Source organism: Phalacrocorax aristotelis, chromosome 2 (assembly GCF_949628215.1).
Source record: "Phalacrocorax aristotelis chromosome 2, bGulAri2.1, whole genome shotgun sequence".
NCBI lineage: Eukaryota > Metazoa > Chordata > Aves > Suliformes > Phalacrocoracidae > Phalacrocorax > Phalacrocorax aristotelis.
The window spans coordinates 21,245,293-21,389,471 of NC_134277.1; the positions used below are offsets into that span (position 1 = coordinate 21,245,293).

Consider the following 144,179-nt stretch of genomic DNA (forward strand, 5'->3'; position numbering starts at 1 on the left):
CATCAGGAGCTTATATTTGAAATAGTGGAGTGGAAAATCTTGAAGCTTTCTGTACTATTAATGTATAAAGAATTATGTCTCTTGATTATTATAGACTGAAAGCAGTTTGTGCCTTTGTTCTTAATATTTTTTTTAAATTTCAGACCTTAACTAAGTCAAATGTTGTATTTTTCCTTTCCTTTGAAATGTTTGTTTTTCTAAGGAAATGTGTGTATTTAAATAAGCTCTAAGGACATTGTGTTTGGGCACAAGTACTTAAAATTCTTTGAAGAGGTTTCTTAAGAGCACACATTCCTTATCTTTGCCTGATTGCAAAGCTGTGTAGTGGTGAATCACTCTGCTAGATGAGGTTCAAAAGCATGACCTGTGTAAAATGAGATGTATACAGGCTACAGTTTGGAAAGAAAAATAATGCTAAAATGCTGGTTACTCCAACCGCTCCTGTAATACCTCCTTGCTTGTTTTACAGAAGCAAGCTGTGACACTATATCTGTCGACATGATAACTTTCGGTTTCAGTGCAGCTGGAGTCAGTGACTTCATACTGAAAAAGGTTGGTTTTGAGACTACAGGCCATGACAGTTTTTAACAGTGAAGGATCATATATGTTTGTGTAAATACGTAGCCATATATATTTGTAAGTATACAGACGCATTTGTATCTATGTATGCACAGGTTTAACCTGCAGCTGATCTGATGTGGAAAGCATTTAAGGAATTTTATAGGCTTTCTGGAAAAGGAGTATTTCCTGAAAAATATACTAGCAGTTACATCTACTGGAAAATAAGAATAGTGTGCTTTTTTAATGAAAAAGCTTTATTATTGGACCAACAAAATAAAGTTTTGTGATAACTAGTTTTTGAGTCATCGATGTCTTGAATCTTAGAATGGGGCAGTTTCCCCATAAACTTAGAGTCAACGTTCCCCTTTTAAGCCTGTTAATTTTACTAAATTACTTATGTTATGAATTAACTGCATTGCAGTATTTTAATTGTGTTCATAGTCGTTTTAAAAATAGTTGACTGGGTAGGTCATTTAATTATATTTTATCTGTAAGTAAGCATTAGCTCTGCTGCGACTGATAGCTAGCAAGGCCATCTGCAATGCCTTCCAGTTCACTCACACTGAATTGTTCAGATAAAGACTGTCAAGTGCTGCCTAAATAAAGAAGGAGCCTTGGTAGAGTTAAGTGCAGTGGAGGACACAATTGAAGCATTGATTCCAGGCGTGCTGTAGGGTCTGAGCTGTTTCCTGCAGTGCTGAACCTTTTTAGAGTTTTCATTGTTGTTTTCCGCAAAGATTAAAATGCGAGTATCTGTCATTCAGAATTTCAGGGAAGACGAAAATGAGGATGGGGAGGAAGAAGAAAAGGTGAGTTAAACTCCAATAGAATAGCTTTGAAAAGTACTTATTTCCTTCTGTTGTTACCTTTTTAGGACAATGAACCTGGAATGACTGCCTTTCTCTTACAGGTCTTCCTCAAGCCTGTTATTGAGGACAGAAATATGGAGCTGGCCCGAAAATGCAGTGAAATAATAAGTGATGTAAGTGATGGTGACTGTTTGCATCCTTACATTTGCATTTCTCTTTCCAGCGGCTTTATATTTATGATATGGATTTTTTTTTCAGATATGTACAGTGCAGCATGTATCTATCCAAGGATCAAATATAAAAGCACACAAAATAATAGAAAAGCGCAGCCTACTCTGGTACCTTAAATCAGCCACAAAAGGATGAGCTTTTCAGAGCACTTGGATGGTGCGAAGCATAGGCCCTAGGAAAGAGAGTGTTCCCAAAAGTGGGTCTCAGGTGGAGGGTGCCTCCCATGAGAACACCTTGACTGGTTTCATCAGGAAAATGAGAAAAATGCAGTATTTTTTTCCAGTTATAGCCTAATCCTATGAAGTTTGATCGGTTAGAACAGAACTGGGTGCCGGTATACATAGCTGTAAGGAGAGAGGATAAAAATAAAGCAGATGAATTTTGAGTGTTATCTGTTGGTCTGTGGTGGTAGATGCTCAAAACTGCTTAGCATGTTATTATTGATTTACACTTATAGGAAGAATCTACTGAAATGCTAGAATATCTTTAAAAATTATTTAGCTAGCAAATTCTTGACTTAGTTACTATAGATTTTAGAACTGTCAATCAGATATAGACATGATATAAACAACATAGATTGGATCCAATACATTTTAAATAGGAGTAGACCCAATTGCTTCCATGTAACAGCATCAGATTTACCTTGATAGAAGTTTATTTCTGTGTCCCTCTGGGAAAGTGTGTCTGAAAAGTAACTTTGTCCCTTCATGTGAATGGGAGTTGAGTGATGTTTCTCCTGCAAGGATGGTGGCTAGCAGCAGAGGAGACATTACTGAGGGAAGAGTGACTTGCTTTAACAAGAGCTTCCAAAGAAGCTGAAAAATGATGTCTGGCTCATGTTGTGTTGTAATCTGATATCGGGATGTTATTCAAGGTGAATAAGCACATTGATTTTATGAGAATAGAACATACAGAGTCTACACTGATGGTATACATTATTAGGTGCTATGTATCAGAAAAGAATAGGTAACTCAGAAAAACAGGATCTGGGATGTGTAGGTGTTACAGTGCTGGCTTGAAAATGTAACTTGACAAGGTCAAAGTTTCCTCTTTGTCCATATACCATCTGGTAATACTTTAATTTTCACAGAAAGAGTGCTGAAAATTGGATAGATCCCTAAGAGAAGCTACCAAGATCCCTACCAAGAGAAACTACAAGCTCCCTTGTAGTTTCAAGCTACTTTAGGAAGTAGTAGAGATTAATATTTTTACTGATGGTTACCTACTTGCTTTCTTTGGGAAAAGAATGGCATATGGTACAATAAGTGCCTGTCAACTCACATAAAGGCCAAAATGTAAATGGACCTGGAGCACTTATCTGACCCAAAATACATTTATTGCTTCCATGCAACTTGTTTCTAAACATGGTTGCTGTTCTTAAAGGAGACAACTCATTGAAAAATGCTGAAGACATATTTTCTTTAATTGAAAAGGAATTATTATGGTGCTGTATACCCATTAGGAGTAATGTTGGCTGTGGTTCTGAACTGGTAAATGGAGTTGGCTGTATTTTCTCTGATTTTCTGCAGGGGCTTGGGAGCTAAGGTGAAAGGTCAAGCCATGTTTCTGAAGCCTATAATGATTCAGGGATGTGGGCTTCTGCTGAAAGCTTGTGATGTGTTTAGCTGCAAGTGTGTTAGATTTTACTTGAGATATGAAAAGCATAATGGCATAGTGTTGTAAATGCTTTCAAAGTAGCTGAAATATGTAATGGTACAGACCAATTTAATTTCAAAGAAGAGACCCTGTTTAAAAATGGCGTCCAGTTTTGGGGCTTTATTCAGCCTCTGCTGAAATCAGTAGGTATTTCTTCATTGGCTTGATTGGAATACGTGTACATTTAGGAGGTGAATTTTGTTTCCCAGAATTTTTGGTATAATTGGAATTTCTTATGATCAGTGTGCTGGGGGGTAAGTTCCTCGCCTTGCACACTTCATTGTGGAGGCCAAAAACTGCAAGGAGTTTGCGTTCTTGGTTTTGATTTTTGACTCATTAATGTTCAGAATTTTTAATGTATTCTTTATCCTTTTAGCATGAAACTTTGCACGAACTGCTGTTTGTGTGGATGTATCGTTGGTGTACACCTGTACATTTTATGTGTGCAATGTCTTTATCGGGCTTGCAGTTTGGCCCGAAGATGACCTTGGGACAGCAGGCTGTGTCCTTGCTGACCGTGAGACTGGGTGATTGTCCTTTTCTGCCAGTGGAGCTGTCAGCACAGTTCCTCCATCAGAACGCAGCGCCAGGCGTGCTCATGACTGAGATACTGGGGTTGCATTATGGTCGCCCTGCGTTCTTTGCAGGCTGACTTTAATTTGGAAATATGGTTTTAAAAAAATGTTGCAATGGCAGTCCTTAGTCCATGTGTAACTGTCAGCCTTGAACTGTATGTAGGGGAAGTTGTGAAGTGTTTATGTGCTCCGGTTTTTTGAGGAAATCCCCATTTTCATTTGAGGTTGGCAGATGTTTGTTCTGTGGCTGTGATACCCCCTGGATTGTTTCTTCCTAAAGCCATTTCATTTAATCTCCCTCTATTATGCAATTTTATCCCACAGATGTTTTCAAAACTGGCATGTGTGTTTGATTTATATGAATTACCTTCCTTTCCAGGCCCTTTCTTTTCTGTACTGAAATTGAGCCTGTCCATTTGCTTGTATTACTTACATTTTGGTATATTTTCATCTCTTCTTTGTTTTGATTGTGTGGTGTGTTGTTGTGAATACTGTTATAAGCAGAGAGGAGGATTATACAAATAAAATAATCATTGACCAAACTATCATAATCCTTTTTGGTAGGGAGGCAGACACTCTGCTTCTAAAGATTCTGCTGAATTTTGGTAATGTATAGTACTGGTGCTTCTTTCCCTACAGCAAATAGTAGTACTACTTGCCATTTAACTGTCCTTGTATGGAGTCCATCTTTGCTTTAGCATGTCTCTTTGTTACAAGCAAGGGCCAAAGAGACCTGGAGTCAAGTACAGAAACACCTTTCCACTCATTCCAATAGGGTCGTGACCACCTAATTCAGGGTGGAGCTGTTCCTCTGGACTCACCATTACTAATCACAGCCTCTAAGTCAGGAGGACTTTGAGGTCCAAATTGCTGGAGAGTAGTGAAATACTGTGGGGCGATAATACTGTATGCTTGCCCTGTTCTCATGCTTTTCTCTAGCTTTCTGTGGCCACAGAGAGAGGATTTTGTATTAGATGGATCTGTGGTCTGACACAGCTCTTAGTCTTATGAGAGATTATAAATTAAGTAGTGTAAGGTTGGAAAGGGAATCCATAGTGGAAGAAAGTTCCCTTTTGGTCTAGCATAAGAACTATATAAGAAGGTTCAGACCTTTTTGTGGCTTTTCTAAACTTAAATGGGTCTTTGAGAGATGATAGTTCTATAATGGATCTTGGCATGATGACTGTCAACATGGTTACATCATTGATGTTAAGATATTAAGAACAGTTTTTCAAGTATATTCATATTAAAGTTAGATTAATGTGTGCCCCTGCATACAAAGGAAAGGTGGCTGCTTGGATTAAGTGGTTACTATCAGAGCCTTTCCTTTAGCCCAGAGTCTCCTCCTGTGTTTCCCCCATGAAAAAGGCTGATGGAACAGGCCATAGGCGAGATCAGTTTTCTTGGTAAGCCAGGAAGCTTCAGCCTAAAGGTTGGATGCCCTTGTTTTATAAAGTTGATCTTGCCATATAACATCCATTAAGAAAAAAATGCACTTTGAAGCTTACTGTTTTGGTGGTTGTCTAGGAATTTTAATCCTCTTTTACTGGATAGCTGTGCTGCTGGTCACAGTAGTTTTATGATGAGTCAGGTAGAAGAAAGAGACCAGGAGAGAGCTATTAAAAATTGGGCCTTTAGTGAGCTATTGGACTTCAAAAGTATATCAAAAGAGCAGTGGTGGCTCCAGGCCATCATTTGCACATTTTTCCTGTTGTTTTTTTTTCGCAAGGCTTACCAGATCTGCTCAACCTAAACAGTGTGTTTTATGGTGAAGGGTAGGTAAGTCACTTGCAGGCAAAATTTCCTATTCAGTATTTTAGACATTTGAATTTGTAACCCCAGACTTTGAGGTGGAATTTTAGCTTCTTTGCCTATTCCTTCCAGCCATTGGTTATGTTCAGTCATAGCCAACCTCTTAATTCTCTTGCTTATGTCATTTGCAATAAATATGATTTTTACGTGCAGATGTCATGACTTCATTATACTTGTCCCATTTCATCTTCCATCTTTTTGATTCCAAGTGATGCAGATGCTTTTGTAGCAGAACAGAGTGTGTTGGATCAGAGATTGACCACAGATTTTGTTTTATGTCCTCTCTAAATTGCTCATTTCAGCCTGTGTGCATTTTGTGGCCTCTGCGGGTGACATGAAAAATAAAGGGGTAAGGAGGTGGCATTAGTCCTTTACTGCTTTTGGTTCTTTTGAAAGCAAGACTTCTACAGCAGAATAGCTTTGATTGTTTCTTCTAGTTGTATTGTGTCATCCCCCCAATTAAAAGATATCTTAGGAAAATTTTGATTTTGATTTTTGAATGTAATTATTGCTCTGTAGTTGAAATGGGTATAATTACAGTCAGCTCTTGGACATTTGTGGGTGATTTATCTAAGTTGTGAGCAGCAAGACTCTCCTCCTCTACCAGAGTCTCAGCTTTACAGCAGTTTCTACCTAACCAGTAGACCGTCAGCTCTGTAGATTTCCCATGTCCTTTCTCAGCCCTATCACTGTGAATGAATACTTTAATTCCAATATAATTCTACAAAGCCTTTTTTTAAGCTGTTCATGTGCATGTACATACGCGTGCTTGCACGTACATGCATGCATGTGTGCAGGTTGAACAGTAAGTGCCTGATAAAGTATGTTTATCATAAAACTACCCCTTTCATGTATTGCTCTATGATTACCTAGGAGTATGGTGTCACACACAGGTTACATGAACCATTGGATTTGTGGGTCGCTGAGTAAGATGATGACACACAGGGGCTTTACAACCATTTTTCACCAAACAGTTTTTATTTAGAGTACACTGTAATCCACAAAGGCAGACAATATGATTTGGTGGTGAGGTCTAGATTTCTTCAGTAGTCCAAACATGGATGAGCTCAATAGTAACCAAAATTATTTCCTGTGTGAGGATTATGTAGTCATCGGTTTGAGATGAATTTGGCATTATCTAATCCATTTTGCGGTGGATAAAAAGTTTGCACAGAAAGTACAGGAGCTGATTCTCTGTAGGCTGCCATCCTTCTTATGAATTTTTCAAGTCCCTATAGAGGAACGTAGACTAGAACTTGTGATATCCATTAAGGATTCAGAGAAAGAGGAAATTAAGACTGCATATTTGTGTAATGCTCAGATGCAGATCATATTGCTGCTGTCAGTGCTTGTCAGCAAGTCTTGAGTGCATAAATGCAAGCTGCTGTTAGGCAGAATGTGAATATGAGGTTAGAGAAATGGTAGCAGATAATAACCATGAAAGCTTAATACTAAATAATTCAATTTGCAATTGAACTAAACTATTCTATGTACAAAGAAAGAAATGTCACTGAAAACATTTAAGGCTGTCCATGTAAAATGTCTCTTTAAAATGTATTTAGTCCGTCTTATCATAATTCACCATCTATCTTCGTGCACTTATATAATAAAGGTCCCTACACATTCACTGTGCCTGTAGATTTTATCCTTCTTGCAGTATCACTGAAACAGACAGTAACTCTGACTTCATCAACAGTCCTCTGATTATTATACCAGCCCGTATTGTTTGCCCCATGGTAAGACAAAGGTCATAGAATCATAGAATCATTAAGGATGGAGAAGACCTCCAGGATCATCAAGTCCAACCACCAACCCAACACTACCATGTCTCCTAAACCATGCCCTGAAGTGCCACGTCTACATGTTGGCTGTTTAAAAAAAAATAAAAATTTGTGGTTGGTGGGTGGGTGTTTTTTTTTTGTTTTTTTTTGTTTTCAAAATATGTTGTTGTGTTTTGCTTCAAAAACTGTTTCCTTTGTGCATACACATGATTTAAAAAATGGGTCAATTTAAAATTTGTTTGCCTTTAAAGAAATTCTGTTATTACTTGCATGTCGTGATTGTTGGCGTGCTTTGTAGGCAACGATTTGGTAGTGGCCTTCTGAATTTATTCATGTTACCCTTGGATTCATGAAGGGGCATTTGATTCAGTTATTCAGACCCTGTGCTTGTTACGTCTGTGTTAGTAGTTAGTTTAACAATTTTATCTTTGAGATCAAGGAGAACAATTATTCGATTCTCCTTTCTTTAGAGATACTAGAACATCTACAGCAGTGGAGAAAATGTGCTGTAGATGCAGAGAAAAATCGTATCTTTTTCATCTTTATTATTAAGGAGTTCTGTGTCTTTTACATAGCCCTGGTACAGTGTGTGAGAACTGGTGTTACCCTGTATGGCTTAATTTGATCCAGCCTGCGGGATTTGCAAGCCACACAGCTTAATATCCATAAATAAATAAATAGGAATAATAAGAATTTATAATAATAATAAAAGTGCCATTGTTGATTTTTTTGGTTTTGTAAGAAAATTAAACTTCTTGTTTCTCCTTTTTGTAGATACACTATAAAGAAGAGTTTAAAAAATCTAAAGGCAAATGCATAGTTATACCTGACACCCCGCAGCTAAAACATGTGAAAAGTCTTGGTGCTTTTATTTCTGAGGTAAGACCTAAAAGATTGAGGAATTCTCTTTGTTCTCTATCCTTCCTAAAAACTCTCTCAATTGAATATGGTGTTTTTTAGCAGGGGAAGGATGGCTTATTTCAAATAACAGTCCTGTTTAAAGTGACTTAAAGCACTGTAATTAGTGTATACTGTATATATGAGTAATAATAATTTGGAATTACACACCACTTTTATTTTGGGATTCCAAGATACTTTATGAATGGTTCTGAGGCAGTCCTAGCTATCCTGTTTTATGGATGGATAAACTGAGGAGTAGGAGTAGGCAGAGATCCGATCAGTGCCAGCTGCAGGTCCCCTGAGCACTTGCATGCATATATATGCACACCCATGTCAGAGTGTTTAGGTCTTTGTGTACACGCAAACACACACACGCAGCTGTAGTGACAGAGAAAGAATGGCAGCTTCCAAAATGCCAGAGCAGAATTTACTGCCAGCTCTTCGTGTCCCAGGTACAGGGTGTCATGGGATTGCATCTCTGATTATCTTCCACAAATTATAACAGCGGCAGGAGATTTACCTGGCAGAGAGTTGCTTTTGTTAAGGTACTGCTGGTTCTGAGTGATTTTTCTGTCACTGTGACCCTTGGAAGACTTAAATTTTTGGTGCCTCATTTTTTGTGCTACCTTTATGGTTGTGGTAAAGAACATCCCAATATCCCTGTCTGGAGTTAAGTAATCTTTATACATACTGTATTCTGTTTCTGATATATATCAGTCTGTTGCGTGGCTACATTAATTATAAATGCATGTGATGAATATTTTTGTTACATTTATCTTCATATTTTCTGAGAAAGAGTGGCATGTCCCATGGGGCATAAATGTGATGAAATTTTGCTTTCTAAGAGAGAGACTATTGTAGTCCACAAAGCACAGTAGAGACAGTATTTATCAAATCCATCTGCCTGATCTGAAAGAAAGGGTGTTATTAGTCAAAGATATAGAGTTAGAAAGTTATTTCAAAATTTTAAAACCTGTATGTTTTATATTACTACACTGTTGAGCACTCTTTGCTTATTGCAGCATTACCTGAAGCCAGTGATGTGATGGATGGGTTATCTTGTAAATTACTGACCTCTAGTGTCAAACTACTTGGTCCTGTTTCTGCAAAACTTGCACACTGAAATTCTTAACAGCATGTCTAAGGCAGTGAAAAAGAGCCCTCTGTTTTCAGAAATATCAACAAATGTCACAGCAAAATATTGATATATATATATATATATATAATATGTATGGGGAACTAGTCTGTAATGAACGCTGTATATTGCACAGTAAATTAATGAAATTAGATGGTATAATTTAAGAATTTTTTTATATTTATGATTACTTTCACAGCAGTATTTGACATTATTGTTTTATGAATTTGAAAAACTTAGATCTCAAGCAAAAACCTCCCAGATCTTGAACTACTATTGTGGCCTGTCTCATAAAACCCTTTTCTGAGGAATTGCTAGTACTGAACACTGGAGAAAGTAGAGGATAAATAAAAAGTAATTTAAAAATTGACTCTGTAGTATGAAAAGATTAAGTAGAAATTATGGCAGACATGGTAACTTCAATGTTCCTGTCCTTTCCGGTTATATTTAATTGCTACTACTTATTTACCGGTAAAATTTTTTGTTGTTGTTGTTGGCTTCACATTGCTCCCATTGTGCAAAACTCAGGAAAATGGAAATAAAAAATATAATTTTGGTTTTTGAAAATGATTTTAAAAAGGATAGAAAAATAAGTGTCTGGCTTACCTTATTTAATACTTCCCCCCAAATTACTGAATTTAACTAGGATATACTTTGCGTTGCTTTGTGAATTAGACACATCCACCTAAAGTATTTTAAAGTTATTATTTAAAGATCTGTTTTTGCTTGAAAGTTTATGACAGCATTAGATTTTTCCAGTTCCAATGGCCTATGCCATTTTATTTAATAGGAAAAATAGGTAGCGTGATTACTGTATCTTAATTTTTGCGTTATGTGTCACCTTTTTCTCCCCACTAGGTGAAGTATAAAGGAGCTGCTAAGAAAGACCTTTGCAGTTCTCTTTATCAGCAGATGCCAGCCACAATTGACAGTGTATTTGCAAAAGAATTAACACAACTTCAGAGCAAGGTACAATTTTAGAATCACAAAACTGTTTTTTAGATTAATTTTGTGACAGAATATGACCAATCTGAACAATATATTTGAATGGACACTTGATTGCCTGCTTGATTTATTTGGGTGAGTTTATCATCCAGAGTTTATGACCATAACTTCTTAACTTCAAGAACTACTCACCTTTAAAATGTTGACAGTCTTACTTGTTATGTTCATTAAATAAAAATTTAAAAAATGGTAGTGCATTCATCAATCTGATGAAATTCATTAGAAATCCATGGATGCAATAAGGAATTACTGAATTGAGTGACATTGCACTGTATTTATAAGATAGGTGAATCTTGTATAACAACCGTTTCAATTTAGATGTATTAGCTTTATAAAATATTTGATGCTGAAGGGAAAAAAATACTTTAATGAGTTTTAAAAGCACTTACTGGTAGCAGTAAATGTTTTTCTGATGGTTTACATACTACCACTCACAAAACATTGTATAGAATTAAAAATATGAAATCAAGTATATTGAACAGAGTGTAAAATATGCAAACAACCAGTAAAATAGTAAATTACAGTTCAATTGCCTCCAGGGGTATAATAATATGATACCCGTAATATAGGCAGGTGACCCTTCACTTCCATTGATCTCAGTGGAAATGGGAGTATTAGGTAGGTGTAATATGAATGAAGTTACAGACTTTCCTTGTTACTCATGAGAATTATAGCTGATAGATGGCCACGGCTTTCTGTCCACCAAGCATTTCCACATTTTTCTTGTTTTGCCTTTCTCCTCTCTTAAAGATATTAACTACGTATAGTTTAATACAGCCACTCTGTGAAGTGAATACACTCCTAAATCCATATTATTGATTGTATCTCAATACGCATTCTTCTAATGCAGTGATTTTTTTTTTTCAAACAAGGGAAAATATTCATAACAAAAGAAAACACTGAAATCTCAGGACAGCTCGTGGAGAAATGTTTTGATTTAAAACAATGTGTTAATCAGGGCTATATTAAGCAAATACAATAACATGAAGTATATTTTAGTTTTCATGATTTGAAATGGGACATATATACCCTCAAAGCAGCAGAGTAGCTGAAATGACATTAATGTGACATTTCATTGTAAGGTGAGTGATTAGAAGAATTACAGTAGAAATAAATTGGGAATTAAACTTGTATAACATTTTTAAACCGTTAGCTTGATTTATAAAACATTAGTTAACTAGTTTGCCACAGATTTACTCCTGGATTCATTCCAAATGAGTACATTCTACAATAGTTTACGCAAATGAGGTTAATTAACATCGGTGATGTGGCAGAAAAGATAAATGAGACTATAAATGAAACCATTTGATTAATCAAAAAAACCTTTTAAGGAAAAGACTGATGTTTTAATTTGATATTTTTGAACCTTTTCTTCAATCATGCAACAGTCACAGAGAAACAAATATGCATATAGGATGAGTTATATTTAAGCAGAAACTTCTTCTGTAAAATTCATACCATCCCCTTAGGAATAGATGCATTATAAATCATAATCTACCATAAAACTTAAAGATATGCTGACACATTTTTCCAACTTGTGGTTACTGTTGCAATGGACCTGAATTTAATGCTACTTTGAGAGAGATCCTAGGGGATTTTCTAGTGGAAAATCTTCTCTACAGTACTCAAATCTAATCCATATTGTGTCTATCACTGCGATACCTAAGTAGCTAATACAAGGATTTCAGATTTCAACTGGGTCAGGATATGGCAGAGAGGATTTCTGCTGCATCTGTCTAGCTGGGATTGTGAATTTACAGGTCATCACTTCAGCAAGAGGAGACCAAGGGTGTGCCATAGGAAGGAGAGAGAACAGTACCGTCTGGCAATTGTGCCAACTCTCCTGCGAAAAGGCTATTGTAAGCAAAGAACTGCAGTCTGTTCCTCAGTTGTAGTAATTTGATTTTAAATAGGTGCTGATTTCCTGAGAGGTGGAAAATATGAATATGTGTCCTCCTCCTCATCCACATTAGAACAGATTTACATCTTTGACTCCCTTTTCATGCTTCTTGGATGCAAGGTCAGGCTTGGATGCTTTTGTAGCCAGATCAAGCAGGTGCTTTCTCGCTCTGTGATGCCATGTTCCTGGCAGAATATGTAGCCTTATCTGCCAAGCAGGTGTGTCAGGACTAGGGGATCACAGTGTGGAAGAAAGAGCGCCACTAACTCTCTCTGCTACTGCCTTCTGGCACAGGACTGCCGAGGCTGGTACGCCTCTGCCAGGTGATCTCCTTACACAGGTGTGTCCTCAGCAAATGGTCTCTCCCATGACTGGATGTTTGATCATGAAATGGTGCTGCCACACTGCAGAGGCCCAGCAGCTCTGTTTTCAGCCTACCTAGATATAGTCCAATTTATTAATTTTATACATTGTTTCACATCATACGCATGATTTAGGAACTTGGAGGCAACCAGGGGAAATTTCCTTTTTCTAACAAGAAATTATTCTCAACCTACAGCTGCCCTTCACTGTCCTTTCCAGAGCAAACAGGCTGCCATAGCACCATCTATCACTTCTGCATGCATACTTTTGCATGCTATAACTGATGCGGCAATTGTCATTGACTTCTGCAGAGCCACAACTTTGTTCGGCAGGGTTCCAGCCATACAGTGTCAGCACTGACCGGTTCTTGCTGTAATGGAGACTACAACACCCTGACAGGGTGGTTTTCCTCCTGTGGAGCTTTCTCCCCACGTTGGCTGTATTGATTTATGCTCAATTCTCTTTTCAAGATACAGAGGAAAGACTAAACCAAGACCACTTCTGCTGGATTTGCATAAAGCCCACATTTTCTCTTTTGTGTTTTATGTAGAACTGGCACAAAGATGGAAATAAATACCCATGGAGAAGGAAATCCATCTGAAATTTTGACAAAAAATCATTACACTATGGGGAAAAAAGTGTTTCAGGAGAATGAAAAAGGCATTTCATAGCCCCACATACTTGGGTAGCTTTTATAAATTTCATTTTTTCCTCTCCACAGAAATTTTGACTGTTGCCTTCTAAATAGCTTTCTTGAGGGTGAGAAACCAGATTTTCTTCCCTCTCTCTTTTGTCATACCTGTCCCCAGGGTAAGCTAGAAAGAGCAGAAGTCCTTGTCCCCACCGTATAACTTCACCCTCCTTGTTAGCCTACAAAGCTCTCACCAGTTTCCCTGCTCCCTGTGATAAGAAAATAAAGTTGATGAGAACAGTCTGAGCAGGGAGCCCTCATTTTGATTTTCCTGAGAGGAAACGGACATCTTCTGGAAAAATTGCAATTTTCCTGTGGAAAATATTTCTGAAGGTAAATTTCTGATCGTTGCTAGCTTTGTGCCAAATCTTTTTCTTGTCTGAAGACCAGTATACTGAATTCTTCCCTACGCAGAACATTTTTTTTTTAATAAGGTGTCACAAACAATGATAAAGGTATTTAAAATTGCTGGGGGGGGAAACAACGTTGGGAAAAAGTATGCATTTCATCACTTTTTTGATCACTTTATTTCTACCGTAAGAAGAGATTGCACTGTTTTTCTTCTTATCTGAAAAGAATAATCTAAAGCAAACTGAAGGCAGTTTAATTTTCTCCTTTGCACAGGGCAATATCTCAAATAGTAACTATATGTCAATGCCTCAACAGTATTTTCTGTTTGTTTTTAAAGGTGATGAACCAAGTGAATCTTAAGCAATATTTTCAACTTCCACAGAAAACTTTGATGTTTTTCTTACTTGTGTGCAGAACCCTCCTTTTGCTTTCATATGTATCCTTTTTTACTATGATAAAGCTATATTTGTTGTTTACAGCATCATTTACAATCACATTACACATTTTCAGACTGTTTTATGTAATTTTTCATAGTTTTTTATAGTGTCAAATCTCATGTTCAAGATTTCCTCTTTTTTATGCAGCAAGTATTAGTCTCCTGGACTTCTCTAGTTTTGCTTTACACAAATACACTGGATAATCTAATTCTCTATCTAGAGATTAATATGGCATTTTCTGTGGTCATGAACATTTCCTCCTACAGAAAACTACACTGTGGATTTCAAGTTCAGAGCTCAGCTCACTGACTCTGAAGGGAAATATAAAAATAAAAATTTAATAGTATTCCAAAACAGAGGGTCAGTCATAGTCAAGTTAAAAGAACACAAAGCCTTCCGTAACCCAGCTTCCTATTGACACACTGGTGTACAAGAGAAATAAGTAAAATAAAAAATGAGTACTTACAAATGAGTTCAATCTGAAGTCATACCTACTTAAATAATTGACTTGTATTTCAGGAGTTAATAAATGGTGCCGCTACAGTGTAGAGGTTACGTCAGTGACCTCTAATACTTGATGTCTCTGTAGAGTAGTTTCATATGTAGATTTGATAAAGAAAATTGTTTTGCTAAAACTTGAAAATTAACATGAATGATAAATAAATATACGCATGCTAACATGTAAAATAATGGTTCTAAGAATACTGATGAAATAATTTTTTTTTTTCATGCTTTCTTGGAACTGATTTACAGATCTGGGAATAGTTTGCACTGAACTGTCCGAAACTAAACTGGACAGCTATAGAACTACTCGTAGCCTGGGATCGCTTCAAGGTTACTTAAGTCAGTTAATAAGAATAATGTGAAAGGGTAGGAAGAACACAGCTGTCAAATAGCAATTAAAATATTCCTACATTAAGCTAAAGAAACAGTCATCTTTTCCCAAGATAGTGGACACTCAATTGTAATTTCTGTTAGTTTTCTCATGTTGGAAGTTGATATGCTTTTGTTTTTTGATGTTTTTTGTTTTTTTTACATAGCCCATTCGCCAACAGGAAAACAGATGTTGAACCAGCAAAATTCCAATGTAATAAAATAGCTGTAAATCAGTATATTTTTGGAAGTAACTGTACAGGTCTGCTTCTCAGAATGCTGTGAAGTGGGGAACATCTTAAAAGTGACAATGTGAGGCAGGAGTAGTAGTAAAATAGTTTTTGTGGCCTATGCTCATATAGTAATTATACTTTTGCAGGGGATAGTTTGTTAGGGCTGCTTCAGTCTTATTAAAGATTATTTGCTTCGCCAATTGCAAGGTGTAATCAGCATAGGGATGTTATAGACATTTCTTTGTTTCAATTTAAGTTGTGTTTCCCCAGAGGCATGATCATGATGGATTTACACTGTATAAGGAGGTGGCACATTTTGAGCTTCATAATTTGATACTTTCATTCATATAGTAGCAGTGCAAAAAAAAAACCCAAACCCTTTTTGTCTTAATCTCTCAGCCTATATATCATTTTGTAATCTGAGATAGCCAGGGCAGATATTAATATATTGCCTTGGGCACCCTGATCTGTGACTCAGATGCAATCTTGCTGCCTTAAACACAAACAGATACAACATTTTCTCACAGTTCTAGTATCCTGTCCTGAAGGAGTCCGAATAACCACAGTCAAGAGTTCCCATCTCAAAACTTTCACAGTATTCTGTTATTGCTATTGAGGGTTTTAGTTTCAAATCCTTCTCCTCCTGATCAGCTTTCAATCTTATTTAGTATTTGCTGTTTTCTTGGGGATCATTTTAATGCTTGCTCCTGAGAGCTATTAGAAAATGAATTTTCTTGATACTTGCTGCTTCTTCAGGCATCAAAACCTGGTGAATTTTCTTAATGTAAGCCTAAAAGCTTCTGTCAAGGATAAGTGCAAGATCAGCTTTTCAGGCAGTTATAATATGTGAGTGTGTGTATATGTAAGTGTAACACTGTACAGTGAAAGCTGGATGAACGCCCAACATTGAGCTCAGTTTCTATTATAAAAATAAATTTGTTTATAAACTCACAATCCAATTCCATTTTCCTTTACCATGATGACAATTGAATGTAAATATTATTTTCCTTTGTGAAGCTGGGGGCTAGTCAAAATGTGTATTGTGCTAGTAATTTCCTAACAGTGGAAGAAATAGATGTTTGGGCTATGAGTACACAAAATGCACAAAATTTTTTCTTTTTTTTTTCCTGAAAACAGGAAAAAAAAATGAAACCTTAGGAAATATTTATTTAGCTGATAGATTCAAGTGTGCTTTGAGCAAAAGGAGCTTTCCCTTATGCTTTTCCCTGGCCTGTCTTCTCACCTTGTTAAATTAAATTTTTGTTTCTGTTTATTTCTTTTTCTTCCTCCTGTCTACTCATACCTCTGCTGCAATTACAGATTCAGATAAATCTCTCTGCTGACTGTGCCTCATATATCTCTGTTTTGGGTAGAAGCTGCTCTTGTTTCATGGTTCTGGTTCCATTAGAGGAGCTTAATTATTTATTACATTTCTTCCTGAATACAAGCACACTACGACACTAGGTTTAACCCAGCTCATATTATTATACCTGCTCGGCTAAGATCACAGAAGTATAATGTTGCTCTTCTCAGGTGCTTTATAAACAAAAACATGATGCAGAGAAAGGAACTTCAGATTATGCACATATGAAGGAGCCTCCGGATATTAAGCATGCCATGGAAGTCAATAAATACCAGAGTGACGTAAGTACTCCTCCATCTGAAATTAGTTCTCTTGTTTTGGGTAGGTACATCTACTCTAGTTAACTGAGGTGAATAGTGCAGGGAATATTTTCATATTTCATTCGCTGGTATTTTTTTACATTAGTTGCTCTGAAGTAGTCTGGGACACGATGTGTGTTTAAAATATGCTATCAGTAATGGCATGTGACTTCTATTCTAAACTGCGGGGGAAAGCGGTTGTTATTGTTTATTAGTGGTGATTGTTATTAAGTGCTATCAGTTTGAAATAAAATTACAAAGACAAGTTCTCTGAATTCATGTGTACCTACCTGTACTTTAAACGTGTATAAAGCTCTTTGTTCACATGAATACTAGCATGGTTTCAGTGTTTTGCACTGTCGACATTTGGGTAGTTCTTCAAGGGTTTTGTTTATAGGAGAGATGGGGGCTGTTTCTGCCCTGCTCTTGCACACTTCTATGCACTTTGTTCCCATCTCGTAAGTACGTATCAAATGAGTTTCAAAGAACAATTTATGACTCATTGTACAGAATCCGAGCTATAGAGTTCAGTTTGATGCCTGGCACTAGTTGATGCTATTGACCGAAGTATGTGTTCTTGTAGTTTTACTTAAATAATTTACAAATAAATTCGAGTATTTAGCAATATTTTTAAAGGTTTGGGTTTTTGTATTGTTTTCTACAGCTGGTTATTAACTTCCTGAAGTTCTTTAGGTTTTCATGATATAAAAAGCCTAATAATAGTATTTAAATTTTTTATTAGTTTCAAGTCAGATTTGATTTCATGGTTGAGCTAGCTTATACTAGCTCAGTGCACCATTGCTAGGGGTGGAAATGTTATCAAGATTAGTGTCTTGAATTATATGAATACAACTTTGAAGAAAAATGTCTTAGGTTTTGTAAAAGGTTACTTTTGAGAAAAGTAAATTTTAGGAGAAGATTGGCTAAAATAGTGAGTGAGGCCATTTTAAAGGGTACATAAAACCAGTAAGAGCAGCTGACATGTAAATACCTTTAAAGTTATGATCCATTTCCATTATTCTTAGGTAAGCGAATCAAGTCAAGTAGGTATGCGATTTTATAAGTCTTGTTTCTCAGATAAATAGGATATTTGTTTGCTGCTAACAATATGGAAATGAAGTGTGGGTGTTCATTTTGAATTAACTTAAGTTTACCCTATCTTCCCTACTGACAGTGTAACAAACATTCTTAGTTTATGTAGGCTGAAAGCTAAATGTCAATGTTAGATGTATATCCATATGTGCAGAATCCTGACAGCTGGCCGCTGATTAAAAGGCTGCTGGAGAACTTCAGGGAAGCATTATGTTTGAAGAATAACTACTTCTTCTGCTGGGAAATACCTGCATTGGAACTCCCAGTGGTAATTTGCAACCTGCCTTGATTACAGAATTCCCTCTTCCTGTCAAACTCTGGCCGTCTCTGCTGTTGGAAGCATCAGGATGTCAGATTGATGGAGGGTAGGAGCTGGGAACATGAACTTCTCTCCCCATAAGCAAGAGGTTTTTTTACCTAGCAGTAGGAATGATGGTGGATTACTAGGGAGAGAAATAATATTGGGAAGAGAGGTAGGAATCCCTCTCAGAGAAGGTGGTGGGACCAGGAGGAATATGAGACAAGTTTTTGAATCAAATTTATCATGGTCTGAAGATTAGTATGCTAGTGCAAAACCCCTTCTACAGCTGTACATCACCTGCTAACAGAATTAAGGAGAGCAGGGTACAGATGTGAGAGTAAATGAAATTTCGTTGTTTTATCTTCTTTTACCCTTAAAGCAAGCAAAAAAAGGAAATGAGGGCAAACATAGGAGGGAAGGATGTTTTGATAAATGAGAACTTTTAACAGCATGTTAAAAATAATGAAAAAATATGAAGGAAATTATTTTCAGCCTGAGCAAACTTCAAAAAAAATCAAACAAACCCTCCATGTCAAACATAAAACTCTAACAAGTTAGTTTCATCTGCTGAAGAACAGATTCTTTCTGGTTGTTCACGGGGAGCTGCAGTGCAATGGAGTTATATCTTTATCACACATAAAGAAGCAAGTTACGTAAGTGCAGTTATTGTTCAGCAGAGTTACACAGCTCCTGCAGGTAATTGTTTGGGCACCCTGGTGAATAGCTGTGGATTTCTTGTTTTGCAAGTACAGGTTTAATTAAGAGCCACGTGATTTTCGTCTTTGAGTCGGAGTGTGGAATAGTGAGCATCCCAAATGTGGAGGGTTTGTCTTTCTGAACTATTTCAGGCTATTTTTAGAATCACAGCTTTGAAAGTCCAAGGAAAAAGGAGGTAAACTACTGGGGGAGTAGAAGGACACAGCTCTTTTATCCACCACTCAGTACAGTATACCTATGGGAGCAGAATGCATGTTTACCTACAATGCTCTGCCAATTCAATTCAACCTTTACATGCAGGGTTTGCATCTAATAGGATTAGGATGTGTTTAAGACTATTTACTCAGCCTTAAAATAAGGCTGACATTTATACTCAACTCTGTGAAATGTGCGATTTCCTTTAAAAATTAAGACTGTATTCAACTTAGAATACATTGGTGCTGACATTTTGAAACTGTCATGTGCTGTAGGTCTTCACACCACTTTGAATACCATTAACACTCTGTATAACCGTGGGCTGAAGCTGCATAATAGGGAAATACTGTAAAATCTCCTGAACAATGTGATCATGTATAAGAAAAACATTTTCTCTTCCTCATACTTAGACTGAAGAAAATTGATCTCAGAAGAACCAAAGTGACTTTTTTAATGATAGGGAATTTACTTGAAAAACTATTTAAATACTACATAATGCTTGAACGAACACGTTTATCCAAAACAGACTACTTTTCTCTATAAATTGTGTTTTGTGAAGTCAGTGTTAATGATGTGACTTTGGCACACAAAGGCATTTGGAGAAAAAGTGAAGTAGGGACCGTCAGCCTACTTTATGCCTGTCATTTACCTGATGTCATTTGGCTCGTCTAGAAGTTTCCTAATTTAGGACTAAAATTAGGTGGTGGCCCTTAGAAAACCATCAGGTGACAAAGTAGTGGTTCATCTTACGTGTGGCTGAGGATCAAATGGATGGAAGAACGTAACTAAACAGTGAAATGACATGACAAGTTTCTAAAGCAAAGAAAACACTTGCTGCATTGTTCCTGGGTAGAAGCTGCCCATAGCATTTGATGAAGGTACTCAAAGCTGTCGATCAGTTTTGCCTGTTCCATGACCTGGTCCATCACTGGGCATTATGAACAGCAAACCAAAGTCAAGTATTTGTACAGCAATTTATATGTTCTGCTCGGTTAAAATTATTGATTCTCCTCACAGCATTACATTGCATTAAATAAGGAAACGGTGTTCTGATTTTACAAATAAGACACCTGCAATAGACTCATCTGTGGACATTTAAAAGGCAGTTTGCAGATCTGAGGTTGGAGCCCTGGTATCTTCTCCCTTATGTATGAAACAGTGCTGCTTTTAAAATGTTAGTTGATGGTTGGGCAAACTTTTTATGTATATGTTTTCTCTTTGCAGTCTGTATGATGTCAGTAGTGGTAATATATAATGTTTCATTAACCATCTAAATTTGAATATTTAAGAGGTCTGTATTGTCTTAGGCGTAAGCTTTTTTTCATGTTCAGTATATTGTGCAGTCATAATCCATTAAAAAAAAATTACATTCTTTCTGATAAGACCAAATCAGCAGATCTTAAACTTGATGTGCTTAAACACCATCAATAACAAACTAAAATGTTGATGTTTGTTTTGATGCAGATCTTGTTAAAGCCAAGCTTCTCCTGGCTCTCTGTTCAGCATCTGCATTAGAAAAATCACCTTTCACTGACTAACTTTCTGCTGACAGGGGTTGTCAACAGCAGGTCCCCCTGGACCACCTCCAACCGGTGCTGAAAATTATGTGTTTACTCCTGAGGTAATTGGGACCAATCAATTTTCAAGCCCGTTACTGGAAAGGATGACTGCATCAATCTGCAGTTGGGCCAGAAATGTGTTTGTGTCTTCTACACGAGCTGGGAAACAGTTTTCAACACCATTTGAGGTGGGATCAGAAATGCTGTTGCTAATGATGATTGTCACCAGCTAGTCATTTTTTTAGTGTTGATGGACCCCAAGGTGCAGATGAGAGAAAAGGGGGCAGAGACACACCTGATAGGCCCGTAGTTAGTGGACTTGCAGCCCTTAGAAAACACTAAGCAGGGGTGAGCAGTTAAGAGACAAATTTTTTTGCAGGTAGGTGTGCCCAGCTCTGTGCTGACATCTGTGTGTGCACCTCAAGAGGGCAAAATGTGTTCATAGCTGCTTGTGCATGTTTTAATAATTTATTATATATAGCTTGGAATAGTTTTGGAATTGGAATAGGGGAGAAGACAAGACTGCAGGAAAGGTTTGAGTCTCTTAAACCTATGTGTGCTTGGGTCACCATGTAGCAGAAGCTTGTTGATTGACAACCTGAGGTGTTTTGCAGCCTTGTTAGAAATGTATTTACTTTGCAGCATTGTAGTGCATTCCGCTGCACTGGCACCATCATGAAAGGTGAAGCATCTTCAGGACCACCAGCTGGTGTAAATAGACTGGCACATTTATCCTCAGTGGACCTTATGCCTTTTTATAAGAGGTGGAGATGTGACCCTATTACAATTAGTCTACTAATTATGAGCAAGCCCTGAATGTTTTCCATGCTTTCTGAAAACTACTGGCAATTCAGACTATGCAATCACATTTGGGATTAAAGATGAGAAATGGCTTTTGTTCCGGTTATCATTGTTTTCTAAAAATATTAATAGAATCATAGAATCATTAAGGTTGGAAAAGATCTCCAGGATCATCAAGTCCAACCTTTAACCCAACACTACCATGTCTCCTAAACCATGTCCCAAAGTGCCATGTCTACACATCTTTTAAACACCCCCAGGGATGGCAACTCTAAACAATGTGTAAATACTTTTTATTGTAATTTCAAATTGGGGTAGAAAAATCCTTTAAATTTAGTTACTATTTGTAATGTGCTAGTTGCAACCTGAAAACTAGAGATGGTATAGTTTTTTCCCTCTTTTGTCCAAGCTTCTTACTTGTATTTCACACTGGTCTGCTGTAACTCTCCATTTAGGTCTTTCATTCTTAAGCTGTCAGTATCTCATTTACTGTTTCCTATGCAAAGGCCAGTTTGTACAGATGTTTTGTAGACCTGTGGTCCTCATAAAAAGGAGTACTTCTTGAGCCTTTGGTGATTTTTTTTGGTAGAGCCTGAGCAATCCTTTGGAGTGAAGGTTGAGTAAGGGCATCATGTAATGCCTGGAGGTTCCAGCCAGGGCTTGAGCCTCTTGGTAAGGGGTTGAACCAACTCAGGAGAAAATATGTCCCCTTCCCTGGGTGCTCCTGCTGTTTCCTTTCTTTTGTTGCTTGACCAGGCTTCGTTTTCTCTTCTCCCCTCTCATAGGGTTTCTCTGCTTTCCATCTTCTCGGGGCCTATGGGTACATGCACCAAGCTGGTTGCTTTACCCTGTCTACATCTGTTCCCCTGCTCTCCCAGAATAGCTCTGGTTTTACTGTTCTAGCATAGCACTATTAAACAACAACAAAAAATCACTAGATGGAATAGAATAGCAGCTGTGTAATAGAGGCCAGCCCCCTGTCCCAATGGGAAAGGGTCAGCATCCAGGGACTGAGGTTATTCAGGAAATGGGAAACATATTTTTTCTTTCTTTGGCCTACCTCTGACAAACTACTGTTCAGCTGCATAACATTTTTATTCTCACCGGAGTATGACAAGCTGCAGAATGGAGCAAATATATATTGCAGACATTTGTAAAATGCTAGATGACTTTCCTTCAGACATAAGTAATAGGTATACTGGTTTAGGTGCAGGAAGAAAAATAATTCACTCAGGAAAAGCTATAGCAATTGGCCTTGCATCTCATATAATTGAAAATGGTGAAATATAAAGGACTGTCACTGTCTTATTCCCCCCGCCTTTCCCCCTGAAATTAACCACAATCCATTATTTTATGTACTATATGATCATGTCATTTGGGAGCAATAAGTGACCACATTTCCTCAACTTTATCACCACTATTCTTGATTCTCTGTTGTTAAATTCACTCCATTCCTAATATCTATTTTGAGCACATATGCTGGCCTTTAATTTGCAATTTACATGGATGATAGGGTGCTATTCAGAAACCTGTTTCTTCTGCCTTTGTGGTTTTCACCTCACCTCATGTGGTCATTAGGATGAACAGCATATAATTAAGTAAATTCATGTAAAGCCCTGAATTGCAAATGCTTGTCTGTACATCTAGTTTCTTAAAAGAATAGAGGAAATCGAAACCCAGCCAAAACAAAACTTCCAGTGGTTTTAACAAGCTGTAAGAAACAGTTCATATTTTCTTGGTAGGTGATACTTTGGGCTGTATTAATCCAACCCATTTATTTATTTATTTATTTTATCAGTGATTACTCTTGTACATCACTCATTGTAGGTTAAAAATTAAGATCTGTTTGTGGGCAAGCAGCCAACAGTGAAGCCAGTGAAGCCTATTTAGCTTGTCTACTTAGCTGAAGCCATATGGACGCAAAATTACTTTCCTGTTGCCTGTAAAATATTTGCCAAAAAGTAAGATTTTTTAACTTTTCTTTTTAAATAACGTTTGTACAAATTATATTTGTTGCTGGGTGCTGCAGTTTGAGTTTGCTGCATTGTACCCAGAGTAAAACTTTACATTGGAAATAGGAGCTAGATGTGGAGGTTATAAGTGAAATTTGAAGCTGAAGACTTTCTTGATGGTGAAATACAATCTTGAGAGGTTGATTAACCTTGTTAAACAACAGAAGAAAATCTAAAAGGCTTCCAGTAAAGCAGGAATTATTCTGATACTTTATATTTCCTGTAGACTTTATTTTATGTTTTCTAACTTTTGCCTGAAACTTTAATTTTTCAGACACTTTTGAATACCAGGGACGATTTTCTTAATCATTCAGAATAATTCAGTAAGACAGCTCTTGGAAATCAGCTTAGATTGGCACATGTGCTTCAGCAAGGGAGAAGAAAAAGTCTACAGACCCTGGAGAGGGAGAAGGATAACTTGTGGTCTAAGAGCTCTGTAAAGTCCCTGAGGTCTATGCTGTTCCTGTGATTGCTTTGCTAAATGGAGAATGTTTGGACTCTCCGACCTGTGGTTTAGCCTTCTGGCCAAAGTTTTCTGAGCCTATTCATTATAGTAGTGGTTTTTGCACAAACAGAAAGATTGTCTTGTACTCCACATGCTGGAACACTCAGCCTTCTTGTTCCCATGATTGTGCAAAGGAGCAGATAAGTGGAGTTGTGGGGAGATGCTGGGTTGGAGTTGTGTCATTGAATTACATACCAGCTACACGGCTGCCTATTGCTGAGAAAGACGTTCACTGTGGTAGAACTACAGTTCCTGTTCAGTGCAGCTGCAATCTGCTAGTCTGCGGCGCTCAGTATCATAGCGGGGGAGTTTATATTAAGAAAGGGTACAGCATAGAAACAATGCTGTACTCTTAGAAGTCCTGTGAAATTTAATGATAAAACCTAATACTTAGCTCTTTGCAGCGCTTTCCTTTTCTTCTGTGCTTCTAAGCAAAACCATTTTTCATTTTAATATTGTATTTTTTGCTTCTGAATTTCTTCCTTATCCTGTTAACCTGTGTGTGGGTCTTACTAAATAATCCCTGTCAAGCAGGACTGTGTTGGAATAAATTGGGCAGAGTTCTATTGAATTTGATGGCTGAGTTGATAGGTCATTCAAAGATTATTTATAAACTTAAATAATTTTTTTTTGGTTTTAAAATAACTTGGTTTTGGTTTTTTTTGTTTGTTTGACAGGTATTCTATAAGAAGGATGTGCAAGATACTCATAGATACACTGAAGTGCTGAACAGGCCAGACATAAAGATAGCAACAGAGATAACAAAGATAATAAGTGATGTATGTTCTCCTGTTACTCTATTTGTATTTTAGGCATGTTATTTTATTTATTCCAATTTCAGTCCGATTGTTCAGAATGCTGCTGAAATTCTCAAATGTTATGAGCAGAAAACCTGCAACCCCAAATCTGATATGGAGGTTTGATTAAAAAACCCCAAAGCCAACAACCCCTCCCCCCCCTTGCCTGTTATAGTACAAAGTTATGGGTTTCTTCTATTCTGCCGTTGACAGTATGACCTTTGCAGTTTTTGACCATTGATCGAACAACAGCATGAAGCTTACTAAAGCTGATTTTGTTTCAGCTTTATTCGTGATAAGCATTTTTGAAATAAGCCATATGCTGTACTGCACTTCAGAAGACATACCAGGCCTTTTTTCACCTCAGTATAAGAGAAGGCTCACATCCCAGGACTTCCCTTCCTCCTCCCATCTTGGCCAGCAGTGACAGGGAAATGCAATTCCCCACTGTCCTTCTGAGAGCTGTGCAAACATGCGGCTCTTGCATGGGGTCTCTCCTCCCTGAACTCCCCTCTCAAATTCTTTTCCCTCCCACTGTGACATTTGCTAATGGATAGGTCAAGGAGCAGTTTAAGAAGCAGCAATGTGTGATGCAGTTTAATATTTTATTGTAGATAACTCAAACAATACATATCTATCAGAAGTCCTGAGCCAAGATTTTAAATAACTGCTGATAGTTTCATGTGAGACTGACTAGGCATCTATGGAGAGACAGTTGTAAGAGACCTGAGATTTGCCTTTTGAATATTCAGGATTTTCTGAAAACCAAGACTTCTTCCAAGTCTTATATTCAACACCTGAATTTACTAATTGCTGTTGAAGTCCCCTTTGATTCAGAGTGGCTTTGAGACTTTTATTTCTCTCATTCTGTTGTTATGATGTGTCCTTGCTGATTCACAGTGCTTGAGTAATGCAAGAAGCCTATTTTCGGCAATGGGTAATTTAGTCTGTGATATCGCAAAGCACCTATTGTCGATTCATCTGTGCTGTTTTCTAATGCATTGTGGAAAAAAATTGCAGCAATTTGCATGGGAGGCAGTTCAGCTGGAAAGATCACGTAACACCAGCCCTGTGGGACTAATTCCGCTCTGTTACACCATTGCAACCTCACTGACATCCAGCAAGATTGCAGTGGTAAAACTGAGAGTGGAATTTGACCTTACATTTCAAAAAAGCTGCCCCTCAGCCTAGTTTTGTTTCAAGACTAGTTTCAGCTGCTACAAATAATCTTGTGTAAACTGCAGACCGTTGTAAGAAATGCTGAGCCCCAGTAACTCATTCTGCCTTGATTGGGAGAACAATATTTCTCAGGCTTAAGCTATGCATTTGGTTAAAGTTGAATTTTGTGAATGCTGTGCATTGTGTTTACAATAAATAGATATTATGTTGTTAAGGAGCTGAAGCCTGAGAAGGGCTTTTTTTGGAGCTGATTAGAACAGCTCTGAAAGTAGTGTCAATGCAGATAGCTAAATGAGACTTTTTCTACTAGCTTTAATGCTTACATTTCTTTTGGTAAAACAAAGCAAACAATTTAACAGTGATTCATATTCATTTTTTGTAAGGCTGAGTACAAGAAAGGAAGGGGAGAGATGAATAAGGAGCCTGCTGTGCTTGGAAGACCAGATTTTGAACATGCTAAAGGAGTTTCAAAACTGTTAAGCCAAGTAAGATTCTCTGTCATTTTACAATGACTTCATTCAGATATCTCGTTCCTAGTAATGCAAGAAAATATTTAGGTTTTTAGATGATTATCTCTAATTGCATGAAGATTATGTTCTCAAACTCTTTTAATACAGTATTGCAATGACCAGTAAATTTAAGATTCTTAGGAAACAGAATATACATTTTTATGCAAATATACAATGAACCTTGACTGTTACAACTTGTCTTTTGTGGAGATGGTGTATATTATACAGATTATCTAGGATTTCTAAAATATTGACTGTATGTAATTTAGAGGCAGATTTTGCTACTTGTTCAGTTTGAGTGGAACCTTACCCTGTGATTAATCCCATTGAACTAACTGGGGTCTTTTGTGTAACTGCTTGCTAATGTGAGTAATGGGATCTGAATTTGGCCTGACATATAAACCACCCGCCTACCTTCCCCCTGAAACTGAACCTTTTATGTTCTACTTTCTGTTATATATTAACCTAGGGGAAAAAAAAAAAAACAAAAAAGAAGAAAAATGGAGGGATTACATTAGTCCATATCTAAAAAGAAAGCTGAAAACACAAATATTCCCTCTTTTCCTCTTACGAGTCTTTACTCATAAGGTCTACCCATAAGATTCGACTCCAGATCATCCTGACACTGTGAGAAGGGATTTTTGCGGGCTAACCTGTTTTTTTTTTTTCTCCTTTTTTTTTTTTTTCTTCTTCAGGAGTAGTTCTTTAACAGTGCCTTGCATAATCCTAGCTAGTAATCCTGTCAGGCTGCACTTAGAGCTTTTGTAAACCCAGGAACAAATTCAGCCCTCCTGTAGGAGGAAGATAACACCCGTTGATTGGAGAAGGCTGTGTCAGTCTTCCCAGAACTACAAAAACCCCCAAGTGTAGTAGTGTATACACTAGAACAGTCTAAAAAATCAGTGTTGTGTAACAAATACTTGTGATTTGGCTAGATAGTAAACATCATCTGTAGAACTAGGATAAAATTAGAATAATGTGTCATAGATAACAAGATGCAAAACAGTGCAATGTCTGCTTGCAAGAGGTTGAGCTCCTTTTGCTGTCACCAAACGTTGTCCTTGGATATCTGCAACATGATTTCCTGTTTCACACTGAACTGTCATTAACTTTGAAGCATTAATACTGCAGAAAAGGAAAAAGAAGAAAATACGTGGGGTTTTATTGCTTTGTTAGTAATGTGTGCAGAATTAAAATTAGTTTGTGTTTTCCAAACAGATATCTATCTTTCATTTTGTAATGGATCATGTGCTCATTCCTCTGCTGATGGGCAAGTCTGCTAAGGGATTCTTTTGTGTTTAGCATTGTGCAGGCTTGGAAGTCAACCTGTGCTTTCTAGGAAGAGCTAGTGCTACGCTGCTGTCACTTATAGGAAAGGGAGCTGCCTGTCATTTAGCAAACATCTTTAGTGGTTTTTAAAAGGGTTCATATATAAATTTACTGTGTGGTATCCTCTATTTCTACTCAGTGGCTGTCTACACACTCCTTTCCTTGCAGCCTATTTCAGAATCTAGTGGGCTTGCAGCTGCCTGTCACCACAAATGGGACCAAAGTGGATCACTTTCCAATAGCCCTCTCCATCTCACTAAGCCTGGCACCCCTGAGGTTGTGGCCAACAATCGCAACAAACAAAAAATACCAGCTGGATCATGGCATCTTGCACGCTGGTGCTGAGCCAGCTGCATCACAGGCTTCATCAATGCACTTTTAATTTCATTTTTGTTAGATGTACTTTTCCTGTTGGACAATGCGTGCTGCATCTGCGAAAGCCTTATAACAGAGTCTCTTCACTGCTATGGCCTGGGATGGCAGCAGTTCCAGCTGAGATCCTTCTACGGAAGAGAGCATTTGGTGTGCAATTTTAACTTCTCTAGAGAGTTCAAATAGTGCAGAAGGTGTGGCAGGAAGAGAGGAGCAGTTGACAAAATGTAGCTTGCTTACAGTTTTATTTGCAAAGAAGATTCTTACTAAACTTTGGTGGTCCAAACTCTGCAGTCACTGCACCTGGATCTAGGTTTTGGGATCCTTCTTTCTCTCGTCCTCTTCTCACTCTACACTTTTCTGGCTGCTTGCAATGTGTGTGATGGGCCATGTACTTCTAGAAAGGGAGGGAGTGCTTCAGCTTGACACTCCTCTGCCAGTCATCTGCAGACAGCAGCATGGAGTCTGTAAATAACATGCTGATTTCAGCAGTGGGGAGGTGCACTCAGCAGTTCTCCACCTCCTCCGAAGGAAAGGCAATGGCCATGAGTTGTCTAATGTTTTTATATATTATTTGAATCATCATAACACTTAGACACACTGATCATAAATCAAGAGCATAGAAAAATGAAGATGACCCCTGTGTCCAAAGAGCAGGGTGGTGGGGCAGGATGAGGAATGCACCTGTGCTGTCGAAGAGGAAGAGCCCCTAATGTTGGGTCAGTCACGTCAGTCCTCTTTGTGCAAGGATTGTGAAGCAGGCTTGTAACAATTACAAGATTTAAAAAACAGTAAGGTTAATGATCTCTTTGTTGTCTCCAGACTTTCTGGCTTTTAGGGTTTCAATTTGTTTCTCAGCAAATGGGAGCTTTATAAACTTTTTGTGCTGAAAGTTGATAATGTCCCTTAATAGCATGAATCTGTGAGCTGCGACATGCAAAGAAATATTAGTTATTTGACCCTCACAGCAAATTTGCAAAGTTGACAATTCTGATGGATGTAATGGGAAGAGAAGATGATAACATGTTTTAATGTGGTGCATATGGGTAGGTAATTTAGGGAGTATAGAGAACAGGAGCAAGAAAAGGTCAGGCAGTGTGGGTGTAACGAAGGGAGAAAGCAATCAAGGCAAGCAGGAAGGCAAACAAAGTGAAGAAAATCGTGTTAATGTTTGACTGGCACTCAAGGCTCTACAAAATCAGTGTACGAATGCTTGCTCTTTCTCCCCATCCTCCTTTTTTCCTTCTCTTTTTTCCCCCTACATTTTTTTATTTAACAAATCTTTTGACAACAGCAGCAGCAAAAATAATAGCTCCCAGGACTAGTATATTTACCCACAGCACGTGGTAACCCCTTTCTGTTGATTTTTAAACCAAATTTAAAACAGAAAGTGTGTTAGCCCTTGTGAAAACATGAAGCTTGTCAATTTGCTGGATGTACATTGTATAATTTGGGTTATTTTTTGTAACAACAAGCTCTTGCTTATGTCTTCTTTATGTCTTCTAATGTATTTTATTAGCTTTTTCAGAGAGCTGCTGATATGAAGTATTCCACTTATGGTGTTCAATAATTGATTTTATGATGAATAATTTTGGATATTTGTATTTTATGCTGGATCTGGTGCTTATTGTTTGAGCGATAAAACTGTTGGACGTAAAATGTTTTTCAAAACATACCTTCTAAGAGATTATATGTAACAACACAAGGAGCCTAGGATTTTCCCAGTCTTCCTTTTCTTTAAATTCTGCTAGTGCTTTTAGCAACCAATATTTTAATTTAGCTCTTCGTTTATGTTACATTTCCTTCAATATCTATGTGCTCTGACAGGTTTTTCTTTTTTTGTTAATATGTTTTCATATGGTCATGAGGAAATGCTTTAGCTGCAAGTGTCTGCTTCATCCTGGGATCCCAGTGGTTGAATGATTCAATTTTTGTAGTTTCTTTGTAAATCTGAACAGTGGGTGATGTCATCCACTTTTGAAACTGAACACTCCCTGTGTGAACAGCTTTGAACTACAGATTTGATTTAGGAATGTTGCTGCAAAGCTTCAAAAGACATTGCTCTGTCCAGCTGCAATTCTGACTTTTATAGGTTTTGTGCAAGGCCGATGAGAAGTTTGTTTATCCAGGCTTTATTTAATTCCAGTTTGGTTTTTCAGGGATGTTGTTGTGTTAAACGCCTGCAAAGTCTGATCTTTCTTCAGCGAGAATTAGACAGCAGCCTACACGCATTTCTTTTAAATTAACGCCCACTAAATGCCCTCTAAAAAAATAAACAAACTTAAGACTTTAATTAATATGGTAAATAAGTAGCCATCATTTTAAACCCTCATTAAAGTAAAGCTTTTGGTTAAGGGTGAAACTTGTAGATAAGCTTCCACTAACAACTGTCATTTCTACTCCCACTTTTTGTTTGCTCTTCCAGCATTGTTATAGCATTGTTAAGACCTTCCCCTTCAGATGTTTTAGAAAATGCTGATGAAGTATTTTTCCTCCCTGTTTTTAATCAGAACCCTTTCTCTCAGGTGTATTTTTCCCCTTCAAACTGCATTCATAACTCTCTCATGTTCCAAAGAAGAGTAAATACCATGTGTCTTACTTCACAGTGACTCATCCATGGGCTTGTTCTTCTTTCTTCTCCCTCTTCCACCCCACGCGTTCTTTCAAAAGGGAGAAGGAAACAGGAAAATACCGATAAAAGAGAAAGTGAATGTGTACGTAGCTTTCAATGAGATTAATCCCCTATGACAAGTCAGAGTTAAATTACTGCTGGAAGTGCTCTTGAGATACTGCCAGGGTCATCTGATATTATTGTGCGGCCTCCATTTTGCCCCAGAGTGACATTTGCGGGGCTGTTGGGGAGGAGAGGGAAGGCAATAAGCAGAGCAGCCGGACAAGGCAGCAGGGCCTAGAGGTACTGAGACATCCCTCACTGCAATGGGAACATCTGTGGTTGGATTCCTGGGCAGTATCCTTAAATTTGGGACCCTCCTGCACATTGTGACCAGGACACCAGCCCTGTGAAGACTGGGTTTGCTGGGTCCCCCTCTTTCCTTTGGTGGCAGTGATGTGATCTGAAGTGACACTAACAAGGATTTATTACTGGAATCTCTAGATTGAAATGTATTGCTAAAAAATCTTTTAAAAAATGGCATGAAATGGCTGCGGCTGGAAGATGGCAAGCCAGTTGTGAGGAGAGATCCCTTTGGCACTGATGTTTTCACACTTACCAAGAATATCAAGGACCATGTTGTACATTTGGTCCACGTGCACAGTTTGAGGCCATTTGCTGGCTGGGCAGAAGTCATCCTGCAGTAGCTGGAAATTTAATCTCTTGTGCATGATGTTATGATGAGAGCTGATGCCCAAGGAGTAAAAGAAAATTTAGCTCACCGTGCTGACTTGATCCCTGGTTTTGGAGGCTTTCTGAATCATATATTCCAGCACTGCCTGATTTGTATTAGAAAGGCAAGTTTTGGATACACCTTTTAAAAGAGAAAAGTCCTCTGATTTATTCCTTCACTGCTTGTACAGAAATGTGGATTTGCCTTTGACAAAGGCAGTGTCTTTGTATTCAGATATATGCTTTTGCACTTGATCCAAAGCCAAGGCAAATATCAAACAATATGAACCAGATGAATCTACCAGAAGGCAACAGATACTCTTTTCTAGAGTTAGTGTGAAAGACTATGAAGTTCATTATGTGTTCAGATAAAGGTCTCTTAAAAAGTAACAATGTTTTAGAATTCCCTTCCTTTTAAAAATTAACATAAGTGCTGGAATAGTAAGGTAGTTCTTGAACATATACGGTCAGTTTCTGTTTGGGTGGCTTAGTTTTGTTTTCTTGTTATCCTGATTAATGAAATATTGGGCATTGTGGCTAAACATAATGAGGCTGTGTAAGCTAAACCATGTTGAGAGTCTTTTGAGGCAAGGAAGAACTAAAAAAGGAAAAAAAAAATCTTCCCACAACTAAAGCTGAGAAAAAAATAATTTTTGAAGGAGATTGTTTGAGGTGGTTTAACCACTTTATCAGACATTCATGTGGGAATAGAGAAAAAAGGAGTAAGGAAAAAACCGTGTATTTATTTAATGCAGAGCGTGGTAAATGATAATGGATGTTGCATAGGCTCAGATATCAGGTGTCTGACTAACATTCATGAAAGCAGCATAATTCAGACTGAACTTTATTCTCTTCCATTATGCCCAGCTGTTGGAATGAAGCAAGGCATGTGTGCAAAGTCTCCAGATGTTTGATGATCATGCACAAGGCGGGCAAAGGAGGGAGATTTACAGCTTCTTCGATTTTGTATTTTCAGATTCTGAATTCAGTTCTTCAGCATGTTTTACGGGATTTTTGTGATTTTATTTACTTTTAATGCCATTGTCTCAACATTTATGTTTTGCTCATTTCCTCTTACGTGTCTTGTCATTCCCCCTTTTTCTTTTGAACAAGAAGAAAAGACAGTGAAAGTGATGGCAGACAGTAATTTAATTATGCTTTCTAACACTGTAATGAGGTGGATATTGTCCCCCAAGAAGGGACTATACTACAGATAGATTTCTCGGGGTCTCATGGGAAATTTCTGGCAGAATTAAGAATAGACCTGGGGGCTCTGGTGATAGACGAGCACAGAGCAAGTGACGTATGGACCTGGAAGTGGGAGGGTGACCAACTGGGAGGTTTGAGTGTGATTTCCCACTTTCAAGTGATTGAAAAATTTACAAGTGATTTATTTTACAAATTTTACAATTTATTTGTAAGTTTTTCTTTCATTAAAAACACATTTTTGATGTTAATTATGAATCGAATGATTCTTAGCGAGTAGATTATTATTACTAGTCAAACAGTTCTGCTTTATTTGATTACTCAGGTGAGTCATATGGTTTTGTTTCTCTTTCGTTTTTGTAAATCCTTCAGCACCAGTAATTGCATATGACAATCTTAAAATTATTTTTTTATTTTAGTAAAATTCAGATACATAAAAATTACTTTGAAACCAGCACAAGACAGTCACAGGTGTGGCTAAACTGAGCTTCTTGAACATCGTCATTGTTTAAAGATTTATGGATAAGGCAGTTGCCTTTAACAAGCTTCTTTGTAGTCTGAATTTTCTGTGCCTTCTTTAAGTGCTGCATGTTAATATTAGATATGTTTGTTCTGGTGGAAGGTGAAATACAAAGAGCAGTTCAGTAAGGAAATGAAGAGCCACCGGTACAATCCTCTTGACAGTGCTTCCTTCAAGCAAGCACAGATTGCATCCACCTTGGCAAGTGATGTAAGTGAATTTGCTTTGTATTTTAACATGCATTTATATCCTGAAAAGCCTAACATTTGTTTTCAAGCAGAATTTCTTTTTCCATCTTATGAATTACTCTAAGCAGCAGTCTCTGGTATACATTGTGTCCGTATAGCAGGTACAGCATGTTATCCATTTCTTCCTCTGCTGCTGACAAAGCTCTTCTCTAAGGCCCTGCAGTTTTTTGTAACCTTTTTAGATGAGATTCATCTTGCTTAACTTTGTGTATCAAAAGGTATGACTGTTTACTCTCAGCTAATTGCCTTGTATTCAGTCCCTTTGTGTTTGGAAAAGAAGTAAACAGGTCTGGAGGGCAATTCTGAGCTGTTGTAGGTGCCTGTCTTTAGAGGAGTGAAGTGCTGGCCTCTCTCCAGTGGTTGTAGAAGGAGGTTGCATGAGCAGCTTAGATTTGGATGTCTATCTTTTAGACTTCATTCTGCTGGTGGATCTTCTAAATGATATTACAAAGTCCAGCAGTCACTAGATTCAGCAATGGGTGCCTGCTGCTGGACCCAGATTGGAGAAAACATCTATATCTACTCATAATGCTGCTGGGATGATATATTTAACAGTGTGTCTAATGCTAAATGTGTGAGCTCTTATTTGAGGCCATGATCCCAGCCTTCTTTCTGTAGTCTGCTGTTTCCAAAGCGTGGGGCATCACCCAATGGGAACAGGAGAGGCCAGCTGTGGGAAGGGCCAGAGTTTTTTTCACAGAATATGTAATTGTTTCCAAAATCGCAATGTTTAGTAAAAAATTCATTGAAGTAAATAATAATATAAGAGATATTAAAGTTGAGTATTGTTGATTTGAAGTCTGCCTAAATCAGTGAAGAACAGGATATATATGTTGAGGTGCCTAAAGGTATTGGTTTAAAATATTTGTCATCCAAGATAGGTAAGGTGGCTAGTCTTCTTCCTGTAGAGATTGGCATCCAGCCATCAGAAGTATGGAAAATCCTACTATGGGCTAGTAAATTGTTATCTTCTGCCAATTCATGAAGCAGTGACCTTTTGCCTTATGTGACTATATTGCTTATCTTTGCTGAAAGCGACTTACATTAAATAAAATACCCAGGAGAACTTCCCTTTAACTGTTTTATGTACAACTTCTTTATTTGGACAGTTAGTGTAATTCCTGAATCAAGAGAAAAAGAACAAGAATCAACAGTGATTAAAATGAGTAAACTCAAGGTATTGAAGATGATACTTTTGATTTAAATTTTCTGAAAAGGGGAAAAAAAGAAAAAATTAAAAATAATAATTCCTTTCTAGTCTGAAAAGTCATACAAAGTGTGATTTTGTTGTAAGTGTCCTTTTTGAGGAAAAGTTTGAGTAGTTTCCAAATATTTGCTCAGTAGAATGTATCCTTTATTGATTTTTCCTTTTCCTCCAAATAATAGTAAATGACCACCATCTAGTGGCTGGTAGAGATTGTTCAGGCAAGCACTTAACGCTTTCTCTTTCTGGATGGCCACACTGTAATACATTGCTGTGAATTATTGTGTTAATCTTTATTTTACATAACCTGAATTCTTTTTCCAGGTGAATTACAAGAAAGATTTGGAAAGCCTACATGATCCAGCCTCTGATCTACCAAACCTGCTATATTTAAACCATGCTTTAAATATCAGCAAAATGCATAGCGATGTAAGTTGCCTATATAAAAATGATCTGAGAAATGTATGTAGTAAGGAATGCAGTATGTATAGTCAGTGCAAAATGCATAAATTTTTGGTACTTCCTTCATGGTCTCATATGTAGTAGACTATACTGTTGTAACCATGGTAGTTGGGGGGTGTAGTGAAGAAAAAAGGGCTTTTAGGGAGAGATATTTCAGTTATTAGAACAACTAATATACTGGATAAGAATCACACAGACTTCTGGTACTTGAGCATTGCTTCTTATGTGTCTGAAACCTTGTCTTTTTGTTGATCTAAGATACTTCTTTCCTTGCAAATCTTGTTTTGCTTAAGGTCTTACTGCTTTCATCTGCGAGTCTCTGTACAGAAGTGACCATTATGCTAGTTTAATATTTGGACTTCTCCCATCAACAGCCTCTCGAGTGCTAGCTTCCCTTAGAGTTTTTCCATCTAAGCCTTTTTTCCTTCATCAGTGTCTGAGGCTTCCTACACTGGGTCAGGAAATAGGCACATATTCCATTCTGGCACATAACAAGACATAGACATGGCCCTTGATAGGGCTGGTGGTCTGACACATGATAGTGATGGGGGTTGAAATGGGGAGGAAGAGGTAGGAAACCCCTGGCTTCTGTGCAATGCTGAAGCTTCTCTCCCAGTCCAAGAGCACCTATGCTACATGTGCAGTGCTTATAGGCTGGTTAGCTGCATTTGTCATCTTACTCCAGAAACCAGAGAAGGGCTGCAGAACTGCTGTGGAAAGGTGTGAGTGGGTGGTGTTGGGAAGGAAGGTTGTTCACAGTCAGCAGGAGGCGAGCACTTCACACACAAAGGGTTAGCTCTAATGACTAGGAGCATACTGGGTCATCTTCTGCTTGTGGAAGCTTTTGTCTAAAATAATCCAGCCTTCATGTCTGTATTTTTGGGTTGCGCTTTCGTGAATTGAAGCTTGCTTTTTATCTGTCTCTCTCTGATATGTGAAGCTAACATTGACTATCCCCTTTTGTGTGGGTAATAAATGTGTTCATAGCTTTCACTTCCTGCATTCTTCATGTGCCTAATTCTGGTTCCCTTCAGTGTAAAGTAAGATTGGCATTCTTTTTGCTGATTAAATGGAACACCCTCAGAATGAACTTCATCAATTTGTCATCTTAACTCTACTGAGATAGAAACCTGGTCTTTCCCTTAAGGCAGCTCACTTCTTGCAAAATGTATTTCTTTCTACTGCCCAGGAAGGGTTGATTCATGTTGTCTATGCCCTTTTTCTGAGGACTCCATAAATACTAAGCCTCTGATTTTTGCATTGTCCAGATGCTGGTGGATACTTTTTCTTGCTGTGAGCAGGAAGAAGAATGCTTTGTCAATCCCTAAGGCCTCCACTAGCTATTTTTCTTCTACAGAAATCCCATTTTCAAAATCCTTTTCAGATTTGTCCTCCCCATGTCATCTCTTTGATTTTAACATGGCTTAGTCTCCTGTCTTTCTCCATGCTTTTCCAATACCTTCTTTGTGTTCTCCTCCTTGTCTCACCACAATCATACAAATCTTTATTGAAGTTTGCTTCCACTGTATGAAACAGTCTTTCTGACTGCGCGATTAACTGATTTCCAAAGACTGATTGCATGGTCTGGTTTGGGTTTTTTTTACCCTCTGAAACACAGAGCTTCTTCCTAATTGCCCAATTTTGCTGTAGTATACCTTTCTCCCTTGAACTTTATGCTTCTCTTCATCTTTTGCATAACATAGCCACACCTGCCCTGGTGTGTTACATTAATTAACCATACAGGTTACAAACTCATAAACTATATATGAATGATTGAACTTGTTTGCTGATTGACCTAGAGTGTAGAAATGTGTGCAACTTTATGAAACACACATACTATAATACCAATACCCAGCTTCCATGGGAATAAATTCCAGCACTTACAAGGAAAGCTTGATCCGCATGTTTGGACAAAAAAAGACTGATTCTGACAGGTCAAGGTCATCCGGTTTTCTTTATTTTGATGAGGAAGAGAGTTCACAAGGTGGAACTTTACCCTCATATGGCATACATGTAATTCTCTTTGTCAAGAACTATGAAGACTTAAAATTTAAAACTTTGATATATGTACAACAGCTAGTTCATTGTTTTGCATATTTTAAATCTGTTTCTTTTGTAGAGACTTTGAGATGCTAATGAACTACAGGGTATAAAAAAAAGAGGAACTTAGATGTGTTTCATTTTATGGCACAGGGTGAATAAATAGGACATAAGAGACTGAATCTGGTGCCTGTAGTTTAGTGTAGCAAAAAGTTCTGCGATTTACCTCATTTTATTTTATAGAATTATTTTCTGTTCCATTAGTTGAGGAATGGAGTAGAAATATGAAGTCCATATCTGTAGATGGAAGTAATTTTCATTTCCACTACAGAAGTGATTTTGTTCTGTGACATTTATAATTATTTCCACTAGGAGGCAACCGCAGACCGTCATATGTGTTCCTTTGTACTTCAGATGTAAATAATAATGGTTATTTTCTAGCAAACATAAACGTTTGATTTTCGGATGAGCGGGACATGCATTTTCTCTAGGAGCTTACAAAAGTTTTTTTTTTATCATGTTCTTTTCTCATTTCATCACAATATTTTAAATTCAAATTTAGCGGTAGAACTCCTGAGTTGGGAGGCCTAAAATATAGTTGCTTTTATGCTGTTTCACCCATAGTTATTTTAAATGGTATTTAAATTGCAAAACCTTCTGGATTTTGTTTTTGAAAACATTCTTGGATATCTTTTGTTTCAGTATGAATATAAGAAATCATTTAAGCAAGGCAAGGGCTTCTATCATTTCACCCCGGATACAGCTGAACAAATCCATCACAAAGAAAATGCAGTGCTTCAAAGTCAGGTATATGCAATCATAAATACATCTTGCAGAGAGAAAAAATGCAGCATTCTAACAGTGATTAAATCAGGCACAAAACTGCATGACAAATTGAATATGCACTGTACATCACTGTAATCAGAAGCATCCCATGAGTGCAGAGGAGAGTGTTTTTGCAGGACCCGAACCTAGTGCAGAAGCCTGACAAGGAAAGAGATTGACACTTTTCTCAAATTCAGACATTATTAGTTTTGAAGAGACAAATAAATTGAAGTGGTACTTATTCTGAATTTGTACTTGTATACTTTGATTTGTAGCTATTTGCTTTCCTTTATGGCTTGTGTAGAATAGTCTACCATATCACAGGCTGGTTGATTGAGCTAAATAATGTGTTTGCCCATCTTAATCAAGAGTGGGAATGAACAAGTTCTGAAGGTTTCTCCAGGTTTCCAAAATGTATTTGTTCTGTGAGTTAGAAAAAGTTGTATGTTGGTGTCTTAACCCTCTGTCCTTCAATGTGATTTTACTACTAGCTTTAAGGTCATGGTCATCAGTAGCTGTGAGGGGAATGTTGGTGCAAGATCAGTCTCTACTGAGACAGTAGTTTTCCTTTCCACAGGAACAAGCAAAAGTGCATTTCAGAATGGTGCTCCTGAGCTTGAAGGAGAGACCTGTGGGGCCTGGCTGCGAAACAGATTTTGTTGTTGCTACAGTAAATATATTGTTTAATGGAAACATAATGGGATCCTACTGAAAGCTGTCAACTGTTCAGACAGGTCATTCAGCCAAAATCATGCAATTGCTTTAAGGATTGTGACTGATGCCCCTCACTCCTGCTGTCTTCAAAGTTCACCATTTTTAGGTCCAACATTCTGTAGCAAAGGAATAAGTGACTCCAGAAAAAGTTTCCTTGTCTAGCTGCCCTATTTCTCCAACAGGTTTAATTTGGTAGGATTCTTCCAAGTCAAAACCTCTAAGGAGTACGGCTAAGACAGGATATGTCTGTCGCCGTAGCAAGCAATCAGATCTCACATTCTCTCAGCTGTTAACAGCATTTATTTTCCTTTTCATAGGTCAAGTACAAAGAGAATTATGAAAAATGTAAAGGCAGATCAATGCTGGAGTTTGTGGATACCCCAATGTATCAAGTTTCAAAGGAGGCTCAAAAGATGCAAAGTGAGGTTAGTAAACCTGTGTGCTTCAACTAGCAAAATTTAGATCAACAGAGAAGATAACAGACATCTTGTACTCAGACTAAGAAAATGGATGAAGCAGATTGTAAAGGTTTTATGAATTGAGGATATGGTAGAATTAGAACTGAGTAGTTCCCTTTGCTATTCTGTAGCTCAGTTCTTCCTTTAAATTTGTTTTTTTTGAAAGGCCATTGGTGCTAATAATAGAGGTTGTATGTAGCATAATTTAATTGAGAAGAAGCTCAAGAGGTCATCTAGATCAGAGATTACTAACTTCTTAACTTTTTGCCTTTAATTCCATCTTTAATGTGGGAGGGTTCTCAGCTGGGAGTGAGTGAAGTTGCAAAGCCCAGTCTGACCCCGTGCCTTAAGTGAAATGTGGTGCTGCCTGTTCAGCCTGGGGAGCTCAGCAAGGGGGAAGGACTGTTCCTGGACTCCAGAACAGCACTGACTAAGGCATATTTTTCTAACTTTTTAATAAAAACTTCCAATGGCGGAGGTTTTGTGGCCTCCCAGACAATCTAGTTCAATGCTTCACCATCCATCCTGAGAGAGTGTATTTCCCTGTCTCCTTTGCTGCAGTTTGATTCTGTTATTTTTGCTGTGTGCCATGAAAAACAGATGATTTCATCCTCTTGGTAGAAACTTTTATGTGTTTAAAACCATCACCTTGTGTGCCATTTGTCTTCACTTTTCTCTACCAAGCAAGTATTTCTTTCATAGATCAGGTTAAACGTTCTTTTTGGGAATATCATACATATTTTTGTCTAAATTGTGTGTGTCTTGTATAGATAATCTAGGTAATGAATTGAGTAATGAAGTTGCTTATTAATGTGATAACTAATTTCTGGGTCTGTTTACAGTGTTCTTTCTGAAATATGCTTGGAAATGCACATGTATGTACAACTACTTGTTTTTGCTTCAATAGAAAATGTATCGCAAAGATTTTGAAGAAGGGATCAAGGGAAGACCCTCAATGGATTTAGACAAGACCCCAGAGTTCTTGCATATAAAAGAAGTCACTAGCCTTCTGAAAGAGGTAGAGGACTTTTTTTTTCTGTTAAGATGTAATTGAGCAATTAGCGGCATTTCTACAAGCTACTTCGTGCTGAACAACTTACAGTTAACTTGGTAGCTAAATACAAAAGTGACTTCATGAATAAAAATTGCAGCATGTAATTTTATATTCTAAATAGTCCTGTAGTAAGAATTGATAATTTTGAAGTTTACTTACAAATATAAGGAAATGATAAAGCTCAGCACACCTGAACCAGAAAACTAGAGTAAAATGAACAAATCAAATGACTCCATAGAAAATGGATCTTTGGCAGGACATTGTTTCTGAGGCCTCAGATTTGGAATTTGTTCCTCCCCTGGGCTCAAATAGCCCCAATTTGGTGACATTCCAGGCATGCTGCAAAAGACGTCTGTTTGATAGGGTTTTGGAGAGGGCCTGGTGTTTGCTTTCCAGAGAGATGAAGGGGTGGAAAGGTAGATTTCTGTTGGTGTCCAGATGACACTTTTTCCTTTTAGTACTTACTTCAGGTTTATGGTAGGCTGTTGTGGTTATATGGATGCCTTGAGCTGTGTGTAGTCACTTTTGACTAATTTAATTTAAATAATTGTCTATCATACATGTTATGGATGAAAATAAAGACGACCAAAATTCCATGATACAGCTGTGATACTACATAATGTGCTTTAAGCAGATTTTGTTAGAAGGTGCAGGTTTTCTCTATGCTAGTCTCAAGCTAGGTCTAATTTGTGCAGTACCATTCTGTGTGTACATGTCTCATTATGCCTACTGACTAGGGAAAAATGCAAATACTTGCATTTCATTGAGTTAATCTTGCTGCCTGCTGAATGTCCACGGAAGTGGTTAGTGCATGCATAGTTGCAGATGTGCTGTAAATGTTCATCTTTGAAAATTTTGATGTAACTTCCCTCCATAGCGCTATGAGCATTAAGATGTTCCCCAATTCTTACCTCAAGTTTAATGACTCATCATTTAGGGAGGAAACCACGCTTGTAAGCCAGAAGGGAAGAATATGAGAAAACAGAAACGGTATTTTAGTGCATAACTGCATGAATTTCAGATGATTTTATATCCACGTTCAAGAAGCAGATTCCAAAACCAAAGATTACATAGGTCAGATTAATTACTGTCTTTCAAGATCTAGCAAAATGGTGTATTTCTTCATAGTCAAGGATGTAGCTCAGTATTTTTGTGCAAAGGTTCATAATAAACTTTAGATAGATACTGCATGAAACATGAAGGAGAACCTGGAGTTATATTTGTTCAATTACTTTTTTTTTTTTTTTCTAACATGTCAGCTGTGTTCCAGTTTATTCTGTTGCTTTCCCACTGTAGAGATTCTGTAGTTATTTCACATTTTGTAACAATAAGAACTTTCTTCCCTGGAACCACATTCACAACTCCTTCAGAAGAGATAGCTGAATTTAGTAACTCTAAATTAATAGAAGTTGTTTCCTGCTTGTTGTAGGACATGAGGACATGCTTCTGATGATAAAGGGAAGCTTCTTTAAAAATACCTGGTTTCCTTTTGTTTAGATAAAGAGCTTATACAGAGACAAAGGTACTCACTACTGCTTATGAAATCTAATACAGGATTAGAAGTGTTAATTCATGTCTATAGAAATAGTTCTGAAAAATATTTTCTTAAATTTTTTTCTAGTTTCCTTGCTTAAAAAAACCTAACCCAAACCTAGAGATGGGAAAATCAATTAAAAGTCCTTACAAAACTTCAAATTCAGCAGGCTTACATCAGCTTTCTAAGAATTGAGAAGAAAAAGAACCAAATTTCCATGGGCACATTCTAGTGTGCTTTTAATTTTATACTGAACAGTGGAGTACTGGTGCTGCAGTTGCTAAATGGTGATAGATCATACCAGTGCAGTGTCTGAGGGGCACAGAAGTGATATGGTAGGAATATTCCTTCTGCATTATAATTTGTCAAGCAGTCACTTTAACAGGTCTTAGTATAGTGTTCAGGGCATCCGTCCTGATTGTGATGCCATTAGTGGAACAGAGGTAAAACCTGCAGCACAGCATATATTGTTCTGTAAAAGCAAATGCTACTGCAGTTAAAATGTCTGTAGAGAGGCAGCTGAGGCCCCTAAACAATGGGCTAGCACTGTATAGGAGAGGTCTATTTTCCAAGAGCACAACGCGAAAATACGTGGCTACATTAAAACCTTTTCACTCTTCAACATTGTACCTTTTGATTTCATAATTTATTGTTCTGTGAAACCTGTACTTCAGCTAATTCATATTTCATAGACATTTCAAAGAGACCCTTCAGATATTTAATAAGTGGAATTTCTTTTCAAGATCTTGCACACAATATTACACGGAGAAATCTCTCTCTCTTTTTTTTGTGTGGTGTTTTTTTTTTTTAATCCTTAGAAAGAGTATAGAAAAGATTTGGAAGAAGGGATGAAAGGAAAAGGAATGACAGTGTTTGAAGATACACCAGATTTGATTAGAGTGAAAAACGCAGCTCAGATACTGAATGAGGTATGTTACCCAAGTCAAGGTTATTGATGTCACAGAAAGTTCCCTCTTTGTTATACTCTACTGAAAATATACCAATTTTTTTACATGATCTACAATGAATTATATAAGTATTAAAACTAAGGCTATTTCTGTTTTGCTTTAAGAATATAGAACAGCTCTAAAAAAACCCCAACTTATGACAAATGTTTCAGGTTTTCAGGCAATCAAAAGGTCAAAAGGTGTAACTCCCAGGATTATCTTTTTCGTGGTGTTTTACATAGTAGAAAGCTAGGAGAAAACATCTGCCATTCCACCTCTAGCAGAGAGGGAGAAAGAGATTATGTCTTCTCATGGATTAACTTACACTTTTTGCAAAAAACAGTGGTTTGGGAAGTAGAGATATATTTTATCACATATATTTCCACATCAGAATGAGATAGAGATGGAAGGCTGAAAATCTTTTTGCTCTTTTTCGTGTAACTTTATGCGGTAAGTAATAAGACCATTGCGTTGAATAGAAGGATATTTTCCTTCTTTCTAACTAATGTACAACCTAAAAAATAGTTAATTAACAGGAAAAGTAAGAAGAAAATATTTTTATTATATTTATTGATTTTGGGGAAAAAAAAATAAAAAAAATACTTATTTTCCACAGGCAGAGACAAACTCTAATAGAAAAGAATTAGTACTAATAGCAATAGCATTGCCTGAGAAACTTTTAATTTTTTATTTAAAAAACCCTATTGTAGACAATATTTCAGTATTACATTTTAATATCATTTGCTGATGAACAAGGAATGTATCGTTGCTTGGATAAGCTGAAGATGAAATATTAATTTTGTTTCCTGGTTATTGGTTATTTATAATTTATGTTGTGGGGAAAAAGCAGCAATCACGGATGAGTACTGGCACTTGCCTAATGGCTGTGGTTCAGGAAAGACCTATTAAATGAATAAATTACAACCTCCTGCTCTGAAAGTTCACTGGAAAAAATTCTGTATGGTATTAAATTTCTAACATGTAGTCTTTTCATAAATAAAATATTTTCTTAAAAGTAAAATGTGTTTCAATTAGGCTGGCACCGAGTACCAGCTTATTACACTATGTTCTGCAGAGCTAAACTTCCCGTTTACTTTAGAGGATAATTGTAGCAAGCTGTATGGACTGACTTCCCCCCACCCTCTGCCAAATTAAAAATTTAGTGGTAGAGTTTTGTACATTCAGTGAATATCTCCTCAAATTTTCCTCGTGTAGTTTGCGATGTGTTTTTCTGACAAAAGCTTGCAAAGACTCTTGAGAATTGTGACTCTTAACTTGAGAATTTTGATTGACTCTAAATCTTAAATTAGATCTCTTGTGCAAAAATCTACCTGTAACTCTCTGGCTATTGTGAATATAATGTATGAAGTTTTTTCTTCACAGAAACAGTACAAGAAAGACCTGGAAACTGAAATTAAAGGAAAGGGCATGCAAATTGGTCCAGATACTCCTGAGATAAGACGAGCCAAGAAAGCTTCTGAAATTGCAAGCATGGTCAGTTCTGTACCTGGTGCATGGTTTCCGTTTGACAAAATACAAGAAATTATTGTCATTGGGAATTCCAGGTGATGACCAACCTAAGGCAGTATCAGTACCACAGATTTCACCAAATACCTAATCCATTGAGCTGCATAGAGTCTAAAAGTTACATAATCAGCATACGGGGGAAAGGTAAGACTTCCCAGAACCTTGACCTTTCTGTCGTCTTTTCCAGGTGGTGCTTGTTCCTCACAAACCACCCCTGGCCTGGGCTGTATTCAGTAGCTGCGGCCCCTACTTCCTTTAGGCAAAAATAGCTGCTTGTCAGGGCCAAATGATAAACACAATAAGAGAGATGCTAAAGCCTTATGACCCCAGTCTTTTAAACCACAGCCAAAGGAGAAACTCTCATCCTACATGTATCTGTGATTGCAGCTGCCAAAGCTGCAAAGGCAAGTGGATGTGAAAGGCTACATCACATTTGAAGTAAGCAGTCTGTTAAAAGAAATTTTATCTAGTCAGCAGCTACAGCATAGGTGTCTCCAGGTTAGATCCTAGAAAACTAATGCTGTTCAATCAAAAGTTACTTGGTGTTTTAAGAATGCTGTTCAGTGGGCTCTCGCAGATTAAAGTAGTAACAGTTTAAGAATTTGTCTGCCAGGCATGTGTGTATTTCCAATGCCATTCTTTTCAGAAGGAATACAAGAAAGACTTGGAGAAGAAGATTAAAGGAAAGGGAGCAGGAGTGGGCATGGATACGCCTGATATACAACGAGCCAAAAAAGCTTCTGAAATTGTAAGCCAGGTGAGTACAGAATAAACCTCTTAAGATTACTTTGGAAGTAAAACACAATGAGGTGTTAAGAATACTTCTCAAACATAACTGGGCTATAGGGAATCAGCAATGCACAATATAAAAATTAAACAAATTGAGGAATTTATTTCAAAGCCTGAATTTGAAGACAGCATGTACAAATAACTGTAGAATTATTTATGGTGATTTTTTTTCCTTCTTTTTTTCTTCAGAAAGAATATAAAAAGGATCTGGAGACTGAAATTATAGGAAAAGGGATGCAAGTGGGCCCATATACTCCTGAAATACAGCGGGTCAAAAGAGCTTCAGAAATAGCAAGCCAGGTAGGCATAGTTCAAAGGCTGAATGTTTTTAATATTGTGTGACAACAAGTGCTTGACATACATCGCTCAAAATTATTCTCTCGCTTTGTAGAGGCTTTCAAACCCATATTAAATTAATTTAGGTGTAGTAAAAAATCGTACTGCCTGATTCTTGCTTGTATTTAGGCCTGTCCTGCCATGTAAATTGACTTTAATTGTTTACATCTACTTGTGGGTCTTTTTACATTACCTAATAAGAAGGATATATTTATCCTGACAGTGAAGGGGGAAATATATAACATATGTGAGAAGATGCTTTATATATATATATATCTAAAAAATATATTTTCAGTGTGGGACAGTGTCAGGTGTCCCACACAGACAATAATGATACTATGGAGGAGAGAGGTTGAAATAAATACTGTACAAGGATGTTGAGACTTGTCAGTAATAAGCATCTTTTGTTGCAGTTTGGATATTCTGAGGCCAAGAAAGCAGGAAATAGACATTTTGAAATTATTTTTCAGAAAATGTACAAAGATGAAGCAGAGAAGATGCTCTGTAACTATTCTGCTGTCCCAGACACTCCAGAGATGGAAAGGATGAAAAGTACTCAGAAAAACATCAGTTCAGTGAGTAATAGTGCTTCTCTCTTCACTTGCAAATTCTCAGATATTTTTCAGTTTAAATAGGCTCTCTTGTGCTGCAGCATAAAATAGGGAACTTATGAGTAAATGTCCTTTGAACCATTTGCATAATTTTCCTGGCAGAAGCTCTATCACTCATTTTTTAAAGTAAAAAACAAAACCAACCAGCTTTTCTAGGTGTGACACTGTTATGTTGAATTGCTAAACCACTTATACTACCTTGCCAAGCCACAGTTATTTTTAAATGAAGCTTTTTTTCCTTTTTTCCATTAAGCCCCAGGAAGTACTTTATTTAAAAGGATAAAAAAACCTAAGGCTTGTTACTATGGATATAAGATTTTTCATCTGTTTCCTATCATATGTACAGAACATCAAGACTTGTGGATAAAATTAGATCAGGTCGGGTTTCATAAACGTATATGTCTAATGATTTTATGTTATACTGGATATATTTTAAAATTTTATGCTAGATTTAAGTTTCAGTTTATCCCCAAATATAAATTATGAGCTTAGTTTTCTAAAATTGCCCAGTTTGGGATGCATGCAGTTCCATTTCCTTTTAGGCCCTTTAATTCTGCTGTTTATAACTCTGCCTCTGCTTGTGATATAACACAGAAGAGAAGAGGAGTAAATACAGCCTCTGGAACCAAAGGCTGTCCAGTTGGTGTCTGCTTGTTATGGCAGACTAAGTAATACTAATAAAGACAATGATTTGAGAAAAAGGAATATAAGTTACTTAAATATTTTAGTATTATCTGACACAGATATTGTTCTTTAATTTAGAGATACTCTCAGCTTCTCCAGCTCTGCAGGAGTACAAGGTCAATTAGTTTCTCTCAGACATGTTTACCTGCAGCTATCCCATATCACTGCAGCTTCACTAGGGGAGTAAGAGCCTGTGGGGAGAGGAGAGAAGTCTCTGAGGCAGTGGTTTCTCCTGTAACATCTTCCAGCCATTACCTACTCCTTTTCTTCATTCATATGAGAGCAGCTGAAAGCTACATCTTTCTAATAGGAGCTGTTGACAGGCCCACTGGCCCCAATTTTGTTTCTTGTAATCTGTTGCCTCTTAGTTTTGAATGGTGCTCTGCTGCACAGTGTGATGGTGATTAGCACCGTATCTCCTGTCACTGGCATCCTAACATGCTACCCTGAAACTCCATGTAACAGAGGGGATCCAAGCTAGCGTTTACTGATCTGCTTTCCTCCCTGCTCCATTCGTTGAGAGCTTTTGATTGAGTCCTCAATAGGACAGTGGGCCTGCCAGTACGGACTCACTAACAGTTAGATACCAGGCACATAATAACCTTCAACTACTTAATTAAGCCTTGACAAGCCTCTGATGCATCTGAATGCAGCTGTGTAGGCCCATCTGACCTTTCAGTGCCAAGGCTGATAAATATACTCTTTGTTATTGTACTAGGTAATATGAAGTAAAAGTATTTTATCTTTGATGTGATTTGTGTTTGCTTTATTTTGTGATCATCCTTTTTCTGTTTCTGAACTGGATCTTTCAAATGTAGGAAAGGAGTTTATAGCTGTGATTGAATTAGCATTTTTTCTTTCTCTACACTTTAATCTTTCAGCATTCTGTGTAATTTAGATTATAAAGGTAAGTTACTTTTTACTAAAGTAATATATAGCTGCAAGCAGCCCCAGTATAAAAAAATTAATGACCCCTAATAGGCTTCTGATTTTTCGTCTCAAGTATTTTCCTGCCTTAGGGGAGAAAAAAAGTGGCTAGCTCTGCAGATAAGATCAGTTCTGCTTTTAGCTCACTAGCTCATTTGGCAGATGTTTTACAATAGGATATTTAGTGCACAGTCATCTCTTTCATAGAAAAATTCCCAGCTCCAACATTTTTTACTACTCCCTCCTTGGTACAGAAGAAAAGTATATTTTAGTTCAGTCCACTCTGTAAATCTTTCTACCTTGTACTGACATATTGGTACAGAAGAACTTTCAAGTTCTTACTCATAGGCTGTCTTTGTTCTTACATGGTAAAACAAAATTCTAAATCCTTGAAGATTTTCTGAATATTTAAAAAATGAGTTATGATGTAAATAATTAACTCTCCCCTAGAATATTTGGCAGTACTGGTCACCCTAGGTTACACAGAATTTCAAGGAAGTAGGAGACATGCATCAAGAACAATATTTTATTGTTTAAGGTTTACTGATAGGAAAAAAAAAAGTTAACTAAATCTTGGTTTAAAAAAGCCAGAAATACTAAATGGTAAAGGTTTATTTTAGGACGTCCAGGATCAGAATTGGTTATGCACTACCAGCCTGGAAATACTTACTGGAATGGCAGCAGCTGTGACACCAAATACTGAAATTCAGATAAAATTTGTTTAGGAGTTTTGTAGCGGGAACTGGTGCTCCATAGTTATTTAAATTATAGCCACATTTGGAATTTGTGGAGCAGTTATTTACAGTCTGTTTCAGTAACTTTGAGTGATTGATTTTACTGATGCACTTTGTGTTTTATCCTTTACTGAAACAATTGAAATAGAGAGGATGATTATATAAACAGCACATGTATCTTTTCAGAAGTGAGCTTTGTTTTTAGATGCAGTCCTCAGCATTCTGGCTTGAACCCAGAAATGAAAATATTGCGTGACTTGGATTGTAGCTCTGGCTGTTCTGGTTATTTTGTCATGAATATGTCAATTCTCTAGTTTGCTAAATTAGAAATAATAATATCTGTTCACTTCTCAGAGTATTTTAAGATCTGAAGATCAAAAAACCAATTCAAATCTTGCATGTACATGCACGTTCAAATACATTGAAATGAGTGAGGTTACTCAAGCATAAAATTGCATTTATAAATGTTTATAGATTATGATCTAAATTTTAATGTTATTTCCAAAGTTAAAACTATCATTACAATTACTTACAAATGTTTGAGGTCAGTCTAAAGGATGATAATAGATTATCTGGGTTACAGTTGAAAACAAACAGAATGTTATAGTTATTGATAATTGGCCTGATTTAAGAAAAATTGAAGTATTTGCTTTCTTAGCAAGATTTATAGTCAGACCAATATGGAACTTGGAAAATTGCCCAGCCCTTTTATGAGAACTTGTACTTGCATTGCTAACAGTCTCATAATTACTTTTGGGGAAATGAAGGTGTTTTATAAGAAGGAAGTAGGAGCTGGCACAGCTGTAAAAGAGACTCCAGAGATTGAAAGAGTAAAGAAAAATCAACAGAATATTAGTTCGGTAAGTGTTATTAACATTAATTATTCTTATGTAAGTAAATGGTGGTAATTTTTTTTTCCATCTTGTTTACTAGAAGTTCTTTGTTTTCATATTACACATCTCATTCAAATACTGTTCCACTGGATTTTGGATATAGACCTCCATTCTAGTCGAGGTAGAGCTCCACTCTAGTGTAATTCTTCTGTGTTCAAAGGTAGAGTTTCAAATTGAAACATCATGAAAAATAGGGAACATTTTTAACTAAATATTTGAGGAAAAAGTTTTGTCTTTCCAGAGTGAGAAACATGAAATGTATTTCTGGATATGCCAGACTGAACAGCAGCTGTAATTTGCAATTTAGAAGAATATCATACCACAAAAAAGAAAATCTGTAAAGTTCCTGTGGAGTCCATATGTATTACATAGGGGTTGGTACAGTTTCCACTTCAAGAAGAGGAAAATTATGTCCAGACTCGAGCTACATGAAAGGAGGAGGGTTTGTGCTTTTTACATGATGGTGACAAGTTGATCTGTGGATCTGATGAGACTGGTTCTGAATTGATGTTGTTTATGGATACCCAATGTCTTTGGCACTTCAATGGGCAACTAAAAATAAAACATGAAAACGAGAGTTTTCTACAAATAGAACACGCTCTTCTAATAGATATGTGGCAAAACTTGGAAAAAAAGTGGAAAAGTGACTGCCAAATAAGAAAACACTTGTAGCTGCATTGTTCACTCATTTAGAATTTTTGATGTGGAGTCCTTTGGGGCCATTTTTAACTTAGTGATGTGACTTTTCTGATTATTAGATACTTTTTTAAAAATGAAGTTTGAAAGTGAGGCATAGACATGATGTTAGATTGTATTGAAATATTAGTTGAAATCCAAATTAGGGACTCTGGACACCTATTCTACTAGAATTTCCTTGTTTACCGAGTGATGTTAAGTACTGTATTTCCCACCAAAGCAAGGTCAGGGAGGGAATTTCCATAAAAGTCCTGAAAGATTTGTATTTTCCTTGGAATTTTTCTCTGTTCCACCCATGACTTTTCATCTTGGCATTTTGAGACACAATGCAATTTGAAGAAAGATTCAATGCAAGCTATCGTGTGCCCTAAATCCTGAAATAGTGTTTCTGGTTGGGAAGCTGTAGGTTTTCTTGATTTGAGGGTGGGTTTTTTTTTCTTGTTTTGGTGTTTTCATTTCTGTGTTCCCCCCCCCCCCCGCCCCCCCTGTGCAATTATGGTTTTGGGGTTTTTATAGCCAGGTTTGTACTGGTGTTCAAGAAACAAAAACCTAATCTCCTCTTACCTATTTGATTTCCAGTTACCACAGACATTTATCTTGAGAGTGGACACACACCCCCCCCCACACAGAGGCGAATTAGAAGTAGTCTTACTCTAATACTTTTTCTCAATACCTTTCAAAGTGAAATGGAATAATAGTTTACAGTGCTTTTGCTGTTTTAGAAATCCTAAAAGGTGGTGAAGAGGAGGAGGTGAAAGGTGGTTCAGTATTCTAATAAACACACTTGAACAAAAGTATATCAAGAGAAACGCAAAATGCATTAGTAGTTTAGTAGTATGATGTAAGTAGCATGGCCTTTTTCTTGCTAGTTTGTGTGTAGAGTTAATATTTTACCAAAGATCTTTCATTACATGTAGCGTACTTGAGATTATTAAAGTCTTGTATAATATTTATTAAAAGTGTAGAATGCCAAATTTAAAGAGAATGTGCAAGAAAGTTTTAAATTATATGTCAGTAAGAGGGAAATTGTGTAATTTACAAGAGTCCCAAAAGAAGGGTAAATTACACTAATTTTTACTCCATTAGATTTAAACATTTTATACCTATCTTTGAGTTTAGCTAGAAAGACTTAGGACAGCTATAAAACTATTTGCTGAGCTAAATGAAACTATGGAATATAAAGCACACCTGCAGTGCAAAAAATACCAGAACACCAAACCAAAATAACACTCACTGTGCAACCAAACTATGCAAAAAAAGTCCATTGCATCATGTTCTGAAAGTGATCAAATTCTTCCAGATGACATATATTGGAGGCAACGATCAGAACAGTCTGTTTTCAAATCCTAAAAAACAAGGTGGTGACAGCCAAGGGGGTTGAGCTCATCTCACCTGTTGTGATGATTGGTTTGGAAGAAGCAGCCTCCTGAATAGTTGGAGTCAAGAACCCACACAGCTTTAAAAACAAACATCACACCATGGACTGTAACTGAATCTGAACCAAGAAGCTACAAATAACTCAGGGTTTTTTTTTAAATACTTGTTTATATTGAGGGACAGGTGGGGCTGGACACAGCACTGGGAAGAAGGCTTTTGGGGCAAGATTGTAATTGTGTTTTTGTTTGTGTGAAATCCATAGGGAAACCCTTGTGATATATCAGTCAACGCCACAAAACTGGGGTCTGTTTAAGACTCAAGCAATGGGCATTTTGAAGCATTTTAAGGACTGGTAGCACTGCCAATTCTTAAGCTTACCTAATAGTCTCTATTAAAAGACCCTTGTTTCCAGTCCAGTACTAACTACCAGTAGTTCCAGTCCAGTACTCATTTCTGCCAGTCCTAAACTGTCTTGACTCAATTTTTCCATTCCTGGTCTGTGTTTTGGGCTGGTTTGGTTTTATTTATTTATTTATAAATTTCAGCCAAAGCAGCTTCCAAGTATGAGCTTAGAAAAAAACAAGTTTTGTCTGTGTTAAAAGATTTGGTACTCTCTGGAAGTACCACGTCTTGGAGAAGAGAATTGAAAATTCTCTGCTAAGTGACAGTTGGTGCAGTGCATTTGGGAAAAAAGACACCAGGAGAGAGGAACTGAAAGTGCAAAATGGCTTGTTCCAAGTGGGTTGGCCAAATATGGGGAAAGACAGGCAGAGTGATGTGCTCCTGCGCATAGGTGCTTCATTCCAGAAGAGCTAAAGTGGAACTCAAGGTTGTCTAGACTCATCACTCCCTTGCTGTCAGTGTGTATCTGAGGTACCCTTGGTCAAAAATTTGCCCTCTGTCTAATGATGGTATCCACAGAGGTAACAAACTACAATTGTTCTCATGGGTTTGTGCAGTCAATCTAAACAAACCACAAGGAGCTTAAGATGAAGGCACACAAAGGAACGTACATTTGTAGGTTTTTTTAAATCATGAGAAATTGCCTCCCCAAAAGGTACCTTTATGGAGCATTATTAAGGTCACTAAGTCAATATTCAAAAGCAAGAACCTGAATTCAAAGCCCTGCGTCTAGACCTGATAATCCATTGCCAAAGTATATGGTTTTATACTTTGTCACAGAGGTGGACCTGCTCTCGTATTCTGTTTTGCAAACTGCAGTTCAATGGGAATTCTCATCTGAATGCTGGTGCTGTATAATAGTATGTTTTTTAAATTATGTAGCCAGATTAGCTGTTAATTGTCTGTGCTCTCTAGTAAAAATAGTACTTTTCCTTGTCACAATTCCCTTTTTCCTCATTTCACAGCAAAAATAGTGAATTAATGTGTGTGAAAAACTCAGATGCTTGAGGGAGGAGCAACATAGAGAAGGTCCTCAAGAAATCAGTAATTCTGTGATCAAAGCAGGACCTTAGAGCAGTTAAAGAAAAAAAAAAAATTATCAGTCATGGTCCTCATGCAGACTACTCACTAAGTAAGGGTCATTCATTGTGTGTAATGAATAAGGCAGAATTCTCCTGAGAAAAACAGCTTTTGGTAATAGATAAAGATGATTATAAGGCACTTAGAGGAATAGAATGAAGTAGTATAAAATGTATTAAAAGCTGTATGTGGAGCATATTTGAACAAGGGGCAAACCTAAGGTTATATTTAAGTTAATTGTGTCATTTTCTGATTTCTGAGTCCTTGATTTTGCAGCCTTGAAATGTGTTTAACAGGAGTTTTGTATGCCACATTAATATAAAACTGTACAAATTGATTCATTATGCTGTTTCCTTGTTCTTAAAGTACTTTTCCTTCCTTGAGTCTTGCTAATGAAAAATGTTTCCAGCTATTACATATCACTGCACACGCAATTTTGAATGTTTTTGTGAATTTTGCTGTTTTATTACCATTGTAAAGAAAAAGAAAGCATGGCACATCACTGTAAAGGATGGCATGGTCGAAAGTATTGTTTATTTTATGGTGGCATAAGAGATTTGAAGATGAATGTGATGAATACTGGACAGATATTTAGTAACAGACAGTAAGACAAAGGCAATGCACAGATTTTTCCAGGATGACCCTTTTGGATAGCATATGGAAAACCAGAAAATGTGATGCCTTTCTTTTTAGTACCACATCCATTTACCCTTACAATACTTTCTCATTAAGTTGAATTCCAGTTTTGGTACATATGGTGTATAATTGAAGAAATTCTAGTTCTGTGCATCTTTCAGATTATGGAGTCTACCATATCCAAACACAGTGCTATTTAAAAGGGGTGAAATGTGGCAAAAGCAAAGTGAATATCTGACAGCATCTTCAAAGGCATCATCCATCCAAACATCTGCATTCTCCATGAAGTGTCTGTTTTTCAGAGAACTTGGATGAGACTTTGAAGTCACAAATGCTTTTAAGAACACATCTGTGAAATGTTTGTTTTCTGAAATGGACTGGTAGACTCCGTAGCAAGATAATAGCAAGACCAAGTCATTGTCAGAGTGATATAGATCTCCAAGTAGTATATGCAGCATCCCAGTTGTCGTGAAGATAGCCACAATCCCATGTGCTGTATGTTCCTGCTGTAAGAGTTTTAGTATACTAGGCTTGTTCTAGGCACTCTCTGCTGCCTTGTATCAAACAAGATGCATTGGAGACCTTAGCAGCCAGTTTCACAAATTAAATATAACTGTTCCTTTTCAGGTCAATAGTGTTGATAGGTGTGGTCTAGTTGTGCAGTACGTGTCAGAGATTACAAAATGCTTGTTATGTTTTAGTGCTTGTCTGCATCTTCTTTAAATTGCTAATATTTTGTAATATTTATTGTGCAGATTAAATACAAAGAAGAAATTCAGCATGCAACAACTATTTCTGATCCACCTGAACTAAGGAGAGTTAAGGAAAACCAGAAGAATATTAGCAATGTGTGCCCCATTTTCATTGCTTGCACACTTCTTTCTGCTGTATTAAATGTGTTTGTGCCTCAGTGAATGTGTCTGTGGTGTTTGTGCTAGTTCCTGTTTGGCCACAAAGACTAATTTAATCAATTAATGGTAAAATGATAACTCCTTAGCCTTGCACTTTGATTAACATCAGTGAGAGTGAAGTGTTCCTGTTGAAGTATCAATTGTCTGTGTCTGAAATAGTACTCACCCTCTTGCAGTTCTTCTAAGTATTGTGTGGAAACATGTGGGTGTTTATTAAGGAATGGCATTTCCCACCCAAATGCAGTGTGCTTTTTAATGACGTATAGTATTTCTGTTTTGGAAGTCTGTGTAATATCTTCTGCCGTGTTTGCTAGGTTCAGTACAAAGAACAGCTCTGCAAAGCTACACCCGTGAATGTCACCCCTGAGATCGAAAGAGTCAAGAGGAATCAAGAGAATGTCAGCATGGGAAGTTGCTCTTATTTAATCCTTTGTATAATTTTTGGGTGCAGAGATGAGTACAAAATTCTGCTTCCAGAAGCTGTACCTTTTCTTTAGTTAGGTGCAGGCTTAGTAATGGAATTACTTGAAAACCCTTTTTTAGGAAGCAATTATGAAAAGCCATTGCTTGGTTTGGGAAATGGCATGTGAATCACCACATATTCAATTAAAGAAATGGCTGCGATGGTTTGAAATGTTATTCTCTGTCTCGGATATTTGCAGGAAATCTTGACAGATTTTTTTTCTTTTAAACATAGTATCCTTTTCCAGCCTTAATTTTTTTCTTTGCTTTGTGAAAAATTGGCTAAATTTTTACTCAAACTCCAGCTCTTATTTGTCTCTTTCTGGTTCCTCAGTAACCTTCCTATGAGACTTTATTATTTAATGGCTGACATAACCATTAGAAAGATATACTGTTTGCAGGAGCACAGGGAAGAAGACAAGGACTTTTGGAGCACGCTGCTGCCTTCCTGCATTTGTTGTAGCTGTACCCTGTTAATGAGTCTTTGAGAGACCACCCATTCTCCTCGCTAGAAACTTCCATCAACAGCTGTATTTCATGGGACTACAAATAGCTACAGTGTTTCCCTGGGGTGTTTTCTGCTGCATTCCCCAAATCAATTTAGAGATAAAATTTTCAAGAATACTATCCTTCTAACTTAAGTGTATGGTATTTATTCCTGGATTTATGCTGACAAATCGAGCTCTCCTAAATGCACGCTGTTCAAACAAACCTGTTTTCCCAAATGATTCAAGCCAGTCTGTGTAGTTGTTCTGCTCTCATCATTGTTTACCTTTCATCAATTTTTGTGTTGTGCAGATTTCGTTGGAAAGTTTAAATTATCTTTCAGGTCACTGGAATAGCTTTGGGTGACTATTCCTTAACTTCAGATGTTTCTAGAAACACTCTTGAATAATGAATAATCATTTTACCTTTACAAATGTCAGTTTGCAAGCTTAATCCATTTGATAGCTTACCATCGTTTTTATAAGACGTTAATTTTTCAATTGGAACATGTTGATATGGACAGATCAAAACTGTGTTGTGTGGGATGACAATTGCTTAAATAATATATACGCTGCTGCCACAGTGCACTGCAGAATTATAAATGCAATGTGTCAGCACAGTTATTCTTACAACTCAGAACCAAGAACTTATTAAAGAAAGAAAGGTTTGTATGGAAACATTTATTTTACATAAAACTATATGGATTGGCATAAATCATGCAAGAATCTCTAATTATTTACTAAATGTTTACCATATCTGACTTCACAGTATTTGGGGCCAGGGTTAACATTGGACTGATTGGTCTGTCAGTGCCACATCCTATCCTTTATCTTCTTCAGATACTGATCCTGCCTTGAGTGTGCACTTGGTTAATGCATCATTGCTACAAGTGTATTTTGTTAAAAAGTGATAGAGGGGATATCCCTACAGTACATCTAAATAAACACATGGTGAAATTTAGGCAGTTAGATTCAACTAGCAGTTGTCAGATGTCTTGCACCCACTGTGTTTAATCACCTTTGAATATACAGAGTATAAAATTTAGAGCATGGATGGTGTCCGTATGGAATCTCTGTGTCTGGATTCACAGGGGACATTGCTGAAATTCAGTTTTTCATGTGCTCTGCTTGACTTTACCGCATTATTTGTGGCTTACCCTATTCTAAATATAAGATATTTCTCTATCCAGCCAAGGACCAGTGTGGTAAATGTCAAGATGTTGTGTGCATATGTGTGTATATATCCCCACAAATGCATTAATAACAAGACTATACAGAAAGAATTCAAGGTTATGCTTAAAAAATCAAGCTTTATAAGCTTTAATAAACATCAGATGCATTTTAGATTTTCAGTTGTTTCCTGGATGACCTTTTAAATTGTACATTTTAATGTAAGACAATGTGATATTGCTTTAGCTGAAATAGGATGTACCATTTTATTCTGTTAAATAATAGGTTCACTACAGAGAGCAGCCTGGCAAAGCTACTGCTGTGAGTGTCACTCCTGAGATAGAGAGAGTCAAGAAGAATCAAGACAATATCAGCTCGGCAAGTTGTTTGAACCTTTTCGTCATTTAGAATTTAAGTCATTGTAACAATATAATGAGGATATGCTTTTCCATTTAGATTTTGTATGTCAAATGAATCCAACTGCCATCATCCACTGAATGGATTTTATTTTTATCCTTTGAGTACATGCGCTGCACACATGGGCAACAAAAATATTCAGACTTGCCTGATTATTCTTGCAAAAAAAGTATGTGGTTGTGTTGGCCCAGTATTTTTCAAGGAGAGAGTCAGTAAAGGTCAGTCATTCTTTCAAGAATCTTTGTCGCTTTTTACCAAGTTTTAGTTGCTAGATTGCAGGAGTAAATTACAGTAAAGAACAAAGGAAACGAGAATTTAACTTTAGTTCAAAATTTTTTTTGTTAATGATTCAAAGCATGGAAGCATATTGTCATCCATTCCACTCTGTGACATGCCACCTGTGTTAGAGCTGAGTAGTCCTGAATGGATCCTATTACCAAACGCTAGAGTAAAATACTGTATTTTTCTTGGCTTTTATAATACCTACCTTTTCTTTTTCTTTCCTTTTTTTTTTTTTTTTAATTGCCACTACAGTGGCATAAGAAGCAGCAGACAGTTCTAATCAGGAGCAAGGAAGAAGTCAACATAGTGAAGTAAAGGACCAGACTAATTACATTAGTCTGTGTCCTCAACACTGAAACACCATCAGCTGCAAAGCCCCTGGAGATGGTAAATAGAACAGGTTTCACGCAGAGCCACTGTTTCAAGGTGGCAGAAGTGCATTAATAGTAGTGACCACTTCAGAACTCAGCGTAGGGGTGAAAAGTAAAGTAAGTTGGATTTGTCAGGGGAATTGTCTAAGGACAGAGAAAAAGGATCTGACCTTATAACTACATATTAATTAAGTACGTTCTTAAAATGATTATGCATATGTACTGAAGTCAGTGAGTTTTGTGGTGCGCAGTTAAAAATAAGAGGAAGACTTCTGAACAATTCTAGACTTTGAATAATTTTTTTATTTCTGAAAATTAAGCTTTTCTTCCCCAAGTGACTCCTTCACTTTGTTTCTTAAGATTTACAGAGATAAATACTCCTCTATGTTATTGAGCAGGAGGTGAAAACCAAACTATGTTGGCTGTAATTATTCTGTCCAAAAAATGCTTATATTCAAAGCATATGTAGCTGCATATATTTGCTAAGAAAATTTATTGATTAATTAAGAGGCGCTTGAATAACATGCAGTACCATATATTCTGTTTCTCGGTACATTACTAAATTTACCTATGAAACATAGACACGAAGACTCACATTTTCATAGGTATGTTGTGCTTAACTAATATGTAATTTTAAGGAGGTTTAGACAACTTCAGTACTTGGTTCCTCTCATCACAAATGCATTTTGAAATAGATTTGCACAACTGATTGAGAGGTAATGCTTTGAGTGTGAATATATAGGTAAATCTGAGATATTTACTAACACTCAGTGCATGGGTGATAATGCGATGTAGGAGCTAAGGGAGGCCATTAGTAGAGGAATTCAGCCAGCCAGAAGAAACTGTAAGAAGTGCTCACTCTAGAACCAACACGTAGGACCACTACTTTTACTGTTTTAGAATTTTGAGTGTGGGGTTCTTTTTGCCCCCCCCCCGCCTTTTTTTTAAACAGATAATTAACCTCACATCTTTACACGTCTGTGAAATGCCACAAAAGAAGCTAATTAGGGGAAATGTGACATAGGAGTTTCTGTACTTACTGATGCACAAAACCCAGCCCAAATGTTCTCTTTGAAAACAGCATATACAGATTTGTCCCAGACATGTTGCTTTTGTGCTGCTAGCAAAGACAAGCTACCAAACAAGAGTAAGAAGGCTGCCAAAGGTCTAACCTGCTTGTAAGAGTTGAATTCCATGGGGACCCAGGGGTTCTCAGCTAATTCCCCCAACCTGGAAGCAGACTGAGGACAGAGTCTGGGTCTGTCTGGTTAATAAGAATATAGCTTATCATCAGCCGTACAAATATGTTTTAAAGATATCCAAGTCACAGTGGTGTTTTCTAATATTTTTCAGTTGATCAATGAATTATTTCACTTATTTAAACAGTCAAGAGTTTCAGCTTTCAGGTAATTACTATTTTTTGAGTGATTGGTGGAATAAACATGCCCTTTGGCCTTACCAATATACTAGGTCATCTGTACCCTCCCTCTGAAACAAGCTAGTAGAAAATGAGTGTAAAGAAAGAAGCAAGACGGTTGGTCATTGTGATTTGGAAAGGATACTGTTGCACAGTGTGATTCTTACCGTCCTTTCTACAATAAACAAAAACTTCATGTGTGCTGTTGTTGCTGTTTTGCAGGTCAAGTACAGCAGTGATCAGAGGCAGATGAAAGGTAGACGTAGTGTGCTTCTAGACACACCTGAGCTAAGGCATGTCAAAGAAACACAAAACAACATCTCAATGGTAGGGTACTTTCTTCCTATAACTAGAGTATGCTAAGGAGTGGCACTTGACCTCCACTGGATTTTGCCTTCCATTAATATAGGTAACTAATGAAACTCTCTGCTCCTTATGGAAGGAATATTTTCTTCTCATGCCTGTTGAGGGACTGTTTGCTAACTGCATATGACTGTACTGAACATGTTCAAAATACTAATAAACAGTTTTCTAACAGTTAAATGTCTGTCCTTTTGGGTTTTTTTTCTTTAAAAAAGTACACACCTCATTTGAGCATCACACAGCTTGACTGGATTAGGTGACACACTTCCCCTTGTGCCTGTGCACGCTCCTGGTTTCTGTGTGACTTTTGTTCTTGGAATGAGTTGTTTTGTGTGCATTTGCTTGTGTGAGAATGTTTGTCAATTTAATTCTTTGATGATTAAGACTCTTTAAAAAGCAAATATGCATAATCAGGGGTACCAGCTTTATAACTCTTACTAATACTGGTTTTGTTCCAACACTTGGTTATATAACACTTTCTACCGTAATATCCTTGTTCTTGTTTTTTTTTTTTTTTGGAAAGCAGGCTGCTTAGAATAACTGCAGTTCTTTCTAAAAGCCTATGTTTACAGTCAGCTGGCATATGATAAAACAAAAGAGCAAAAGAGCACCTTTTGTATGAAACTGTGCATATAATCAAAATTCTTAGTGAATGAAAATGCTTGAGTTCTAAAGAACTGTTACTGCTGGAACATTTTTTTACTGACAGATGTAGTTGTCTGTATCAGTAGAGAGCTATCCTATCTTAGAGAAGAGGGGAATGGACCAGATGACCTCCTGAGGGCTTTTCCCATCCTGTGTAGCTGTAAGATGATGCTTTGCTGCTTGAGTTAATGTCTAATTCAGTGGAAATGGAAACAAGTTAGGGAGATAGAGAAGACTTGGCTGTCCATCTAGCCTATCTCATGTGTTTAACAATTCTATTATGGAGCAAACCCCAAAGAATTTAAGTGCCTCATAAAACAAACACATATGCATTCCTGCATAGAATAACCATTTGCTATCAATTGCAGCTTGGGGAAAAGTGTAATTATTCTTGTTTTCCTAGGTAAAATACCATGAAGATTTTGAGAGGACAAAGGGCAGAGGCTTCACCCCAGTGGTAGATGATCCTGTAACAGAGCGTGTGCGTAAAAACACCCAAATTGTGAGTGATGCAGCATATAAAGGTGTGCATCCACATATTGTTGAAATGGATAGAAGACCTGGAATAATTGTTGGTAAGTTGTTAAATACTGTTGCTATTGAAAACACTGTGGGGAAGGTGAAAGCATCTGCTTGTGTTCTCCATTAAAACCAAGAAAAAATACTCCCAGATCTCATTTTTGCTCTTTTCTCAGCATGAAACTTGTGTTGAACTATTGGTTCAATGCCAGCTTCTAGCAAAATAATAATGGGAATGAATAGGAGATAGATTATCATTTGCTCTGTAATTTTTTTTTGAAGTATGGATAGTCATTGCTATTACTTTGAGTTTTCACCTTCAAGAACGGCCAAAATATCTGCAATAATCTTCATTTTGCACAGAAGAGAGATGACTAAAGCTGTGATTCTCCAAGATTTCGATGTTTAAACGTTGCAGACCAGTTTGAGATTTCCCCTTCTGTCAGTCAGCAATTTCTCCAGAGCTGCACATGCTCCATTTACCACCTTGTTTTAGAATTTCACACAGCTTTCAAAATACCTCAAGGTGTAATTCATCAATAACTCAGTAGATCTCTGGTAAGCCAAACACCAGTGTTCAGAAGTGATGTTCTAAAAGATGGTCCAAGACCAGGTATTCAGAGGGTAGGATACAGATTGGTTTTGTATGTAGAGACAGAGCATGGCATTAAGATGTCATTTGGTGTATTCATAATAAACACTATTTCGAAATCAAAATGGATATTTGAAGTCTCTTAAAAGTTAAGACTGCTATGGCAAAGGAAATGGTAACCTGACTCTTTTTTTTTTCATTTCTTTTTGTTTTGGTGTGTCCTTTTTCTGTTTTTTTCTGTGCTTTACAACATTGTAGACCCCAGAGGGTTTACATACAGAAAACCATGCTGAGATAGCACTCTAAAATCCTTTGTACATAGTAATAATAGCAAGGGTTTACTTTAACTCTACCTCTCTAAAATCAGAGAAATCGCAGGTCAAATGGACTAATCGGTGGGTCATAGAGTCCATCCTCCTGCCTAAAGCAAGGTTAACTATATCTGTACTGTACTGTTCCTGGCAGATGCTTCTTCAGTCTTTTCCTTAAAGTCTCCAAATAAGTCTCCACGACATAAAGGAGTGTATTTCTTTCCTTTTATATAGCCACCTTTTTACAAGTCTGTAGCTACAGCCTTCTGTCAGAAGGAATTTCTCAAAAGTGAGTGTTTAGAGAGCTCTGCCTAGGGAAGGTACTGATGCTTTTAATACCATGCAAGTCTCAGAGGGTCACCCATTCTGGATCTAGGGCAACAACTTGTTCAGAAAACCATTTTCTGTGGAGTCCCAAGCACTTGTACCCACTTCCATAGCTAGAAGTGGTGCACCCAAAGAGAGAGAGAAACGCTCCTGCAAAACTGCAGTTTAATATACAGTTTACAACATGCTGTTTAGTGCGCACTTCAAACCTCCTACTCTGTACTGCGCTGCACGTGTGCTGTAGCCCTATGTAAGAATCGTGTGCAGTCCTGTGTTCAATAACTGAAGGCACAATCAGATTAAGATCAAGAACATCCCTGAGATAAATCCTTGAGCTATAAGTGACTGAAATATTAGTACTGTTTATCACCGTAAAATACTCCCGTAGCAAAACACACAGGCATTCTTAACTCCCCATGCCCACCAAACAGCAAAAATACTGCAACTATTTAAAGGAAAGAGGCCATGACAAACCTGTGAGCCTAATATCCAGTGATATTTCAGCTAATGCTTTTTCAGAGTGAACTGCAATTATACTATCTGCTTGTTTAAAAAGAAGCAGTGAGCTCCCTGCTCATGGAATGTCCTTGGCAGCTAGAAAAAAAAGATTGCAAGACTGAAAAAAGCAACTATGACTCTCTTGAGGTTTTTCCTAGCTGATTGTTCAGATAGTTAGGAAAGGTACCTCTGTGTTAGAGTCCATCTAGCTGGTTTTTAAAGTATTATCAGTGAAGCTGTAGCAACTTTTTCAAATGCCCAATTCCTAAAATTAATGCCTCTGCTTTGGAGAACAGGCACTAGTTTTAACCATGCTAAAGCCATTCTAAACCCATCAACATAAATTAATCTAACTGAGCTTTGGATCTGTGACTAAAGAGGCTCCATAATTCTCACATGAGAATAAAGATATTTTAAATTGGCAAAAGTTACCAGGAAGTTGAAATTGATTGGGGCTATACATTTCCAAGATTCTGGTTCTATGTAACTTATATTTAAGATTACAGAGATGGATAAAATCAGTACAAATCAATGGCTGCTGCACTGATGCTGATCTTGTTATGTCTTTACTTACTAAGGCATGATCAAACAGGAGAAGATGGGCATTCACCAGTTCTCCCACCCATCTCATGCCTGTCAGTGCTTTATGTAGTTGCATAATTTATCACTGTTAGGACTAACACACAGTTTATCTGAAGATTTTGCATCGGCTTTTATTCATCTTGTCAGGAGGGAGTTAGTGCTATGCCTCACCTTACGCGAGTTGCAGTAGGTAACACATAATGTACGTACATTGAAGGTATTCTAAAGCCATGGGATTTATTTTATTAGCTCTGTCTGTTCTTTCCATTGCCTCTAGGCTATTAATCATTTGAAACATGACATATCTGGGGTCCCCACAGTCCTACTTTACTTATCAACCCATTATTTAGCTTGGTACCACTCAAACTAGTGAAAGGACCAAGTTGGGAAGATAATTATTTTTCCCACTTCCAATGCATTGAGTAAATCTTGCAGACGGGGCTGCCCAAGAAGCAAACCACTAGTAAAAAGGTGTGAACTGGTAGATTTGTGCTTTAACTGATTGTACTTTACATCAAGGTTTTATTTTTAAACTTCTTAGGAGAGATGAAATGATTATTACATTTTTAGACATAGCAGATATGAATTGTATATATTAGATTGATGTGGGTAGATCAAGAATTTACACTATAGCTGCTTCTGTGTTTGTTATAAGCCTCTTAACTTGTACAACACTATTTGTTAAAAGTTTATTAAAAAGATGATTGAATCTATATTCACTTCTCTGCTGTGATTATAACTTAAATTCAGATATGAAATTAATTTTTTCTTATGGGCTCTTTTTTATCTCAATATCCAGTTCACACTTGTGAATTCAAGAGATATTAACAACTTACTTGTATGAATTAAAAATGAAGATCTTACAATTACTACTGTTATTGAATTCATACATTGAATTCCAAAAATGCTTTTTGATAGTGGGATAGTGGATCAACAGTAATCTATGTCCCAGGAAACTTAGATATTTGGAAGACAAAGGGAATTACTAGTTAAGATCAAGAGTGGGCTTCAGTTTACCCAACTCTAAATGTCTACAGTGTAGATTCCTACAGATGAATTTGTCACCCTAGTCCATTTTTTGTATTAATTAAGAAAGATGGATACTTTTGAGTTTATATGAATTGAGCAACTTGTAGAAATTTATTTTGGATGAGATGAACTATGCCCTTGATTCTGCTTATTAGGCTGACTTGATCTCTACTGTATGCAAAGAAGGGCCTGTAATGCCTCTGTTAGCTGTAGAAATGTATACTGCCAACTGTCAGCTATAGGAATATATACTGCAGCATCTCTGTGGAGTAAGGATGCTGTTGGTGGACTGGGGGAAATAATCTTGTAGCTCGGATGATTTTAGTTCTTCTAGTGAAGAGAGTTCTGGTATGTGATATTTAACTTGTTTCCATTTATTTAGACTTAATAAAATACTATGGTCGTGTTTAGAAAAGGAAAATAAAAATTGGGAGAAAAAGTCTTAAAATAATGTCAACGCTCGAAATGAATGCACTAAGTCCTTTTAAGCAGGAAAGTAACACTTTCTGGTCCTTTCTGGTGAATATCTAGATCTTTTAGTTAATTTCTAGCTGAGGGAAATTCATTGCTGATTGTTAAAACTCATTCCTTTCATGCTTTTACTTCATTTGTTGTTTGTCTGTCTTATCATTTCTGTGCTTTGGGAAAAGATCTTAAAGTTTGGCGCACAGATCCTGGCTCCATCTTCGACATTGATCCTCTGGAGGACAATATTCAGTCTAGGAGTCTGCATATGCTTTCTGGTATTGCTTATATCCTGACTTTTCCCCAATTCAGCTTTTTATGTTTATGAATCTAAGTTGGTGCAGTGAATTTTCAGGTCAATGTGCCAGCCATATGTTTTATAAATATGTTTTTATATATATATATAAAATGTAGTATTTTTAAAACAGTATTTTATAGGAACTTCAGCTGTAATCACATGTGCAGATAAGAAATAGAGAAATAAATCTTATCCTATCCAACAGTTATTCATACCACTTACAAGTAGTCACTTAAAAAGCATTGATCTACTTTGTCCTCACTGCAAGTAGAATTTTCAAATAGTTGGACTTTACTAAAATCTCAGAGATATAGAAGGTGGCCTATTTATGAAATTTATTTCTTTTCCATGCACATTTTGCTTATATGGCACATGATGTTATGCCTTGTGCTATTGTTTGCAACTCCAAGCTGTTAATAATTTAAGGGTAGATCGAAAAGGAGAGAAAGTAATGTAATAATAAGCAGCAATGTTTTGGCTCTACAAGTTTTTTTGATCCCTTCCCCCCCCCCAAGTGTTTATTTTGAATGTTTAATTTTGTACATGTATTTTCTTTGCTGCTAATAGTGGAACTTTAAATATTGCTTTGAATGTCATAGAGCAGTATTTCCACATGCACTTGTATGCATGCTGGGATAAAGGAACATTTTGATTTTCCATGGGAAATTTTCATATGCTTCATCATCATCCCTTTTTTTCCTAGTATCTCAATCCTACCTTCCATTTCTGCTATTCTTTTAAAGCTGAGAACAAGCTTAGTTGCATCTGATTTTGAAGCAACCTTTTGAACTAATGGTGTTCAAAGTGGATACAAACTCACGAACAATTCACTATTCTCTAATTTTAATACCATCAGTGTGTGAATATCAATGTTAGCAGTACTGCGGTTTTTGTTGTTGCTTGTCTTTGCACTTCTGTCATCTATTTACTGTGATATTTTTTCTTTCTACCTTTGTAGAAAGAGCAAGCCGTTACAGTAAGCAGTATTTACATTCTACCAGTTTGGGAGATTATAAATCAGATGGCTCTGACACGAACCCTACCTTTTCTTACTGCAGTGAGATAACAAGGCCATCTGACGGAGAAGGTACCCCTTATTCCCACCTTTTTCACTAATGACACTGTCATAGTGTATTGAGACCTCACAGGCCTGTATTAACTCCATATCCTTGTATAGTCACAAGTCATTAGAAACTATGTAAGCTATTGCCTGATTAAGGAATCAAAGCAAAGTCTCAAGACCGCACAGTTTCTTGCATGCCATATTGCTTTATCGTGTATTCTCTTTTACCATTTTGGTAACACTGTCAGTCTGAAAGCCCTGCTAACTCCCATTTACAGTGCTTAAGAGAAGGTGTGTTGTGTTTTTGCCAAATGTACATGACTCTGTTATTTTTTTTCTCTTGACGAACACAGTGTAACTGGAAAAAATACACCTCTGTACTGGAAAAAAAGTAAATTTACCTTGTGCTTTTCAGTGGCAAATCAAACATATAATAGTGACTGAAGTAATTCTTCCTGCTTGTGGCTCTGTTTCCGTCCTAAAAAACCAAGAGTATCAACTGGCAACTTTCTCACATGAGAAAGTCGTCTTATACTGTCAGCAGTTTGGGAACCAGAGTTAATATTCAGCTGGGAAGTTTATGCACTCTGACACTGTTTGACATGGATTAGAATACTTTGACAAACCTGCATTCCCAGGTACAAAACCACATCTTGCATCTGTTTGATGCCATAGATTACAAAAAAATTTACAAAAATTATGAATAAGTGTCTAGTCATCCTAGTGGCATTACAGTGTGTACTAGACTTGTCTGGTGAATTGTAAATATTCAGAAACGTTACATTCCAAAGATATGTTTTTAAAAAACAGTGATTTCTGCTTCTCAGTTGTGAACGAAGGTGTATTGAAAAGGTTATCTAAAGGGTTGCTATTGTTTTGTTTTGTTTTTTTAAGAAGGTATTAAAGATATTGCTACCATTTAGTTGCCTGGCATCCTTGAATTACCCATGTTTTTAGAAGATTTTAAGGCATCTTAATTGCAGAATGTGCCTGTTTATGTTCTCCCAATCACCAGAGGAATACGTTGTTATAGTGGCTAGTGTTTAGGGAGTCTACATTGTGTTAGATGCCATGTAAATACATACAGGCAGCTCTGATTAAGGCCTGGTGAGGAAGAAAGTGTTCAGACTGAAGAACTGACTCTGAACAAAGAAAGAAGCACACATCTTTGACAGAACTGTAATCCCTTCTATCATATCTGTCTGTCTTTATTTGATATTTTAACTATATTCCCCACTCTTCTAATAGATGATAGCAATAATGCACATCATGCTGGTTTTTGTCTCTTCCTGTGATGATGCAAAGTGGGCTTCTCAGTCCAGTGCATATTATCTCTCTATATCTGTTCTGATCTTTTTTGGCTCTATTCCAAGCCATTTTAACATTGCTTTGTCAGCTTGGTTTGATTGTTAACAGATAGTTTTTATTACATGCCATATTGAGAGTAGGAAATGGGCTTTGTTTTCCCGGTTGTTTTGGCACTAGCGAGCTTGATTTCTGTGTCTCTATTTCAATCTGTTGTTGTGGTGATGTGTTGAATAGATCCTTGCCAAGATCAACATATTTTAGAAAGATATTGTTTCCACTTTTGACCCAGCTGGCTAGCCAGGGTTTGAGCACTTGCAGACAGCTCCCATTGCAGGGCAGAAATAAATGCCAGAGTTAAGTAATTTGACATAATCCTGATGATTTACAAGAAAATACCATTTCTGTTAACACATTCAGAAAAAAACAGCAGAAGATAGCATCTTGGTCAAAAATACCAACCTTTTTCATGGCAGCATCCCATCTAAAATGTCATTTAGGACATAGCCTCAAGATAAGTTTGCCCTTGACCTTTATACAGTATCTCCTATGGCATACCACAGTAATTGAGAACTGAATCCATTTTGGTTTCTCATGGAGTTTGTACTTTTAGATCTAGCAGTGCATCTCACTGGAATTGTTCAATCTGATGGCACGCCAACATGCCATCAGCTGGGGACCCATGACCAATTTTACAACCTCTAAATGTCTTTGGCCTTGTCTTATCATCTTTCAGATACTTCTACATTGTTCAGTTGCTAATTTATTCTAGATACCTTTACTGATATTTGACTCACAATTCAAGTCTTCCACTGCCACTTCTGATGGAATTTTTCCTTAACCACCTCTCCCAGCCCATAGCTGAGTCCCTGGCTTCATATCAGATGTTAAAGGCTTATTGAGATCTAAATAACTCTCTTGTCTTTGGGGTATTTCAGTAACAACATCACAGGGAGGCTACTAATGTTGTTCACTAGAATTACTTCTTCCTACTTGATTCCCTAACCATTATTTGAGATGGTGAGGTTGAGCTGAGCTCCCAGGGAGCTTTCCCTAAAAAATCAGTAGATTTTTGCATGAGGTAAGTTCAGGAAAATCCCTGTTCTCCCTTTTAGACTACAGCAGGTTAAACTGGATAGGAAACAATAGTTAACACTTTCCAGCAAGCCTGATGCAGGTGATGAACTTTCATTTTGATATTCTTTTTGAAATTATTTTTCAGCTTTGTCTCTCCTTTTTGCAGGTTCTCTCTGTTAGTGTTTTTCAAGTCAATTGACTTTATTACTTCATGGTATCATTGAATTTTTTTGCCATACTGGACAGAAAGTGTTGCACTAGAGCTTCTCACTCTGCCTAAATGCTTTGTAATTAATTACTGCCCTAACAAAGATTTCCTTTTTACCTGCGAGCCATTCTGTAGCACTTCCCAGAAACAGTTGGGTGCCACATTAGTTCTTGCAAAATTCTCAGCTGTTTTTCAAGTAGTTATTTTCAGCTTGGCTAAAGAGCAACAGAAGCTAATGATTTCTCTCTTTCAATCCTGCTTTTAACACTGGTTTTGCAGCTTCTCAGACATGGAGCTATTAATTCATTTTTGGGAAGGTTTTTCAGATTATTTTTGTCAGAAAGAGAAGTTGAGATAGATGGATGTCAGATTTATTTTTGTTTATAACGACAGACCAGACAGTTCCATCTTCATGAAACACTATAGAGAAAAAACAAAAAAGCAACAAGAGGCAGTTTCTTTGCTTTCAGTTCAGGTCTTTCTAGACAGCATTGTGCCTGACAAATTTCTCAACCACTATAAAAAAATTCAAAAAAGTCTTTTCTGTCTGTCCTGATTTTCTGTGCAGTCTTACACACTGTTTTTCTCCCAGTTGTTTTCCCACTCACTCTCTTAATGCCCTTCCTCCCCCACAAGAAAGGTCCCATCCTGTTAGTTTGCATACAGGCACCGGGAGAGGATGGTGTAGTTCATAGGGCTCAACACTTATTACAGTCTTGCTTTATTTTGGACAGTTGTATTTGTATTTCAACCATCCACTCTATGAAGGAGATTAATTGCTTGTACATGTAACTCCCATATATGTATAATTATGGAGTTTTGGTGTCTGATCACAGAAAGCAACACAGGTATCACTTAATTGGACTTTCTGTATTCACGGTCTCTACAGTGTTTCTCAGAAGTTGTGCTGAAGCATGTATTTTTCTAAAGATACCTTCTCCTATTTTAAGGTCTCCATATAAAATTAATCTACCATCTTTTGCTAGTAACTTACTTCAGTAAGTAAAAATGGCATTTAGCTCACACCCTCATGTCTCAAGACTGTTTTGTTTAGTTCCATTCCCCCAAAGGCAAGAGTAAAAATGTTTGAAAATAGCACAAGTTCACAATATTGGAGACTTTGTTCTAAAATAACAAGCCTTTTAAAAAAAACTTTCTATATATATTATTCTCAGTAGTTCCACCTCCAGAGACTGAGGTGGGGAAAGGACTTTTTAACACGAGAGTGTTAACACATGGTACGATGTAAGATATGGAAACGAATTTGTGGTGTATGATCCAGTGCCATGGCACTGCTACTAGGGCTACCATTTTTGCCACCTCTGTTTTGCATCTGTCTTTGACTCATTTTGGGGTGAAGAATTTCTCTTAGTGTGTTTGGAATAGGAAGACCCATCTGCACTGAAAGAGTATCACTGTTATTCTCATTTCACTGTTATTTATTCATTCTCTCTCTGTGCGACAATTTGTGTGCACATTTTGTTTTCATTATACTTCAGTGAAGGTGTTTTCCTTAGGGTTATTCCTTTTGTTTTAGTTATTGAAGTTACTGCTGCTTTCCTTCAATCCTGTTTCAACTGCAGAATGTTTTCATTTCACTTTCTAATATTCTTCCTTCTCTTAGGTTTTACTTTTAATTATCTTTCAATTTATTGTATGTCTGTGGGGCTTTCTGTTTAGCTCTCTCCTGTTTTTCTTTGATTCAAATCAGCAGGATTTTATTTAATAGTACCAAGTTTTGCTTTCAGTCTGAAGGTTTCTACTTTAAAATGATCTTAATGAACATCCTGCAATAGATGAATTTAACTTTTTTGTCCCTGACAAACCCTTTCTTTCTTTTTAGTTGAAACCATTTAGGTTGGTTTTCTTCCCTTTTGCTTTTGAACTTCCCTATTTTTGTCTTCTATTTCTTCTTAATTTCTAGTTTAATTGGTGTGCATCAGCATATAGACATGATCTATACATTTTTCTTTACCATATGTTCAGAATTTTTCAGTGTATTGAAGTGTGCCTTTTATCCTTATTTTAAATTGAGTATAGTCTGTAGATGGAGAAAAGTCAGAAGTAAGTATCAATTCCATTCAGTCATGGATATATTGTTACTCTGCTGGGAAAAACTTGATTTCTTGGTTGTTTTCTAAATTATCATCATTACCTTAAAACCTATATAGAAGTTAGTCTGTAAGAGACAAATCAGGTTCACTGTACTCCCAAAAGCTCATATTATGTAGGAAACTATAATGGATATTAGGAAAGAATTTCCAAGTGCCTTTTGTTGCTTTTTAAAAATGAGTATTGAAATTTTATGTGTTTGGTTGGAGCCACTGTGTTACTGATTGGCTGCATGGTCACTATTTATGCTTGTCTCCTTCCGCCTAAGTTCTTCAAATTCAGTTCACTTGCTGCCACCAGACAAGTAGTAATAATTAACATAGAGGCCTTGATCTGAGGTTTAAGATTTTCCTTTCTTTATTCTGATTAAAAGGGTCTGCCACTAACACTCAGGTCTCTCACTTTGCCTTTGCCTGGGAAGCTACCTTCTTTTACTCACACTGGCAATCCAAATACACAAATTTCAGCAAACCATAGAATTCCAGTTACATCTTGATAGTCTCTTAATTTTTTTATCAACCTTAAAAATAACCTATACGTTGTTATGAGAAAAGTGAGAATTCATATTAGATACTTCATGGATACTGCATAACAATTGGTCAGATCCAGAAAAGATTAGTGCAAACAACCTTTGAGGGATAAATATGGCAAATGGGCTTGCTGGCATTTTGACTACAAAGTCTGAAGACTGCAGAACACACAGTACTGCAGTATCTTCCTGTGGGATATGGGTACTTAAAGTTTTGAAGTCTTTATATAGCTTAGAGTGGAAGTAAAGTCAATGAGAAACAGTAAGTCCTTTCATCTCTCTCCCTAGTGGCATGTCCTCCTTATGTGATATCAGCCTTCTGAAGAAGAAAGGCTTCAGAGTAGCCGAACATGCTCCCCTCCCATTCTCCAAACTCCAGGGGTTATCTTTCTCCTTGCGTCACTAAGGCAGGAATGTGTTGTAGGCCATTAGAAATGCTACTGTTTGAACTGCAGCCTGAACACAGCCCTGCAAAGAGCAAATATAGATTTTATGAATTATTGTATATCACTGGAAACATCCTTGCACTGTGTACCAGCTCATGGAGAGGGCTTTTGTTTCTCAGCCTGACACTGACATTTTAAAGATTGATTTCAGGGATGTCTCCTTCTCTCCCCCAAGCACACACCGATATCTGTGGCTCTGTATCTAAAATGTTTATTTGTAGGGTTTGCCTGAGGTGTTGACACCCACCCATATGTACCACTGAAAATCTTAGAACAAGAACTGCTGCTGCTGCTTCTACTCCTGGTTAGTCTGGTCAGAAGACAAACTTGTCAAGTGAAACAGAGGAAAAAACCCTCTTCATTGCACACGCTGGAATTGCAGAGATGATCCCTGGTATGTGGGCCAAGATGTCTGCTTGCACTGGGACAGTGGTAATACTCTTCTCTTGTGCCAGTAGATGGATGGAGAAGAGGAAAGGAAATGGGATTTAGTTCCCTTCCTTGCTCTATCCTTCCCATAATTTTTTATAAAAAACCTGCCTTTCTTGAGGATGCAAACAATCACCATTAGTAAAAGACAAGTCAAAGGAAAAAAGAGGGAATTATACCTGACTGGTCTTTATATTGTAATGTAGAGATCTGTCTTCCATCTCCAGGTGCAGCTGGCAGGAATACAGGGCAGAAATCCTTCACCTCTCTTCATATTCATATTCAGTTGCTAAGCTCTGTCATTTTAAGGAGGTCAAGCAGGATGACACAGCAGTTATATTTTCTTCTCTGGCAGCCGAGGAAGAATGGTTCTTTTATGCTAGGTAGCCGAACTCTGTTTCCGTAACTGTGTTCCCTAGAGTCTGGTAATCAAACATGGCATCTGGAGGGAGAGGAATTGTAGATTTTACAGGAAGAACTATGTGTTTTTGTGGGTTTCTTGTCCCCTTTCAAGTGTATCAGCAGGCTGCACTGTCACAGAAGGCTGAACACATCAAAACAACGCTCTATGTACTCCCTCTTGGTGAGGGTCACATCCATTCTTCTCTTATCCACCAGACTCTTACATTTGTTTCTGACTTTTTTTTTATTTTGGACTAGATGGTGCTTTGGCTCTGCTTCTCTTACATGCAAGCCCTGAGCAGGTTTGCCAACCTGAAAGCTAATGTGTGGGGAAAAAATAGTTGTCTTCTGCTCGACAGCATCATGGTAAAATTGTGCTTTCCCATCTTGGTAATCACATGATTTTCTGTTCTTAAGTGTATAATGTGGTAAAAAATGCTTGCAGTTAAATAATAAATACCTCACCCATAAACCTCTTGTAATATTTCTGAACTTGGCTGAACACTTCTCTGTGTATGTAATATGGGCACAAGTGCATGAGTATGTTTACCTATGCGATACCACAAATTATTTAGCATGAACAGTTTTTGTTAGAGAGCTTACACTCCTTCAAAAGTAGTGACTCGTGGTCTTCCGTTCTCAAATAGATTTTTGCTGAAGTGATATCGTTTCCTTTGTAAAGGTTTGCTGTAAGCAGACTGTACCCCAAAAGGACAGTGCTTGTTCAGGCAGCAAGACAGAGCTCCCTCCCTTCTGAAAACTGCACCTTTGATTTGAAGGAGGTGTATTTGGCTTTTTCAGCTTCTGCCTCCAGTTTTGCAGTGATTCCTAATGCTCAAAAGGGCATTTTCTTTTTCTGATTAAAAAGAAGGACATTACAGAAAGAGGAATTTTTGAAAACAGTGGGAAGTTTCATGGTATTTGAAAGGTGATACCTTTTCACCTCTAGATTTGAGATAAGAAGGAAAATTAGATGCAAGGTTAGTTGTGAGAGTTCAGATTTCAGCTAGAAACAGGTTGGATGTGTTCCTTACCAATGGGCTAAGTTCTGCATAAGCGTGTGTGGAAAGATTCTGACTGCTTAATGTATAGTTTGGTCTCCTCTGAATAATCCATTTTAGCCTTTTAAGCCATGTAAGTCTAGGAGTCCAGAATGGCAATGGGACCACATTTATGTACTAGTTTCAGCATTATTGAATCTGTCTGTCCTAGTCTGGACTGGACTCTGCTGAGTGCTTTGTTAATGCAGAACATGAGAGAAATTAGTCCAGAAGATTAGATTTCATTCTCTTCCATTACAAATAGGTGTGAAGTATCTGTAAAATCTTATTTTTTTTAATGTAAAACTTGAAACTTCATATGGCACTCCAAGTGAGGGCTAAGTTAAGTTTTGATTAAGGTTTGATTTAGAGCTCTGGGAATAAAACTAAACATCCCACAATGGTTTTAATACATTAAGATATAAATTGTGATTAATCTGAAAGCATATTTTCATTCAATGTGTGTTCACTAAGGATGAGTCAATGTTCCAGGGAGAGCTTTACATTTCACACTTCCAAAATATTTTTGCTTAGATTTCTTCTGCCTGTCTTTGATTCCCATGCTTCTTTCCCACACCCTTGACATCTGGCAGCATCAAAGGGCAATTCCTGCACATCCAGGTGGAGGGCAATCCAGAAGAGATCCCGTTTTCAATTTCTGTAGTGTGGCAACAGTTCAGTGGATCCTTCTGTTTGCCCTGCCAGCTGTCCGAGTTTGATGTGCCCTTTTTCTTTAAACAGTTAGTGAGCAGAAGGTAGAAGGGAATTTTCCAAATGTCTCAACAGTTCCAAGTGTTAATGGCTCCCCTGGCAAGCAGTTGTTTCTGTTGTTCAGTGTGGTCCCCTAGAGCAGCTTTTGATACACTTCAGAGGATTTTATATCCAGCAGACAATAAATACAATTAGTAAAACTATGTGCAGTCACGTACTTGATCCTGGTTGATGCTATCCTTCCACCATTGCTCAGGCTGGTTATACCCACTCTGCAAATAAATAGCAGCACAGAAATCAAAGCACAGCTTCTGTGAGAAGAACTTGCAGGCTTCTCTCTTTAATGCAAATGCAACAGTTGATGTTTAGTAAATGCGAGTTCAAATTGTAATTGGAGGCATGTGGGTAGCGTAACATGTTAATGTAACTTTCATTTTACTAATTCTTTCCATTTGTGAGGAAGCCTAGAGCAAAAACCTGCCTATTCACAACTGAAGAATGAATTGCAGCTTCCTGTGGTACACCGTGGCCCTATTAGGTCCAAGGATGCCTCAGGCTGGCTTTCAGACATTTTGTGCCTTCATAAATAAAAGAATGTGGTGCAGTGTATGAGGAAAGGAAAGGTATATTGCACTCTGTTTTCTCAGCTGAGGTATACTGCAGGTTAGGTAGAATATCAGGCAAAAAAAGTCAGCTGGCAATAAGGTTGGTTTGTCAGTGGCACCAAATCCTGTCTGCAATTCATATTCGGAACTCCAGAGCAGGATGCCCTGTGATTTGATTACGTCCCGGTTAAAATACCAGTAGGGCAAATGGGGATACGTACAAATATGGTATACCAGCTGTTAATAGATACATAGGCTGACCTCTTTGGACTGTATGGCTACCAATGAAGACGAATTCCAAAATAATGCTCATAGTGGTTTCTGTTATAATCCATATAAAATGAATGGGGGTAGTCCTTTTATTTGAACTGCTAGAAAAATTCCTAAGACTTTATATAATGTAGAACATGTATGTGGAAACACATGCATTAGAGGTTGTAGAGATGAGTGGAAGACCTTGTCTTTTAGAACCTATAGTAAAAAAAAAAAAAAAAATTTTCACAATCCACACAGGTCAATGGATCTGCCCAAGCAAAAACAACCAGCCAAGGCCCTCCCCACTCCCACAGCATCCCTATAGACTGTGCTCCAAATACAGTCCTGTCTCCTTTAGTCCCAGTTAGTAATTCTTTAGCCCTTAGGTTGCAATAGAGTATTTAATACATTAAATCTGCTTCTGTGAGGAAAAAGAGTGAATTAAACATCTAGAAAAGATTTGGTAGTTGAATATTCAAAACATATTTTTTTGGCAGTTGCACTACGTTAAAGTGGTTTAGAATATTCTGTGTTCATCGTAATAACACTGAAATGACATTTTAGGATTCAAAACTGGGGACAAATAGGATTCCATTTTTAGGGTTAGAAGCCAAATCGTTGAGGTCGTTTTATTTTTACAGTGCTATAGTAAGAACTGGTCAGTGGGACTGGGAGGGCGATAAATGGTTTGTATTTTAAGTGAATTAAATGGTAAGTGAAGTAGATTGTTTTAACTGCCCATAAAATTCTAAATGTCAGAAATAGAATGCATACAGTTTTTAAAACCCCAAAACCAACTGTTCATAGAAGTTGGGTGAAGACAATAATTGCTGTCATTCATTCTAAATTGTAATTTTGTGTTGTGTTCTCTTCCGTTTTATCCTGTTCTTTAGCAAAGGTTATGTGTATTTGTGCTAGTTTTGGCTGAGAAGGGGTTAATTCTCCTCACTGTGGGGGTCGGCTACCTTTCCAGCTTCCCGCGCTCTGCCGCGCGGCGGGGGGGGGGCTGGGAGGGGCGGGGCCATGGCGGGGGCGGCTGACCCCGACTGGCCAATGGCAGGTTCGTTCCATACCACGTGACACCATGACCAGTATATGAAGGGGGGGCAGGTTGCGGCTCGGGAGCAGCGCGGCGTTGGGTCGGCGGGCGGGGAGCGGCTGCGGCGCGTGCGGTTCGTTTCGGCGGTTCATTCCCCCTCTCCCTTCCCCCCCTCCCCGGGGGCTTTGCGCCTCTCGTTATTCTCCTTTACGTTGCATTTCTGTTGTTGTTTCTTTTAATTTTCATTATTAAACTGTTCTTATCCCAACCCACGAGCGTTACCCTTCTGATTCTCTCCCCCATCTACCGGTGGGGGAGTGAGCGAGCAACTGTGTGGGGCTGAGCTGCCGGCTAAACCACGATAGTCTTTAATACTTTATAACTCTGTGATGCTTTACATTGACAATAATGTAATGATCACAAAGGCTTTTGAGCTGTGACTCAGTATTCTTCACCCCCTGTTCCTCAGCAGAAATGACACTCTAAGGAGTATCCACAAGCACTTCCTGGCAAAAATATTCCTTGCGTTATTGTCTTTTGATGAAGAGGGTGGTTGCTCAGTTGACTGTCCTCTTTCTTTCAATGTTGAAAGTAGAAAACAGGACATCCTGGGTTCCTTTCATTTTTCTCTAGAGCATGACATTTAATACCTGCTTGCAGACATGGCTTCTGGAGACTGTGCCAGCCTGGGCTTTCTCTGAATATAGCCCTTTTTGTGCAGTTCCTCTCAAGGGCAATGAAAGCCATACTACTTTTATTTCAGGAAAAAATGTCCGTGAGAGATTGGCTTTTTGCAGTACAGAGATTTAGACCCCTCAGAGAGGCTGGAATGGACCTCAAGAAATAGATTGCCCTGAAAAAGAATATAATGGAATTGACTGATCCACCATTCCTCAAAATATGAAGAGTTCAGGAGAAGGCCAGAATGACCAGGCACATACACCGTGATGTATTAGGGAGGTAGTTAGCCAACTGTTCTTCCATTGGACCAGCTTGTACTTCCCAAACTCCCACTCCGTATGCTAGTGGATGTATGATGGACTTACACAACAAAGACCAGTGTAACCAGTATTAATGATATTGGCTGTTCATATAAATCAGGAATTCTGGAGCAGGTGAGTATGTTTGCTGTCAGGAGTAACTAAAACATGAAATAGTCCACCCCTAAAAGGAAAACAAATTATTAATAAAATACAGGATTCCATGTGGCATGAGCACATTAGACGTTCTTTTTGCCATTCCTCTCAAAATTTCTTTCTTTGACATATGCTAAACAGCTATGTGTGATCTTCTGCTGTAATTTCATTCAAAATCAAATCTTAATTTCTTACATTGAAACTGTTTTAAAGAGTTATAATTGTATGATTCTGCATTTCCCATAATAATCTACTTCAGTTTACATCATGGGTACGTACAGTTAGGCTTAATTATTGCTAGCTGATAAGAGTGTTACAAAATTATGATACTTAAGAGTCTTAGTCTAATCATGACACTAATGAAGTTTAGTTTAAAACATTTAATATCCATTGTAGTATATCAGTAAGTAGTCTTGAGAGTAGAGATATGTTGATTTCTTGCAGCATGAATAATTAATGGTAGTTATTTTAAATACAAGAGTAATAATTTTGTTGACAGCCACCCCCCCACCCCCCAACACCACCTCCCATCATTTTTTTTTCCAAGCATTTGAAGATTGCATGGTTTATTTCTTATATCTTTATAATTTAGGTTATGGAAACTTCCTACTCTTTTAATATTCTGAACTTGCCACTGACTCCAAGTAGTTCAGAGCTTCAATTCTAATGAGGTCAGTGAGCATGGCAGATATTTATTAGCACCCTGTGTGAATTAGGCCATACTTTCAGGTTGTTATTTCAACAACCTAATTATATCTGGGTTTGATATTCCAATTTACTAACTAATACTGACTCCTGTAATGGATAGTATGCAGACAAACTGCTGCTTCTGACAGCACCACTGAGAGCAACAAGCCTGGTAGCTCAGACATCCGTGAAAGCTGCAGTTATCGGCAAGAAGAAGAGGGGAGGGGAAAAAAAAAAAAGAAATGAAGGGAAAGTTACTGTTACAAGAAAATATGCCAAGACGCCTTACGATGTTGTTTTCTACTGTTCTAAAAACAGCACTGTTCTGTATCAGGTCTCACCATCTGCAGTCTTCAGGTTAGTGCTGTTTATATGCTTATGCGGTCTGACCTCTTCCCAGTAAATTTGACTGTGCTGTGCTACTCTTTCTGAATAGAAAATAATAAAACTCTATAACAGATAAGAGTTACAATCAGTTTAGAGTATGTTTCCATTTTCTAGCTTATTTGGAAAGTTAATGCTGAGCAATTTAACTTCGGAGATGGTTGGGAATTTTTCACTATTGTTCATCAGAAGATAGCATTTTAATGCCAAACTTCTTTATCGGAATGGATCACTTGTGATTAATGTCTCAACGCCAACCCCCCCCCCCCCCGCCCAGTTTATTCAGTTTTGAGGTTGTTAAGGTTATAGCTTGCTATTTTTGAAATGAATCCAGCTTAATGTTGAAATATGTTTAATTTTGAGGAGTCACATAAATTATAATAAACATTGAAAACTACCAAAATTAAACCTAGATCTTTTGAAATGATTGGCATAAAATTGTTTCTTTACCGTTCCTTTAAAATTTCTTTTTGCGTGAACCTTTGATTTTTTTTTTTTATTTTCATCCCAATTTGGGACAGGAGCATTCCTGGCAATCAGTTCTGCACTGGAAAATTATTACTGAGGTTTTTCCTAATGTTATCTGTATCTAACATGTCGGTATTCTTCTTTTTGTTCTCTATACTCCTGTGACTGCTTTGTATATGATTTCCTTTAAAGACTATCCCCTTGCTTTGTACCGTGGGAATGCTGCAGAAGTCTGTACTTCATCTCAACCTCTTCCCCATCTCTCTATCTCTGGTCAGTCCTTGCACACTCATTAAAGTCTCTAAGTTCTCTGATACTTGTTTTTACTGTCAAGTAAATGGCTCTTGCTGGCTGCATTAGGCTTTATATTCTCTAAACTGCCACTATGACATTTTTCAAGTACTGTGGAGACCTAGGATACAAGGAGTTGAGAGCACACAGGAGCATTCTGCATTACTTGGGATGCACTGTTTGGAGCTGGATGCTGGGACGTCTGGAGGGAAGCATCTGTGAGAGGCAGCTCTTTTGTGGTTTGAACTCAGAGGGAGCTTGCACTGAACTGAGGTGCTTGGGGGGTGGGCATGCCTTGGGACAGCTGGGCTGATCTAGCAGTTTGCTGCCTTCTGCTGCCTGTGGCCTTGGGTGTCTGGTCCTGCCTCCTTCCTTGCACTGCATCTGTTACTGGTCTGATCTCTTGCTGAGAAGCCAGCAGAAACACAACCCAGCTGAAGGGAAGAGAAAGGGTGGTAGGAGTGTTAGGTTGCCTCAGCAAACTTATGGAGCGTCAACCTCAAATATGCAGCAGGAATCAGGGTTGGACTGCCTATAGCCTCTTTGAGAGGTATCACCTCCTGACTCCTGATGAGTTCTTTCAAATCTCTTAACTTTAGCAGAGAATTATGTTTAGCTCATCATCTTTAAAAGTGCGCTAAAAGCTCATTTGTCATAGCAATGAAACCACTTCTGTGTCTTTCACAACCTATTCTCATTGTATTTCTCCTGCCTTACCTGCTGCCAAAGTATCAGATTCATGTTTGTGATTAGCCTGTGATATGGGCCACCCCTAAAACTTTAATTAAATTCTTGGTTGACCACAGTTATCCCTTTATCCTCCTGTTCATGCTTGGGCAGAATGTAAACTGCAAAACGAATGCATTAGGTTTCTTCAAATCTCTCCTTAGAACAGTTTCTCAAGATACTTGTATGGTTAACCCAGTGCTGGGCTGAGCTCATCTCAGGAGCTTAAACAGGAATATACACAGCATGGGAGGTAAACAGGAGGAATTAGAGGGTGTTTGGTTGCCCAAAGAGGTGTACTGGAATCTCCATCCTGAACTCAAAATTGACTGGACAAAGCCCTAAGCAACGTAACCTAATTGCAAATTTGGCCCTGATTTTAAAAGGGAGACAAACCATATTACCTCTAGAGGTCTCTTCCAACCTTAATTGTTCTGTCATGACCATTCTTTTTTTATTGTGTATTCTATTGTCTCTTGTTTTTCACTTTGTTTCCTTTCTTTGAATTCAAGGTCTTTGAAACTAAACTGTCTGCTACTTACATATAGTACTTTTACATATTTTATCTCTAAATGTATTTAAAATATAACTTTAAATACCTATATAAATAAATGTTTTTTTCATATAGTCTACTCTTTTTTTTTGCCAAGTCTGTTTGGCATTCATTTTTCCTGTCCTTGCTCAGGTTTAGCACCTTTTCAACAAAAGTCTTGCTGCAAATTTTGATGGAACAACTACTGGAGGGGAAGTACTACTTCAGCACCTAAGGATAGCTGAATCAGACCGAGTGAAGTCAGGTGCATTACTGTGGAAGTAACTCTGTTATTAGAAACACTAAATTCACTTAGATTCAGGAAAGAGGTGAAAACTTGATAGTGTTAATGTATGCTAGTCTTGGTAAGTGATGATAATGTGATTGGCAATACAAATTTTAACCCAAAACACTTTAAGTATTTTAATGATGGGGAGCAGCAGCCAACATCTGGAGAAAGTGATAAAAACCAAAAATATAAAGCTCCTAGCTAGAGTTTGTAACCAAAGTTGCCTTCGTGACACTTCCTGGAGAAAGGCTTTAAAAAGGTATCGGTTGTTATTATCCACCAGCTTCAATGCAGCAATAATAGTTTACCCTAAGGCTGTATCTCCTAAGCTATGTAGTCTTGTAACTTGTACTGGGAAGTGGTCAGGGCAGTTGTGCAGTTCAGGCAGTTGCCCCATCTGCATGAACAATATGTGGGGTATACCCGAGTACCCCAGAAGCGTACTCTAGACCTGCAGTTTCCCGTCGGTATTTTGACAATGTTTTCTGCTGCATGGGACATAGCTGAGGGAAGGGCAAAAGAAAGAAGGGACTGAAAGCTACGGAGAGACTCTAAGACCATGAGGGGTGCTCTAGATGTTGCAGCCTGTGGAAAAGAAGGCAGCAGCAAGGCAAAACAGATGAAGGACTTCAATACATGTGGAGCAACATGGTTCCCATAAGCAGCTTCAGATGACACCAAGCTGAGTGGTTCAGTTGACATGCCAGAAGGATGGGATGTCATTCAGAGAGACCTAGACAAGCTGGAGAGGTGGGCCTCATGAGGCTCTTAACAAGGCCAAGTGCAAGGTCCTGCACCTGGGTTGGGGCAACCCCTGGTATCAATACAGGCTGGGGAATGAAAGCACTGAGAGCAGCCCTGCTGAGAAGGACTTGGGGGGTACTGGTGGACTAAAAGCTGGACGTGAGCCAACAATGTGTGCTTGCAACCCAGAAAGCCAACTGTATCCTGGGTTGCATCAAAAGCAGCATGGCCAGCAGGTTGAGGGAGGTGACTCTGCCCCTCTACTCTGCTCTGGTGAGACCCCACCTGGAGTGCTGCATCCAGCTCTGGAGCCCTCAGCAGAAGAAGGACATGGGCTTGTTGGAGCGGGTTCAGAGGAGGCCACAAAAATGATCAGAGGGATGAACACCTCTCCTATGAAGAATGGCTGAGAGAGTTGGGGTTGTTCAGCCTGGAGAAGAGAAGGCTGCGGGGAGACCTTATTGTGGGCTTTCAATACTTAAAGGGGGTCTATAGGAAGGATGGAGGCAACCTCTTTAGCAAGGCCTGTTGTGACAGGACAAGGGGAAATGGTTTTAAACTAAAGGAGGGTAGATTTAGACTGGACATAAGGAAAAAAATTTCTACAGTGAGGGTGGTGAAACACTGTCACAGGTTGCCCAGCGAGGTGGTAGATGCCCCATCCCTAGAAACATTCAAGGTCATGTTGGACAGGGCTCTGAGCAACCTGATCTATTTGAAGATGTCCCTGCTTATTGCAGCGGGGTTGGACTGGATGACTATTAAAGGTCCCTTCCAACCTAAACCATTCTATGATTCTATGATTCATCTCTTTTGGGGGAGCTAATCATAGTGTCGGTAACATAAAGATGTATGTTTCTGGGTCTGTTGCAACTTTTGTGCTTCTCAGAAAATCTACATCTTCATCATCCTCTTACAGACACTAGAATTAAGTGCATAATAATCATAATCTTTCTTTTTGCTTCCTGTTCTCTCTTGTTGTTGTTGTTACAAAATGTTGCAATATTCTTAGTGAGTTCTCTGAAGTCTTAGTAGCCTAGTAGTGAAAACATAAGTTGAGGTAACATCAACATGTAAAGTGAAATAAAAGCTTAAAACTGCATGATGTCTGTAAGAGTAAATGAAGTGATTATTATTTTACATCTGGTCCAGTAAAAGGCATGTATTGAGATAAGCAGCAAAAAATGCAGTAGTTAACAGTGGGATACATTGTTTTACCATGGATTATGGAGGTTCTGCTGTACAAAAGAATGAAAGAGAGTTTAAGTATGGTTTTGATAAAATATTATCTCTTAGAACCTGCCCTTTAAATGATTTTTCTCTTAGCAGAAAGTTTTTTTTACCTTGTAACTATACAATGCTCTCTTAATTATTGCTTTCCTGTTTCCTCAGTCTGACCTTTTTCTTTCCCAGTGCTTCTCAAAGCATGTCCTGATCGACACACACTCTGCAGACCCCATTGTCTGCTGCAGCAAGTTGATACCTTCTATCATTCTTTCAGCTTCATCTTTTTCTTGGAGGCTTCCTCTCTGGTTGCTTTTTATCACGTTCATTCATTTTTCTCTTTCTTTTCTCTGGGGAAGCCTATAAAGATAGAGCAAGAGAAATATGAAAAATTCCTTCAAGTAGATAATTTAAAATGAGTATCTGGCTTGCTTGGTAAGTGGGACAAGAAAAAAAGTAAGTTTTGATACATCAGAATGCATCTGGTAATGTCTTAATGCAACAAGAAAAAACATCTACCTGTACTTCTGGGAGCAATGGTCAGCCCTCAGCTCCCTCAGCAATAAGTCTGGCTTCAGCTAAATGAATTTCATGTTCCACCACTGTGTTTTATTGTTCCCTTAGGTTAACTAAAACCATTGCTTTTGCTGCTGCTGCAGTCAACGATGTTATAGAACTTTATACTTTGGTCTGAGCTGAAAGATTGCAGTTAACTATGGGTGGTGATGATGAAGAAAGTCAAACTCTTTTTCTGCATCATTTAATCTCACCTTGAATTATCTGTATGTCACCAGAAACACAGCTCGGATCTGTTGTCTCTTCACTAATCTGCTTATTTATGTGACTCCCAAATTATCTTCCAAATAAACAACCATCTGGAGATTTCTTAACTATTTTTTGTAAAAAATTGTTAAAAACTATTGATCACTTTTTGCAGCCCTACTACAGTTTTCTTTTAACGGAAAAAAAGGGTGAAATTACTCAATCAAGTGTCTTCAATACTAATATATGCTGATATATATGCTCATATATATGATACCTAAATAAATGACTGGAAGATAATTAGCAAATCTAAACCCTAGAAATTCCTTCTTTTTGTTTGTATAGGATCTTTTTCTGAAACTTTGGCTTCTAATGCTTCCCAAAATTTCTCTTGCTTTGGAATAAATGCTTTATTTCCCTGGGCTTATGGTTTCCATCATTGCAGGTAAATTAGCAAACAGGTTCGCTGAGACGGTTTGACAGAATTCTCTCAGCTTGTGAGAAGCTGATTGCAAAAGAGAAAAGCACGTCTCAGACAGTTGTCACATAGGTGGGAGGTATGGGTTATCCTCTCCAAAATAAGCCTGTTGATTGGCAGGCTATAATGAAGCTGACCGTAAGTAGGCTTGCTGCCTTACACTGACAAGGAATGATTGGGAGGAATTGAGGAAGATTTGCTCTGGGGAGGAGGAATCAAGAGTGAAAAGTTTCTACCAGCATCCTCATTTGTCTTAGGACGAAGGGGGCTCTGAGAGTGTCTGCTCCTGGCAGGGACCAGGGAAAAGCTACCAGCCCTTTGTTGCTGCAGAGTAGGCAGGATACTGACTGATCTGTGGCCAGCGTTGGCTTGAGATACTACTTCCTATTAAGTTAAAAAGTTCAAGCTGTGCTCAGTTTTCAACCCGCATGACCAATTTATAACTGGCATGAGGAGATGAGACTCCGTTTACTTCTGTGGACTGACCTATGTTTATGCTGGTGGTGAATTAGGCAAAATATATTCATTATGGCTTGATCACAGAACCTTTGATTAAATTATCTTTTTCTCTATTTTCTTATGAAGGGCTACGTCTGGTCATGAAGGAATAGCTTGTAACAACACTGAAACATAAATTATTTGATGAACTACTTAGGACTATTCACTTAATGCATGATAATCCTGTGAACATGTTAACAAGCAGCAATTCTCTGATGATTAAACTGCTTTAAAAATGGCTTTGTACTCATGTCATTAGAATGAACTTGGCACTTATAAAACATCCATTATTCATCATGTTCCAGTGTTGCATCTGACTGTGTATCACTTTAATTTCACTCACTTAACAAAGCAATCTATTCATTACAATAGTTTGAAACATGTTTTCTAAATCAGAAAAGCCCTCGTTAAATATACGGCATTACTTGTCTTTACAAGTACAGTAGAGCAAAAAATAACATCCCAAATTGTAATTGCATACTTAGTGCATTTAAATACGCTAACTAAAACTAAATGGATGTTTTAAGACAAAACTTCGTTGAAATCAACGATATTGCTATTTGGGGAGCAGGATAGGTAAAACACCTTGCTGAAAGCACAAGGTTTACCTTTCTTTCTGAAACAGGTCAGCAAACATTTTCTCAGTAATCCTTTTTCACACACATTTATTGTCCTGATCACTCAAGAAGCAGAGAATAGCAGAGTATTATTTGCATTATTACTGCAAATATGAATACTACTTATATATATATAATGGTTGTTTCCTGCTTCTCCTGTATCTTTTCATTTTACAAGTCCTGGGTCCTTCCATACATTCTGAACCCCATTAAATCCTACATTAGCTCTGCTCCTTTTTGAATCTTTGTCTGATGGCTGTTCCAGAAGTGGTCCTTCACTTCTTAGCGAGCCCGTGAGATGTATCTCAGAAAGTATCGGACTGCTGATTGACTCCCTGTTTGAAGATTTTTGACTCATGGGTTGCATGGGCTCCATCTCCTGTAAGCAGAAGAGGGCTTTTGTCAGAGGAGTTAGACAGAATACCTGCTAAACAGACCACTTGAAGGAGTATCAACAGAAATGTGTTTTCTTTTAAGTGTAGCCAAATAAATTTCTAGTTGAACTAGTAAAATTCTGGTAAAGAACAGTGGGATGTGGGCTAATAACCTCCATACAAGCCAGAAATCTTTATTCTCAGAGTGCATGAGTGTCTTGCAAAGCATGCACAGATATGTGGTAACTAAACTTTTAATCATCATATTTTGAAAAGCACTTCAGTGTGGGAAAATAGTGGATAGTCATCTATGCTGTGCTTATTTCTCTCAGATTTTTGATCAAACATGCTTTTAACGCATTCTGATTCAGTCTGATGCTGAAGTAGGATGTTTGAACAGCTGTGGGAGGTTTACAAACATGTTCCTAGTAAGCAATAGAGGTAGAGAGTCCTTGTTGATTGTATTAACTCTCAACAGCTCTTGGTACGATGAAAGTTAGCATATTAATGATTAGCCTATGGAATTGTTAAAACAATGTGAATAAAATATGTGCGAAAGAGATGGAACAATTGTGTGGTAAGAGGAAAATACTGAAAGAGGTGGACTTGGAAAGATTTCAGTGACACAGTTTGGCTAAGAAGGCTGATGGAATCAGAATAAACTAAGAAACCCACTGTGGGCTCACTTTTTTTACATTTGTGTCTCTTCCTGTGAATTACAGTCCTTCTTTGTTCATAGCCCAATAAATAAGAGTTAGTTTGCAATGAGTTAAGAATTAATTGCAGAATTTCTACTGAAACATTTCAAAACTGTATTAGTATATAGCTTTTTTCGTCAGTCTTTCCTTAAAAAATGGCAGTTTATGGCACATGGTATTTAGCGCGTCATCTATGGCAGTATCAAAATTGAGTTAGTGGTGTCTGAAGCTTTTGTACACCTTCTTCTGGTCAGGCTTCTTAAGGTATGGTAAGCTTCTCCTTACAACTGACCTTGATAGTGTTTGTGGATATATTGCCATAGCTTTGGCTACATTGATCTGTAATTCAACCTATGAAAACCCTTATGTTGTATATGGAAATCATTCTGAACTGTTTCATACTGAGGAATTGTTGTTTACGATGCAAATAATCTACTGTTTCTACAAAATGCTAGATAAGATCTTCTTTTTAAACTTAATTGATGTGTCTGTATTTCTTTAACACACAGCCCCTGTTCTCCCTGGGGCATATCAGCAAAGCCAGTCCCAAGGATATGGGTACATGCACCAGACCAGTATGTCATCCATGAGGTCCATGCATTCACAGCCTCATTCAGCAGGTCTGGTGAGTACTGGATGTAAACTATTTTATTTGGTAAAAATCATCATCAGCTGTTGTGAAATCTCTTAAATGTGAGTGAATTGGTCCCCTTGAATGGTACAATTAGACTGTTAGACTGTCCCAGTCCTAAATGTAATAGTCCGCGTGTAGAAAAAAGATTAAGTCACTGAGGGCAGTGGAAAGAACTTTTATGTCAGAATACATTAAAAAATAATTTATGATCTCCAGAAGGCAGAGAAATAACTGAATCTTCTACCTGCTAAAACAAATAGTAAATGCTTGGACAGTATTTCACAGGCTGAGCTTTGATGTTATGCTCTGTGATGAATTCAGGCTCCTACAGTGCTGGATGAAAACCGCTGATCTCTTAAGATCACTCTGTTGGTTTAAACTCGTTTAAAATCTGTTGACTTGCTGATTTTGTACTAGCAAGCTTTGTGCCTATCCATATTACTCATCTCTGCTTGTATGAAGCTAGCTCAGACTGCATACTGGTTTGCCCTTTCTAATTCAACAGAACAGTCATGTACCCACTTGTGCCGGATCCAAACTGAGTTATATTCCTGGGCGACTGAGAAGCAGTTTTATTGTGAAACCATGGCCACAGTCACGAAGCTGTTAATTGTGGTGAATGGGAATGTAAAGCTGCAGTGCATACTTCATTTTAGAAGTAACTGGTCATGGAAGGAGAGCTGAATGGGTATTCAGCTGGGGTTTTTAGGAAATTAAGCTTCCTTTTTCTTTTTGAACTCCCTATATATAACGCTCAGTTTTAATGGTAGTATTTTTTAATCATATCACTGCTTAGAGATTTCATACTTCAGATCCAGTCACCTTTTACCCTAAAAATATTGACTTGTTTTGAATTTTAAACTATTTTGAATGGATGTATATTTACTACCTCTGTCACCTTTTTTAGAGATGAAGTATTTAATAATGAACCAAACTTAGGGTTTACTGAGCTGAAGAAAACTGTTTTCAAGATCAGCTGAAATTTGTATTTTTCTTTAAGACTGAAACTCCACAGCGTTTTCTATTGTAAAGATCATGGCATTCTGGGAGGTTTGGGTGCTTTCAGGCTTGCCAGTTTCTCAGCTGCTTGGGGGCTGAGGGGGCTGACTTGCTGGGAAGTCTGGGATCCAGATATCTGCATCTTTGGGTGAGCCAATAATCCAGGTAACTCTTTGGACAGCTGTGAGGCAGCTGATACTGGAATCAACCATTAATTTCCAAGGATATCGCAAGGCACTTGGGGAGATGGATGTTTTCCAAAAGGGCCAGGGTCCAAAAAGTGGGAGACCTGGAAGCCTGGGCTTTGCCAACGGATTTACTAGTCAGCAGAGAGCAAAATAACAGCCTTCAAATCTTGCATACAGGTAGTGGAGATGCCCACAAATCTAGAAATGCAATTAGCAGCCTTTGCAGCTATCTGGACAGGTAGATGGCTACTATTTCCCCTGATACCTCTATCTCCCAGTGACTTACCTGGTGGGCTGCCTGTTGAACCAATATCATCTTGAGAATCGACATTTGCCTCTCCTTCCAGAACTGGGAATGCAAAGGAGATAGGAAAATGAAGGGAGTGAAGTTAAAGCATTTAAAAAATAATGGGTCGATTGAGTGTGTCCTTTAAACAGGATTTCTTATCCCTTTTGTGAAACTGTTGTCATTTGGCATTCTTTTAAGTGGTAATAGCTGGTTATCATGGGGAAAAAAGGAAGCAGCAAACATCAGAGTTTGGATCTTGTTGCTGTTAAAAATTGAGTGGGTTTCTTTGAAGACAATAAAACCCAAACATTTCCAGAGGGAGAAAGTCAAGGACTGCTGGCCTGGTGCTGACTGCTAACTTGCCTGTCTGGTGATGAAGACAGAGTATGATCTTATCACCCCCCAGGGTCAAGATTCTGCTCCAAAAGAGGCATCTTGCATGCAGCTAGAAACCTGGCATGTTCCCTTGTCTTTCCACCTTCACATCAAAAGACTATATTTTCTTTAGCTTGTGCAGCTTATCCAGCTATCCTGAGCATGTTACACTGAGCTGTTGGGATGGCACAAGGGGTTTCCAGTGTGTGCTGGAGGAAACCTTTGGTTGGGGATGTATTTTAAGCGTAGCGATTTGCACAGACTGAAGACGGGAGGCAGCCGTGGGGTGCTTTGCAAAGGCAGTGTGGGCATGCCCTCGGAGATCTGACAAACTTACACAGTTTAGGTTTGTTGCTTTCAGCAGCCTGTTCGGTTCTGGGCTTGGAGCAGTGCTGCCAGAGACGTAGCCTTGTCTGTCTAAGCTACGCAGAGGGAGGAAAGAAGTAAGAGAAGAAAGTAAGAAGGGAAAGAGATCAGAGGAAAGAAATTCCAGCCTGAATACTGGTCTCAAAGCACAAGCAGTTTGTGAGACTTAACTAAAAGCAATGAAGGTGACAAAGTTTGGCCGGGACATTTCTAGGGTGAGAGCGATGAAGATCCCATGGGTTATATCAGGGTGCAGATTATTGGAGAGTTAGCTGCTATAGTAAAACCTACTCCTTGCAGATGGTTTCTTGCACTGCTATCAAATCAGGGTCCCCCAAAAGACTTAAGTTCATTTTAAAATCACATCCACCAATTTCCTATACTGAGAAACAAATTTTCTGATTTCTAAATTTTCAAGTTCTGGTTTATTTTATTTTGAGCATGGTCCTAACACAGTCTCTGGGTAGATTTTTTCCTAGATAAATTGTGTTATTTTCTGATTCTCAACTTTTGCTCACTTTCTAGGATCAGTTCTGCGTAATGGGCTGAATTAAATTGCTGTTTAGAGTACAGAGTGTTTTATAACACACCCCTGAAGGGTCTTTGCCTCTTTGGAAGATATCAGAGGGTGTTCTCACGTCTTTGTGTAACTAAAAGTGGTAGGAAACCAAAACCTAGGTTGCAAATTGGCTTTCCTTGATAGATGTTCTGTGCAAATGATGCTGCAACAGGTACTTTTTCCCTGCAAGCAGCCATTGATAGAATAAGTATAAACTGGTGGATGAAGTGGAAATATGCATCTGTCAGCTCACATCTGGCTGGGGAGCTGGGAGTATGAGAGCTGGGTTTCAGTACTTCATATGCATAATACTTACTGTTCTGTCTAAGCAGTAGCTGCAAGTTAGACCTTTGCTGAAGTGGGAGGATAAGTGAGTATTTGACTGTTTCACAAAACCCCAACCTTTTCTTATACCCTCTTGTACTCTGAATACCTGCTAAACTCACTACTGACAGAGGAATAATTCACTAAAATGCATTTTAAAAATCCCTGCTTTGAGTCCTTTAAGCATTGTAATTCTCAATTATATAGCCCAGACTACACTCTGAGGTGATAATTAGGCATTAAATGCTAACAGGATTATTATGGAGATTTCTCCTGACAGCCATTTAGCACCTAATTAGGTGTTAAGGCCATAAATTTAGGTTTCTCAGCAGCATTTAGGGCCCTAATAAATTTTTTTGAAGTTTGAAATTACCAGCTTGTCTTCACAACTGTGCCACCACAGTGATGTAATCAAGCTGCCTTAAAGGAGACAGCAGTAGTATGTCCTATACCATGGTGTTCTAAGGATGAGTGAGCATCCATCTGGGTGATCAAAAACTTGTCTGTTTTTTTCCAGTTATATGTTAGTTTAATAAAACATTTAATCTCTTCCCCCAGTCTTTGCCTATTTAAGGGAGGCATGTAAGCATGGCTCAGAGGAGTCTATTCTCTGCCTTACACCAGATATGGATTTCCTACATTTTTCTTAAATGAACTTTTTTTTTTTAAAATAAATTGTTTAAAGGACTAAATGCTGCTGAGCTTGTTTTGACAGCATATTTTTTCACTGTGTTTTGGAGTTATTTTCAAGGCTCGGTAGACAGATTGGTTGAAATAGTTGGAAAAAATAAGATTCTCAAAGGCAGAGACCGTTCCTTACAGTCTTCAGACTGCTAGTTTTCTAGTTTGTGAATCTTTGGTGATAATAGAACTGTCCTAGTTAGTTGCTTCAATGTAGCACATAAACAATTATGTGTTTTTTCATCACCTTCCATGAATACTTGGAAGACATTAAGGAACCACCAAGAAACCACATACCTCTGGTTGCAAAGCGCTCTTGGTCACAGCCTGTAGGGCAGCAACATTACAAGGCATGGCAGAGAACAATTATACAGAGCAAGACTCAAATACATTTCAGAGTAGGCTTGTCAGGAAAGGTAGTGGTCACCAGTGTTTAACCAGGAGTTGATTCCTCTGTAGCATTTAATCTGCACTACTAATAATAAAGGCAGAATCAAGACAAGAAGTGTATTTCTAGCATGGGAACAGTATCAATGAGTTGCCTTACAGTGTTTGGATTAGTTGATCCTGCATTTCCAAAATGTGACTATAGGCCTACTCGCTGTGTGTGGAAGAATCTCCATATTTTCTGAAAATAATTTCATTAAAACCCCTCAAAAATCCATATACGAGACGGACTAAAACTAATCCAGAGTTGTTTTCCTCAGCTGGCAAGCAGAACAAAGTTTGCTGTCTCTTAGAAGGTTCAGACAATAGTGCTAGGCATTAGCTCAAACATTGACTGTTTGTACCTTTTTTTCTCTTCAAATCATCGTACCAGAAAAATTCAGATAGATATGGTGACACAGCAAAAATTGCTGGTAGGGAAAATGAATATTATTAACGATGTTTGAACTGCTCTTGACTAATGTTGAGAGACAGCTAAGGAAAAGGAGGTATTCCTGAGAATTTTCAAATGAGCTGGTTTTGTTCTGCTGTTAAGATAGAAGGGGAGATTGTACCCATTGAGTTTGAAAGTACACTTTGAATCCCAGTAAATAATAGCATTTTATTGATTATGAGTGGAAGTAAATACTCTGGAAAGAAAATGTAAACCTTAGCTTACCATGAACAGGGGTCCACTGTAGAGAAATTGGGCTTAGCTAATGGTAGGACTTCGTGCCCTGTTTAGATCAATCTTTTATCTGAACCTGCAAAAACCAGTACTCATAAAATTATTATTGCGGGCATTTTGAAATCTTGTTTGTCTTTTCTTTCTTTAGATAATAATGTATTCCTAATTCTTAATTTGGGATAAAGTCCTAATGAAACGAAGGACATTCTGTGAGATGGCAAAGTTAATGACCTAAATGAAGACTGTTTCTTTTCTGTAGTGAAGACACAGGAGAAGCTATTTGGGAATCATGCAAATAGGAAGCAGAAGCACAGCTAGCCATGGCTGGATGTAATGAACCGTTACTAGTGAATATATGAAACAACAGTTGGAATATTTCAGGAGTCAGTGAATGGCTTGAAATCTGTTTGTATGAGGACTGTGGACTGTGTAGGTTCACAAAAATAATTCTTTTGGTACTCAGAAAATGGGTCTGTATTCACTATATTTGACAGGGTGGAGGGTGTACTGTTTCTTTTAAACAGGTAACTTGTGATTTCTCTCTGCCTTGCTCCCTCTGTTCTTTTTCCTGCTCTTTTCATTTTATTTGTGCAAAGAACAGAAGAAATCTATCTTTGTTTAGGCTTGAGACTTTACAACCTTGTTTTCTTTCCTTCAACAGAGAACATACAGAGCTATGTATGACTACAGTGCTCAAGACGAAGATGAAGTTTCCTTCAGGGATGGTGATTATATCATCAATGTGCAACCAATTGATGATGGCTGGATGTATGGTACTGTTCAGAGAACTGGGAAAACTGGAATGCTTCCAGCAAATTATATTGAGTTTGTTAACTAATTTTTGTCTCTAGTCCTTTGAGCTTTATTATGATTTACTCAAAATCTAACCTTTTAGAGAAAATCAGAAAAATCTTTTAAGAGTACATGTTCATTACTTTATCGCTGCTATAACAGTCTGCATTCTCACTCAGAATCCAATTTAGTCCTTTAAAGTAAAGATAAATGATCAACAAGAAGCTCAGAGCTTTGAAAACAGCATTGCTAATAATAATGTTCCCACAAAATGAAAAACATATATGGAAGCCTGGTGCTACCAATCCTATAAAGATTTCAGACAATTAGCTATAAAGGGGAAATACCTTTTCCCTACACCTCAAAGATATTCTTTCTCTTCATAATAACAACAACCATAAAATCGATTCACTTCTTATGCCACTCTGAAGTCACTGGAGATTTAACACACTGAGTTTGAACACATCTTCAAATTATCACGGAGGTGTTTAATGTTTGAGCAGTTAGCATCCCAAGAAAAATAAAAATGTTGAGTAGGTCATTCAATCTCGTGAAATAATGACAAGTAATATGCTAGTAAAAAAAACCCCACAAATAAAAAAACCTACTGCCCAGCAGCCTTGCAGTAAACAGGTCTATTTTGACAGCAAAAATATCCTGACTTTTGCATACCCACATTTATTTCTGGATTTACCCATTTTCTCTTATTTCCAACAGTGACCTCTTCTATCAGCTTTGCTTGCGTCCCAGTCCGTCAGTTAGATCCATGCCTGGATTCATGGTTCCTTGGTATCTTTTCCACAGAAAATTCCTTGCAAAGACTATCTAGAATATAAAAGCTGTCAACTCTTCTGTTTCCTTCTAATAATACTTAGCATTTAAATAGAAACCTCCACTAGGGCAATGTACAACCAATACTCCATGTTAGTTCCTTTACCTTCACCTGTACTGCTGTAAATAAATAGCCTGTATGAGGCCCCAGTGCTGTGCAGTCACACAAAGCCTGCAGTCACATCCCTCCTTCTTCACAGGTAACTCGCTTAATGGCTGCTTTGCTGATGAGCTAATGTACCTACCCCTGCTGCAGAATACTTGCACCTCCACTGAGGAGTGGAGGAGAGCTCTGGTTATTGTAGTGCATTTCAGCTCAATGGCCTGTTGCTTCAGTTTCCTCCAAAAATCTTGGTGATCCAACAGTGGGTTGTACGCTTGTCAAATGATTAATGATGGAGTAATATTATGTTTTCTTTTAATGACTTAGTCTTTCTCATAACTGACACCGAAGGGAAAACTAACCAAACAGAAGTCCAACATACTCTATGCCATCATGCTTCAGTTTAGCTATCTGTAGAAGACAGTAAAAGTATTTTGCTGACAAACCTTCACGTACGCTATTTGGTGTCCACTAACTTATGATCAGAACTGAGAGATCCAAGCCTCAGTCTGTGAGGCTGAGGAGAGGATCAAATAACTGGTGACAAAATGGACCTGTAAAAGGGACTGTGTCAGCAAGCTTGGGTCAAAGGGAAGTTGCTTTTGCTTTGATTGGGTGCCAGGAGAGTGGTGTGTTCCCTCCCAGGTAAAAACTGGCAGGAAGGACAAAAGAGTTAAAGATTCACATGGGAACTTACTCATGTGGATGCCTACATGTGTAAAGAAGAAAATGTTTTTGCTGATAGTATAATTTGTGGTGTTCAGCCATGTGCTAGAGAAGTTAATTTTGTAGTAGCTCTCAGAATGTTGAGCCTGTGCTGGCTTTCTTCCATTTCTGAAATTTTTAAAGTAGAATTAAATATAGAGTTTATAAAAAATTTTGTATTTCTCATTTCACAAAGTAAGCAAGCCTGCGATATCTATTTAAAGAATAAAGAAGGAAGGCAGTATGGATTTGTTATGTCAGCTGAAAGTTGTTGATGAAAATACCTGCTAGTTTAACTTTTGCATACCATTAGGAATTGGAAAGCTTATGCAAATTTTTTAGGTGTTGCTAACACAGGGCTGATCCCAGCTGCCAAGCAGGGTGGAATGAATGCATTAAAAAGAAAAAAAAAAATCTTAAATGTCCATGATTGGAATTGCCTGTGCTTTCTTGTCAGCTGCCTTGAAATTATTCAAGGCTAAAGCTGACGGGGAGCATCTAACTTCAAAAAACCAGGTTTTAAAAAAAACCCCTGGTTTAAAACCAGGGATGTGATACTGTAAATATGCAAACTGTATGGGTGACACTGCTGTCATTTAAAATTCTTGAAAGTTTTGCATACACATCTTCTGCTGCAACAGACCCTTGTGAGTTACTGGTAAATGCCACATTAAATTAGCAAGCTTTGTAAGTCAAATGGCTTTTTCAAAAGGCTGATGTGGTAAGCTGGGCTAGAAGCTCTGAAACAAGCAGCCTGCTTCTGTGTTGGTTTTCATCATCAGCCATCAACCTCAAGGAGAGGAATCCCATCTTACGATGGCTGGCAAATTTTTCGACGATGCCTGAGGCAGAATTGGCTATCACTTGCTGCTGTGCTGCTCTATTAGCTGTGTAATGCTGACAACAATAAACACAAGTTGTCAGTTTGTTAATCAGATGGGAATAAAAAGAAATATAGGGAATAGATATATTGCATCAAGTTGCAATTTTTAGTGACTTACAAAAAAGAAAGTCTCCACCTATAAATACACTAGCCTTCTTCCTAAGTGAGGAGATGACTTGCAGCGTTGAACACTGTATGCATAGTGGAAAGTAAATCAGAAAATGAGCATTTGATGACATTAGAGGACTATCTTATGCTAAACAATGGAAATAAAATTTCCTTTATGATTTTTGAATATTCATTAGCCTGGCAAAGCAGCTAAAGCAATTTGCAAAATAAAAAAGGTCAAGAAAACAAAACAGTATGTGAATTGTATTTCTCTTGAGAACGGTATGTCAGCAGAATTATCAAGATCTGTGTTAAGTTAGTTATTCATGCAGTCAGGTTTTTATGTTGTATATGGTTAGTAATTCGTGTTCATACGGAGTGGTTTCTGCTTTTTGATATAAAACAAACTTTAGTGTCATTATGCAGCTTTGTTCTAAGCAATGTATCAAAGGCCCAAAATTATCAGACTGCAATTATAAAAATGTTTTTAAGGTCTAAAATTGTAAGGTAGGGAAAGTAAGTCGGCAACTAAATTGTGCCAGCACAGGTTTTACAAGGGATCTCTTGGAGCCTGGTACATGCAGTGGAATATAGGGGTGAACAGATGTTATATGCTGTCTTGTCACCTTTAAAGTATATATTCCTTTTTAACACAGCATGTTTCCCTCACTGTACTTTCTTCCTGTAGACAACATTTTTCTGGGGAAAGGAAAAGACTTTTAAGGATCCAAATTTCCAAAGGTGTTCCAAAGTTCAAGTTGGAAGTTCATACGTTCCCATTTTAAGCATTTTAGAAATAAAGAAGATACAATGTGCTGTAATTCCTGTTAACATGAGTATAAACGTAGAAAACAACATAGAGCATATTCATACATATATACAAGAACTAATAGGTGCCTTGCTTTTCATTACTCTTTCTTGCCTGGCTAATCTTCATTTTCTAAACAAAGCTACTTACAGATACTGCAGTTGTAATTTTTCATTATGGAACATTAGCATTTAATCTTGATGAAACAGGGTTTTCTTGATTACATCTGACATAGCATAAACCACTTCAGCAGATTGGGATTTGACAGAAAATCACCTCCCATGGATTATATTTTTGACAAATGTGTCCCTACCGAGTGTTCCTTGGTGATATGGAAGGTCTCCAATACTTGGGAAAGGTAATAATTCTAGTTTTTATTGTACAGTGATTGCGTGTCATCTTGTACAATGAAAAAGAAATGACAAATGCAGAAGTGTTTGGCAGAAAGTGGTACAGGGTATAAAATGTTATATTTTAATTATGATGATTATTACTCCATTTAAAATACAGAATATGCTTAAGTTAGTAAATGTTTAAATAATATACTGAAACAGACAAAAGATGCTGTTGAAAGAAGATCTCCAAACTGATGTGCTGGCAAATGCAAAGTACTGGTGAGCTGTAGAAGAATAAACCATTTTGCAATGCTTTAGTGATTTTTCTCCAGCTTTATGCCATAGGAACCCCATCTCTCCTTTTGAAAGGAAACCCGAAAGCTGTATTTCCTAAACTGCCTGCACTACAACAGTATATTCAAAGGAATTTCATATGCTTCTTGTGTCTGATAAATAGAATTTGCATATTGTACTTCAGTTGTAATCCAGTTGTTGTTGAAATTTGTTTAATTATTATTATTTTAGGGGGGAAAATAAGCTATACTGTAGCATTTCAATCATGTGTATTTAATATTACTATTAGAAATTGCTAGACCATTGGAAGACAGCAATGACTGTATTGACATTGATTAGCATGATGTGGAAACCCTCTCAGCTGTTGGTTTTTGCAGTGTGATATAAAAAGCAAAAATGAACCGCTGTGCAGTTTGGCTTATGTTTGCTTTGAAGTGTGTAAAGTTTTAGTTATTTTGCAAAACTGTACTGTATTTGGGAGTATACAGTTATGAAGGTAACAATTGTTTTTCAAAGGACAGATATACTTACTCTTGGATCATATGATGTATCATCTTAATTTGGCTTTTGTTATGCAGAAAGTTAACACCAGCTATTAAAATATATTTTAGTAGAAATGCTTTAATTCCTGTTTCTTCCTCTACACTGTGAATATTTAAGCCTTGGTGGACTAGAGCAACATCATGCTGCCCAAAGTACTAACCTATGCAAACTAGTTCACATTTCAGTTGATGTCACAGTGGATGTAACATAACAGTTTATTTTGCATAACATTAAACGTCATTCAAATAAAATATTAAACCCAGCACTATGTATGTATTATATTCGTAAACAATACTCTGCAAAGCTACCATACCCGTTAATATAAGCTGTCAAAGACATGTATTGTTTTACTTAAGGAAACTTCGAGTTTTCACACTTCAGTAGAATAGTAGCACTATTATTCTTCAAGCTTGATCTCAGAAAAATGGTTTCCTAAAGGACCATTTTATTTCAGAAGTGCCCTGTCCTCAGAGGGTTACTTTGCTTTTTCAGTCTGTATTTGTAACCCTTCAACAGAACAATGAGTTACATTCTGTGTCCCTTGGGTTGTTTCAATAAGCAAAGGTAGCGAATGAAGGAGGTCCTCTGACTTGACTGATACCAGTTTGCTGGTCTTTGAATGGGCATTTGTTTAGGTGTGCTCTCAGTGCAACACTAATGAAAACAGATTGCATTACTGGCCTCTTTAAGACAATTTTATGTACAAATGTGGTTCTCAGGTTATCTTTATTCACTTACACAAGTAAACTATTTTTACAACATTGTAAGAAAGTTTAAGTTAAAATAAAAACCAGAAGTATTTTGGAACTGCTTTGCCTGTAGTTGAAGAAGATTATTATGCTTAGGGACATGTTTTTTTTTTAAATTTTAGCGTCAGGCGTACAGTCCAGTGGACTGCATTAGAATCTTTTAATATTTTTCAAGTGTTAGCTTGAAGAAGGTTTTTAACAATGAATGAGGACAAATGGCAGCTGCAAATGAAGCTGGTTATTTCATTCTAGGTAAGTGACATACAGTTGCTACCACGCTAATTTTCTTCTTAGGAAATACATGTTAGCATTTCCTATGAAGTTTAAATAGTTACAGAGCTTTGATTCCATGTTCTGTGGTACTTTTACATACTGAAATGCTGCCAGTATAGTAAAATCCAATCTTTATATATACTGTAGCAAACAGAAGTTTTCAGTAAGAAAAAGATTTAAGAGCTGTCAAAATGGACCTCCAGCACTCGGAATGCCTTTTATTTGTAAATTCCCCCATAATCTGCTAGAGCAACTGGAGTACTTGATTTTCTATTTCTATCCTAAATATATTTTTCAGGTGAAGGTTCTCCTCCTGAAAGCTACCGATGTGAAGTTGTTAGGAGATGTCTGTTCAGCATCTGAAGGATTATGTCCTTATTCAATAGCTGTGTCAAAGCTAAGAAATAGCTGAAATGAAGAAGGCTTTCCTGTCTTTACTGTCCTCATAGAGTATCATTATCAAAAGGATCTATGTTCTGGTGCTTGAAAGTCCTGTGGAGACCCTCCACACTCTATATTGGATAGGTTGAGAGTTTCTAGCTATCACTGCTTTTACAATGCCCTCATTTCTGCTTGGTCACAGAACTGGGCTTTTTTCTTGGTTGTGTTAATTAGCAAGGGTAAGCTAATTTTACATAGAGTTCTCTGTACTGAGGGAGTAGTTGCCCAAGGCATTGGCTGTGACAAGTACACCTGCCCTCCCTCCTCCCACTCAAACCACCAAGCCCAGCCATGTTTCCTGTCCTGTCCTGCAGTGTACCTCTCTATTCTTTCCATAAAGCAACCTGTGGGACACACTGAAGTGATATGACTAAATGATCCGGATTCCTTTTTATCTTCCAAATGATTCCTTTTAGCATCATTCTTGCAGTGATTCAGTTTATTGCACAACCTCAAAACCAGTAATATCATTATAAGGGAAAATACGATATGGGTGGGAAGGCATGGCTGAAGTGAAAAGCCACAGATTTCTTACTCAGGTTTTGCTGCAGAGGTTAGTACAAGTCAACCATATGTCTGGGAGTGCCAGCTGAAGAATAACCTGTAAGCTGAGCAATATTGTGTAGATGTGCTTATGTCTGCTGTACTGTCAGAAGTGACTATGGGGTAGTGTGCAGATACCTAGACCAGCTGTTGAGCAACTAGTCTGAACTGCAGGCCAGCCACTGCCATATGGCGTTCTTAAGGGCAAATTTATCCTCCCAGAAAAAGAGACTTCAGATAATACAGAGGGAACAAATTGTCAGTCGGATAAAACTGCATGTTCTCATGCCCTGTGGGAAGGAAAACCATTGTGTACAGTCAAAAGATTGAGCCCCATGGCACCGCAGCAAGTTCCTAACTCTGTAAGTTCCAGGATGAGACGATGTGCCACAGAGCTTACCTGCTCCACAAATTTGATACAGCATGATGTACTATGTGCTGGACACATGTTTAACAATAACAGCAGAAATTGGAGATTCATATTTATGCACTATTGTCCTAAACAGAGTCTAAGCAGTCCTTGATTTTATATATCTTAACTTTGGTTTCTTTCCCACCTGCCTGCTGTTGATAAAATCTACATACGAAGAGACCTGTTCTCATGCAGAAGACTGCTGGCTTGTGGCTATGACCACTTGTGCCTGCAGAGAGAGATGTTCTCCAGGAATTAACATTTGGCTCTTAAAACATTGCTTGGCATATAAATATCCATTTTCAATGATTTCACAAACAGCTGGCAGCTTTTGTGATTGTTCTTTGATTCAAGCCGTAACTTTTCTGTGTTTTTGCTCCTCTTTGATCTTTCCTCTCTTGATATGCTTACAGTCTCCGGGACTGCATTGCTTTGGACAGCAGCTTAGCCAGGACCTGAAGGCTTCTCAAGGCACTGAGAAGAATTTAAATTGGTTGAAAAATACTAGTGTTATCTCCCCATTAATGTCTCCCATTCCCGGCCACAGCAGTTGTTCTGTACCCCCATTGTACATCTTGGCCTTTTGCCTCCTCTTCTTTCACCCAGGCTCTGACATCTCTGGCACTGAACCCAGTGGGTTTGGGACCTCTCCAGTGGGGCCTTCAGACCACTCACTGGCTTCTATAGTTTTTACATTCAGGATTGAAACTTCAGCACGGCTCACCTACCTGTTCTCCTGTAAGGCCTTTGAGCAGATTTTCAAAGAATAATGACATGTGCCCATTTACCACAACAGGTGTTACTTTTCTGTTGGCTTAGCTGTGAACAATTCTCTGTGAAGAGTCCTCTTGACTGTGCTTTCACGGTCCCTCCTTGCCTCTGGGTGACTCCTTACAGAAGGAGGGTCAGGGAACTACAGGCCTGTCAGCCTGACCTTGTGCCATGGAAGATTACGGAGCAGATCATCGAGTGCCATCACACATCACGTACAGGACAGCCAGGGGATCAGGCCCAGTCAGCATGGGCTTCTGAAAGGCAGGTCCTGCTTGACCAACCTGATCTCCTTCTATGACAAGGTGAACTGCTTAGTGGATGAGGGAAAGGCTGTGCATGTTATCTACCTGGACATTAGTAAAGCCTTTGAAACTGTTTCCCACCCACAGCGTTCTTCTGGAGAAACTTGTCTGCTCACGGCCTGGTCAGGTGTACTCTTCAGTGGGTAAAAACCTGTCTGGATGGCCGGGCCCAAAGAGTTGTGGTGAATGGATTTAAATCCAGGTGGTGAGTGGGTCACAAGCGGTGTTCCCCAGGGCTCAGTACTGGGACCAGTTCTGTTTTATATCTTTATCAATGATTTGGATGAGGGGGTTGAGTGCACCCTCAGTAAGTTTGCAGATGACATCAAATTGGGTGGGAGTGTTGATCTGCTTGAGGGAAGGAAGACTCTGGAGAGGGACCCGGAGAGGCTGGATCGATGGGCTGAGGCCAGCTGTATGGGTTCGACAAGGCCAAGTGCCAGGTCCTGCGACAATCAGTATGCAACGCTACAGGCTTGGGGAAGAGTGGCTGGAAAGCTGCCTGGTGGAAAAGGTCGTGGGTCGACAGCCGCCTGAACTCGAGTCAGCAGTGCGCCCAGGTGGCCAAGGTGGCCAACAGCATCCTGGCTTGTATCCAAACTAGTGTGGCCAGCAGGAGTAGGGCAGTGATTGTCCCCCTGTACTTGGCACTGGTGAGGCTGCATCTCGAAGACTGTGTTCAGTTTTGGACCCTTCACTGCAAGAAAGACGTTGAGGTGCTGGAGTGTATCCAAAGAAGGGCAACAAAACTGGTAAAGGGTCTAGAGCACAAGTTGTCTGAGGAGCGGCTGAGGGAACTGGGGTTGTTTAGTCTGGAGAAGAGGAGGTTGAGGGAAGACTTTATCCCTCTCTGCAACTACCTGAAAGGAGGTCGTTGTGAGGTGGGTGTCGGTCTCTCTTCCCAAGTAGCAAGTGATAGGACAAGAGGGAATGGCCTCGAGTTGCACCAAGGGAGGTTTAGAGTGGATATTTGGAACAATTTCGTCACCTAAACTGGTCAGGCATTGGAACAGGCTGCCCAGGGAAGTGGTTGAGTGGCCATCCCTGGAGGTATTTAAAAGACATGTAGCTGTGGTGCTTAGGGACATGGTTTAGTGGTGGAGTTGGCAGTGTTAGGTTTGCAGTTGGACTTGATGATCTTAAAGGTCTTTTCCAACCTAAATATTTCTATGATTGTCTTCTATGATTCTAGCTTCTTCTGAGCTCAGCTGTTGATTTCAGAAAAGAGGGAGATCACATTTTTTTGCTGTTTCATCAATACCCAAATATGTTCTTGTTCATTCTCTTCTTCAGAGGATTAGCATCTTCATCGGTTATCCCTGATTTTGGGCTCATCTCTTGAATCAGGAGTCTTTCTCTCTCCATCAGTGTTAGATCGAAGGTCTCATGACATGTAGAAGTTTAGTGTTTTTCACTGTGGATGCTGTGTTGATAGGCACTATGCTGCTTTCTGGAACCTTTCAGTTCGTAGATCTGCTTATTCTGAAATCATAAGGTCGGATCTCTATGAGACATGATTATTTGTACCCAAATCCAGTCTTTCTATAAATAAATATGTTGTTATAAAATAAACACTTTCTCCTGACTTCTGTTTCCTCTAACTCAAGATGACATTGATAACTTCCAATTTTGTAGCTTGTACTGATGTCAGGGAGCATACACATAAAATAAGTTATATAAATTAAGCTCTAAGGGACTGTTCAGGCTGACCTTGATGACTGCAGCTATTATATAATGTGGATATCTCAAGTTAAATGGGAAAAATAGCATTTCAAGTCTTGCTGGCAAGCGTTGCAACTGAGAACTAGTTTGTATATTTATTTGAGTGGCCCAGCTATTCAAGAGACTGTCATTTTAATTCCTACCCCAGCAGCTGAAAACAAATACAAGAATTAGATGACAATTATTTATAATCAGCTAATTAGTTGTATAGCTTAAACAATTCCTCCATCAACATAGAAGTGGAGAAAGTGAATCGGATAGTTTTGGCAAACTACATGCAAGATGGAGCAAACAAGCAGGCTGAATGGCAGGCTCAGTATTTGGGTTGACATTCAGTGTGCTTGCTCTTCTAACCTTTATCTTTCCTTCTAACTTCTTCAAAAAAGTAATGGGAATGCTCTGGTCTTGACAGCACGACAGCGTGTTGTTAGACAGATTAATCTTTAATGGAAGAATAGATTTAAGGCCAGGGGTGAGGTCTTGGAAGACAACGTTTTACAGTCATGCTTTCAAATCTTGACATTTGCAAGATCCTGTTACTTAAATGAACTTTTTTTTTGGTCCTCTGCATTTTCTGTTGGCCCTCAAAACCTACTAAAATTATTTTACTCTGCTGTACTTTCAATGTTGCATTGCTTGTGGTAGTTACCTTTGTGAGAAGGGAAAAAGACCAGAAATGTTGGAGTACTTTAAATAACTTTCTCTTCATATGATTTTTCATTGCTATACTAAATAACATCTGTGAAATATCCTCCATTCCAAGGCCCTTTATTCCGCCCTCAAGCAACATATCAAAACAAGTAACATATTCCCTGTCCAAATGCCACTGGCCATGATGCTCTGTTGCGTAAATGTGATTATTACGAAAGGGAGGACGTGCTTCAGTGACAACAGCTACAATCTCGACATTGGAGTGAGCGCCTAGCAAAGAGTCCTGTGAGAGCTTTCTTAGCTCATCACTCCTTTGAAAAAAGAGGCCATCGCCGCGGTACCAGCGCTCTGTTACATAAGTAAAGCTGCAATTTTGCAACTTGGTTTATTTTCTGGATGCGATCAAGTAAACACAGCTGCAGCTGCTTTTGGACAGATTGATTTTAAATATTGTTTTTACTAGTTGCTGCTTATGTTTTTGTTGGTGTTCTACTGCTTTCTTTTTCTACTTCTTATGATATGATGGCCAAACAGAAGAATACATCAGACCTGCTCATGGGAGGGCCTTCTGCCAGTCTAGAGATGTTTGTTTTTGTATTTTAAGGCTTTCTTCTTTTTCCCAGCACTGTCAAACTGGTTCTCAAAGATCAAGGATATGTGCAGGAATGTACTTGCCCTCCTACAAGAAGGCCAGAAGTGTGATCTGAGCTGGTACAAAATGACTCAAACCAAAGGCACATTCTCTGGTCACAATCAAATTAATTTGGCATCTATGTTGAACACAAGATCCATGAAACACACACAGTCCTATGCCCCTGAAAAATGTTCCTTCTCTAAATACTGCTCATCTAGTGACTATATATTTTTGGATTACATGAATCCTGTCCGAGAAACACACTTTCCTTTTTGTAAAATAACAGCAGGCTTTTCATATCTTATTACAATATGCTTTAACCCTTATGACCATTAGGAAACTTCAACTGGACCAGAAATTCACAGCTTAATAAGGTAGGTGGAACAAGCCTACCTAGTCTGTGCATTAGTTTATTTTGAAAAGCTTTTTCTCATTTAAATTCTGTATGAATACACAGTACAGGACTGATCAGTTTTATCTCGTTTTGGAAAGCAACATTGGGAAACCATGGATCATATCAGAGTTTGTCTGGACTTTGTTTCTTAGTCCAGACTAAGGTTTCTTAGTCTGCTGTATTTCTTATGTGTATCATGCTTTGTGTTTAGCTGAGGCAAAAAGAAGACAGCTTTTGTAATATATCTAGGTTCAGATGAGAGACAAGTGAGATTTTCAAATCACATCAGAAATTGGCAGCATTGATTGCAAAGTGATGCTGGAAATGTTGCTCAACAATTTAACACTCCAGTGTGCTTTAAGAAATCAGTCATCATCCTTTAAGGACTTAAATATAAGTAGTGAATTGTTCATTGAATTAGGGATCATAAAAATTTTGTTCACCCTTGAAGAAAGTATGTAACGACTAGGCTAGAGCTATGCTGACTCTTCTTCCATCTCTTTAGTCTAAGTATTTAATTAGGCTATATGAAATGGGACAGGATCAGTGAAATGGATGTCAGTTCTGAATCCTCCTTGGTTTGGCTGTTAGTTAGAATGTTATTCTCGGACGAGATGATTATTCAAACCCCTTTGACAGTAAGAAGAACAAACAAATCCTGGATAAGGATTTGAGTTAATGGATTAAAAGAGAGATAAATATGTCTGAAAGACTGTCTCTTCCTGGTTTTCCTAGTAGGGCTGGGATAGACTCTCAGCAAAGTGTTCAGCGCTGCAAATTGTGGGTAGGGAATGGAAGAGTGCCTCTGCCATCCCAGGTGAGGTGCTTCAGCCTTGGAGATATGAGACCTGGTTTTGGTCTCAGCATTTCCTACCTACTGTCAAGAAACCATGAAAAGGCAGTATATAGCACATAGCTCTGACTCAGTGTGTCCTATGTGACTGGGACACATGGGTCATTTTAAAATCGTGTGTGTGGAATGGGTATGAGAATGCTCATGTTGGCCTTTAACAGATGGCAAATCCTCAATCAGAAATGGGCCACCTGGCAAAAATTAGGGCCAAATCCTAATTTTGTGTTTTAGCTTTGCTGAAGGTATAGGTGCTCCTCACAAAGCTCTGAGGAAGTAAGAGATTTTGCCCCCAATGAGCTGGTGGTGCCTCACCTCTGCTGGCAGCAGTGGCTCCTGAGCACAGACCTCCTTGGGGCAAGTCGCTTGAGTGGGTGGCCTCACAGGCACCTTTCTGAAAACCTGCATTTCTTCAAGCTCAGCTGTGCCATTCAGCATTGGCTCAGTACCAGCAGATTTCAGAGCCATTCTTTTTTAAAACTATTTTTCTGTAAGTTGCTCTTTCTACTTTGTTGCATGTTTTTATCTCAGGCAGCAGAACCATAGCTGTGGCAGGAGGGACATGGGGACGTGTTATTTGGAGGTGGGGACACAGCTATGGAGGTGGTAGAGCTGGCATGCTGGGCGGGGGTACAGACCTGGGGGAGGCAGGAGGAGCTGCAGAGCTGGAGCTACCCCAGTGAGCTGGAAGAGACCGAGTCGCCTGGGAACTGAGGCCCACCGCTTGCTCCTGCTTGTGCAAAGTGGGAAAGGGTGGTGAATGTTCAAGGACCATTTCTCCTAAGTGGATATGTGAGCACTTGTGATGAATACTTTCCATGATCTCCGGGCCATAGCTTACAACTGAAAAACCTGGAGGAACAGGAGCATTCCTGGAGTAAAATTTAATTTTTTTGCTTCAAATCAGATTATCCTTGAAAGCACTTGATGCCTCGCTTGGCCTACCATTTTTACAAACACGGTAGGATTTACCATGAAAACCAGCCTTCATAGTTTCTTATTTTCCTTCTCGTTGATGTGCAGAGCAAGCTTCCTCTTGTTTCTTCTTCTATTTGGGCAGTTTCCTGCTGTGATGGGAGCAAAGGCCTCTTCACCTGTTGCAGCTGCAGTGATCAGTGAAGACATTCAGAAACTGCCACTGGTCACTGTCATTTGCTGTAATCCTACTGACACACATACCACTGATAGCTGTGTCTATCTGCATTTTTCTAAATCTCTCTGATTTTTAGAAAACATATGTCCAGGAGCTGAGATGGAGATGTACGACAATATCTCTTTTCTTCTTTTGTACTGTACGCTGAAAGGGAAGCTGAGGACCAAAATACCTGCATGTGCGCTTTTAAAACGGCCTTACAGGACTGCACGAGCCATAGTTCATTAGTGCCCTTAGCAATAGAAAAGGCAGTCATGTAAAACTGACACAAGGGGGCAGATGTGCACCATTAAAAAAGTCTTCATAGTTTAAGATTGAAGTTGTGTTTATAAATAATCAGAATTAGCAGCAGGACATAGTCTGGTAACTGTCTTCTTATGTGCATAAATGGGTACATTAATTGTATTAATTAGAATGAAAACTCATATTTCTACATAAAAAGCATTAGCTATACAAATCGATTACAAAATTTGATATCCAGTGCAGCTGAATAGCAGACATAACTAGGGAATAAAAATGTTTCATTAATTATTTTTTTACAGGATCATATGAGATGACCCATTCAGCTGTCATAATTCAACACTTAAAATATAAACATATTGACACCAAATGTTGCTGTGGTGCTCAAAGGTGTCCTAGTACTTAAAAATGCCTACATGTTCCCTGAACACTGATAATTATGTAGAAACCTATGGTGGTGCCTGTGGTGGTGTCTTATGAGTCTGTAGAGATAAATGTGTGTACAAAATGCTGTATACAACTGCAAGAAGAAAGCCAGTGCAGGAGGCATGGTCAAGGAAACTCTGCAGTAAGAGATGCTACAGCAACAGATGTTTTGTTATGCTATAAAGACAAATTAATCTGCTGTAGAGACAACTACTCATGCAGTGACAGGATTTTCCTCCCCAAATCTCTCCTTGCTGTGATGTATACTGCATCTTCATTACCTGATCAACATGTTCTACATTTCATCCAAAGTAAATTAATATTTTTGATACATTTTTTTAATAATTAAAAGACAAAACTCAAGTGCTAGAGATAAAAGCAGTAATTTTATTTCATGTGATTCCATTAAAAATGAACTTTTATTGCTGGCTTGACTTGGACTTAACATAGCACTTTGTTGCTAAAGCAATGCCAACTTCAAAATGATCTATTTAGATTAATCGGAAATTTTTCAATATGCAAGACACAGAAATGAAGCTTTGCAAGGACAGGTATTTAAGGAGAACTTCACTGTGGCTGTTTTGAAATGAATACAAGAGAATAAACTATTTACACATGTGTACAGGGTGAGTCTGCAATTCAGTGTTCATTTGGAAAACTTTTTTTCTGTGGAAGGAAAAGGCACTCAAGACTGTTTAAAATTTCACTATTTTATTGTTATAATACCATTGTGTCAGTAAATGATTAAAACTTGCTTTGAAGCAGTGGGGGCTCTGTTCAGCTGGAGACAATGCAGAGGTGAGTAGATGATGCTTTCCTGCTGCCTTTCATGTTTTCAAGCACATTTCTCAGCCTCACTTGGATTGTTCCAGATCAAAAATGGTCCAGGTCCTTTCCAAACTGTTGATATCTGACTGTCAGAGTCATCCCTGACTGACGTTCCCTAAATATTTGATTTCTTCATTTTACCTACTGACCTGTATTACTGACATGATAAAGCAGTTCCTTTGCCTTTTCTTTATACAGGTGCTTTCTACATGAGCATAGCTTTAATCTCTCTTCCACAGTTGCCAAATGTATTATTTTCTTAAAAATTTCTTTATATGCCAGTTGCAAATAATTTCAGTTCTTCTCTGAATTTCTTTCACTTTCTCTTTGTTTCTCTCACTGCCTAAAAGGAGTGCAAGGATTAAGAAAGGTTCAGCAGAAGCACAGAAAGAAGGACAACTTCTGTAGGGCCTAGCTGAGGTCCATGAGTGTGATGGAGAGAAGAGCCTGGGCAGCTCCTCCATCAGACACTGCTAAGACTTGGCTTCTGCTCCCCTTGGGCCTCTGTAGGAAATCTACTGGTCTTATAGCTCCACTTGTTTCCTCATATTTATTAGTTCTGCAAAATTATATCTCCTTTACTACTTTCTTCCACCTTGGGTGCATGTGCCTGCGTCCTCTGTGGCTATTCCCTGCACTGGGGTATCCTGGCCTTGAAGATCCAGCTGATGTGCTCTAAACTAGAACTGGATAACATGGCAGTGTAAAAATAATGTTGATGATCAGAGCATTTGGGGTGAAAGTGAATTCAAACTCAGGGCAACGGGGAGGTCAGGTGTGGCTGTGTGGGTAGCTCCAGCCTCTGGGAATGGGCCTCTGGGCAGCTGGGTATTGAAGGCCTCCTTCTTCTAGCTTTAGATATGGCACCATACAGGCCCCTCTCCTTTATTTGAGAGTGTAATAAAGTGTCTGCTAAGTGGTTAGTTGCCATGATTGCCCTTTTCTGAGTGTAGATGCCATGGTTACTGTTAAGGAATGTCTATGGCCTTGAATTTTCAAAAGTAATTGCCTGTGGTTCATTAAATTCCTTAGTTATGTCCCTAGCTCCTTAGCCTGAATATCACTGGGATACATTTTTAAAAATTTTTCTAAGTATTCTCTTCTCCAGTGATAATAAGTATCTATTTCTACATAATTTTACTAGTAAGAGTTTTAAAGGTGCTTTCAGCTTGTATTTTCATTATTTTTTTTCTCTACAGGCAACAATTTACCTAATTAATTCTGACTGTAGAATTGCTGGATTCCTCCACTGTGTTTTGTGAATGTATTAAAGAACAGAGCAGATGATATGAAAGCTTGAGTTTAATTGCAGATTTTTTATTTTGTTTATAGCTTGGTCATTGCCAAAATATTATAGAGACACTACGATTAAAATAAAAAAAAGCATTACTGAAAGCAGGAAGACTGGGTACTGAAATAAACCTATTTAGCATGTCATCATCTTTTAAATTCCAGTTACCTGCTGTGTAAACCTGGGCTAAAAGTAGTTTCTTTGCAATGTGATCCAGTCCCACAGGAAACGTCCTAACAGTATAAAAGTAATTTTAAACTTTGTACATTATTTACGCAATATGATCAAGACCATTTCCAACTACTTTGGTGAAGAGTTAATTTATGGTCTGTGAAGAAGAAAGTTCTGTTATTGAAATAATTCCCATGCTTCCTCTTTCAACCTGTATGTTTTCTCTCTCAGCTTTTAGTTGTTGGCAATTTTTAACCTACTTCGGACAAGATTGTGGGTACTGCTAGAGAGCTAGTTTCAGCCAATCCATCCTTGCAGGTTGATCGTCTTTGCCCTAGTGTATTGTACAATTTGTTTCTGGCCTCAGTCCTCTGAAAACATGGAAAACAGTAATTCCTAAGTTTTAGTGGAAGATTTGTGATAAACACTACTGTATTTACTGAGTGTTTGTAAAGCACCAAAGTATGTTCAGCTAATGACTGTTTAGTGCTGAAGTTCAGCACATCTCCCAGCTGGACATTAGCTAATGAACACAAGCTGGTCTAAATGTAATAGCTGTTTACCCTTTCAAGAATAAAACAAGTTTTGTTCCAGAAAGCATGGTGAAGCTTTTAAACCAGACAGTTTTACAGACATGTTGTCATTCCTCAAATTCAGAATATTTCTCTACCACCTGTCCGTGCTGTAGGAGCTATGAATGACTCAGTAAAGGACCAACTTCTGTGGCTGGTTTGTTCAAAGGTCCTGACACAGAGTCCTGGAGAGCAATACTCTGCCATGCATAAAATAAAATAATTAAAATTGTGCACTTGCTTTTAAAGTACATTTTCAGAACAAAAGAAATACTATTCCTCGTATCCTGACACAATATATGTTTGCATCATTTTTTTCTGTTTTCGTAATTCTAATTATTTTCTATTTTCATAATAATTTATTGGTTTCAGTGGAGAGCACACTGATTTTGTTGGTGTACAGTTTTGATATACTGTGTAGGATCCAGGCTGCTGCACTGACCTCCTTTTTCTGGTACAGAGTTGGGCTGTTGAGTTCTTATTAAACTAGAATTGCTGCTGCTTCCCAAGATGACTTGTTGGTACATTTTGTAAACAACAAGTAATTCATAGAGAATTTTTAATGAATTTTGCTTAAATAGTTGTCTCTGATGATGCTATGTTTTAGAAATCGTGCTATGAGAAGCTTATATGTGCAATGACTAGAAAAGAAGTCTGGATAAAACAATACTGGGTTTTCCAGTGAAAACTTGGACATTTGTTTCGTGAAGATTTTAGTGTCTATTTCTCTTGTTGTCATATCTGTACTTTGAAAAGCTCTTCCTGAGCAGCAGACAGGTGATCTTCTCAGTCAGCCCTAGCTTTACACTTTGAGAGAAGTGACAGGCGGAAGGAGAGAAAACAGGACAACAGGACATGTATCTGTCTTACACAGTTGAGCAGTGCTTGTGATGTTTTTTTTCTTTTTTTTTTTGCCAGATCTTCAAACATCACACGTCAAATAATTTAGAGGAATTCATTCTGGAACCCTTGTTGACTTTGTGCGGCAGAATTCAATGAGGATGTGACGGGTGTTTTGAAGTTGCACTGCAAAGCTTGCGATTCACCTCTTGCTTCTCTGGCAGAAAACATTGTCACTGCCGAACAAATATCAGAGGTGGTAACTAATTTTCAGGCCCAGAACTGAAAAGAATATTATGGCCCATAGATATCTCTTCCAATTCTTGTTTCTAAATATTCAGTGCTTCTTTTTGCTCGTGGAGTGAATTTGTTGTGGAATCATACATGTACATCTCTACATTCTGACTGAGATCTTACTAGTAGCACTATACATCAGATGTTAAATCCAGTATCTACAATGGCATAAAAAGAGAATACATTGTGTATATTGACGTTCATGAATCCTTAATTTCTGTTCTACATATAAAAAAGAAGGTGATCTATGTGTCCAAAATGAAACCTAAAGTAATGCCAAAAAGTAAAAGGCAATGCCAAAATATGTTTGGATACCTACAATCAGGAGTGTCTTATTATGCCTTAGGAGTGTCTAATGTCAACTCTCCTTTGGAAGAAGTACTGGGAATTAGGAGAAGAATCACAATTAGCTTATTGGTGGCTGAGTAGCTTTTCTTGGCAGTATGTGTCATGCATGCAAAATAAATGACTAATGTCTATTATCCCTCATTTAAAATTATCGAGTGGTTATTACATGGTTGTCTGTTGGAAGAACATTATGGGGTGGAGTTTTGACCCTTTTACTTTTCTTAGTTTCTCGTTCCTACCAAGTGTTTGTATACAAGTTGGGCAAGTTGCTTACTTTTATATAAACTAGTGGAGGATGGCTCTCGATATTCTCACTTTTAAACAAGGCTAGTGGTAAAGATGCTGCTTTAGTTGCTACTTAGAAGCTCTCACTTCACTTTTTTTGGAAGTGTATTCAGGTATATATGAGTGTGTATATATGTACACCTACCTCTCACCATTATAACAGATAATTGAAAAACTAACTGGGTCTTTGCTGTTCAGAATTTAATTTTGGTTGTGTAAGACAAAGTGGAAAGCAGAAATAACCGCAGCTCTGTGGGTTGTTTTACCTGATGTAATCTATGCCAGTGAGAAAAGGAACCAGCCCTGCCTGACCAGCCATTTGTTCTGCCCTGTACCATCCTCGCTATTATGCCAGCAAAAAAGTGTGTATAGCTATACAGTGAACGAAATCCAGCAACTGAGCATGATTACAGCTAACGCACAAACAAAAGAAGTTAGCTTTAACCTTGATCAATTCCCCATCCCAGGTCCTGGCATGGCTGATGAATGCAAGCGCTACTCAGTAGTAGAGGTCAGCCAGAAAAGAGTAAAAAACCTGTCAGAGCTTATTAGTGGAAGATAAATTTCTGGGTAGAGAATCTTTCTTCAGTGACATTGCAGTATTGTTTTCACTGCTGTTTCCCAAAGAAATGACACCTTTTTTCTTTTTTTTTTTTTTTTAAATCTAGTTAGATTTGTGTAGGTTTTTTTTTTTTGTAAAAGGTTTTTTCCCATCTCTTAGGATATTTACAATAAAAAGCAATGAAGTTTCAGTCTTGGTAAAGAACTGTAATAGAAACAGGAATAATAAAAGCTAGATGTCCTGCCTTGCTAACACCACTTTAATTTCATCAGATGTGGACCTACAGGAAGCTTGGTGTGGTGCTCCACTGGATATTGTCATGTCGCTGTCATGGTACATTTGTCCAACGTAGATGCGGTCTGGGAGGAAGCATAGCTGCTGATTCGCATAGTCCAATATCAGTAAGAATTTTAAAGTAAAATCTTGTGTGAAAGTAGAAACATAACTATTAGAATTTAAATTCTTCTGACAATGTTTTGAGCTTGCTTATACTCTATGAGCCAAGCAGCCTTCTGTTTGAAGGAAGTTTGTTAAGATTCTTAAGCTAAATATGGGATGTTTTGCTATGCAGCTTGGGTAAATGTGTTTGAGGTATGTTAAGATAGCTAGCCTGGATCCTGCCAGATGTGAAGCCATGGTGTGTGAAGTAAAACCTGATCAAGGAGCTAGGTGAGAGTGTCAGTGTTTTGCTGTGCTGAACTCTATGCTACCATAGCTGTCAATACTGAATTAGCTACATCAAGGCTAACTTATACATGTTCACCTGAACCTCAGGGACTCCAGCAGACATGCACATTGTGTACTTCCAACAAATACGAGAGAAACTATAATGCAAAGTACTCCTTAGAAGATAAACAACAATTCAGGTTCTGGCATCAGCAAAACTTAATGGGATTCAAGGGGATTTGGGAAAGCATTGCGATTTGAAATGACAGTGTGCTAGTCAGAGACTGTGGGTGGGAAGTTGTGCTTGGCTCTTTCCCTTGATTACGTCCAAGAGTAAAAATAGAAACAAAGGTCTAATAAACCCAAAAAGTAAGGTAGTCTGGAGTTTGATTTTACTTGACCTATACCAATGCCAAACACTTGAGAGTGAAATTCAGATACCATAGAGTTCACTGAGGAACATCAATTTCTGCCCTTGATTTGCTGGGCAAAGATGTTGTTCTGTGTGCTTAAGAGAGGAAGACTGAAGGTTTTGTGGGATAAAAAAAGTCCACTTTGCTTTGCTTTCTTAAAAGGGAGAAACTTCCTGAGTTACCTGGAAAATCAGTGCCCTTTCACTTGACAGTCTTCAGCTACATCTTGAGCAAACTTGTCAGGCCATTACAGGAAACAGATGCATGTTTTATTAAGATCTGTCATTATGTATTTATCTATTCTGTATGTGTGGCCTTGCAGCAGAAAAATGTTCTGTACCAGAAATACCTGCATCTTATTTTTTTATAATCCCTATAATATTAATGGGATATTATTAGAGATATCTTTAAAAATATGTACTGTATCGTTTCATGTTTGTGTTCATTGCTTTCAAGGTCTATATCTAGAAACAAGCATGTAAGCCTCTTCTGCTTGGGCCAGCAGAGATGAGAACACAAGAAAATTATAAATGTTGGGTTGCATGTGTCCTTATTTCCTGTGCAGACCCCAAATAGTGCAAATTATAAGCCAGCTTTGGTTATAGGTGTTGACACACAGGTAGCGAGTTTCCTCTTTCTCTGATGACAATTCTTTCCCTTCCTTTTTCCTAATCTGTGGGCATAAACTCATTAGCAGTAATAGAGTCATTACCTTCAGTATTTTATTTTCCTCCACAGGAATCTAAATATAATTTCTTCACCAAAGAAAAGATCATGAATGAGAGCGACTACTTTATAAAACAGGACATTATAAAAGGAAAGGAAACAGTGTTTGAAAGCCTAAGCTTTCTGCAGGCAAGCCCAATTAGCAATAAAGGAGCTTTGACTTTATGGGAAAACTATGATGGTAACTCTGTTAGAATGAAAAAAGACAGACTATTTTCAGTCTTTATCCCTTTAAAAATCTTATGGCCATTTGCATTTTTTTTTACTATCGAATTTCTAACCTATTCATCAAGAGACAGACACTTTACACATCAAATTATGCTTTTGTGTGTCTATATTCAATAGGTCTTTTCACTCCTGTAAATCCACTATTAGTCCTATTACAATGTTTGCTTATGTCTTTTCTGTGTCAGGAAGCTTCTTTTTATTCAAGTCTGCATGAAGTAACATTTCCTAATTTCATACAGTCCTAGTATGTCAGAGCAACCCACTGAGCAGTTGTTTAGCTAGTGAATTAGCTGTTTGAATTTGTTGGTCCTTCGCCCATTGTACGTGCTTGGGCATTTGGTGCGGGAGAAGTCCCAACTTTCCCATCACAGCAACCCTGTTAGGTGCTCCCCTCCCCCATCCGCTCAGCAAATGGGCACATGCCTAAAATGTCTTTGGTGATGATGAAGGCTCCCTGTCTTACTTTTAAACCTGACACACCCGCTGTAGTGGTGTAATTCAGCCTTTGTCTATCACACACCTTATGTCCTGAGACACACAAGGGCAACCCTTAAAAAGCATTGAGTTCTTCTTCCTCTCCCCTCCACCATCCCAGCAAATAAGTGCTATGTACTCATGAATCATTTATGTTTGATTTATTTTTTCCTGTTAAGCTATGGTCACAAGAGCTTGGAAATGCATAAATTTAAATATACTTAAAGAATTTTAAAATTAACATACAAAGTCCCTTGAGAGAGGCTGAGTGAGGTTCTTTCTGTGAGAGATATTGCAGTTTAATAAAAGCACCAGGGCTCCATGCTCCATATATATTTTATGCCTGAAATGTAAAGTTTCAAACTTACTGTGTATCCCCAGAATGACCATATGACATCATTAAAACTGAGCAGATAGTGAGAATTTATTTGTAAACATGACTTAAATGGATGCACACTACTGAGTCATTCTTTTCTTTTAAAGGTTTGGTGAGAAGCAAGCAGGAAAGAAGAGACTGAATGAGCTCAATTCTGTCAGCCAGGATTTTTCAAATGGAGAAAAAAAAATGAACAGCCTGTGCCTTTGCAAACTCAAAACATGTCATTGTAATTCCTCCAATTCATCACTCTGATACCTTATGTATAAAAGGGTAGTCTGGCCAAAGTTAGCATCTCTTGTCCTGCTATCAGTAGCAGCATTTTGTGTTGTATCGGGTGAAGTTCGTTCAACATAACTTTGCTGGCCTTGGAGCTCAGGCAGCAGCTGGATATTTGAACAGCTGTTAGGGGCAGCGTAAAGTTTACAGACTGTTCTGAAAGCACAGCTTTGAATCTTGTGCAGTTTGGAAGCCTGACATGAGGCATAGTATATGAATCACAAAACCTCTAAACCATTTTGCAGCAGAATGCAGATTTTGAGAGATATTTTAGGTAGCACGGGGGAAATACTGGCCTGAATTTAAATTTTGTGAAGTCAAAATAATTTTCAATAGTTCTAGAAGGGCAGCATGCTTTAGTATGATATTGGAACTATTATAATAACAATGCACTTTTAGATATAGTACTAGGTGATAGAATCTGTAGGGTAAACTAAAAATGATAGGAAATACAACAACCTAAGATCTGATGCTGCAGCTCACTTCAGGGAAACAGAATTTACTTAAGTTCCAAGAGCTTCAGAACCAGGCACAATCTAATGTAGACAGCATTAAAAAGGAATAAACTCCAAGTTCTTTTACTGTTTTCATTATTCTGTTAGCCAGCACTTTTGACTTATGGCTAAAACATCAATATTCCAGGAATCTTCCTCCAGAAGAGGAGGCCTTTTCTGGACGGTTGTTTCCGTAGCTTCTGCCTCATTGTATCCTCTTCTGAGAGTGAATGGAGGTGGCTTTTGAAAGTGTGATAATTGTCACACCAGCTTAAACATGATAAAATAATAATAATTAATTCATTTTCATGCAATTGGATAATTTGGGCAGTACCGTGTGATGGTCAGGTATCAGGTTTCACAATGTGCTGGGAAATACAAAAAGACCAACAGCATTATAATGAAAACAGACAAAATTACTGTGTCAGCGCCTGGAAAGTAAAATCACACTGAGGTTGTCACCTAACTGTTACAATTCTCTGACTCTGAACTTCTGCTTGATCAGTGTGCACTAATAAGCAAAGATCTGTTTTATATTGTCACTCTGATCCATCGGGCAGCAGAGAAGCAAACATTTCTTCTCTCACAGTACTAGAATATAGTGGAAATGGCTGAGTGTAAATTATAAAATGTGTTAGTAATATTACTATTACAATTGTCATTCTCATTCTTTTGCAACTACGTTTAGCCTATGGTCAAAGTAGGATGACATTTTGTTGTGACAAAACCATTGGAAACAGAGTGTGAGGAAGGTGCCATAATTACTAGGCTGTGCTGCAGAAAATCAAACTAAACTCTGGCATAAACATTACAATTTTTAATGATAGTACTAATTACATTCACCTGACAAGTATTTTCACCAAATACAGTGGCCTTTGGTTCCATTATGTAAAATTGGTCACTCTAATAATAACACTTAGCATTTTTATACATACTTAGTACTTTTTATCTGTCAATTAGTCAATACAACATCCTTATGAGGTAGATGGGTAGACTGTAGTACTGTTATTTTACAGCAGATAAAATGAGTCAAAAGGCAAATGACCCAGGGCCATGCTGTAAGAGAGTTGCAGAATTGGGATTAAAGCTGTGAGGAATTTACGAACATGCTGCTTCATCGGTGATACTTGTTCTGCATAGATGGCCAATAAACTAAGAGGAATGCAAAGGTCCCTATTGATAGAGAGATGAACTGTAATTTTTTTTTTTAAGAGCAGAATATATTCAGTGGAACTGTTAGTGCTTTATTAAAATATTTTTAAAAAGCCACTCTCTAGAATATATTACTTTGCCAGCTCAATGTAAAACAAAACAGATATAGAAGGAATAGTATCTAGATCATGAACCAAAGTAGACATATTAGTAAAAAATTCAGCAAGGGCCTTTAAAATACCTGAATCTGCATGGTGACTTTTTGTCTCCTGCCTTATGTGATGTATCTTTGAGTTGATGTTGAATATGTATTTTTCTTGACAAGATCAAAGCATACTTCTGAAAACTTCAATGGGAATTGTGGCTTCTTCATCCTCTGCCTTTTAGTGAGAAGATGGAGCTGATAACAAAGCAGAGCACTTGATGAACAATCAGTGATACAGGCAGTAACCTGGTAAATGTCCTGAAACCTTTTTGAAGATCCAGCCAATCTGCACCTCTAGGGTGCTGTATTTTTATACATTTTTATCTTGTGGAATAAGGCATATCTGACTAATAGAACATCCCATAAATGAAGGGAAAGTCAAAAGTCATGTGAGTAAAGGTATCCATTTGTTATAAGGTATCTTAATATAATTATATTAAATCAATACATTTTTGCAAGTTAGTCCCACAGATTTCTTACGTGTTGTCTAAAATGTTTCTAGTACCTGAATTAACTCATTTACAGCTAATTGAGGAATCTGCCTTGGACAGGAGAGGTCTTGTCCTTTTGGGTCAGAATATGTTTCACTTTCTTAAATTGAAAGTTAAATATGCCAACTGGAAGAGGGAGGTAATGCTTTTCAAAGGGGCTTCTGATGGAAAAGCAGTTTGTTTGTGTCCCAGGCAGCGTCTCTGAGCATCTGTTGAAGTCGGAACATTTTACTTGCCAGGAAATCAAAGTTGATGCATAAATGCCTCTCCTAGTTCTGCTGGTTTTCATGTTTTGTCTTGCCCACTCCTGCTGTACAGTGTTATGATCTGTAGCGGAAACATACCCTTACTTCCCCCATTGAAAATATTTGAGTCAGATAATTTTGAAAATGTCACTTTAACTGGTTTGCTGCATAGAGAGCACATGTAGATGCCATGGCACCTGTACATTACAAAAACTACAAACAACAACAGCTATAAAACCATTGGAAGCAGGAGTCCTGTTATCTTGCACTGTGAATCTGTAAGTACTTGTGATGGTGGGAACGGGGAAGGTAAACATCTACGTCCTGCATGCAAAATTTGTATGGGGCATTCCCTGAGATTTAGGGAAGAAATATTGTTACTGTTCTATTGTTACTATTACATACACAAGCCTATGGGAGCTGGGGAAACTGCTCACCAAACCACTTTCCATCATTTATCAGCAGTCCTAGCTAAGAAGAAGGGCTGGAAGGAAGATCTGGGGAACTACAGGCCTGTCAGCCTGACCTTGTGCCATGGAAGATTACGGAGCAGATCATCGAGTGCCATCACACATCACGTACAGGACAGCCAGGGGATCAGGCCCAGTCAGCATGGGTTTCTGAAAGGCAGGTCCTGCTTGACCAACCTGATCTCCTTCTATGACAAGGTGAACTGCTTAGTAGATGAGGGAAAGGCTGTGCATGTTATCTACCTGGACATTAGTAAAGCCTTTGAAACTGTTTCCCACCCACAGCATTCTTCTGGAGAAACTTGTCTGCTCACGGCCTGGTAAGGTGTACTCTTCAGTGGGTAAAAACCTGTCTGGATGGCCGGGCCCAAAGAGTTGTGGTGAATGGATTTAAATCCAGGTGGTGAGTGGGTCACAAGCGGTGTTCCCCAGGGCTCAGTACTGGGACCAGTTCTGTTTTATATCTTTATCAATGATTTGGATGAGGGGGTTGAGTGCACCCTCAGTAAGTTTGCAGATGACATCAAATTGGGTGGGAGTGTTGATCTGCTTGAGGGAAGGAAGACTCTGGAGAGGGACCCGGAGAGGCTGGATCGATGGGCTGAGGCCAGCTGTATGGGTTCGACAAGGCCAAGTGCCAGGTCCTGCGACAATCAGTATGCAACGCTACAGGCTTGGGGAAGAGTGGCTGGAAAGCTGCCTGGTGGAAAAGGTCGTGGGTCGACAGCCGCCTGAACTCGAGTCAGCAGTGCGCCCAGGTGGCCAAGGTGGCCAACAGCATCCTGGCTTGTATCCAAACTAGTGTGGCCAGCAGGAGTAGGGCAGTGATTGTCCCCCTGTACTTGGCACTGGTGAGGCTGCATCTCGAAGACTGTGTTCAGTTTTGGACCCTTCACTGCAAGAAAGACGTTGAGGTGCTGGAGTGTATCCAAAGAAGGGCAACAAAACTGGTAAAGGGTCTAGAGCACAAGTTGTCTGAGGAGCGGCTGAGGGAACTGGGGTTGTTTAGTCTGGAGAAGAGGAGGTTGAGGGAAGACTTTATCCCTCTCTGCAACTACCTGAAAGGAGGTCGTTGTGAGGTGGGTGTCGGTCTCTCTTCCCAAGTAGCAAGTGATAGGACAAGAGGGAATGGCCTCGAGTTGCACCAAGGGAGGTTTAGAGTGGATATTTGGAACAATTTCGTCACCTAAACTGGTCAGGCATTGGAACAGGCTGCCCAGGGAAGTGGTTGAGTGGCCATCCCTGGAGGTATTTAAAAGACATGTAGCTGTGGTGCTTAGGGACATGGTTTAGTGGTGGAGTTGGCAGTGTTAGGTTTGCAGTTGGACTTGATGATCTTAAAGGTCTTTTCCAACCTAAATATTTCTATGATTCTATTCCATTAATTGCTGCAAAACTGGCTTAGCTTTGTTGGACTTGAGGCACTGGTCTCCCTGCTTACACAGAAGGAGAGAAGGGAATAAGGTACATTCTGCTGCAGTTTAGGACTTGTTTTGGGTGTTTACACAGAGCTCACATGCCCTGGAGTTTCCTGCCTGGCCTCCAGCTGCCAGTGAAGTGGGGCAAAAGGCTTAGATCCTCTGTCTTACCTATAGCCCTCAAGAAATAAACTCTGTCTTAGGAATCAACCATGCAGACATCTGCTTCAGGTGAATGGACACCATAAGGCTCTCCTCATAGTCAATGCAAGACAGTGTGTTGTGGGGTGAGATTCTTCTGACCTGTTGTAAATACCTACCTTCGGATTAGAAGAATTGCACCCTGGAGTCTATCGAGCATCAACTCGTTCTCCATTGACTGAAGCAGGCTGGGAAGGCTATCTCTGGTGTATTTACACTGGAAACATGTGTCATGAATCATATGAATCTTGTTGAGTGTGACTGAGCGCAGAGCAGCCTGGAGCAGTTTGGGGCAGCTGATCTATCACTTTATTATTGGTTTCTTGGGACACCACTTTGCATTATGTCTGAATTAAACTGCAGAATCCCTTCTGCACCCAAGCCGGAGTGCAAGGAGACTTGCCATGAGATTCCCCAGGTGCAGGATATTCAGTAGCTCTGTAGGAAATTTTGATTCCTTTTTGCCCATTGTAGAACCGGAGGAATTTTTAAGCATCAAATTCAGAATTGAGGTAGTTCTCCTGCATGAAGTTGGCAACAACTTATAGTCAATTCAGCTGCTGTTTTCAGTTATCCATCTGTACCACTGATTAATATGGCTGTTGACTTAACCAATATTAACAGGCCGTGCTGAAAAGATATTATTACATTAGAAGTGATTAAAGATATATTCCAAGAAGCAATGATTCTCAGAACTGTACTTGTTATTGAAATGTAGACAACATTGATATCAGGATTTTAATATCCTGCTTGATAATTAAACTTCTGCCTGGCAAAAATTTCCTCTGGGTCTGCTGTATGGGAACCAGATATAACTTCTCAGTTACTGAAGAGAATTATATTCATGTACTGGTCAGTGAAAGATTGCCACTAGTGCTTTTGTCTTGGTAATGTTTCACAAAGATGAGCCTAAAGTTACTAAGAGCAGCTGCCAGCTGAGGAGAAAAATTCAGGTTCTCTAGTCTTTGAATCTTCCAGCTTGTCTTCAGTTTCAGGCTAACATGCTTTAGGGGACTCTGTGCTGTCAGATTTTCATTTGACTTGGGGGGGTGGGTGGTTAGGCTAAAGAAAAGAGAGAAGCTTTATAAAAGAAAACAACATCAAAGAATGATGAGCTTCTAGCAGATGTCAGTGTTGTACGCCACATTTTACATGAATTATTGGTGTTGTCAACCCTTCTGCTGGAGTGCAGACAAGAATGGGCTATGCTTCAGTTCACGGTTCAATTCTTGATTTCCCTTAAATGAAACAAAAGACAGCTTATTAAAGAGGAGGAATTGTTTGGCGGCTGCCATAGAATGATAACTGCTATTTTACTGTTTTTCTAATGGTTTTCTTTTTTTCCAGACTTTTTAATTAAAATATCTGTAGGGTGGCTTCCTAGGGGAAGAAGGGTTGTAGTAACATACTGCATGTCTTTGCACAGCTTTCCAAATCCTCTTCTGGATAGGTCTGTTGACTAGTATCAATCCAATGTAACAAAATGGGGAAGTACTCTGAAGTATCATGATTTCCTATGTGGTTTAAGAAAATATACAGCCAGGCTGAAAAGACAGGCCCTGCTATATCCTTATTGAGAGAAAAACTACAGACAGAAATCAGTCACCAGGTAATCCACATGGAACAGAGAAAGCAGTGGCTACCCTGTTTTTTGAAAACACATCATTTGTTGCTCACACTGCGTTAGATATCAGAATTGAAATTCATATAAGCTAACTTTAAACATCTACAGTGTGGACCGCTACACCTGAGCTGCTCACTATGGAGTTCCTTTGCAATGGTGAAATAGATGCAAATTGTGGCTTGTTCTGAATGGCTTTTTAGGATAAGAAGAGTGATTTTTAATAAGTTTCTCATCAAGACTGTTTAGGAAGCTGATGCCTCCAGCAGTCAGATTGAAAGGACACAGGTATGCCACAGGCATTGTCATATCTGCCACAGATATCTCATATATTGTAAGGTATGTCGCATGGCACTAAATGCTTATGTTGAGCATCTAAGTCGAGCCCTACCAGTCCTAAACTTGGTTAGTGCTTCCTGGGATTGTGTGCATCCTCTTACGCCAGTTTCCCAATGCTATGACTGAGTACAGAATGCTTCCCCTAAATTATTGTTTTACTTCATGTGCTTCTGGGTGCTACCCAGAGCATCTTGGCTGAGCATTTCCCCTGCTCCCCATGCCACAGTACAGCCCTTCTTTTGGCAGCAGCAAAGGCCAGAGAGTTATATAAAACTTTTAAAGCATACTAACTCAAGTCCTATCCTGATTCCTTTTGAAGAACAATGAGCAAGGTATTGAATAACTGTCTCTAACAGACAGAATTTTATTGGAGAAGAAAATAAAATCAACTCTGATTATGGTAATCTGAATGGCCTATGACAGGTGAGATTACCAGAGTCTTTGTTCTTTTTCCTCACTGTGTTGGACAGCTGTGCTGTTTGGTGTGCTGAGCACTAACTGGGTTCGCCCTTCATTGTGCCACCTAACAGTTCCTCGCCAGCTTTTCCTGCCTGAATTCACTGTTAGCTGCTTGTGGAGCACTGCACGTCGCCAGCCCCAGTGCAGTGGCAGAAAGGAACAACTTGCTGAACAGAATCGTTCTCTTCCCTTATATACCCTCCTATCTAGATGACCTCCTATTCCACTGTTGTTGACCTGGAGGTGAAGCTGCATCTTTCACCCCACAAGGGCACACTAATCACTGGTAGGTGGGTATTCCTTCCTGAACTTTATTGTAACTACTATGTATCTATAACTATATCTATATCTATATATTTCAGAGACAGCAAAATCTGCCAGTGTAGCTCTTCTGCCACCAGGCAAGAGAAAAGAAGTCTTGTTCTGTCTCCCCAGTGAAACTTGCACAGGATAAGAATGTTATGTTCTTTCTCAAACATCAGTCCACACCCAGAAATGAGACTAGATACCTAATTTCCATTGATTTCCAATTTGTTTCAGTGCAAGTTGGACAGCCAGACAGAAAATAGATTCCGAAGTACCTTCATGAATGTGGATCTTATTTCCTGTTCTTGCAAGACCAAGTTGAGGGGGAGAACAGAAAAGGAGAAAGAATTTTTTTTTTTGTAACATAAACTTATTTCCTTAGCTGTTTTCCAGATTATTTTGAAATTTATTTTAAGGCATTTCAGTCTCTGCATACAAAAAATGCTGTTCTAACTGGCTAGTGCAAATGTTATTATTCCAGTCACAGATGGGAAAGGCAGTATACAAAACCTATGCCTGTCATTATTTAAATTTTAATGTCAGGTTTCTAGGGATTTATGAGTGTCTGGGTTTAATCTTGAAATGGGAAGTTCTAATATTCTGTATGTGGGTGATATAAGCAATTTATAAAGATATGTATTTTTAATGGATTGCCAGATTGGGGCTTTATAGAACAGTTTTGCTATTATTGTTCAGAATGACATTTTATAATGATATAATTTTGAATTCAGAAGGACAAAGTCTTCTTTTTCCTTTGATAATAGCATATTTAACAGGTGTATTGTAGACTATTAATTCTTCCACCAAAAATGCCTTATAGCTTTATCTAGTAGTTTTTATGTCAAACTGAAAATGAATGGGTAAAACTTGAAAGGGCTAAAGGAGAATGATCATAATTATGCAAATACAAATTTGCAATGAAAGGAGGAGTTTTTGCTCTCTAGTGGCATCTGGCAAGGTTTTATGTAGCAGAGGTTTGGGGGATTGTGTAGATAAATGCTAATGATCTCCTCACCAGTATTTAAATATGCAGCTCATCCATTTTAACAGGATTCTTTGGATAGAGGACTCTCTTCAAACCTTTGTCTGGAGTTCAGAAAGTTGACAGTCTGATTGAGCCAAGATGTCCCACTGAGCTACAGAAAGGCCAGTTTTCTGTGTCTGACAGCACACAGAAACCAGTAAGGCTATCACCACATCCAGCTGCCTTTGATGCCTTAGGTCTATTAACTTCATATTATTTACAGCTTCATAGCGCAGGAGTTTGCTTCATCCTGAGTCTGAAAGGAGGTCTGAACTCTTGCCTCTTGGTCTGTAATAAAAACAATTAAACTGCATTGTCACAATATCTTCTTGCCCCAGGGTTAGTGTGTCAGTATATGTGTGTTATGTGTACACAAAATTATCAATGTACCCATTGATAATTGTATCACAGCCTTGCTTGAATAGACCATGTGTCATGATGTAGGCAGACTTGGAAGGTTTTGTGTTTATTATGTCATCATAAAACTAAAAATTATTGTTGTTGATGAGGGCAGATTTTAATTTTTACATTGTTGATATATATGAATGTATGTTATTGCAAAATGTTGAATGGCCACTCACACAGAGGACACATCTAGTGTTCTGAAGGAGACTGTCAGAAATCGTATATCTAGGGAAGAGTCAGTGAACTCAGTTTAAAGCGATCAATGTATAAGATCCTCCCAGCGGCCTTTTTAAAATATTTTGACAGGATTCAAAGTTGGGATTAACACTTCCACTTTCTTGCAGAAAGAACTCAGAGGATCAGGTTCCTTGGGCTGCTCTGGCAGCTTTGCAATGTGTCAGCAACACAAAGCAATAATAAAGCTAGTTTAACTGGCCTGTTAAACCTGGTTTACAGCTGCTTTGCATCACTGGAGTGGTACAAAGCAGCTGGCATCCACCAGCGAGTCTGGCTCTACATGCTTAGTAGTCTGCTGTTGGTGCTGGTAGCAGCAAGAGGGTTGTGAATGACCCCAGTGTGAACTGTGTGAGTGATGTTTGGTAATGTTAGGGTTGGACTGCTGGCAAGGAAAAGTTGCTAAATTTTATTCTTTTATGAGTACATGGCCAAGAGCCCTTTCTGAATGGCTGTTTCTCATTTGTTTCCCTTTGAAGTGAAGTAAGTTATCAAAAGGCTGAGAAAAGCTTTTCTGGTGCTAGAGCTGAACTGACTTGCAGTGAAACTTAAGGTCACTCTTTCTCCTAATGTTCCTTATGTACTGCCCAGTGTTTCTCTGCTTCACAGAGCTCTTTGCTAGGGATCCCTTTGGACCAAGTTTCTCTTAAGATAGAGCATTTTTCAATGAAAGGGGAAACCCTCTGTCTCTAGTGCCTCTGCCTTCTTTTCATGGCTTCTCTAGTCTGACTTGTGACAGCTGTCTGACTTGTGACAAGGACAGGTTGCCTTGTACGCCTTCCCTGGAGATTTTTTCTGGAAGTATTTGCTTCCTAATACAAAACTATGTGGTCTGTGCTTGTGAATTCTTTTGCAGTGAACATCTCCTTAACAGCAGGGTTGTAGACAAAACCTTTAAATTCATGATGCTGAACTTCTCTCATGCCTTTGTTAAATTGCTGCTTTGTGAGCTGAGGAGACAATGTTAAATAGTGGCTTCAATAAGCTTCCTCTGTGTGGAGGATACTGACAGTTGGAGGCTGTGCCCCAGGCTGGTGGCTTGTAACATCTCCTTTGAAAATCTCTTGCAGGGATCTGCTATCCCAGAATATGCATTGGTTTGTTTAGAGACTGGATGAAATACAATGAACTTAACGTCTACAAATGCTGTCAACCTTCAGCTATTTGTGTATTCATTAATGAGGCAGCTAAAACGTCACTCTGGCCTTAAGAAATCATCTTTTGGCTGAGCGGGGACTGCTTCAACTAAACTGAACTAAAATGGAGAGGGAAGGCACTGGAAAACTATCTGGGACCTTGTTTCTTTTCCTCCGAAGCTCCCATTCATCAAAGCGCAATACATCTTGCTGGCCTCCTCACTAAGATGGGGTAACCGGGAAATGTCAGTATTTAAAATTGCCTTTTCTCACCTCCAGCTTCTCAAGAAACAACCCTTTTTTTTTTTTTTTCGAGTGAAAAGCTATCTACAGCAAATACTGAATGAGCACATTTGTCACAGCAAGCCATTTGTCAGCTCCAATTGGGATTACTGTATAATGCTCTTCCTGCTGGTACCATAGTGATTGCTGGACTCCTAGTGATGGTTTAGTGTCCTGGTACACTCTTCAGAGCCATTGGTGCAGCAAACCTTGGTTATTTTAAAGTGCCTTTTCCAGTTTGATTTTTTAGCTGTCATAGCAGACCAAGAAATAAGGACAAGGTTTATAAGTACCTGGATCACACTTTTCTCTATTGAGGGAAAAAAAATTAGCTCTGAAACCTAATTTTAGAGCAGAATAGATTGAATCAAGTGCCCCACCCTTCTCTAGAGGTGTCTGGATAATGTTCATCTCTAACATGGTGAGAATGATGCTCTCAACCTCTCAGCATTGGCAGTCCTTTTTAACCCAAATCCACTCAAACAAGACAGGAAAGAAAATATGGCAAGCAAAAAAACCCCAACACAATAAACAACATACAAAGATACTCTTAACATCATTTTGACAATGGAAACAGGAAAAATGTTGAATAGCACACAGTCATCTGGATACCTAGACATAGATACGGAGTGTGAGATAATTAGTCAGCGTGTGATTGGCAGCAATACAACACAGCAGGTTAATAATTCTGATGTCTCTTTTGTAATTGCCCTGTAATGGTCTTTCCTGTCTGTTAGGTAAGATGTTTGTGTGAGTATATACATGTGTAAGAAAGAAACAGAGTGAGGTGGGGGACAAATCTTGCATGTTAAAACAAGTTTGCTGACAAAGCAAAGAAATGTGTGAAAAGCCCTGCAGCAAACTTTCAATATGCTCCAGTTTACACCAGGGGACAGCTGGTACACAGATGGTCTGGGATCACAGGAGTACAAAGCTGCTTTAAGCCACGCATGCTTTCCCTTGTGAGTTGGCATGTGCGCATTGTTGCTGTAAGCAAAGTTTTCTCCTGGCATCCCAGCCCAGAGAGGTGGGACAAGGCAGAACATGAGGGAGGGAACGCATTGTTGCCCAACAGTCTTTTTAACCTTTTTGGTTAATTATATCAGGTTTTGAAATATTCTGTCATCTTGTAACACTGGCTTGGATATCATAATTTCAGAAGAGCTTTGTCTTCTGCATGCAGTGTTTTTGAAGTAGGTTGGAATGCAAATGATTCAGATGACTCTATATTTTTTCTAAAAATCCGAAATGTACAATGAATACTTCAGATGAAGGCTCCTAGCTGAATAAAGCTGGCTCCAGTCCGATTCTTCAAAGATTCTTCAAAAAGAAAAGGACTGTGCTTGTTTTCCTTGTCCATAAGTGTTGCACAGGAGTCTCTGTGTACTGAGATTCTCTGTAGAGACCACTAATCCTGAGAGACTGCAATAAGAGGGGGCAGATTTCCACATCCTACATATGTGCCAAGGATGGATAAGGCAAGACAGTTCTCTCTGTGTCTTAGGTTTTCCTGTGGGGACATAATTACCCGACATATAGTAAAATTTGTAGGGCTGTGTGTCCTGTTCAGTTCTAGCCTTACCTGAGAATGAATGGCCTGCCTAGTTCTTGACTCTGTGTTTTCTTGACATCATCTTTGCACATTTAGGAAATTTCTTTTCTTTTAATGATTAGAGGCAGTGAGGGGTGGGAGGATGGACCATCAGTAGTAAAAAGGGTGCCTCTGAGCAGGGATCATTGACTCAGTGTGGTAACAGGCTTTCACAACCATGAGTTAAAAGGCTCATGAGTTTTAAAGTGGAAAGATAATAATGGCCAGTGATGCGATCCAGATTCCTGTTATAAAATGAAAATGCCAAGCTCTGTGTTTCTGATTTCTCATCATCTGTTGCTTTCTACTGCCCTCTCTATTCCAAGAAATATGTACAGGCAATCGTGGCTCTAAATATAAAAAAGCTGAACTGTTGTTTTCCACGTGCTTAAAAGATATGAATGCAATGGCACTTGCAGTGGATAACTGCTGATTTTTATCAAATAATCTTGTGTTATTGAACAGCATGTTGGTGACATATACAAGGAACCCAAAAAACCCCCAACCTTCATCTGAAATTCATATTCTGTTCCAAAGCAGGTACAGCTGCTGCTGTGGAAAACAGATTATCTAGGGTATGTTTCAGAGATTTATTATCCAAGCCACCAAAGAACAATTTTTCACATTGTTGTTTGTTTATTTTTTTATTTTATCCCAAAGATTTGTGATTTGTGCTTGCTAAGGAAAAAAGTCTCTCTCTCTGATCTTCATGCTGTTTGTTTATAGTGAGTCAGGCACCATCCTGGAGAGCCACAATTATTTCAATGGAAAATTTGCAGCCACTGCGAGTCAGTTGCAAAATTAATTTGGTGCACCTCACAATTAATGAAAATAATAATAATCTCATATTTGTGTTACTGTCATTTTAAAGTATTCTAGAATTTTGCTCATATTATTCTTAGATGCCAAAGTGTACTAGAGTGACAATTCACTTTACAAGTGTCACTTAGTGAGTGTACTGGAGAAGACTCTGGAGTGATTCGTATCAACTGCTGTGTGCTTTGGGGTAGCCTTTTGGTTCATATCTCTATAGGGTATCTCTAAGGTCATAAACCACTTCATATTCAGGCAGATAAGTACATATTTGCACGTACTTTTAAGACAATTCCGTGTGATATTATGGTAAATGTAGGTGACAATGTAGTCAGAAGTAGTATTTCTTTCAAACAGAGCCCTAGGCATACTCATACCTGAAGTAATGTGTCTGTGTAACATTATTTTGAATAATGTATTTCTACCACATGTACAGCTTTTACAGTGTATAGTATAACAGGAGTCTCTTGGCTGGTTAGAGTAGTTGCAGTGATTGAAACATAAAGAAGTGAAAAATGCAGCAGCTATTCTTCTTACCGTGTAAAAAATCTGACTAAAAGGAAAATCTGTCAGACTGCAGATTGAGAAGATGTGGATGTATATTATCAAAATCACAACAAGCTTTGTTTTCCTGCTGCTTGGAGGAAATTTGTAAATGGAGGTAGTTTGTATCTTCATTTTGTTCTCCTAGAATTTGAAAAAGTTGGCAGTTTTCAATTTATAGTTCACCTTCCTTTACTGAAGGCAGAAGCCTTTATCTTACTTCATTTTCTGCTTCTAAAGCTATAAAATAATCTGTGGACATGATATCAGGAATGTTCCTATCACTGATTAATTTAGTCACTTTCCCTCTGCCAGAATTTTGAAAAAAAAAAAAAAAAAAAAAGGAGGAGTGTGGGTGTGAGGTTAATTTAAAACACCACCAGGGAGACTGAAGTGTTAAACTTGAATTGCAATAAGTGAATGTTCAGAGTGGGATTGCTCTTGCCTAAGTTTAGATGTCTATAGTAGAGCTGTTTATTTGTGCGAGTGGTCAATGGAGAGTAATGAGCATTTCTGGCATGTGATTCAACAGATTTGTTTTAGATTTCTGAGGGTCTTAGGTCTTTCGGAGCGATGAATTTCAATCTAGATGTAGTTCCCCATTGACATGAAAAGGTGTCTGACCTGCAGGTTCTGAAGCGAATGCCAGACATTTGCATTGAACACATTAACGTTTGGGGACAGGAGTCCCACTTTCTGCCTCACATGTTTTCCGTAAATTCTGAATTCACATCCTTTTGCATATTTCTATGTTATATGGCATGAACTATGATTTTTATCTTTAATCCAGCTAGGTAGTGGCGATAATTGTCATGTTTTAGGTATGGCTGAATATGTGGCTAAAATACTAGGGTTGATTGTCCAGAGTGGTGCACATCCTTTCTAAAAATGCCATCATGGCAAAGATATTTCCTCAAGGAGATTTCTTCAGAAATGCAGCTATATATATTAATTTGGCATTCAAACATTTGGGAAGCAAAATTTAAAACCATGGTTATTTATACCAGCGGGCTATTAACCTTAGAATCAATAACACTAATTTCTCACAGGGTCTGCAAAACAGTTCATGGCAGCAGTTTCCAAAGAAGTGTGCATTAAAACCAAAGCCTTAGCCTGTAGGCTGCAACGTAATAACTGACTTCCAAAAAGTGGTAATAAGATACGGACATTTTTATGTAGGATATTTGCTTCACTGTGACATCGCTCAAGATGGTTTAGACAGTTGGACTCGATGACCCTAGAGGTCTTTTCCAACCTTAATGATTCTATGATTCTATGTTCACAATAGCTTCATTAAGCTCAGCAGACACTGTTGGCTGCGATGGTTTAATGAGCCAATGAGCATTTAATTGTGGTCTACTGTCAAAACATGTGTGATGAAGTCCACACAATTTAATGACAATACACAAACTCTGAATCAGTGCAGTAGAAAATATCTGTGATATTAACGATTAATGTCAAAGCTTTTGTAAGTGCAAATACAGAAAAATTTGGCTTCATTTTAGATGGGTCGGAAAGTGAAATTCCTTATGTGTTCCCTTCCTCATAAACAATGCATTGTTTTAAATCCTCTGCCTCATTTAAAAATGAACTGTTCAGAAAAAAGTTACATAGATTCACCACTAATACCTTTCATTTCTGAAAACACTGAATCCCATAGAAACAATTCCTACATTGTAACTTGTCTACTATGTAAAAGCATTGAGCTGTCTTTTGACAAGAAGAAACATTATTCTTGCAAAAGTAATCCTTAAAGTTTTGCTTTCTCAAAAAAATGACAAAAGTTACATCCAGCTAATGAGAAGAGCTGTTTACTTTTTTGTACTTTCCTAGTTGTGGTAGATAAATGTTTCCTCAGCAGAAAAAAAAAGGGGTTTGCTGGACAAGTAAGACAAATGAAGTGCATATGGAATAAAAAGCAGAAAGATAGAAATAATTCAAAATGGTAAACAATCTGTCTAGAAAACAAAGGGACAAAATAAATATTGTAGCAAATATGTAAAATGAGTAACAAATGTGAGCAAACTGGAAGAAAATTGTTAAGTGAAAAATTACATGACATAAAAATTTATTGACTGAGTTAAGAAGGCTGCGCTGACATGAGAAACAAGTTCACAAGTGACTGAGCCACAGGTTCACAACATTAATCAGTCTACATATTTCTTGTTCTTATTATTCAACATGAAACTGGTGTCCAATTTAATGTTAAGTTATTCCAAGTTGTTTCATTAACTGAGGTGTGGCTCTGATGAGTATAACTTCAACTTGAATGAACACATTTTCCAGGAATAGTAATTTACTTGATTAAATTGCAGATTCTACCAGAAAAAAAGACTATTAAGCAACTATTTATTAAATGATAGCTTGAGCTGAGAAGAATAAAATACGATTGTTCATGCTTTTCTTAGACATGAGTCTCTTTTTATATTCTCTGTCACTAATGAATCCTATTTTCGAAAGAGAGGTACTGGTTTTAATATGGGATATAAATAATGAATGTTAAATCCTCTCATAAGGAGAATCCAATTTACATTCCTCTTTATTTTAATTCAGTGATAAGATTTAATTGATAGAAGAATTTGGATTAATGTAAAAAAGTTCAGCTATTAAAATGCAGAATATGGATGATGACAGGTGGATTTCTGCAAGACATTTGTATTGTCCGAGTGTAACCAAGTTCTATGACTGTTTCTTTTCAGTGCCTGTATAGAAAATACAATAGAATAACAGAATTATTTGGTTTGGAAGAATCCTCTTGAGGGCATGAATTTCAATTTTGTTTCAAAGCAGGCTAACTTTATATCAGGATGCTCAGGGCCTCGTCCAGTAGAGGTTTGAAAATCTCCCAGGGTGGCAGTTCCACACCCTCTCTGTGCATCCCATTGCAGTGGCTTAGCCACTCTCATGGTAAAGAATATTTTCCTCTGTATAATCAGAATTTTCCTTGTTGCAGCTTGTAATCATTGCCTCTTCTCTTTTGGCTGTGCACTTTCGTGGAAGTCTGGGTCTCTTCTCTGTAACACTCTTTCAGGTCGTACATAACTGCATCTAGTTTCCTCTTTTAGCCTTCTCTTCACAAGGCTTAACAAAACCTGATTTTCTAAAGAGTTCGAGTAATTTTGATCCAACATTTAGATACAAAACCAGGATTCAATACAGGACACTAAATAGAATTCAGTTTTATAGAAAGTACCTTCAGAAAAATCTGAGCAGTGACCATCAGAGCCTATGGGAGGGGAATATTGTCTTGCAGTAGATGTCCTCGTTTGGCCTCAGACCTGTGCATTTTTATTTGCCCCATGGTGCAGACTGTGCCCAGCTGCCTCATGCTGCCAATCAGGTCATTCACTAAGTGCTCTTGTGAAGGAGGATTTTGGTGGGGGGATGCACTATCTTTGATTGGAGAGGCTGATAAAAGACTCCAATCCACCAGATAATCTCTAAGCATACATAACACTCACTTATAGGTTAGTAACTCTTGAGAAACTGTAGCTGTATCTATTATCGCATCACAAAGTAATCCAGGTTGGAAGGGACCTCTGGGGTCATATGGTCCAGTGCCCTGCACAACACAGGCCATACCATCCTGTTAAAATTAGTCTGGATGAGGCATGTTGATTTTGTCTAATGGCCTTGGGACTAGGGCACTATGGAGACTGGAATCCAGGTCTGTCCCCTCCTACGTCCACGGGCCTCTGACCCACAAATCTCCTCCCTGTGGACAGGTCTGTGATAGCCAGGCTGTCAGCTAAAGAGGAATAGGGGCACCCTTTCTTGTGGAAACTATGCTGCTGCCAAAAAGGCATCAAGCTGCATATTCTGTATGAGTGAATTAAACAGCTGTGGGGAATGCTGCCAGGTGTTGGAAATGGGCAACTGTGTGGCTTTGACCTCCTGTTTTTCCAAACAGTTCTTCTACCTGGTTTTGGAGGTAGTGTAGGCCAGGGACCTTTCCCAGCTGGCAGTTTGCATGTGGCTGTCTTGTTTTGGAAGTTAGGAAAGTTTGGAGGCATGGATGTGTGTTGTTCCATGCCACCTGACCTCAGGGCAAGGCAATGGTTATGGACACATCTACAGAGACACCACTACTGGATTAGAGAAGGATGGTGTGTGTGAGGAGGAACGTGATTCAGTCCTCGGCCTCGCTGCTGAAATCATCCTGGACTCTTGTCTCTCCTGAGTGGTTTCTACATTTTACATTAAACAGTTCATTGCTAAACTATAGCGGTAGAAGCTGTGACCAGAAATACAGATATGCCAGTCCTGACTAAATGACATAAACTCTGGGTTGCAAAGTCAAGCCCTTACTTGCCATTGCTTCCTTTTTCTCTGATCCTGTATGTTTTCATTTTCAGCTCAGTGCACGTGGCCAATAGGGTCTGCATTTCCATTCATAAATGTTTAGAACTGACAGTTTGGGTGCTTTCCTGGGAAGTGGTAATTGCCTGGACAGTATGAAATGTAGGTTCTTATCTCCTTAGGCAGAGAAGCTAATTGAACTCTTGCCTCCCACTGCCAAGATGAGCACAGGAGCAAGTAAGAGCTTATATGAAAGCAACAAGTGGCGTATCCTTTGTGGCATTTTAAAGGGAAGTAGAGGACACTATTGCAGTTTTGTGATATTGATTTCTTTTTATGTGGATGAGATATGCTCTGAAAATATCTGCTAGATCACTTATCAAAGGGACTTAAATAGGGAGATGACTGCTATCTGAATCAAACCAGGTTTAGCCAAATTAAGTTTACTGCTGAGCTCTACAGGGTTGCTGGTCTGCACAAAGTCACGAGTCCAGGCAGATGTCTGGGGTCTATTTTGTCAGCTGAATGTAGTTTTTAGGATGACAGTTTGGGCACAGACACTTATGCTGTTCATGTGTCTGTCTCGCTGTTCTTAAGTACTTCCCAAACCCACTCCTCACAAAGACAGAGCAGTAGTGTGCACATCCAGGATGGCATGCATGGTCTCTATTTTACACATGACACAGCCTGCAGTGTCTTATGCTGTGGCTGGAAAACTGTATGGTAATGCTGTAAGTCATGAAGCTAGCCAGGATTTAAAACATTAGGATCTTAAAAAGTAAGGTGACTAAGCATTTGCCAGGCCCTAGTATATGGAAATGGTTGCCTAACTCTTTTTAGGATTTCACCCTTCAAAATCTTGGCTGCATTCCCAAATACATGTAAAAGAACAAACTGAGCCTTCTAAACATGGCAATCAGCCATTACCAGTTGCTGAAAGCCCATGCAGCAAAAGCGGTGCCAAGAGTCGAGCTGTGAAACAGTTCAGCTCAGTAGCAGTCATCACCTGCAGCTGCTCGTCAACTTGTTGATTCTAATGTGATAATGAGAAATGCGTTCGTCTTGACATTAAATACTTGTGCAGGCATCCAGAGAAAGGATGCTTGTGGTGTTTTGGGATCAGAAAAACAGAGATAAGGGATGGAAGTTTGTATTCTCTGTGCTCATGGCAAAATTCAATGAAGTGTAAGGAACTGACAAGGTAATGATTGGGTAACAAATGATAACGACGTCCATTTGGTATTACTGAGCTGTATAGGCTAACAAAAATTAACATTTTCTTTTGAGAGAGGGATGTGGCTTTAAAAGACTGTTGAAAAGTATCACTTTTTGGCGTACAGACTGAGTTCTCCTGTTGAGACGGAAGTTTGTATAATCCAAATCTAACACACTACCCCTAGAAAAACATGAAGCATGAGGGAACATATCTGGATCCTTTTGATTTAAACCACCATCTGATCAACTCAGATGGAATGATAGAACAATGTGGACATAAGGTACCCAATTTAATTTTTCCCCAGGAGGCTACTTTTCTGAATTTTGCATTTTTTGAAGTCACACCTTTACGTAGTTAAGTTTTCTTTGTGAATGAATAAAAGCATTTAAGTAGATTCGGTCAGCGTAGATTCTGTCAGTTTGATTACAACAAAAATGATACTTTCGGTCAGAAAGCTCTGATCTATTATAGGACTATTATATCTTCAGATATAAACTCACCTATTAACACGTCTGGGTTTAGTTTAAAAGGATCTGGAAAATATAATAATTTTCCAAGTTTCATTTTTAATGTTATTACAGTCAAGCAAAACCAGCTGGTACTGCACTATTTCTTCTCTTCAGGATGGTGAAAATCTTTGAAAATTTTTATTGTGAGATTTCCAAAGATCATGCCACAAAGAGCAAGAAATCTTACAAGAATTACTTAAGAGATTTCAAGCACAGGTATTATGGACTGGATTCACTCTCGCACACACAGAAAATTGCACAAATGGCTAGAATTAACACACACTTACCTCTGAACACACACCTTTGCGGCTGATACCTACTTCTGATAAAACTCCTGGCAGGAAAGATTTCTGACATTTACATTCTAAAACTTTTCAAAATACTGGATCTCTAGGCACCCCTATACACATGCTTTTGGTCTCTTTATTGTGTACCATATAGCTTTCTTTTTAAAACCTTCAAGCCATTTCTCCTCCAAAGCCACAGCTGCAGCTTGTTAACAACATCTTGAAAAGACATGGTTACTAAACACTATTTACTCTGTCTAGTCTATCCTCACTGTATTCAATTTAATTGTTTTGGGTTTATACTAGGCAACTAAGCAAGAATTAAAATGATTTAAAATTTTGTTCATTTTATGGATGTTCTATGAGTTTGCAAAACTATTAATAGGTGCTGCAGATACTGTAGGTACTAGGTTTTAGATGTTTTGTAGCTGGATTATTAGTACCAATAACAAAATTATTACTACTGTGTTTCTGGAGGTGTTCACAATATGCTGTTAGTTTGCAAACAGAGCAAGAAATGCAGCAGTTTCAGCTACAGCCCTTGAAAATCCCTTGTGCTCAGGATGTTGCTAACAAGCTACAATCCTTTCTGGCAGAAGAAAAAAAGCATGCTGATATTTGGTGTGAGAGAGAGAATCCAAAGTTAAGAGGAAATTTATTGGCTTCTGTTCACATAGGTTCATACTCCGACATTTCTGAATGCGCTTGGGATTTAAGTTAATCTCCACATGCAAACTAAAATTCCATTGGACCCACAGAGTTGTTTTTTTTAAACATGCTTTCAGGTCCTTGAAGCTTTTGATCTGCATTCATGGGAAGTATGAGCCAACTTTGACATGTGGTTCACAAACTCTTGGGTGAACCCGAGCTTACATTCTGGGACCAGATAGTAGAGCTGCAGCACTATGAAAACTGGCTTAGGACTACTCGCAGCATGTAAAGTTAAGCGTGGCTTGAAGCCAAAGTATGCTGCACTTGATTTCATTAACAAGTTCTACATTTTTTATAGAATTTTTCTGTTTAGTGGTAGGAGACTAAAACATTGGACTAAATGGAGGGTCTCAAAATAACCAAACTTATCAATTGTCTGAAACAGGAGCCAGTGTTTGATCTACACCAGGCTGGGACTGGATAATGTTTCTGTTCATATGCACTGGTTGATATCAATAGACAAGAGAGAAAAAAATTACTTCACAGGAAAATAAAAGGGAGAATTAAATGTAAGAAACCATGAAGGAAAGCGGTTTCTTAACAGTACTGTAGATACTCATTCTACCTCCAGTCCCTGTAAATTCACCCTAAACCAAGCACTAAACATATGGTATGTGCAGATGGCTTATGCAGCTGCTCATGCCTAGAATCCAGGTGGGTGTTTCTGTGCAGCTTTATAATTTTTTTTTTTTCAAAATTGTGTTCCAATTTTGTAATGAGGAAGTTTATGAGAATGCAGTAATAAAAAATGTCTCAGGTTAAGAATGCTGGGCAATAAGCAACAGCCTCATTTGGGGCTAACCTGCAGTATTATTAGGTGTCAGGCCCTTGATCCAAAATAGGGATCCTCAGAACATTTTCTCAATGGGTATTTCAGCATATTATTCAGGCTCTTTCACATTCGCTTACTTACATATCCTGTACACAGGTGCTGAGATTCCTGTACCATCTCACCACCACACATAGTGTCTAAAGATACATACACAAGGACCAATACCAGATTTATTTCCCTAGAAGAGAAGCCACCAGTGATGAAGTACTCCCAACAGGGCAGGTGGCCAGTAGGAGTTATTTGAATCAGGTAAAGTTATTTAGAGATTTTTTAAATGCTAAGTGTTCATCCCAAGACTAACAGTGATGCCTTTGGACAGTGTTTTCTTTCCCATTGCAGAGCAACAGACTGAATTAAATATGTCTTAAGAAACTCATGATCGTATGGGGTTGTCTTGTCCTTCCTCTGGCAATAGCTCTGTTCTATTCTCAGCCAGTAATTTACTTGATATAAATCATGGCTGTTAGGGGACTTTAGTACTGATACTTCCTGCATCAAAAGTCCAAAATTTCAGTCCTTGGGACCTTACCGAGGAGCTGCCTAATCCTGGAGCTGTCTGAAGTTCAGCGTCTGAATAAAATACACAGTGAAAGTCACCGGTCGAAATATGTAACAGAACTAGTCAAGTACCCATTTTCACCCCACTCTGTGGACTTGAGAATTCAGGGCTCTGAATTTCATCAAAGGAAGGATTCTTCCTGAAGTTCAGGAAAAGATGAGCCAAGCAGGGTTGATCGAACAATTTGGTGCTGTAAAAGGGGTCGTGCTGCTTCTTTTCCCCTCTCCTGCGCTGTGTGCACACTCCAGACCTGTACGTTGCACTAGTTCTGGAGTTTGTCAGAGCATTTATTTGTTTTGCTGAATTTAGCAGAAAACTAACAGCAATAAAATGAGTGTTTTACTGAGTTCAGCTGATCACTGGGGGACCAGGTAATTGTCAAAACTGGAAGAAAGGAGAGGAGAAGAGGAAGGGAGGAAGGGTAAGACTCTCATTCATGGGAGCAGTTGGCAATTAAATCTGAAGTTGGGTCAGCTGTCACACTAAAGCTCATCTTATGGAAATGTTGCTTCAGGGATGTTGGGATTGAGGGCCTGTGCCTTAGTTCAGTGTTTCTCTGTTAGCTAACTTGGATTACTTAATACTTTGTTTTGAGGATTTAATTCTAAAGTTCTTTTCTCCCTCTACTCATTGATTGTGTATAGGACTGTGAATTCTATCATGTAAGTCAATGTTAGGCAACGTGTTGCTGATCATTGCAGTCTCTAACTCCATCCCAGAGCTGTGCCTACCTTCTCCATGGGGTGGACACTGAAATCTTCCTTGCTTTTCTCTGAGGCAAAATTCCTGTAGACTAAAATTCACTTCATGGTTTTCCTGGATCTGCAGGGGATTAGTAGAAAGAGGACAAACAAAACACAGAGAGAGGAGATTGCTTGTTATAAACAAAAAATATTACCTAAAAACAATGGATTTATCCAGCAGCCGAGGATCTTGTCTGTTTTATTTCATCTTCGGCTCAAATAATTCAGATTGTTATTTTGTTTACCTCTGTTTAAAAAGGCTGATCTCCACTGCAATTTAAAACATTTGTTTGATTGAAAACTAAAGAAAGACCTCAAGATCTGGGCTTTTGTTAGTTTAATATAAGTCCTTTTAGATGAAATTGCTTCAAGATATGGTTCCTTTCTGCCCTTCAGTATAATTTAATTAAGTGGTTCAGTCTAAAATATTGGATGTATTCCTTTCAGAGTAAACATTTTGTTTATCCCCTTCAAAATAAAACACTTCTCTAAGGAAAAGATGAAAAGATTACTTTCTACTGATATGGCTACAGTGTAATAATAATTGAGGTCATTGTAAGGCATGACATTTTTCTGCCTGAAAGGTTTCATGTGAATACATTGTCATTGCCTGTAAAAGAGAACCTCCCCAGGCTAACCTAGTTCCGTTCAGTCACGAGCCAGGGGAATAAGCATTACAGGAAATCTTCCAAATCTGGAGTCGTAAGTTATGAAAGAAGTGAAAGGTACAGGGATGCACTTTAGGTGAAATGTTTTGCTGCAGTATAATAGAATCCAGGTTCTGTTGAGAATATATGACTACAGATCATAACCAGTCCTGTTAAATTACAAAATAAAGGCTTTGTTGATTATACTTACAATAATGATGTAATGTGCCTTGGTGCAATATTAATCACAAAATTTAATCTTAAAATAACAATGGTTATTATTGGTTTACTTCTATTTATACAGCTTTTTTTTTTCAAGTTGAATCAACTGTTTTCAGGAACTTTGCTATGAAAATGCTCTGGACTTGAAACTGTGGTCTAGGCTAGGAATCTGCAATGTGTAGGAGGAGTTAGAGGCACATATGTACTAAGCATTTATGTATCCATGACAAGATGAAAGGAAACTCGAAGTTATTTAGAATGTTATAGCTGAAGAATTATTTTTGATTCTTGCTTGCTCAATTTCTGATTCACACTTTAGGATTATTAAAGAGGTAACTTTCAGTACAAAATTCATATATGCTTCAATGTCTAACATGGCATCTGAAATACATTCAGATTTTTCATCAGCTCTATACAGATTTGAGGAGAAAAACCAGTAAGGGTATTAGTTCAAGGTATCATAAATATGTCCACATGATAGTGCTTTAAGTGTGTGTTGATGAAGTACTTATGCATACTGAGTTTCGGGACAAAATACCTCAAAAAATACCAATACTGAACGTGAAATAAAAACCTTCATCTAGAAAGCAAGTTCAGTTCTTTTTGAGCCTCTGAGAGAGCTTGGCTGACTTCTCCTCATTATATTTGCCTTCCTATATATCTGTTCTTGGGCTATTTCCAAACAACTGGAAGCATAAAATACAAGAACATCATCTCTCCTGAGATTTCCAGCCCAAATTTACTTGCTTCAGAGTATAACAGAGCTCTGACTTCATTTTTAGGGTGAATAATACTTTAGATGAGCAAATATATTTTTGTGTGCCTATACAAACTGAATTTCAGCTTAGTTAAGGGTTCTAAACACATTTATTCATGTGGAGTATGGACAGAATATAAAGTGGTGATTATACAAAAGCCTGTCAGTGATTCTAGGCATACCAGTGGATTTAGACTAGCCTTTTAACCTCTCAGCTCTGATTTAAAAATGCAACACAGAGAAACAATTATGTATTAATTTTTAATTTTCTCTGTGCTACCTTGTCATATTCTTTAAGTTAATGTGGTTTAAAAACATTATACAAAGCTGCAGACCTTTTGGATTTACTGCCCAGAAATCTTCAGTTATTGAGCTGAGGTGGCAGTGAATGGCTTAGCATTTTATTTTTTTATGGTCAGTGAATGAAGGCTGATGAAACTTTGCAAATGGGAGTACATGACAAGAGGGTGCAGAGGGAGTATCAGCACCAGTGCCAAAGCTTGAATACTGTCATATGCTTGCATAAAAGCAATGCTTGCAAGTGCTGCTGGTGGCTACAGAGGAATTTCTAATCACATCTGCAGTTCATTCCAAAACCTTGCAGCAGAATAACAAAGTAACCTTCTAGCAAAAGAGCTAATCGTCTTTGGGAAAACAAAATGTAAACAAAGAAATATTCTTAAAAATTATGATTGAAGCCTGTAACATTTTAATGACTTGGCAGCTAGCACAGTATTGCTTTACAAACAAACAGAAACCAATACCAATGCATCTCTTGGGCTGGGAAGTAAATTTATAATCACTCAGATTAAGCCCTTTGCCTTTAATACAAATCTCAAAGCTGCATAATAAGGTATAAGACTCAAGCTGCAGTGGGAACTGGTGGAGAAATTTGTTGGGTCACTTTGCCATAGAATTAATGAGCAGATGGGATGTCCTCCATGCAGAAAAACTGTTATGTTCTCTACCTCACTGACTACTTCAGATCCTTTGATGGCTGAAAATGTATTAGGAAATGAGTAGAGGTATATTAAACAGGAGCACACACTGGAGTGAAGGATAATGCTGCTGAATTTCCATTCCTGCCATGAGAGAGACATAAATTGAGGGAACCTATAAAATTTGAGGTTGCCTTCTATAAAATACACATGAGAAAATAAGAATACTGTTTTATGGAGTAGACTATCAAATCTGATTACGTTGTGCACATGTCTGTTGGGTTCCCTGGTGGGTTAATTTTAGATCCTGTGGCTGGGTGTCGAAGGAAGAGGGAAAGGTTTCCCGCTGAGTGCAGAGGAAAGGGTTTATGCCTGGCATCAAATGCCAAATGGCTCATTCCGGATTCGAATCGGGCATGCCTTGCACCAAGGCAGGAGCTGTAGCATGGTAGGTTTCTAAGGACAATAGAGCTCAGGAAAGGACACTAGGGTAAGAGGGAAGGGAAAACACAGAAAAGCTAGGTTAGCTTGTGTATTTAAAGAGAAGAAAAGAATTCTCTGGAGACATGTCCTATGGCAAATTTGTATAGCATCAAAGATGAATGAGTCCATAGTATTTTCCAGAAACCTAATAGACACCTTAAGGAATTACGCAAAATAATTCACTGAATTTCTCTCTTCTACAGTTTTTCAAAGTTTTCATAAAATTTCTTAGCAGTAACATCAGACCAAGACCTATCAAGTTGATGTGGTTAAGCTATGCTTATTTCTGAATCATGTAAAAGAATAATATGGCATGATATTCAGCCACCTTTGATTCCTTAAAACAGCAAGCCAGCGCACACTTAGAGTTTGGTTGCTTGGAGGCAGCCCTCAGCAGACATTCAGAGCAGGGCTTAGACCTGTGCTGTGCTGCAGGTTCTTATTGAGACCTGACCATTCTACTCTGCCAATTACCTGACTTTTGAACATATAAAAATAGAAAATTATATAGAAATCCATGAATTACAAAGATACATACGTGTATGCACATATAATCATACCATGCAGATATTCACGGAGTTAATCCTTCCCCCCAAAATTCTAGACAGTGTGTCTGTAAGAGGATAACTATTTCAGATTTGCTGTCACAGTGGGCTTCAGAAAGCAGCAAGACAAATGAAGGATGTACTGCATACAGGGTAATCTGGAGCTCATGCTGCATGGAAATACTAAGCATAGCATGAGCAGTTAGTTATTAGTAAACTCCTGTCCTGTGTAATGACCAGGTTTGGAAGAGAAAAATACGTGGCAAGGAACTGCTGCACTTGGGAGGGAAAAAGGCAATAGAGCAGCAGACAGCCTTCATTTTTCAGAATGCTGTAGCGAGCAACACTAAAACAATGTTCTGTATAAGTGAGTTTGGAAAAATGCTTTTAAAGTTAAGTCACAAACATTTTTAATGCATGAAATAAGATGGAAGTCTGTGCCCTGTTTCCAGAAGTGACTTAGATATAATTTCTACTAAGGAAATACAAGTTACCTGCAGAGGTGGAGGATTTTTCATTTGCATCATTAAGCAGGTAAAATTCCCTAGGAAGATGCTGTCATCATTAGGAGGGTGTCAGTGTGTCCACTTTCATGTGAGCATAGATGCATTTCTGGGTGGGAGTTGTTGGGGTTGCTGATATAATTATGGCAGTATAGATAAAGGAAAACCAAGTTTTAATGTAGGCGTGAGGACCTACTTTCACCCAAAGGCTGGATGGAATCACCTGCAAAAATTTGAAATGTGACCCCCTGTTTTCAAAGGGTAAATCAGCTCTTGGATGAGCTGAATCATCGTGGTAGTTCCCATTATGTCCAGATGTGTTAGACATCTAACAGAGGCACTACAGGTAGACGCCTAAACCAAGACAGCTTATATCCAGGCCTCTTCACAGTAAGGTCCACCCCTAGCATTTCTGTATAGGTTTGCTAACTTTTTGGTTACCCTTCCTCTGTAAACAGCTTCTGCTTACCATGGACCACCCTACCAGGCTACAGAAAGACAGAGGTATCTTATTAATACTTGATGCAGAAGATAGATGACATGCAGTCCCCTTAGAGTATGCAAAAATTTGACTTCTCTTACACTTATCTTGCTACAGCTGACACCAGATATTGGTTCCTTGTATCCCTAGTGATTCTCTTCTGTCATGTTAGACTTTCAAGGATTGTTACAAAAGGTGAATTTTTAGAAATTGACTTGTATTAAAAAGAAACCTAGACTTTATACATTTGCTGTGTGTTCAGTGGTTGTATGCTGTGGAACTCAAAGCCCAACTCTGCCCATCTCAGCTGCTTGCACACCCAGCACTTGGAAATGTGTTGTTATGTGGGACAAAACCTCTCTACTTAGGGCTGAGGAAGCCATTTGTTTCATTTTATTTAAGCTGGTGTTCTGATAAAGGTTCCTAAAAGATTTTCCACTTGAGGAAACCGACTGATAGATTAATAGTCTTTTATTTTTAACAAAGCTATTGTTTAATCTGAAATAATATTCACATGGAGTAGGTAAACTGGGATAGTTAAGGGGAGGAAGGAGAATACATTATTCTGTTAAATTACACTGTCATTATGCCAATCAATTTCCCTAAGTAGGCATGCTCTAATGGCCTGATTTTATGAGACTGGAAGTGTATCCTGCAAATCTTATTTGCAGGAGTTCATATGGCTTTTTTGTTATTTTTTAATTGCTTTTCTAATTATTTACTTCATTGTCTGCCAGATGATAGACATTTCTGGACATGGACAGTAATGATTTGTGCCTGAATCTCTAATTTATGTATTTTAATAAAACACTGTAGAAAAATTACTCTATCTGGACCTAAATTTTTTAAGCTGAATTCAGTTTAGTAAGTTATAAACCTTTCTACATGTGCCATGATAATGGAAATGAAAGCATAGTCTTAAATCAGAAAGAACTTTCGTGACAGGTGTGATGGCAGTGAATTATGGATCCCTTTAGAAAGGCATGAAAGATCTTAATTTTCCTGTTATAATTAGCCGAGCGTGTGTTCCTTTGTTCTGATTGTTCATGGATTTTTTTCCCGTTGAGAAGGAACAGGAGCATCTGCCTCAGTTCCTTACTAATCACAAGTCTAGAGGACATGTTGGTGCGAAGGCAACTACATCCTCAGAGTTATTGGACCTGGATGCTCCCTGTCGGTACCTCTTGTGTCAGCTGGAGGAGATCAGAGGCACTGAGAAATGCTGGCATTTGAAGCCATCCTTGTTCTGCCTCAGGAAGCTGATGGCAAATTACTTGGGAGATGCAATCCCCTTGTCCCAAACAAATGGGACTTACTATCATCTGTCAAATGCAGCTGGAATTGCCCACCATTTCAAAAGCTGTGAGAGAAGGATGGGGAGGATGGTGTCTGACAGAGGTGCCCACACAGAGCCTTCAGGCTCCCATTTCATTGGAAATCAGGATAATGAGTGTGTTCCCTGCTAATCGGGGATGGGGAGGAGGCATTGGTGGGGTTAGCGTGGAGGTAGAGCGGCTCTACATAATATTTAAAAGTCTTCAAGAGGAATAATTCCACCTTCGTTGTGGGCTTTGATGACAGCCACTGAACCACAGTGCTGGCTCAGACTGGTGGTACCTCCCACCTCCTCTCCTGCCTCCAGCCTCAGTCAGTGAGAGGTGCTTTTGGGCCCCAAGAGAAGGCAGGTATTAAAGGCTAAACTTTATGGGCACATCTAACAAGTTCTGACACAAAATTTTTTGTTTTCCATGCAGTTTTCATTAAAATTAATTACTGGCACTGTGAATGTCCCTTTTATTCCTGTCCATGTCCTTCTTGTCTGCCTTTGGATCTTGGCTAATAAACTGTTGGAAGCAAAAGTCTTCTCTAACCTCCCTCTGAGATGGATTTTCATGCTCTTTCTTGTCTCTGGAGTATCTGCTCAGCCTCCATGAAAAAATAATTATAGCAAAATTAATTGGGTTACTATAGATTTATACACTGGTGTAGAAAATACAGTTGCCTTTTGTTTCCCAGGTTTCACTTTTTATGTTCTGGTGGGGGATGATCTTGAATCTTAGTCGCTGATCCAGAGCGCATTCATTCTGCCTCTGGCCTTGCTTGTGTTAGATGGTTTTCCTCAAAACAAGCTGCTCTCCAAACAGAGTCAATTCAACAAAATGTGGGAATGAGATGTGAAAACAGTCAGAATTAGTAAAAAGAATTAAATATACTGTAAGTGATACTGGAGTCACTAGTAGAAGCTTTGCTTGCTACTGTATTTGTCAAAGTATCTCTGTAAGTAGCTGTGATCCCCTCGCTCCTGGT

The 144,179-nt window shown here is 38.3% G+C and overlaps 1 protein-coding gene across 1 annotated transcript; it reads left to right on the forward strand.

The window, feature by feature from the left end:
* Positions 1 to 404: 404 nt before the first annotated feature.
* LOC142052492 (nebulette-like) lies at positions 405 to 97,056 on the forward strand. Its single transcript, XM_075082684.1, is given in 29 exon segments — positions 405 to 475; positions 477 to 552; positions 1,326 to 1,370; positions 1,472 to 1,543; positions 8,200 to 8,304; positions 10,319 to 10,429; positions 16,847 to 16,957; positions 24,835 to 24,936; positions 26,517 to 26,618; positions 33,515 to 33,622; positions 35,189 to 35,293; positions 38,069 to 38,173; positions 39,223 to 39,330; positions 40,271 to 40,381; positions 42,770 to 42,880; positions 44,282 to 44,392; positions 45,072 to 45,182; positions 45,404 to 45,514; positions 46,021 to 46,125; positions 49,274 to 49,366; positions 54,346 to 54,438; positions 54,816 to 54,907; positions 56,903 to 56,996; positions 59,328 to 59,432; positions 60,517 to 60,688; positions 64,622 to 64,714; positions 65,693 to 65,821; positions 86,373 to 86,488; positions 92,054 to 97,056. Coding segments are annotated over 29 exon segments (3,030 nt in total). The 5' UTR covers positions 405 to 419; the 3' UTR covers positions 92,231 to 97,056.
* The last annotated feature ends 47,123 nt before the right edge of the window (positions 97,057 to 144,179 follow it).